We start from the raw sequence: 144,179 nt of genomic DNA, 5'->3' as shown, positions 1-144,179 counted from the left end.
CACACAGACACAGACACATGGAAACACTCACACCAGGGCCAATTCTCCCAGAAGCCATGTAACCTACCAGTGTGTTTTTAGACTGTGGGAGGAAACCAGAGCACCCGGAGAAACCAACACAAACATGGAGATCTCCATGCAGATAGCACCCCAGGACTGTAACTGAACCTAGGGCTATCCACTGTGCTACTGTGCTGCCTGTAAATATACATATGATCACCAATAAAAAACAGCATACAACTGAAGGAAATTATGTTTTGTATTAAAGAGATTTGAGTGAAAATAGTGAAATGAAATAAAACAATACCTTGGATAAAACTAATGTTATTCAGGACATCAGTCAAGTTAAAAAAAACAATAATATTAAATACGGGCAATGACAGATATGCACATTGTTTTCTTAGTACAGTATATAAACACTTTTATAAGGTGTTGTCCTTTTTCTGGGATAGACACCCATTCAGAACCTTGTTTCAGATGTACCTCTTTTTAAAGTGTTACTCATAAATTCATCATGTTCAAAACTGAGGTTATTGTGAGATCGTGAGATCATCAGGAGTTTTTCTTTTTTTGTATAATCTCTTTTGCCTGCAACCTGGGGAACTACCAATCTGTCCATGGGATCCTCTTTGTTTTCTAATTTCATGTATCCCTTGCTGTTGTTGCGATCTAGCCTTGGCCAGCTGGGGTGTTTCCTTTGCTCAGACTGGACAGTTAATGTGGATGGCCCTCTTTCTAAATCCAAAGACTTGGAATGTGCAGAGAGCATGTGGAGTGAATTGTTGGAGCCAAAATCCTTTCGGGCCGCACCAGGAGATAAAAATCGTTCGTTAGCTGATCCAGGAGAGAGAGAGGATTTTGATGAGACAGATGGTGACTCAGTGTCTGAATTGCTTCTAAGGAGCACAGCATTAGGAGGCTTGTAAGTTTCAGTAATATCTGTAGAAGGAACCGTTAAGGATTCCATGGAAGGCTGTCTTGATCTACCTCTGCTGAATTCTGAGTCCTCGGTGATGTTATCTATATCAGGTTCATCGATCACACAGTTATTTAGCTTAATCACGGGAAGTGTGAATGCACTAATGGAAGATGACACGATAGACTTTGTTTCGCATTTTTTAGAGACAGTATTTTTGTCATCTTTCAACCGGCTGCTTTCTGTGTGCACGCCAAAAATTGAACTGGATCTGTCTCTGCGCATCGGAAGCAGGAGGCTTGAGCGCCCCTTAGCTTCATTCAAACAGCGATCGTCCTCTTCGATGGAGCTTGCTCTCCTCGACACCCTGACATCGCTCCCAATTCCTGAGAAAGTCAACAGAGTATTAGCAGCCAGCTTTGAAGCGCATTGGTTGTCATACATTTTAGCCTCAGGTTCTCCTGCTGGGCCAGTGTAAGCTCCATTCATGTACTTTTGCTCTTTGATCCTTAGGCTGTGTATGTCAATTACAGTAGAGTAGATGTCTCTCATGTGAATCACTTTGGTTTCCTTGTCTCTGTTTTCATGAAGTATGGCGTTAGCACAAATGAATATAAAGATACCGATCCCCATGGTGAAGGGTCCCAGCATTTTCATTTTTTCAGAATGCAAGTGTTGTTCAAAGAACTGGGCAACTATTCCCCCATGGTCTCGTATTACTTGGGTATCGTTGGTGGACAGTTTTGAGTCTGGTGTCAAAACCTGATCCTTGTGCGGCCAGTAACCTAGCACAGCCATTGCTATTCCCACCATTGAGATGAATATCCCAAGGATAAGAAAAAATCCAGAGGGGGAGTACAGCCGGATCTTGCCCCTGACAACTACCACATCGGCTCGGGGTTTCCGTTTGACCCTTTTCTTCTCCTGTGGCGGGGGTGGAGTTGGCAAGGGCAGGTGGTGCTGGGATCTGGCCGAGTCCTGCCTCTTTAAGGCTGCCAGCCCTGTTATTACACCCCCAGTCGCTATCATGCTGCTGTCCTCTGCCCTGCAATAAAACACAATGGACAGAGTAATGTGCATCTGGCTCCTTGACAGGCTGCTTTTATTGTGGGAATGGTCCTCTTTTTTAATCTAACTGAAGAGCTCTTAGCTGAACAAACTTCAGGGGGTCACTCAATCTATAAAAAGAATGAGCTTTTAACAGCTGTTAGGCTAAAACATTCTAATGCAAATCAGGTTAATTCCAATTTCCTCCAATCCATAGAATACTGAAATTATATGTCCAGAAAACCTACTGTGGACTGATGTGCCACCTTTAATTTTCCTAAAACATACCTCCATTCTGTGCGAAAAACAGCTCTTTCACAGTGAAAGTAACCAAGGAATAATACGACTACGTCAAATTATATCTCGATTGCTTTGAGCAAAATGGTTGTAAATTTAACAAAACGATTACTGTCAGCACACTGACAGCAATACATTCGAAGATGCTTGCAGATTAACAGAAAAAAAATATCTTATATGAACTTCTGCAGAGTAGTATATAGGGAATCTGTGGATGTGCACTGCCTTTAAAATGGCCAAGATTCTGGCCAAGAATGACTCCATTATATTATGCTTTGTAACCAGCATAGTACTGTACAAGTGTGTCTCCATCCTGCAGGTGGTGATGGAGATCTACCTTTGAACGAGTTATCATTCCTTGTCCTCTCTGAACAATGAGACTTGAATGTTATTGTGTTCAAGACACGATTCTTTTTAATAAGAGCAGATTTTTTCTTTCTTCCCTAAACATGGAGAAAGCCATTACCCCCAGTCCTTCATCAGTTTGAGCATACTGTAGTTTGCAACCATCAATCAGTAACACCTGAATAATGGGCTTTCCAGAAGTCTAAGAGCTACCCTCTTAGACTTAGACTGGAGGTTTGTGTAAACTTTCTTACAAGCAAAAACAATCCAACACTTTTATAAAAGGACAATAATGTGCCACAATCATTTTCTGCACATTTCAGACATTAAGAATTTAGACTTAGTGTATGACTGAGCTTCATTTGCCTGAAGTCAACATTAATCTTTAATCAATTACATTAATAATAATAATAATAATAATAATAATAATAATAATAATAATAATAATAATAGTAATAATAATAATAATAATAATAATAATAATTGCTTACACTTATATAGCGCTTTTCTGGACACTCAAAGCGCTTTACAGGTAATGGGGATCCCCTCCAGCACCATCAATGTGCAGCCCCACCTGGATGATGTGACAGCAGCCATAGCGCACCAGAACGCTCACCACTCATCAGCTATTAGTGGGGAGGAGAGCAGAGTAATGAAGCCAATTCACAGAGGGGGATTATTAGGAGGCCATGATTGGTAAGAGCCAATGGGAAATTTGGCCAGGACACAGGGGTTACACCCCACTCTTTTCGAGAAACACCCTGGGATTTTTAATGACCACAGAGAGTCAGGACCTCGGTTTTACATCTCATCCGAAAGGACGGCGCCTGTTTACAGTATAGTGTCCCCGTCGCTATACTGGGGCATTAGGACCCACACAGACTGCAGGGTGAGCACCCCCTGCTGGCCCCACTAACACCTCTTCCAGCAGCAACCTTAGTCTTAGCTTCAGTGGGTTGCCAGTTGTGAGTTGCAGGGTGATATGGCTGCAGGTTACAATTAAGATATAAAGTAGTTGAAATGTTATTAAATATGTTATAGCTACTATTATTTATATATATACGTAGAAATATATAAACTATTAGACAAAAAAATGATGAAGATACAGGATTTATAAATCCCCATTAGAAAGCAAAGAGGAAAAAGATGTTTTGTTCAATTACTTGTTCTGGCAAACTTTGCAAGTGTTGCAATTTTCACCTTAAGGAAAGGATGTTTTATCTGTGGCAAAACTTGTTTTTTAAGAAATGTCCACAACTGAAACTTTGCTCATGCCAACTTAAATGAATGGTTTTATTTCCACGTCTCTCTTTTATTTAGTTAAAACTTTGGATTTTTTTTTTTTATATATAACAAGATGACAGCAAAATATCATTAACACATCAGCTGGTTTGATTTAGTCTTGTGGGCAATACATTTTCCTCCTAGCACATTTGATCAAAATCAAATGTAAAATCACTGTAATAGCTTAAATTGTAAATTAAACACAACCTTCCATCCTCCGTAGCATCTTGGTTCAATACAATAACCCCATCATATCAATACAATAACCATCTTATCAGCAAAAGAAAATGACGCCTGCCTTGAACATATACTTGTAAGAGCCATTTGCCATTTTACTATACCACAAATCCTACATCCCACACTGCGTTACAGGCCCAACAACTGACATTGATTTACATAAAGGTCAAATCACAAAAAAGGCTTATGTCAAATAATATTCTGAGAAATATTCAAGTGTGTTTAAATATGTCTTCCCTTTCAAGTTTCCTCTCTTAATATTCCATAAGAAATATTAAAAAATATAAAGAGCTATTGAAAACAATCACAACTGTTAGGCAGTGGATCATCTTAAGGAACTAAAGTACATATTTCTAGAGCAGACATGAGGAATTCTCACTTGTTTACAGAAAAGGTGTGTGTGTGCTATCGATGTTTATGTTTACGTTGATGGTTAAGTGTATTATAGGCTAAAAGAAGGAATCACTAAATCCACTGAATACACTAAACTTTTAGCCCATTAAGAGAAAAGATATTATAGTGTATGCTCACTCAATATACTTACAAGTCTTTGAACATTTTGCAGAAACAAACAATCTAATTTCTAAAGGTGTCAGAATTCATTTAACAGTGGGAGCTTGAATAATATAAAAAATCCTCTTACAAGGCAGCATCACTTAAGCCCACATTTCCTTCCTTCTTGGACAATGTAGGCTACACTCGATGGATCCACAATAGGAAATACATCATAGACACTTATATTCTGAATCTGTTACATTATGTAAAGTGTTTTTTAAATGATTTCTTCAGAACTACAAATGTAAATGTTTTCGTCATTTGAAACGCAAGGAAAAAATACCGGTAAAGGTAATTAAATCTATACTTCTTTATTTTAAATACCCATGCTGGACAGAAACAATACAGGATCTCTGAATCCTAATGAAATACCAGCTTTACCAAGAAGCAAAAAATCTGGAGCATGTCCGTGCAGCATACCTAAAGCCACATGCACTGCTTTTAATGAAATATACTTGAGACCTTGAAGCACACAATATCAAACTTACTCTTTGCATTATCTTTGTCATTTTTTCCACTTTCTCCTTTTATAATGGTCATTTAAAAAATACATTTAGCTGTGCTACATTTATTGGATATTCTACTTTCCATCTCTAAAAACAGTGCCTTGAACAGTAAACAACATTTGATACATGTTAAAATAAAACTGAGGGGAAGTCTGTATGATTGATTAGTTTCATATTAATCCAATATTGTTTACTAGTACACTAGAATACTGGTATTTATTAATACGTGTCTTATATTACTGCTATGGCCACGATCCTTACCAGATAAATCAAACACTAAGTGGATGGATAGATGGATATAACTGCCATGTCCGGGGACATGTTATTTATCATGAGGATGACTTTTAGACTACTAAAATCTATTTTAATCTTTTCTGACAGTGCACTTACTTCTGACAGTCTATGTATCTTCACACTATCTGGAATCCCAGTTCCTTTCTGTTTCACACCACGACAGCTTCATGTTGCTGTGAGACGTAGAAACATCCTAGAGACCAGACTTGAAGGAAGTATTAATCCAACTGAGACACAAGAGTGAACCTGTGTGTTTAATTACAGTATTTTAACATATATCAACAAAGCCACTGTTTGCTACATACTGTACAGTAGCTCTTGATATTACACAAAGTTTATAAGGAACTTTCTGTTTCTTCCTTAATTTGCTCAAAAGGACATAATATTAAAGATTCTAGTATTTCAACAAAAAGGCAATAGGAGAAAACAATGTGAACATTTAAACATTTTAAAAGATCTTTATGGCATTTCCTCTAATAAAACTAAATCACTTGGTTTCACTGTGTAAGTAAGCAAGGTGGCTTAAATTACAAGTTAGAGAAATATTCTACAAGGACTAAACAGGATAGACAGGTCAATACTACTACTGTTTTCTCAATTGTTTAAAATGAGGACAAATATGCCTAATGTAGGTCACATGAGAAATGTATTATATTACGCATCTATACAGACTGCTTAAAGATAAAATGAAGAAGCAAGTTAAGAATCATGCCTTTCACTGAATATACAAATAATAATAATTACATTCTAAATATCTAAGGGAGGAAGCTCACAAAATTAAGATGTTTTTCTACATATCTGTACATATCATCTGTATTCAATGAAAGAACACAAGTTGAGTTGGGGCTGTGTTTCATTAAACACGTACAAAACGACATACTGTAGCAATAGCGGTTTTATTATGATTTATCCATTAGAATGCAGAAAAGATCAAACTGCAGAACCCTTTTTAAATGGGGAGAATGATTCTCTTCAACTGCCTCTGATGGACATTTTGTGAATCTTTACACTTACAGTACAGCATGCCTGAGGTATCTTAAAATCAGAAATCAGCCTCTTTGTTCTAAACAGACAAAAAATATTATAATATGTACTACAATTAGTTTCCACAGAAACACAGAAGACACAGTTCCAGGACAGGATTAACTGGAGGTGCCTCCATGATAATGCAACGTAGGTGCCTAACAAAAAAGACCATACAGCAGATGCCTCTCTGGTTAGATTACATTCATTTCTTCCTTGAAGAAGAGACTAAAACACATCTGCTGACAACAGGGTAGAAAGGTTACTGCAACGTTTTTTTTACCATTGAACTAGAAATGATAAATCCTCTGTGATCTTAAGAATGGCTTAGTTGTTTTAACACTGACTCAGTTAAGACGGGCAGACATTCTTTTCAAATCTTTTATCACCAAGTAGAGCCGCAAAAGGGTTATTTCATAAAAATCTTTCTTGCCATCTTTTGCATGAATTTTACTGCACACTGAAGTTAAACAAATTGATGGGATGCTGAGGAAACTGCCCCAAAAATGAAATGCTAACATCACCAAATCAGAAAATGTTTTAACATGGAAACTGAAATAATTGCATTCTTTTAGGTCAAACCTAAACTGATTAAATGACTCCTTATAGCAACTGACAAAGGAGGTTGTTGTTGTTGCTTAGATTCCAGCTTTCCCAGTATTTGACACACAACATAATCACTGTTGAACTCTGAATCACCACAAAAACGTTTTTGTTGTCTGATGTGAAAAATACTTAGTGAAAATGCTTATTGAATGCTTGAATGTAATTGCACTGCAACATCCAGTAGGTTATTTAATTTAAACAGGAGCTCAGCATCCTTCTGGAGCCCAGTGATTGTAAGCAGAAAATGGCAAATTTTGAAGAGTAGCCAAAATACCAACTGAGCACTGCACTTCATCGATTACTGAGACATGAGTGGAAACTCTTGCTCATCAATAGTTTAAAAACCCTCTGGAAATTTCGTTCCTTTTTTAAGAGTTGTTTTAGCACAACAGTTACTGATTTCGTGAGTTTATTACAATTTAATATAGTGCATAGAGGTAGCAAGAAAACAATATGATTAACGATCTAGGGGCTAACATTTTTCAGGAATCTGAAGTTCGAATTTGTGATTTTAGGGGACGCATACAGTAACGACCAAGAAGTGGCACAAACGAGCACCGGGAATGTAACGGACATCACAACATTTTAAACAGCCACGTTACTCGGCAACAATGATTTATTTAAACTTCCAAGAAGTGTAAGAAACATAATTAAAAAGGTGAGGGGAGAAACAGAAATTGTGCAACACCACGCAAACCGTCCTTGACAGAAGACATCGATCGGGTTTTCCATAATCGTTTATACAAAGCACTCACTCTGTTGAGTCAGTATCAAATAATCGAAAAGGATGTGATCTTCAACCATTTATGGATTTCATACAGGAATCGGAGCTTCAGATTCCGGTTCTAAACGATCAAAGACGAGCAACGAGATGGCAGCGTCTTCTTTTGTTTAAACTAAGGAAGTCCTCTTAATTCAGATCTTTAGGTTTGTGTACTATACAGTATATGTCTATTGATCTTTTGATCTGTCGTTGTGTTTAAGGTTAGTGATAACTCACCTGTAGAAAGAAACAACTCTTTGGCGTGCCACATTATTTGGTCATTACGCAGCAAAACGTTAATTTATCCGGATCCCTAACCCAGTTTCTATTCTCCATGTAAATCCTTCAGGACTCCGTGCTTTGTCGCAGCTAAGACAGGATCTGAGTGTGAATAAGCACCAACTTCCAGGGCAGTGGGTTCTTCCCGATCTGTTTCTCCATTTCATGTGGACGCTTCTAAACTCATAAAAGCGATACTCCGTTCAAGAGTCGCCGGGGTATGGAAAAATAAACAACCAGCCATTAACTCACAGGAAATGTCGATGGTTTATTGTTACAGTTGTTACAGACGTTATCCATTTAATCGCTGTCGTCAATCAATCAGTCTTCAGGAGTAAAGAAAAAAGTGCAGAAAAGTTCGCCAAGTAACATTTTTCCAGAAAAACTCGTTTCAAACTTGCAATACATAATAATCGATCAACGTTAAGATATTTCGAGTGTATAGCTGAGGGTATAATCGGATCTTATTCGAAATCTATAAAAGCCAGTTACGCAAAAGAATACAAAACATACATTTTGAACAGGAAGAAAGGTCTTTTATTTACCTGTCTTTATCATGCACGTTCTTGGTAGCATAGTCTTCTATTTTTTAGTAAAAGAAAACACCTCCCACCAAAAAAGAAAATCACAAAGACAAAAAGCTTCATTGTGGCTAAAAAAAAATATCGAAAACCACTTTTCGTATCCTGAATGGAGAGGCACTAAATGAAGATGGGCTTTTACGAGACTACGTTTTTTTAAACTCAATTTGACTGCTCTCTTAGAGACGCTTTTTGCCTGTAGACAAGTATCGTAAAGGCGCTCCTTGCAGCACAACGGTGCGGATCCGCGAAGAGACGAGGTGGATGAGGCTCCGTGATCCCACGTGACGCTTCGCTGGACCTGAAGGTGACGCACAAATGCTTCACTAGCGATGAGAAAGCACATTACAGTGTTAAACGCATATTTAGGTTCCTCAGGGGATATAATGCAAACTATGCGAGCATGACTTTGGCGTTTTTATTTTCCATTCACATAAATATAAATCAACTTGTTGAAGATGATTCCAAGAACGGACCCACCAAACGCATGCTTAAAATGTTTGTTGTTGCCGACAAGCCCTGACAGCGATTGTCTAAGGGGTTATGTTCTTAAATTAAGGTGTAACATCAATTCATTATTAACAGATGAAGTTTCTAAAAACGGTGTTACTGCTTAAGAGTGTACATCGCGTTTTAAACTATGGGGTGCACTAGATAGTGTACAACATGGATATGTACAGTAAGTGTGACAGAGAGATTTGTTCTCCCTCTTTTTCATATTTCAGTTGTGCTTCCATACGCACTGCCTTAAAACGGTGGCTAGCTGGCAGAGGTCAAGCATCAGGACATGCTGTTGCACTACCCTGGCCTTCTACCAATACCACTCTACAAATGCCTGAAGGGCAGTTATTACTACTTATCCCTGTGTGTTTGTTGTGTGGCTCCTGCATGCTCCTAGGCTGCATGGTAAACAGGATGGCTGAGGAATGGACAGAACATTAATTATGCAGCCCCTTGCCTCAGGGGCGCATCAACAGAGACTGGCATTATGGTATCTGTTTTTTCTGCGTTTTACTTGATTTTTCCTTTTTATCTCCTCCCCATTTTCTGTTTGTGACCCTTTTCTAAATGTGCAGATGCCAGTGGCTGCCGGACCTGGCTTCTGTGAGGCTGCCATCGAGAGTGGGTGCTTTGTTTGCGTGCAGGGAGTGTTGCCTGTTCTTAATATCGCTGCTTTCCGCAATATAGGGGGTGTTGCTCTCCCTGGTAGGCACAGTGACTCACTGTTTATTTCATAAGCAAAAATAACATTTGCTTACTATTTGTGGGTTTAGGGAACCCGCAGCTCACAGTGCTACACTGGTGTCAAAGTGAGTGTGACGTGATAGAAGACTTCACACTTCCCTGGGATGTGAGCTCCAAAAAGAGGTGAAGGGGACATGGGACTAGCACACACCCAGCTCTCACCTGCTGGGTACAGCCCTTCAACCAAAGCAAAGGCCAGCAAGAACCTTCCATAAGACTGAGGGGTATTCTAGTGGGGACGATATTTCTGGGGATACAGAAATCTGGAAGATCATCAGTTTTAATACTACAAATGTTGTAGAGTCTGAAAAATATAGCTTTCACCCACCAAGCTTCACTTGGTGAGAAGTCACCCATCCTACCTCAGCATGATGGCAACACAATATACATTTTCTATGTCTTGTACTGTATACTCATTTTAAGGCGGGTAAGAGGATGAAGCCCATATTTCTTAATCTTCCAGCTACACCTACCTGATTCCTGAAGTTCAGTGGCCGATGTGTTGACACCCAGGAGTTTGTGCCACATACCAGGCACAATTTAAGCCTTTTCTTCCTGCACCACTTCAGGTGTAAAAGAATGAGAAGAAACGGCCTGGATGCTGCCATGCCTACACACTGTATGGAAGCGTAAGAACACTGCATGCTCAGGAAATGGCCAGTCCGGCAAGCCTAATGTTTAACCTTGTTAGAAGGTGCTTGCCAGTGACCAAGATTTCCTTTACAGTGTCAAGCCACCAAACAAATATCTAGCCCTACATTGTCTGCTCATAAACAGTTAGGAGGCAGTTTCAGATCTTAGAGGCTAATAAACCTGGGCTTGGTCAGTAGTGGAATGGGAGATTTCTAAGCATAACCAGGTTGCTGCTGTTAGTACTGTTGGTGGACCAGTGTGTGGTACTCTTCTCACAAGACAAGATATTGGATGAGATGTTAAACTGAGGTCCTAATCTTCTTGTCATTAAAGATACCACTCCACTGTCCTTAGTACTAGGGATATTAATGCCATGAGGTGACAAAAGTGGGTGTAGAGCAGTTGTTTTGGCAGATATGTTTAGTTTAAGTATGCATATAATAGCCAGGGTTTCTGTCAAGATAGGTGTGTGTCACGAACATGGACTGAAATCCGTGTCAGATCTTGTAGAAGACCCTATGCGATGCGGTAAGAGCTGGAGAAAACAGGAGGCGTGGTAAAAAGGAACACACAGGGGTTTAATAGTGCACAAAATAATAGTGACAGTCCGTGAGACAGTGAACGGGGGAGACAAAACGGCATCCAAATCCAAACGGGTCCAAGGGCAGGTCAAAGCACAGTCCAAGAGTCCATCAACAAGGAATCCATCCTGGGACGCGACAAAGTTAAAATCCCCGGGAGGGGGGAGCACACGGACAAACGAAACATGGAGGTCCAAGGGTGACGGGGCGAGATCCTCCAGACCCCGGGCTCAGGAAGCGGGAGATGTCGGGGATGAGGCCTGTGCCCTCAGGAGACAGACGTAGGGTTTCCTGGTGCTAGGCTGGCCTCGCGACATCTTTACCCTAAAGATGAGCCCCGAGGACTGGAGGAGCAGGTCTTTAAATAATAACGCTAAAAGGGTACACCTGGAGAGCTTAATCATACGAACAATAATGGGAGCAGTGGAGCGCCCTCTAGGGAGGGATGTCGGGTGTGACAGTGTGTACTTTTTCCTATTCTCAGGAATGCCGAATGAGAGTCATGACTGCATGCAACAGAGAGAAACAGAGAGTGTTGGTGTGAGAGAAAGGCACACTGGGAATTCCCAGGACCGAGATTTATATACTGTACACAGGAGAGCAGAAGTGTGCAAGATTCCTCCTGAATTTCTCTTATAACCTTGTTATGATTCCACTAACTAGTGTTCAATCCAAGGGCATTTTATGAACAGAAGAATGGGATTCCCTCATGACGTCACTTCCTGGTTAAACAGCTCAGGGTCACAATGCTCTCTGCTGTTGATGCTGCTTTTCCAGTGGCTAAGTGCATGTCGGCAGATGAGTTAAAAAAAAAAGTTTTCATTCTCTGCTCGCATTTGATGAAATTGAATTTCATCTCCTCTATCCCTGCATAAAAGTAGTGATACATCATGTTCATTCATGTTGAGCAGGCTTGACTCAAAACAGGTGAAGTAAACTAAGGAAACTTATCAATATCACTCTTTGAACTATTAAATACATTTCATATCGTCTGACCCAATGCAAAAATGACAGTACGAGGAACACAATGTGTTCATTCACATTCAAAGTAAACTAAATAAGGCAATACTTCAAAGCTTTGTACTATTAAATATGTGAACTATTAAAAATTCCATGTTCAAAATACATCACAGGTAAACGAATATCCATCAGTCAAAATGGGGTGACAACATAAAAGCTTTGTCAAAACTTCGTACCTAGAACACATACAGTATGAACCTGAAGTAGTCTAATGAGATTGTTACATAAAATATTTTGAGTTTTAAAACTGTTAAAAGTTACATTTTAGTAACATGAACACTTTATCCTTGATAGCAAAATTCTCTCCGTTTTGATAGGCTAGAACATGAAACGTCTCCATTCCACAAGGAATTCGGGGCAATTTCCTTCAGCGGAGTCCGGTCCGATACAGGCCGCAGAGAAGGGCACTTGGGGGGCACGCTGGGGGCACTCGAGCACCCTTGTGAAACAGATTTAGAAATGGGACACCCTGAGCCCTTGCAGACTTGAGCGAGTACGCACATACGGAGGGTGCAAGTCCGCAAGTGTGCATATTGGGACAAAGCCTTCTTAAAACTTGGTTCAGCCTGTCGCCCTTTTATGGAGAGGCTCAATCTTAGCAATATTCCAGGCAATGGGTACTACTCCTGTTTGGAATGACTGTGAGAAGAAATTTGCCAATGGCCACTCGGGATCTCAGAAACACCAAATGTGAGACATACTGTAGCTGTATGCGATAGAGAGAGATGCACTATGGGATGTTCCAGGCTTGGATGAAAGAAAACAATTGGTTGTGCTTTGAGTCATTCCTAACTATAGGAAAAATTGAATTTTTCATAAATTATCTTGCGAGATAGAACACATACAGTACTTTCTAGACCTGATTTTTTATTCTGCATTTATTTTATTCACAACACGCATCTTTTTACAACAAGGATCTTACGTGTGTAAAATAAGATTGTGTTATGTGTGAACAGTGCATTAATATTGTGTAAAACAAAGTCAGACCCTTGCACGGTTTTCACATGATGTTGCTTTAAATGCTTGAGGGCATCACACTTTGAAGTCACAATTAATGTGTAATATCCACAATCTACTACACATATTCAAAGCTAAAACTGAAAATAAAAACAATTACATAGATAACTGATATGAAAGAAAAATGGAAAAGTGTGTGTATAAGTATTCAAACTCTTTACTGTGGTAAACCACAATTGATTTAGATACACAGTAGCACTTCCACAAGCCACACAAATCATTGAATTCCTGTGTGCAGGAATAATGGTTCTCTTATTTGCAGAGTAATTACTGTACACCTAGCTCTGTAAGACCACTCAGTCATGTACTGAATTCAAAACAATTCAAGAATAAATTTATATAAATGCAAAGATCAAGTGAGGAGCGTAAAAACATTTCAACGGCATTTAGTACTGTATGTCTTTGAGCGTTGTGAAATCGATCACTACGAAGAAGACACTGCTTAGATCAGGCTGTTTCTCAAAACCAAGCAGCTGGGTAAAGTGGAAAGTGAGCAGGAATGCCACCGTGATGACTATGAAAGATTTAGGGTCCAGCAGCTGGGATGGAAGAAAATATCCACAAGTCAACAATAGTCCAGTCACTCCACAAACGCGCTTGTATGGAACTAAAAAACAAACATCTCAAATTCCACATGGGGTAACTAACAACACACCTAAGTAGTACTAAATATGTGTGCCAAAAGATTTTGTGATGAGACAAGAAAAAACGGTTAGCTTTTGATTTAAATGCAAAGTGTTACATCTGACACAAATGCAATATATTGAGTCACATCACTCAGCCAGCACTATCCCCACTGCCAAGCATGGCGGTGGCAGCTACATGTTACAGTTCTGCTTCTCATCCGCTGGGACTGTGAGGTTTGTTGAGAGTGATTTGAGCACAAAGTACCGTATTGGCAAATCTTAGGGGAAAACTGCTTCAGACCTGAAACTGCTAAAAAAATTCACCTTTCAGCAGGTCAACTTGTTCCTGTTTTTGCTGACATTTACTGTAACATCAGTAGTTTTCAGTTTGAGCATACGGTTTTGAATAAAATATTCAGTTTAAATGGATATTAATTAAGACATGGGGAGGGCCCCAGTGCAACCTTTAGGCACAGTTTACCGCAAGTGCTCATAGTCGCCACAAAGGCACAGAGAGACAATTGCCTGCTCATTGAGTGCCCTGTATGGTCAATGTATGCCAGCCCGCAGGACCATCTGGGGCTGATAGGAACATTTATCCAGAGGTGGGGACAGTGTAGGGACCAGAGGTCTCAGGGTTACATAACATAGACTGGGAGGCTGCTCAGACAGAGACAGGATGATGTGATTTCATTGCTATTGTACATGTTATAATACAGTTCTCTTTTTTTCTACTTTTCCCTTTCCTCCTTGTGTCTGTGACTTTGTTATGAGTTGCTTCAGCTACCACGTGGGCGTTGTGTGTGAGTGCGGGAAGTATTGACTGTTTGTGACATTTCTGTTGTCTACAATAAACGGGGTGTTCTTCCCCCTTGTGGGCATAGTGACTCACTGCTTTTTTGCTAGCAAAAATTATACTATTTAGTTCCAAAGAACCTACAGCATGTTTAAGTGCTACAATGTATAGAGACAGCCTTCCCTTATTAAAGTGAAAAAATCGTTTTTGGTACACAAGTTTAAATGATAATTTTGGACAAAGTGTTTGTTTTCAGCAGCATAAAGAAATCAGAACATTAGTCCATTATCATGTTTTATGTTCATGATCATTATCAGGATCATGTTTTTCGACTTCTCCAGTGCCTTCAATACCATCCAGCCCTTACTTCTAAGGAGGAAGCTGGAGGAGATGCAAGTTGATGCCTCCATGACCTCGTGGATCACTGTCTACCTGACAGGCAGACCACAGTCTGTGAGACTTCAGAACTGTGTGTCTGAACAGGTAGTGAGTAACACAGGGGCACCTCAAGGGACAGTTCTTTCTCCATCCCTCTTCACCCTCTATACTTCGGACTTTAAGTACAACTCAAAGTCATGCCACCTGCAGAAGTTCTCAGATGACTCTGCAATTGTGGGATGTATCAAGGGTGAGCAGGAGGAGGAGTACAGAAGACTGGTCAGCAGCTTTGTGGAGTGGAGTGGGGTGAACCACTTGGAACTGAATGTAACAAAGACAAAGGAACTGGTGGTAGATTTCAGGAAGAAAAAGGTCAAACCTACTCCTGTCTACATCCATGGGAGTGGCGTGGAGATGGTGGACTCGTACAAGTACCTGGGAGTGCACATCGATGATAGACTGGAATGGTCTAAGAACATCGAGGCCATTTACAAGAAGGGTCAGAGCCGACTTTACTTCTTGAGGAGGCTCAGGTCCTTCAATGTATGTAGTAAGATACTTCATATGTTCTATCAGTCGGTGGTAGCGAGTGCCATTTTCTACGCAGTGGTATGCTGGGGCCCTGGGATCAGAGCAGTGGATTCTAAAAGGCTGAACAAGCTCATCAGGAGAGCAAGCTCTGTCATTGGGTCTGACCTGGACCCCTTGGAGGTAGTGGCTGAGAGGAGAATGGTGTCCAAACTAGAGGCCATTATGGACAACATCTCCCATCCCCTCTATGACAGGCTTGTAGAAATGAAGAGCACGTTCAGCAATGGACTGATTCATCCACGGTGCGACAGGGAGCGCTACAGGAGGTTATTCTTGCCTTCTGCCATAAGACTGTACAATGCATCCACCTTGCGTCTGGGCAGAGGCAACACTGACAGTGACCTGTTTCTGGACTGAACGCATCTACACATCTACTGCTACATCTGTTCTCTTTCTTTTCTTTTCCCGTTTACAACCGTTTTTTGTGCAATATATGCCAGGGACTCGTGCAATACATTTATATTTATATCTATATCTATATTTATATTCATATGTGTGATACGATTTTTCTGCATACCGTTCTGTTCTAGTTTGTTCTTTGTGTGTCCGGACTGTGAGTAACTCTTTTAGAACACCCCTCACAGTACTGATTGTATTTATTCGTTACACTGTGGCTGTGTTGTCTGTGTAAAGCTGCTGTTGCACTGCAATTTCCCTCACGGGATCAATAAAGTATCTATCTATCTATTAAAGCTGTTATGCAAAAAAATTCTGTACATGATGTTGTTACTATGTCAGAACAAAATGTTCATTCCAAGAGTTTTCAAAGTACCTACTTTATCATTCTTGTTCCTTTTGGTTGTGGGAGGTATTTGTTTCACTGTACTGACTTACTCCACAGATGGTGCTGTCTTCAGCATTATGATGAATGTTACTGAAGTGTTGGACAATTGGTACTGTAATTATGTGATCTTAACTATAATACATTGTAAATGTTCTGGAAAAATGTGAGCTAATCATCCATGAGTTTCTCCAATTTACAGATAGCTACATCTTTTGCGGGTAACAAGTAACTCTTAGAATTACCAACAAATTAAAAAGTTCAAATTATGTAGCAAGACATCTAAAATGACATCTAAAATGCTAGAGATTTTCTGGTCTACTGTATATCACATCTTGCATGCATGACTTTTCAAGTCATTAACAAAAGATGTGGGAAGAAAGTTTTTCTTTCTGCTTCACTTCTTGACTTTTAACATTTTCCTCTAAGTCTACAGAGTGCAGCTCAGTGATGTTTTTGATATTTGCAGTGATATTTCTATTTTATATTTTAATTTGTATTGTATTGATCATTATGATAAAATGACCTTTTGCAATTGTAAGTTTTAGCACTAGGAAACACGTTTTGATACTTTTTGAAATGCGCATTCGTTGTTCATGATGACTGTATGTTATCCTAAAAAGGATCCTTAAATTCTTTTAGTTTAACTGCAGCTGGTGTTGTAGGGCTACAGTCAAGTGTTACAAGATTCATATGAAAAAAACACTTGCAAAAACAAGCTGAACCTCTCTCCGTCACTTCTAAACAATTGTTCCCTAAAACATGTAAAAAAACATCTTAATGACAGTATGAATCCATTCATCCATAGCATAAAATGCATAGATGTCCAAATACTGTATCAAGGTATTTTTTCTAGTCTTTGGTCTATGGTACTGCAAATATATATAAAGGTACTCAGGGAAAACAGTTACAGTACTGTATGTGTACTGTATATACAGTACTATCATGAACAGTGTAAGTATATACAGTATATGAAGCATACACCCACAATCAGTGTGGGACTGATTCATAGCAGTATCAGTTGTTCTGACCCATAGTGTCCTATGCAGGATGCATTTAATGGTATTAGAATAGTATCACACCCGAACTTCCTTGGCAGTTTTTAGTACCACAGGAAGTGTTTTATGAAGTGTTCTATAGGTGTCCTGTTGAAAATGTATAGAATGTTCCTTTAGTGAATTTTGAGCAATTGTTTCAGCCCCACAAAGTAAATTAATTATTAAATGCATTTATACATCATATCAGTGCTAAATAAAAAAAAAACCTGTGTTTGTCAGTGTACACAAAACATTTCTTTTAAAGGGTAGAAGAGGATTCAATCTAAAATGTATAACCTCAGCAATCTTGCATCTTTAATGACTTATTCCATGAGTTTATGAAGTGTTCACATTCAAAATTAAAATACTACCCCACCTTTGATACAAACCTTCCTGATCTCATTATACAGTAAGCTCCTTGTGCCCATGTCTAAATTCGTTGGTCTATATATAGCAAAATGTCTAACCTTCACGATTTTAGAATTTGTATTAACCAGTTTAATCCATTAAGATAATAAACTGTTTGTACCCTTTTGCTTCAGCTCACTGACTGGCAAGTTAATTTAAAGCTGAAATATTGGGATAGCAAAATCCATTAGTGGTTTAGCTCTCTCACACACAAATCTATACATAAAAATTCTCTAAATAAATATTAGCTCAGGTGTTCACTAAGTAAGATATCAGCAGCTTGCTGGAAGCAGAAATAAAGTTTTTCATAGTATAAGCATAGACGAGAGAGATGTTTTATGTACTTAAACACTCAAGATGAATAAACCTCCAGGCCTGATAGTATCCTACCATTTGAGGCAACAAGAAATGGTATACATAAGCCATTGGCAGAGCTCATGCATTAAATAATTGCTAACATTGTCTCCTTTAATAAGAAATACGGGTATGACAAAACTAAATCAATTACAGACCAGGAAGTCTGACTTCTGCTACATATAAGGCTATAGAAAAAAACATTAGATCTTAACTAGAGGGCAACCTACAGTACATCATAGTTAACAGTCAAAATAGGTTTAGGAAGGGAGGCCTTGTTTAATCCATTTGTTAAGTTACCATGTTTGCTGAACAAGCAACAGTAGTAATGTATACACACAGAGCATATGATATAGTGTATTTAGATTTTTAGAGGGCTTTAGATAATTTTTTCCTAAAAGAGTAATTCTCAAATTACAGATGATAGGCAACAGAGAATATTGGAGAATTAATTAACAGGAAACACTTAAAGCAAAGATCAGGTAAGTGCTCAAATTGGGCTTCACCTACATTCAAGTGTTGTTAATAAAATAGCCAAGTTTCATACTTTTGTGAATGCCCACCCCATAGCTACAAATTACACATCCTATGATGTACTGGTGGTCCCATTTTAGAGAAGCCTGTGTAGCGACAATGCTTATTGATAAGACAGAATTAAGTGTTGCTGTGCTTTCCTAAATGAGGCCCCATCTGTCATTCTCATCTCTGTGGTGCAGCCACAGAGAAGCTATTCATGCAGTTCTGATTTAGGGTGTTTTCTCTCCGATAAGGAGCAGCTCCCAAATGGGCATGCGCCCAGCCATGCCTGGCTTGTTACGATCCCTGCCTCTCGGCAACGGAGGAGGCAGAAGTAGGTGTAGCCCCTATCCATCAGTTCACCTATCAGTTTTCCCATTCACCACCACACCCCCGTCTCATCCTACTTAAACACCTGTCCTTCCCTACCTCGTTGCTCAGTATTGGTTTTCCCTATCGAGCTTCCTGGTTGCGCTTCTTCTACTCTGTGTTTGTCTTGGATTTCGGCTTACGGTTTTTCCCTTTTGGACTTCGGCTTTTCGGATCTCAGCTTGGATTGGTACTTTCGCTCTGTCTTGGATTACTGGCTACCTCTGGATTCTCGGATTGCTCTACGGACTACGACTTCGGATCACACTTCGGCTTCGGTACACGTTCCCTTTCGGATATCTTGCTCCCCCTTGACTCTCGGCTCGTTCCTACGATTACGGTTTGCTTTCGGTTTACGACTTGGCTTTGTTCGCTCCTGCAAGTGGGTTCACTCACTAGTTCGGTCCCTATTACCGAACTCGTAACATGGCTATCATGATCAATGGCCATTTCTGGAGCCTATCTGTCTGTGAGATTCTTGGGAACATCTGGATTGCAGTCCTAGATGTCAGAGGTCATTGTGACTCATCTCTCACCTTGACCAACCAATCAGGAACCTTCCAGGTTGTGGTAACCCCACGTGAGTCTCAAATGCCTGCTAAACTTTCGACCAATCACCACCTGTCTTGGTCCTGGTTTAAAAGACACTGCAGAGCTCAGAAACTTTGCTTCTCTGGCCAATTTTCACACCCTCAGAGACAATCACGGGACGGCCGGTGTTGTCTGTATAGAGACTGGAACCTTGTTTCAGCAAAGCGGCCCGGGGAATGCCCGTACATAAATCGCTAGCCAACGCCAATGTGGACGCTTTGCTTGATCACCGGAGTATACGTTTGGACTCTTGTCGACAACCTGAATAAGTTTTTATTCAGCAACAGTGCTACCGAATTTCTTTCCCTCAAAGAGTAACTTGCTCTGACCCACGGTCACCCTCTGTGCATAGAGACTTTCTACTAGTCAGACTAGTAGTTAGTTTCTACTAACTAAACTAATAGTAGGTTCCTGAGAGAGACGCTGTCTGCGCATCGCCAAAGCAGAAATCTCTCCTCCTAATTTGTCCGACTCCAAGCTGCACCCCGACTTGAGCCAGAGGACGCCGGGACAACGCCTATTGAATGCCAATTGGACGCAGCCACTAGCTGGTCTTGGTGCCTGTGCCAGGAAATACGAATCCATATCTGGATAAGTAAACCCAATGTTCTACATTGCATCTCGAGAATTCAATTGTTACCTCAACACAAGTTGATATCAATTCAATTCACACGAGTAATGTATTTACTTTTGAGTAGCTAATGTAGACTGATTAACAATAGTATAGCCGAAAGGTATACTGAAGCACATTCTTTGTATCTCTTTGTGTTTTGCATCTCTTCGTGATTATATACCTTGCACTTTGATAACCTTCACAGTAGGATCTGCCATCCGTATCCATGCAGACTGTAACAGTATATGTTTTATGTACAATTTATGTATTAATAAATGTATCTCGTTTATTGAATCCGTGTGTGTGCGTCGCTGATTGACTGATTTTCTAAAAGCCATCACGAACCAACTCGTGATTGCTGCTGCGATTAATAAATTGTCCCAGTAAATTCACAAAACCCCTACACCTGTGACCAGTCTATTTACATATACCTATGAGGCTGTGCTGGGGATATAGGTACATTTTATCTCCATGATATAAATAACCATAGCAGAACCGGAGAATCCATAGTCAGCTGAGATGAGATGAGGTTATCAGAAAGCCTCCTGCAGAACAAGTCATGCTGTAGGTCTTCAGAATCATAAAGAAAAGACAAAAGTCCTAAAACATGAGGAAGGTTAAAAACAGGAGTAGGCAATGTAGCCATTTCCGCTACACTTACATACTGTACGTCCAGTATTCAGGCCAGTACAGCCAATCTTGATGGACTTCCCAGCCCTTGGCTTGAGAAGGTACCTTCTCTTCTGTTGTAAATGCATTTCCCTCTGTACAGCTAGGGATTTTCAAAAATGAGGATCGGTATCCTCTACTATACCTGAATTTATTTTTAAGCCCCGGAATTCATATTTGTTTTACATTTTTTATTTATTTACTTTTTTAGTTTAATTCCATAGGGTCATTTTCATCTTTGTAAGCTAAAATACAAAATCATGCAAGGAAAAAGTAAAAAAAAAAACATTGAATAATATTGTCAAAATAAAAAAAAATAAAAGTCCGTGTTGTACATTGTGCAGGTATGATCCAAAAATAGAGAAATATAAACAAAACATAAATTACCCTTCAGTGCATTTTTGAATTTATCTTTTGAAGGAAAAATGATTTTTATTTGGATTTCAAATGAGTATGTTGAACTGACTAAAAGTGTCCACTTCAAAAAGGCTCAATGTTGGTTATTTTTTTATTTATTATGCTACTGTAGCATGAGCATGGTTTGGAGACATACTGAGAGTACTGCATTTCAAAGGTCATGTCTAAGCCCAATGTCATATGTTATAAATAGCAGCATTATCAAAAACAATGCAAATACTAATATCATAGTCATTATAAAGCTATAATCCTTATACATTTCTAACATATAACAAATATTTTCTAAATATTAATGGAAAAGTTCTAGCATATGCTAGCACATAATATTAAAACAATACATGTTACTTTTAAATACATTCTTGCTTGTAAAGAATTCATAACAACTTATCAGATTTTCTTTCCAGAAATTAATTTAATTTGTCAAAGTGTTGTTTTTGCCTTCATATTCAAGTTCTTGCTGTAGTGTAACATGGGGATTATGCTCTAGCTAGATGAAACCAGAGTGTGAGCACGTACTTTACAAGTAAGGTAAAAATAGAATCAATGTTGCTATGGAGATTTTTGTAGCTTAGATATTGTTAATTTACTCCTACTGTACAAATTGGGCACCTTTAATAATAATTGCTAGAAAGGTGCTAGAAAGGTGGCAGTTCTGCATGCAAAAGCTTTGTGGCAGTTTTAGCAAGAATGGAACCACACGTTTAATGCTGCTAGGCAAATATGGAGGTAGGATGTTTTTGTAGGTTGTGTGAATTGAGCAATTTTACATTTGAATTTGAAACATTGAAATTTTAACTTTGTGAGGAAAGCTGTTGTATCCTAATTGATAAATAGATTTATATTTAAGTTATTTACTTTGTGTTGGCTAAGATGTGCTGCATTGAGAAGTGGTAAAATTCGATAAGCATCTTCACATAACACAGACAGGGATAAGCAAAAGCAAAACGAAAAGTACACTTCCATTATCTTCTCCTGTCTCCTTATTCATTCTTCTTTATTTGTCTCATTTTGGTGAACTCCAAGACTTCAACAAAGTACAATTACAATGTATGTACTGTATAAATCCAGGTGCCAGTCAAATAAAATAACTACAGTATATAAACTAATTATATGACCAGTTAATACCCCCAGTGTAGCCACCAGCTGGCCTCAATGCCTTCTGAAATGAAGATCTATTAATTATTTACCTGAGGAAATCCATGTGATAATACTGTATAACTGAAGAATAATAGTCCCCTTGAGTTCTCCCTGTATTCCCAGGTGAATCTCAGTGCCTGAGGAATGCAAAGTAAAAAGAAGTGGTCAGTCTACTGCAGACCTCTTTAGCAAAGACAACTGAATTAAGAGCACACTTATTAAATCAAAGCACTGACAGCTGAGTTGGTGACTGACTCCCATACAGTGCAAAAACAGGACACAGCAGTTGAGTACAACTGGCGTCAGTTCAAACCTTGTCCAGAGAGGGTAGTTGAGTATGTACCCATCTCTTACTCTCTAATTTCTCTCTCATATCCGAAGACCTGATCCAAATTTATCCTGTGGGCACCTTGTAGGAGTATTGGGTGGACAGGTGTGTGAAAGGGCATGCTGAATATTCTCTTTTGCTTCCTGTCAGTCAAAGATGCTGAACCTTGGGTCGGCAAATCTGGCCCACAAACACCCGGTTCCTGCAAATTTCAATTAGCTTCTTCTATAGACTTCAAAAACACAACTCTTTAATTTCCGTATCCACATTGGCTCAATCAAGATGAAATGAAAACCAGAAACTAGCTTGAAAGTCAAGCACTACAATTGGATACTAGGAGACTCAAGCACTTAAGCCTTTCACACAATCAAGGCATTAAACAAACCAATATCTCACAGAGGCATGCTACCTAACTAAGGGTGTATGCTGGAGTTTGACCCATTTCTTTGGAAAATGTAGAAGTATTTTACAAAAACCTCAACAAAAAGTTACAATAATCCAAAGAGTACATTACACCACTATAATACAAGATTATTATTTTTTATTATGGAAAATTAGGTAGAAAACCTGATTGCTCCATTCTGCTCCATTGCAGTAGATCTCCTGATTAACTTAAAACACAATACAATTAACCTTCACAGGTTAAAACAAATAAACTGGATGTAAATACCCATCTCCTTCAGTCGATTATAACAAATATTTTGCTTAATGCGACATGATGGACAATGAAATCTGGTGTTGCAAAGTCATGGAGATTGTAGAAACGATCCCTTTTTTCCATGTGCTGTAACAGTGTGGGAGTGGGAGGAGCCGCGGCGAGCACCAGTAAAAAGTCAATGCCCCTGACTGAGGGACAGAAGCACTGGGGTGAGGTTAGAAAGAGCCGACAATAACACATACAAGGGTGAAAAACTGGAACAAAAAGCAAAAGGAAAGGTGTGTTGCTGTGCCTCGCGATATCCAGGCTTTGCTTGCACTATGCAACAGGGTCCAGCCTGGGAAAAAGAAGAACCACTCGCACAGCGGGGACCAGACTGGACTTTAACGGGGTCCAGTCTGCAAGAGCAGGGTGTGTAAGGCCAAAACTAAATAAAAAAGTGTGTGAGAAAGGTCTGCCTGCCCTGGTGACAATAAGTGACGGGACAGGCAAAAAGAAAAAGAAAGCCGGCCATCCCCTCCAGGACCGCCAGTGAAATGATCCTCCCCTTCCGGGGTGGCCCTGCTCGTCCCCTTGGGGGGTGTCCAGTGTGCCTTTATAGAGCCCTCACAGCTGGGGCTCATCCTATAGCAGCCAGAACAGCTGGACAACAAAGGTGAGGCGTCGCCCTTCCTCCAGGGCTCCGCCTCCACACTCCACCCCTGTGTAATGCCACAATGCGTATCTACGATCAAATATTAATACAGTCCACTATTGATGTATTCTTATATCATTATATATATATATATGATTATGTCATTTAGTACAAAATGTGATTCACTTTGTCTTGTATAATAACAATTATTTCCATTTGCAGGCAATAGTCAGTCTCTCCAACACAAGAGCATGAAGTCAGTGGAATCAGTTTGGAGTGCAGTTTGAAGAAGATTCCCCTTTAGCCTCTACGGTGCTGTGTTGGAGACTGAGACAATTAAGATATACAAGTGATTGTCATTCCTGGAGAGCTGTATGTTTTATAGGGAATTCCAAGCACTTGATGAAAAAAGACTTGGACAAAGTGGTAAATACTGTAAGGCCAATTTGACAATAATTGGTCCAAATACATCATTAAGAGCATAGTGAGAGTGAAAACCCAGAAGATTCTATTAATCTCCAGAAGCTGGATTGAAAATCAGTGTTATAGAATATAAAGGCTATTCTTACTGCTTTGTAGTTTGACCAGGTTGGAAAGTATACCTTTGAAGTGGGAAAGATAAAGTAAGTGTCAGTGTACAGGATATGTGAATTCAACTATATACTGCATACTGTGTATAGTACCAGTGGGATTTCTTGCTGTATATAATGCATTCTATGGACAGATAAACATGAAATACCACAAGCCTTAATTAAAAACAAAAATGCTCATTCAAAAGCCAATTATAAAATGTAATACAGTATGTAATATGAGAGGATTTTTAACTGTTAGTGAACAACAAAGGAAACATGTACAGTAATGTGCATTGGTTTGGTAGAATTCTGAAAAAAAAACATATCTGTGAATTAATTAAAAATTACTTTAAAGTTTTAAGTTTTAAGTTTTAAGAGTTTAAGATAAATGGAATAGATCCCTGCAGATAAACATCAGAATATCAGTTACTGGTAAGATGTAATTAATCTTGAACTAGATATAATGTACATGTAAGTAAGAATGTGTATGAATCATAAGTGCCCATGTGTCTGAATATCTTTTTCCAGTTCTTTCAGTGCTTAAATTAAGGATGTTTCTTAAGTTGTTGAGTCTTCAAAACAACAACTAAAATGACTCTACCTTTCCCTTGACTCTGAAGATTTATTTGGTGATATTGAGGAAGAAACCAGAAAATTGTTCTGTTAGAGATGGTATGGTGTGTATACAGTATTTACATTCACATGTACATTATTTATTATGTTATTTACTAGTCACTGACCCCAAAACATTTGCTATCTTGACCCACAGCTGCTATAAAAGATTGATCAAGCAGCTGTTAATTCAGTTTTCAGTCATGCCAGTGGAGTTTTTTTTACTGTAAAACCTAGGACCTTTATCACTGCGAATGCCAGACCAGGGCTTGACTCATTATTTATTGACAGCTGTGTCAAAATGTGCATCAAAATTGATTTTCAACATGCAACAATCAATTTAACTAGACAAATATCAAACAATGGTAATTCTTGCATAAAAAGAGAAGGTTTCATTTCAAGACTTCTAATACATTTTTGACAGAAAACATTTGTTTTTTGCTATAAAATACATTGCTAAAATCCACAGCACAAATTCACACTGTTATTCTCTCCATGCTACGTCCCTTCAGTCACTATTGTATCCATCTGAGTATAAATCAGAAAATAAAAGATGTTTAGCTTCCCAGACCAGCTTGATTGTCTGTTATTCAGTCTTTCAGATGTAAGTATTGCAGCCATATCACTCTGCAACTCACAACTGGCAACCCACTGAAGCTAAGCAGCTGTGAGTACCTGGATGGGAGACCTCCTGGGAAAAACTAAGGTTGGTGCTGGAAGAGGTGTTAGTGGGGCCAGCAGGGGGCGCTCACCCTGCGGCCCATGTGGGTCCTAATGCCCTAGTATAGTGACAGGGACACTATAAAGTAAACAGCCGCCGTCCTACGGATGAGACGTAAAACTGAGGTCCTGACTCTGTGGTCATTAAATATCCCAGGGCGTTTCTCGAAAACAGTAGGGGTGTAACCCCGGCATCCTGGCCAAATTTTCCATTGGCCCTTACCAATCATGGCCTCCTAATAATCCCCATCTCTGAACTGGCTTCATTACTCTGCTCTCCTCCCCACTGATAGCTGGTGTGTGGTGAGAGATCTGGTGCACTATGGCTGCCGTCGCATCATCCAGGTGGATGCTGCACATTGGTGGTGGTGGAGGGGATCCCCATTACCTGTAAAGCGCTTTGAGTGGAGTGTCCAGAAAAGCACTATATAAGTGTAAGCAATTATTAATTATTATTATAAGTACTGTTATTTCCTGTAGCACGAGTTAACTTAAATTATACAGGTATGTACTGTATACTTCTGCTTTTTTAGTATGGTCATTTTCATCACTGACAGTTGTTAAAACAAATGTTATCCTAAAAAAGTGCCACGGCATGACATCAGCAGAAAGTCATGGTATTTTCTGTCAGACATTTTTTAATACTCCACCTGCTATTAAGCTCAAGAAACTGGTTACTCTAATCAATGACTGTGATCAATGACTTGGCCGAACCCGGTATTTTACAAGTTTTTGTAAATGTGAATGATTACTGTAATCAATGTGAAGGCATAAATAGGAATGTAACAGTCACATTACAAAGTGTCTTTCACATTTGCTGTTATACTGTACAGTATATACATATAAAATACTCAAATCTTCATTTTAAAAAGATCTTTTTGAGATTGCTAAATATATACATATATTACATATACTATATAAGAAGTGTATGATGTAAGTGTAGCCCCTGTATTGATACTAACAAGCGCCGTCGCACGTGTACACGCCCTTCCGCTCGGCAGGCAGTGCTATTTAAACAATCCAAACCCGCTTCCCACTGCTCGGTATTGAGTCTTCTCCTAGAGAGCTCTTCCTCGCCTTTGTTTGTACCTCACTTGCGTTGCTTCTCCCGGTTTCTGAACTACCCTCTTGCCCCTCGACCTTGGACCTTGCCTACTGCTTTGGATTGTACGCCTGTCTCTGTACCTCCTGGATTTCGAACGACCTTTCGCCTTTCGACCACGATCTCGCCTGACGTTTCGGATTATACTCCTGTTTCGATATCTATCCGCTCCTGAGTCTGCTAGGATCCTCATACCTCTTCACTGGAGCCCCAAGATGGATCCCGCGGATCCTCAAGCTTTTTGCTCCCTACTCCTGCATCACTCCCAAGCCCTCTCCCAGCTTCCACGTCGCCTGGCTTTCGTCTCTCCCCGTCTCCCCGGCCCCCGTACCGAACCTTGCAATGTCTTTCGCCCACGCCCCTGCCCCAACCCCCGCAGCCCCACCCACAACTCCCCCAACCTTACTGTTTGTTCTCCCCGAGAAATATGACGGTAATCCAATGGGCTGCAGAGGCTTTATTGTTCAATGCTACCTGGAATTCCAGTTGCATCCAGAGCGTTTTCCTGCTTCTTGGGAGCAGATTGGATTTGCATTCTCCTTGCTCACAGGCAATATTCATTGGATTGGGCAGCGTTCTTGCTGGCCAGGGTAGACTCTCAGTTCTCAGATTTTCGTCTTTTTGCGGACCGGCTCCAGGCACGCTTCTCTCAAAACAACCCGGACTTGATTCACCTTCGGCTGTCTGCGCTTCACCAGGGCAACAGACTACTACAAGATTACGTGGTCGAATTTCAAACCCTCGCCGCAGAGTCTGCCTGGAACCCCGAGTCTCTGGTCTGCCTCTTCTGTAAGGGTCTCTCGGAGGAGTTGAAGGACCATCTGGTGCTCATACCAATTTCAGACCCAGTCACTTGAGATGGTGATCGCTCAGGTGGTAAAACTGGATACCCACATTAAGCTTCGGAGAGCAGAGAGACACCCAGGAAGCAGACCTGTGCGTCTTGAGGGCTCTCTCCCTTCGGTGCCTGCTCTACCACAAGCCCCTCTTACCTCACAAAAAAAGGAAAGGCGCCGTTGGGAGGGATGGTGCCTGTACTGTGTTGCCTCAGACCACCTGCTCGCTGCTTGTCCCTCAAGACCCCTATACCCACCTCGAGCCCTCCCGCAGCCAACCGTTAAGGTCAGTAGCGCTGTTTTTACTCAAGCCTCTTCCGGTTCTCTATTCCCGGTGGAGATTTCATGGACGGATATTCATCTTCCCCTCTTGGTTTTTGTGGACCCAGGTGCAGAGGACACCACTGTAGACACCACTTTTGCTAAGAAGTGGAATATTCCGCTGGCTCCCATGTCACCCCCAGTTGGCATTCAAGCATTGGATGGATCACCGCTCGCTCCTGGTCGGATATCCTGGCACCACCATCCCCCTGTCTCTCACGGTCGGTATCAGACATGCTGAGAATATTCCATTTCTACTCCTGGCTTCACCTGCCAACCCTCTAATCCTTGGTCTTCCCTGGCTCAGAAAGCATGATCCCCACATTTCCTGGGCCAGGAACGAGATCATCGCCTGGAGCCACACCTGCCATTACACTCATTGTCGCCCTCCTGTCAAGGTTTCTGCTGCGGTAATTCCCATGGAAGGGCAGTCTACCATTCCGCCCCAATATGCACATTTGAAGCAAGCCTTTGATAAACAGAAGGCTCTTTCGCTCCCCCCTCACTGCACCTGCGACTGCGCAATAGAATTGCTGCCAGGAACCCTCCCACCCAAAGGACGCATCAACCCTCTAACACAGACAGAGAATCAAGCCCTGCAAGACTATATTAAGGAGGACCTGGATTCAGGCTTTATTCTTTCCTCCTCGTCCCCATCCTGTGCCAGGTTTTTCTTCATAGGGAAGAAGGATGGCTCCTTGCGGCTGTGGATTGACTACAGAGGGTTGATATCCATTACGGTTAAACATCGCTACCCCCTGCCTCTATTCCAGCGGCTTTGGAGTCCTTACAAGGAGCCTCCATCTTCTCAAAACTAGACCTACTGGGGGCTTACAATCTAATCAGGATACGTGAAGGGGATGATTGATAGGCGGCCTTTATGACCATGCACGGGCATTATGAATACCAAGTCATGCCCTTTGGCCTCGTTAATGCTCGGAGGTCTTCCAGACTTTCATGAACGACATTTTATTGACATTATTGGAAACTTTGTTTTGGTATATCTGGATGACATCCTTATTTTTTCCACCAACCCCCGGGAACATGTCCGCCACGTCAAGGAGGTGTTGTCCAGACTTATTAACAATAAACTTTACGCTAAGCTCAAGAAGTCTGTTTTTCACGTTTCTAAGATACACTTTTTGGGCTACTTCCTTTGGAGTGGAAATGGACTCAGCTAAGGTTGAGGCTATTAATGACTGGCCAGTCCCTCACAATCTGAAGCAGATACAATGCTTCCTGGGCTTTGCCAATTTTTACAGACATTTCATTTGGAACTTTAGCTCCGTCGTAGCGCCCATCATAGCCTTCACCCGTAACAGACCCGGCCTGGGTAAATGGAACCCGAAGGCTAAAAAGGCATTCCTACGCCTGAAGCACCTCTTCAGCTCGGCTCCACTCCTCCGTCACCCGGATCCCTCCCGGCCTTTCGTGGTTGAGGTTGACACCTCTGACTATGGGGTTGGTACGGTCCTCTCCCAGCACCATGGAGGAATGGAGACACTGGCTGGAGGGGGCTCAACAACCCTTTGTTATTATCACGAACCAAGGGAACCTGTCCTACATCCAATCTGCCAAACGCCTCAACTCGTGTCAGGCCCATTGGTTGTTTTTTTCCTGATTCAATTTTGTGATCGCCTATATGCCTGGGTCCAAGAATGGGAGGGCTGATGCACTCTCCCGGCTCTATGATCCCATGGACCTGGACTACACACCTGAACCTATCATCTCGTCCAACAGAATCGTGGCAGCGATTCGTTGCTCCATCGAAGACCAAGTTTGACGTGCCCTGGACAGAATTACGGTCCCTCTCTGCTGTCCCCCAGATAGACTCTTTGTGGTGGATAATTTGCGCTCGGCAGTTTTGCAGTGGGATCACGACTCTCGGTTCACGGGTCACCCTGACCAGGGACTTCTGGTGGCCTTCCATGAGAGCTGATGTTGCCGATATATTCGGGCATGTCTAATCTGCGCCAGGACCAAGACCCCACGTGTCAGGAAAGCAGGCCTCCTTCACCCCCTTCCGGTCCCCTACCGCCCTTTGTACCATATCGAGGTTGACTTCATCACTGAACTCCCCAACAGCCTAGGGAATATGATAATCATGGTGGTCTCCGATCTTGGTCTCCCTCCCAGCATTGTCCACAGCCCAGGAAATGGCGACACTGTTTGTTCAACAGGTCTTCCGTATACATGGTTTGCCCAGGGATGTGGTCTCCAACAGGGGCCCTCAATTTGTCTCGGCCTTTTGGATAGCATTTTGTCAAGCTCTGGGGACCCACGTATCTTTAACCTCTGGATATCACCTGAGGCCAATGGATAGGTGGAAAGAACTAACCAAAGCCTCCTTTCCTTTCTCAGAGCCTTCACCTCCACATCACAGGACAACTGGTTGTCGCTGCTTCCCTGGGCAGAGTACACCCACAACTCCCTCACATCCTCCTCCACAGGTCTCTCTCCCTTCCTCTGTTCATTAGGATATCAACCCTCTCTCATTCCCGACACCCCTCCAGATACGGCTATTCCTCTGATGTAACAATATATTTCCAAGCTGCGAACGACCTGGAAATTGGCTAGGACGGCTCTCAACAAGTTGACCCAGCGCCAGGCCACATTCGCTAACCAGCATTGCAGACCAGCCCCCCGTTTTTGGAAAGGACAGTTTGTCTGGTTAGTCACTAAGATCTACCTCTACGCCTATCCTCCAAGAAGCTCGGTCCTAGGTACATTGGTCCCTTCCAGATCCTCTCCTGGATCACCCCGGTCACCTATCGTCTCGCGCTTCCCCCCACATTCAGAATCCACCCGTCCTTCCATGTCTCTCTCCTGAAACCATTCCACTGCTCGCCCCTCGTGGCTCCCAAATGTCACTTACCACCCTGACGTATTATTCAGGGGCACCCAGCGTATACGATCCACAAGATCCTCGACTCCAGATGGCACCGTGGTACCGTCCAGTATCTTGTGGACTGGGAGGGTTATGGCCCCGAAGAGAGATCTTGGGTTCCGAAAATAAATATTTTGGACCCTGGGCTCATCAACGACTGTGATTTTCCTGAGAGCTGCCCATGGGGGGGGGGGGGTACTATCACGACCACCAGCCAGCCCAGATCAACCCACAAAAGATCTAAGCAGTGCCAGCAGTGGGTTGATAATAGGCGCCACCACACGTGTTAACCCATCACCACACGCCCTACCGTGCGGCAGGCAGCGCTATTTAAACAATCCAAACCCGCTTCCCGCTGTTTGGTATTGAGTCTTCTCCTAGAAAGCTCTACCTCGCCTTTGTTTGTACTCGCTTGCGTTACTTCTGTTGGTTTCTGAACTACCCTTTTGCCCCTCGACCTTGGACCTTGCCTACTGCTTTGGGTTGTATGCCTGTCTCTGTATCTCCTGGATTTCGAACTACCTTTCGCCTTTTGACCACGATCTTGCCTGACGTTTCGGATTACCTACCCACTCCTGCGTCTGCATAGGATCCTCATACCTCTTCATTGGGGATTCCTTACACCCCCTCCCCTCAAAAAAACACAGTAGAATTATTTTCTTCCATGGCAGTAGAGTAAATATCAGTTACTGTATTATCAGTTACTGTATATGCCTCAGATATGGATGTGTTTGTGTGCATGTCAGTTTCAATTTTAAATGGGTTAAATTATGTCTTGATTATTTCAGTAAGGAAAAATATAAGAAATCACCAAAGTGTTTGTAATAAGTTGAATAGCACCCAGAGAGCCAAATACGTCCCCATTTTGTTAGTGATTGACAAAATAATTGAACATGTGCTATGAAATCCAAGAGTGAATCATTAGCATAGCAAACACTTTGGAAGTGGCAGGCAGCTATATTTCTATGTGACAGTCCTATGTTATGTGTTAACATTTCTATTATGCAAATGCTTGCCACATTAATCATTTAATCAGAATGACTGCCACTTTTCGAAAGATTACATTTTTCTGCTATTTAGTCCTGAAATCAGGGGTGGAAATTTTCAGGCTGGAAATTTGTATCAGCTATAATATACAGAGAGATGCTCCAGAAACAATAAAAGTTGTTCATTCCAATACTCATTTGTTATCAATTTAATGCCTCTCATTATAAAATAGAACCAAGTTTCTTATTTGTTTTGAATTTCAAGCAGTATTAACCTAAAATTTGTTGATAATTAGATCCTGAAAAGTATGATAACGTCTGTCCTCAACATATACAGTATATATATAATATGACAATGAGGGAGTGGGAGGAGCTGCAGAAAACACTGGTAGGAGTCTGTGGGGGTGCAGAAGCACTGGTGTGAGGTTAGCGAAAACTGAAAAGAGAAAAATGCACCACTTTGCACAGAAGTGTTCAGGCTGGACTGTCCATATCCAGTGAGGTCTAGCCTGGGGGGAAAATAAGAACTGCTTGGGACAGCAGAAAAGGAGTGCAAGGCCAACCTAAAGAAACTCAACCTGTCCAGGTGGAGATACACAGTGGGACAGGAGAAAAGAGTCTCTGTCTCTAGAAGGTTCTCCCCTTGTGGGGTCTGTTCATCCCTCCGGGGAGGTGCAGCTCATCCTTAATCAGCCAGGACAGCTGCGGTTGCTAAGGCAACGCGTCATCCTTAATCTAGGGCTCTGCCTCCACACTGAACATGCCCCCACATCATGCCACAATAAATAAAAAATGAAAATAACTAATTGCATAAGTATTCACTCCCATGCTATGACACAGTTAAACAGGCTCTGGTGCAATCAATTGTCTTAAGAAGGCATATAATTAGTTTAATGGATTCCACCTGTGTGCAGGATTTACTGTATATACATCAGGTTAAATACTGGGAGATGCCACATTTCCCAGTAAAAACTATATCTTGCAGACAAAGGAATATTCAAAACAAATCCAGGATGAGTTTATTGAAAAGCTTTCATCAGGGAAGGGAATAAGAAAATGTCCCCATAACACATGTTATGAATATCTCCCAAAGCACAGTAAAGTCCATTGATGGAGAAGTCCAAATGGAGAAAACATGACCCTGTTCTGCACAGATAAACAGTTGGGCATCATAAAAACTGAGTATCTAGTGAAGAAGGGCACTAGTCAGGGAGGCCAGCAAGAGGCCTACGGCAACTCTAAACGAATTACAGTCTTCAACAGCTGAGATGGGAGAAACTGTGGATATGAGAACGATTGCCAAGGTGCTTCATAAATCTGGGCTTCGTGGGCAGAATGGCAGAAGAAAAGCCAAGGTTGAATCAAACTTGCATCAAACACTTTAGTTTGACAGAAGACATGTTTGAGACTCTGAGACCAATTGGAAGAAGATTCTATGGTCTGATGAAACCCATATTGATCTTTTTGGTGTTAAAGCTCTGTTTGATGCAAGCATACAGTAACACTGCACGTCATCATTTGAACACCATGCCTACAGTGAAGCATGGTGGCGGCAGCATCGTGCTATGGGGAGGTTTTGCTATGTCAATCACTGGAAGACTTGTTAAGATGGAGGTCAGGTAAAACAGCAATGTGTAGAGAAATCCTGGAGGAGTCTGCAAGAGACCTGGGTCTTGGGAGAAGTTTCAACATCCAGTGGAGCAATGACCCAAATCATAAAGCCAAAGCTATACTGGATTGGCTTAAAAACAACGTTCTCAAGTGGCCCAGTGAAAGCCAGCACTTTAGTCCAATTGAGAATCTGTGGCAGGAGTTGAAAATATCTGTTTACCAAATGTAGCCATCCAACTTGAGGGAGTTTGAGAAATTTTGCAAAGAAAAATGTGTAAAAATTGCAGTGTATATGTGTGCAAAGCTGGTAGACACAAAAACTCATGACTGTAATTTCATGTAAATTCATGTCATTATGTCAGTAGAAAAAAACAATGAGACGCATCTGTTGTAGTCTTTCCTCCTGTGCATCAAAGTAGAGCTAAAAGCCATCACAGATTAATATTAGCAGCTCTTGTATATCTATCTAATCTGCCTATGATACCATGCCAGTTTTGTGTCAAAGCTCAACAAGTAAATGAGCTTGGTTCTCTTCATAAAACATATGGAAGTTGTGAAATTAGTATCATTAAACACTTTGACAATAATAATAATAATAATAATAATAATAATAATAATAATAATAATAATAATAATAATAATAATAGGCAATTCTAAATATTTGGAGATATTTGGAGATATAATATGTGGACAGGCTCTGACATGCTTGAACAGGCTCTGGTGCAGTGCCCAGAGCTCACAGCTGGGGCACCTGGCTCCTAGGCACAGTAGAAAACAAAAGTATTTTTAACTTAACATTTTCAAGAAGTTATTTACATTTCTTTGCTTAGACTCACAAGAGTTTTCCAAAAATATTTAGGTTTATATGAGGCATAACAATAAAATCAAATTTTAACTGCTTAATACTTCTTATTCATTCACACTTTTTCAAATGGTTTCATATACAGTGGTATCCAAGGGTGTTATATCGCAAAGAATCATGAAGTAGGTTTAAAAGAGACACTCTGCTGTAACTCAAGGGTTGATGTTTGAGATGTTGGCTGGACTCCTTTGGAATATTTGTGACCTAATGTTATAATCTGTACTATTCATTGACCACCATGGCAAGACCTTTGAAAAAGGCCTTTTAGCGATCTTTGTAATAAAATTTCACTGGATATCCTGGTGATATTCTGCAGAAAGCAAATCCCAATATTAATAAGAATATTGAGAATAAATAAGTAAAACTTTAAGAAAAACTTTCCAAGTGAAGAAATATTCTAGGAATTTTTAGAAATTAATTAAAAATAAAAAAAGATTTTTTTAGAAATAGTATGGGTGGATGAATGTCCAGCCTCTTGTAATTGCAATCCTAAATTAGCACAGATGTAACCAGTCACCTTCCAAATCACACACCAAGTTAATTGGCCTCCACCTGTGTTCAATTGGAGTGATTCATTTGACTTCAGGATAAATTCAGCAGTTCCTGCAGGTTCCCTGTGTCGGGGGAGTGCATTTCAAAGCAGATTACTCCACAAGCACCAAGAGTTTATTTTGAAATGACTCTGGACAAAGTTATGTGAAGGCACATGTGAGGGGATGTTCTAAAAAATCTCTGAATATCTTTTAGAACACTGTCAATAAGTGTAAGATCTAGATTAGACCTCCCTCCAGACTGCATGAGTGAGCAAAAAGAAAGATCAGAAAGTCTGCCAAGAGGCCAGTGAGAGCACTCCACAAATCTGGGCTGCCTAGCAGGGTAACAAGAAGGAAAATCCATCACTTTCTTCTCGTCACAAAACAAAGCCTTTAAATGATACTGCAAATGTAGTAAATGTTTTGTGGTTTGATCAATCTAAAATGGAATTGTTTGGCCTAAATGCTAACTATATAACCCAGCATAGCACATCATGATTTTTACAGGGAAGAAGTGGACATAGGCATAGGTGGTGGACCACATCTGTGACTTTTTGTAATAAAATTCTAATTAACATTTACAGTAATTACATGTATACTACTACATGTAGAAAGAAAGACCTACTTAAAGTATACAGTAGATACCTTAATGTATTTCTTATAAAAAGTATAAAAATGTTATAAACCTCACCGTTACTCAGTCTATATTTTATCTCTTCTATAGCTAAAATATGGCATCCACTGACTATGTTCATGCTACTTCTTTCTTTAACATTGTGAATGTGGTAGACATTGCCTACACTGTTCCTCAGTGCTTCATAAATGTCCAAAACCTGTTGAAATCAGAAAAGGCTAGTCTGACGTCTGCTGCACTAGAACCTAATTGCTGTATAATGTCATTAGCTTCTGCTGTGACCATCTGTTGTTGTCCCTGTATTCTCTGTTGGACCCCAGGTCCCTATAGAGCTTATTAAAACGTCATTTAAAATTTAAAACCAATGAAAAAGCATTCTAAAATTTAATTTTTTTTAGTTGCTTAAAGGTCTTATGATCTCTGTATAGAAAAAAGACTCGTCAGCTACTTATTAGTCTGCATAACCCATGCCACCTTTTGAAACACTTTATAATTTTAAATAAATATGCATATAGGCACACATTGGAAACTGCAATTGGCTCTGCCACAGTAGGCTGTAATTGTCACTTCTTCTGTGGCTTGCATTATCTACGTGAGCCAGTGACTAGCTGTCAGAGCCCTGTGTACTGTGGCAGAATCGCAGAAAAGACACGTTGCACTCACGGTTGGATCCATAGCAACAGGTGTGAGCCAATTTAGTTGGTGAAGGAAGCTTCTGTGAGACCAACACTTTAAACAGAACTTTGATAATGAACAATTCTGCTATTTTTATGTACACTTAATGATCTGGTTGTAGTGTTTTTGAATGGCATTGGTTTTCTCACCTGCTTAACCACCTCAAATATAAATATATTAATGGTTTTCTCAGGTTAATAAATAGTCCACTGGATCCTGATAGATCAGGGCTTCTGGAGCTTGTCACCAAGTTACAGTATCTTATCCGCTAAGTGGGAGCTGGTTAGCAGTGAATTCTGCTGCAGTAGGAGGCCTGGCCTTTTGATGTCCAGTAGCAGAATTCCCCACTAACATCTGAAGAGGTATGATGTGTTTTTATTGAAGCCTGTAGTGGCCATGTTCGAAGTACAGTTAGGGTGGAGCTGCAGAATGTAAAGAGGGAAAAACTAAAAAATGGGCATGTTGAAGTGTCACTATGAACTGGACTTAAATGTACTTTGACACATAAATGCAATAGTTTTAATAAATGTATCCATTACTGTACGTGTTGAGAATCACCAAATGTTTGACAAAATGATTATTGGATCTTTGCAGCTTTTAAAACATGTATGCTTTCTCTTTTAAAATACCATCTGATGAAAAATTAATGTTATCTCATAATTTAGAAATGTTTTTTTGTCTGACTATATATCACCAATGTTAGTTATGTATTCCTTGCAACTTATTTTCCATAAATGAACACAATAGACAAAAGTGAATCAAGACGTGCAGAAAGTAGAAAACCTTTGCAGTAGCTGTGCAAAACTCAAAATGAAGAAAGAATGAATCAATATGCCATGACACTTAACAGCCAGCTTGCACACTTAAGAAACACAAAATTAGAGGCATGAGAAAATGAAAACCATAAAGAAAGAAAAGAGTTGAGCAAAAATGTAACATTTAACAAGATACGTGGTTACAAATGGAAAGAGTGTTGCTTATGTTATACAGCCTTTTTGCTCATCTTTGTTAGGAATGCTAATAATTTTGGAGATGACTGTACAGCAAAAAAAAAAAACATCTGTAGAATGTACAAACAGCAATCATAAGCTATAACACAACCAACAAGATATCAATGCCCAGGAACGATGATGCTGCCAACACGATAAAGATATTCACTCGGTTTACTCCATTAGAAGTCCAAGATGAAACCAATGAGGATGTGGATGTGGCATCTGACCTTGAAATGATCGACATAAGTTGAACTGGAACTTATTTTTCCTTCAAGTTCATGCTTCATTCACACAATACATGGACACATAACCTATTGTTCATGATGCCACTGAACACGTGGACCCTGTCATAACACTGATGGCAAAGCTACACAAACTTGTGTTGTCACACATCTACAAATGGCAAATGCCTTCCTATGGAATAGCCTGTTGATGAGGATGAAGTTACTGCCGCGAAAGTGGTTATGCCGGAGCCTCATTCAGCGAACACCTGAAACTCGCAGGGGAACTGGGAACTCGGCTTAAGTAAAGGAGCTTTTTGAGGAAGCCAAGCTGTGGAAGAATTAATGGTAACCAGCAACATCAAGCTCATGGGGTGACAATGCTCAAGAGAAAAATGGGTTTGAAAGCATGGATTGTGTCCTGATGGCTGCCAACCTGTTTCAAACTGGAATGATGCATAGGTAATGAGGGAAACAAAATAAAATGCTAAAAGATCACCTCTCTCTCTAAAAATGACTGCCATATTATATGTCCCATCCAAGAAGAGTACAATATTTTTTGGATATATAAGTAGTCAATCCACGGCTGAAGTTCCAGTTTTAGATGAATCCCCCAACATACTTCAGTTTAACATGCGTGTCAGAGGATGCTGATCCACTGGTGTACTGGAAAGAAAATTAAATTTTAACTTAACCTTCGTGAAACTTTCCCTGTCATACCTGTTCACCTGCTCCCATAGAGCAAATGTTCTCCAGTGTGTCAGGAAATGTATTCAGGCCAGACTAGCCTGAACAACAGATGCTAGAAAATAATGCTAGATGTTTGTATTTTGAGGTTATTAAAGTATTATAAGGTATATATTGTAACATTATTTGTAATGTGTTTTAATACAGAATTTAGTTTAAATCTTTTTATTAAAGTGTTTTCAGGGGAACAATACATCAAGATTAAACACTGAACATTTTTTCCAAGTTATAAATCCCGTATATTACCGGCCCCAATCCCCTGCCTGCACACACCTTTAACCACAGAGCTTAAAAATATTGAAAAAGGTAGTAGAAGTCCAGGAACTCAACTTAAAAATGGAACACAAAAAACAAGCATCAAGCAGTAACAGGGATATAAATCAAAAGAAAGATACAGCAACTAAAATTAAATAAGGATAAGAAAGTATAATAACAAGCAAGAAAGTACAGCAGTCACAACAAAATGCTCAGTTGCTTATTGCAGTTAGGATATATCTTCAGAGTTTGAAAGAGTTAGCTCATCAGTGTAGATAAGAAAACAGTGCCAAACACAATGACGTTTCTCAGTGGAAACCTTTGGTATTTGTGTAATTATTTCAGACTGATGTTTTGTCAGTGAAGTCAAAAGGACACCAAACAATTCAGCAAGCGGTGTGGGTGGGACTGTATCAATGAATATGGATTGAGAACATGTCAAATATAGAAGCTCAGAAAACAGATTCTTGGGACAGGACCAATACATATGTGCCAAGGAACAATTGGAGTAATTGTGTGGCATTCACAAATGGAGGAAGTGATTACTTTTATCTTAAAGAGAACAGATGTCCAATCTTGATCTAAAAAAGTAACCTTGAGATCTTCTTCCCAGGCAGCTCTTATAAAAGATGAAGAAGGAAAATATGAGGTGTCTAGGTAGTTATATATTTTAGAGATAGTACTGTATCTTTCTCAGTAGGGTAGTTGATGTCCAGCAGAAAACCAAATGGGGTATCAGGTTAGAGAGCAAGGAACCGAGAGATCAAAATCCACTCAAAGGGTCTAAGCTGTACATTCCTAAAAAAGAGAATCAAACTTGGAAGAAAGATGATTAAGTGAGAAAAAACATGATTCAACAAACAGGTCCTTCAGGTATCCCAGACACCTGCTATGCAAAGTACACAAGGTAGAAGCTAAAAAGGAGGACAGAAAAGGTGGAAAATCGCCAACAACCCAAATTCTTCCTAAACTGGGTCCAGCTTTTTAATGTGTTGCAAATAACAGGGTTAGAAGTGTACTGAGTGACTGAGAGAAGGAGGGGTGCGCAGATCAGTGCCAGCAGTGATGTAGAATGACACGTTTTTTCCTGGCTTCAGTATTGATCCAAGCTGGCCCCGAATATTGTTGGAATACACTGAAAAAAATTAGGAAGTATATTTATCTTGACTGCATTCATTTTGTAACGATCTGACTTGATAACTACTGCCCAAATTTGTTTACAGCGAATAAGGATTTTGGGGTGAGCTGGTTTATGAAAAGTATCTCTTTAAGTTTATACATTTTGGCAGGATGAATTCAGAAGGCAAAACAAATTTTATTTCAAAGAAACAGAATATTATCCAATATTCAAAACAACCATGAAACAATTACGGCTGTTGGAGTCTTTTCAAAACAATTAGAATAGTTCGTGCTTTGCAGCAAACTAAATACAATTATACTTAGACTATCCTAGAAGGGGCCGTCAATCCTGGATCCTTAATGGCAGTACCTCAGTCCCCTTACAAGCCTCAAAGATTCCCTCCTCCTTTGTGAAATGTCCTTACTTCTCTTGCTGTGGTCATGTTAAAAGACACTATCTTCGCAAAGGACTGAAGAAGGTCTTCTAATTTGAAAAGTGTAATTATAGAGGGCAGTCAAGGTTTTCCTGCTATGACACAAACTGGAATACTGTTTTTTTTTCCCGTGGGCAGATGTAGCTGTGGCTCAGGCAGTGTTCCAGGTTTCTCTGGCTAGTTAATTTCTCCTTCTGATTTCTTTCTTCCTTCCTCTCTCTTCTCTTTCCCCCTTCCCCTAAGAGGAACTTCCTTTTAAAACCCTAAGCTCCTTAATCAACTTAATCCTGGCCAGGCTTCAATCATTGAAGAATAGTTCAATTCTCCAATAAGACATTTTTTTGTGCTTTTTATCCATTTCGAGCTACTGCTACAATCTGACCAGCTATAGACAGGGAAAGTTTCAACCGTTTGGCCAAATCGTGTTTAACCTGGTCTAGTAAAACTGAAACGTTATGTGAAAAAAATATTGTTGTAGAATTTTGTAATATTTACGCCTCAGTCTTGACCGGGAATACTGAGAAATCAAACTGGTCAGCAGCTGCATTAATAGGCACTGTAGTAACTTACTTTTGTGCAGATTAAGTTTATCCCCCAACAGACTGCCAAGCTGTTTGAAAATAGAAAGAATACGAGGAATTGAAACCAAGGGTTTCAATACATACAATCGTATGTATGAAAAAAATGACCTGCTGCTCAATGCCCCACAAGCCACACCATGAACTAGCCGGTTATGATGTAAAGATATAGTCAAAGGCTAAATTGAACAGCAAAAAGATGACAACCGACAACCCTGCTTTGTCACAACATACAGTAGCAAAGAGTAATTGGAGTTGGAATGATTTGTTCAGACCAAGGCAACAGGAGACCTACTGTATCCAATCCAAACAGGACTAAAACCAAAAAAGCATAAAATAAGTCCATGGCTGTCCACCCCATTGAATGCTTTGTCTTCCTTTTAGCAATAATGATTACCTTGCGCATCATTCCAGATGGTGTGCATTAAATGTTATACAAATGCATCAGATAATTAAAAAAACTGACAAGGATCTGTGGTGACGGAACCATTCTTGGCACAAAGTCCTGAAATCGGTTATGGCATTTTTAACTGCTGCAAGTGGTATGCCAGCAGTTTACCTTCCCGCATTGCCTCTATGCTAGGAAAGAACCAGAGCACAGGGCAATTCAACCAGGCAGAGCCCAGTATGCAAAGCTGATCTGCTTTACTTCACAACACACTTGGAGACCCCCTTTCTCCAGCCATCAGGTAGAGGGTCCTCTTGGCAAGACAGCAAGTTTTATACAGCCCAAATGGAGGAGCATCTAGCCACACTTCCCTCACAGAAATTAGCTTAAAAAATGAGGCTTAATACATTATTCAGAATGGCAACAATTTTAGACTGCGAGCTACACAAATGCCATTGCCGGATGTTTTCTTGTTTTCTCATCTGGGTGAGGCAGTTTATGTGCAGATGGCTCTGCCTTCGAGTACCACGACGATGGTCAGTTTTATTCCCCAAGGTTGCTGGCCAGATAAGCTTCTTCCTCTCTGGTTGTCTCCTAGCAACCTGAGCAGAGAAGAAGATAAAAAGGCACCAGCCCCCCACATTAGTGAGGCAAAGACTTAACAAAATGTAATTCTCTCAGCTTCCTGGGATATGTTAATAACTCATTGTGCATTAAGACTATCTTGTTATGTTTTACATTTACTTCAATAGACATCACAAAGGGAAATAAACAACAGTAAGTACAGTAGCATTGCTCTTTATATGCAGCAATAACAATAAACCTTTCCAGAGAATAAAGAAAAATCCCATCAAAAGACATGTATCAGCTCTAGTCCTACAAACAATAAGAACACCCTTTTGCTTTCTATAGTTAGCTGATATAGTAAGCACCCTGAATTACCAGTAGAAGCGATGTCCGAACTGAAGAAAGCTTCTGTGTCTTGTGGGCTGGAGAAAATACAGGTGTCTCATTTGTGAAAGACACATAGCTTAGCAGGAAAAGTGGTTCAAACTTGACACCATGTTTGAGAAGCTGGGCCACCTCTGGGCTGAAATCCTGAAGATGTGAACTCTGTGGCTCTGCTATAAAAGTGGCCAGGCTCCCCTGCCACTCCCAGCACTGACTCCTTCACTTAGTACCAGTGGAAATGCATGTGATGAGTGAGCAGGGCCATTGGCCATTCTCAGGCTTGGCTGCAAGTGAGCTGTGGACCCTATCCAGCTCTGGTGGCACAGAAAGTACAGTATGTCTTTCCCCAGCAGCTCCATATAAAACACAGAAAGAAGTTGTAGCATGAGGCCCATCAATTGACTCAGGCAAGCCGACAATCCATATAGATTCTGGCTCCTGCTACAGTCCTCCTGATCAGTCAACTGGGCCTTGAATGCCATATGCTCCCACAGCAGTTGAGTGTGTGCTGGCTTCAGTTCCAAGATATTAACCACTAAGTCTCTGGCCCTGTGCTCCAGTTGCACTGGCCCTGCGAGTTTACAGCCACTTGTGTGGATCCAGGTTTGTGACTCGGAGCTCTGGAAGTCAGTAGACAGGGCTTTCCCAGTTTTGGAAATCTAGCTGCCATACAGCTGCAACTACATGGGCCGACTCCTGCAGCAGGGGCTTCTGAGGTTCAGGCTGTGTCCGTTTCAATTGGCGAGCCTAGTTCAGACTTAGGTTTAGACAGTCCAATAAGTATTGTGAAATCAATCATAACTTAAAAAAGTTAAAAAATTAAAAGCACACAAGAGCACAAGGTGAACACATCTCCTCCATTTAGCAACTAACCAGGAGTCCAATTTAACACATGATTTGAGTTGCTTCTTGTCACTGATAAGTAAATAGATCATTAAAAGATTATGTAAACAATGGGTAAAGAAAAACAATTGATAAAGGACTATGGTAGCAATTTAATATCTCATAACAATAATACAGAAAACTATGTTTTGAAATCCTTGAACTCTAAATAAGGCAGTGTTTGGAACAGTATATATTAAGGCGTATGAATGATACTGCACTTAGTATTATACATAACTGCCAGATGCTTTTCGAAGCTGGCTGAAGCACATCTGTCAAAGTAATGAGGTATTCATGTTTTTAAAAGAAGTGGGATTTCGTTGAAATTTCAATGAAATTGGTCATGGTGGTTTTGTTTCATTCCAATTCAAATTTCCATTTTGTATCATTGAGACAATTTCAGTTACAATTCCTGACTCAAAAAATCTTTACTGAATGTTAATGTTAATATTGATGTTGGGCCCTGCTGCATTAAATATCCAATCTTGATTTTTGTTTAAATCTTTTGAGTTTTCTTTGCATCTTCTACTTTATACTATATGCTGATATTTTTGTCATTAGAATTACTACTCAAAAATTCAAAAAAACGAAATATTCCAAATGTCTTCAAAATGAATTCATGTACTCATTAGTACTGTCAGTATTGTAAGTCACAACCTTGGTATTGGACAATTTTATCTGTGTGCAATACACAGTAAAACTGAAGTAAATCTTAAGTTCTTCATAAGAACAAATTATTTCAAAGTGAAAATACCATACAAAAATCAGCAGTATACTTCAGGCTGAAATATAGCCCTTTCATGGTAGCACACCAGAGTCAAGCTGAGCTTTCCCAGCATGAGCTGACTCTTTTTACAGTCCTGACTGCTTGCTGTGCTATGGGCATGCTCAGTAGACACAGGCAGGCAGATATCTGAGAACCAATTCCTGGGTTCCATTTCAGGTTTTTTTGCATATTGCTGCAATATCTTTTCCTGTTTTGAGTATAAATTGGGATATCCTAAAGAGATTACTATGTTACTGTACTGTATGTACCCCACACTACAGTACACACGCAAAGCAATCTGTTGAAAACCTTTACAAATATTTTGTTAACTCTTCCTCCATTTTAAATTCTCAAATTCAGTAATATGTGATAATGACAGCATGTTTTACTTCCTACAAATTATTGAAAATCTAATTTATAAACAGCACCTTAATGTGATTCAACATATTAAAATCCATTGATTGTTCTATTTTAAGTGGTGGTGTGTGTATTTTCCAGTGATTACTTTGAATTATAGTAAAGTAATCTACATAAGTGTTACAGTTATGTGTCTATGAAATATGATCCACAATTAATATGATCAGCGAAGATAAAGTATACATTTGTAACACAATATGCAGGATGTGTTTTCATGTTTTCTGTGTTATTTGTTTAAGGATATCATGAAAAACTTTATTCCTCATTTATTATATAAGCTTATATTAACAATCACCATTAATGACACATGATATTTAAAAAGCTCTGTTTTTCTTTCCTTTCGGTTCGCAGTGTAGAAGAATCTTCTACTTGTTCTTGTACAGTCCCTCACACTGATACAAGTAGTTAGGTGCTTTGTTACAAACCCAGTTTGGAATGGAGATTTTTTTCTCAGTTCCTCTTGGTGGATTGACCAGGATATTCCTAACCAACGGACGTTTTTTACCATCTCAAACACTGTAACCTTTTCAGTGCTCCTACGGGCCACAAGGGCCTCCCTGACAAGTTTCCTCTTCTCCCACCTGCTCAGTTTCTAAAGTCAGCCTAATCTAGGGAGTGTCTGGGTGCTGTCCATTTCTTTATGATTGAATTCACCGTGAGCCAAAAAAGCTCCTCAGTCACCACAGGTGAATGCCTACTTGACATTTACTATCCGACTAAGGAACCTTACAGATGTAGATGTTTTTATTCTGACATCCAGTGAACCATATATTTGCAAAAATATGGGAGCTTCTCAACTAATAGTGTTTAGTTGAACACAACTAAAATAATTTAAGTTCCCCAAAGTAAAGGGTTTGAATACTGTACTTATGCAATTATGACTTGAATACTTACAGTATTAATTTACTACCTTCTTTTAGATTTTTGGTTTGAATATGTGGAGTAGGTTGTATATATAACTAGTATTAATTTCTACATTTTATTATAACTGTGGCAGGGTCTAAATCCTTTTTCAAGGCACTGCATGTCATACTAACCACAGTTGGACATATTCCTCTGCTGAATTCTATATCTCTCCAGCTCTCCATTTACCTCCTACCTGAATCTACATCTTTGTGCAAAATGGAAGTAATCACCCACTATTTCTTATGATTTTTTCCTCTCTCTTTACTCCTTTTCTTATTTACACTTTCCCTTGAATTGAAAGAACTGAAACTTGCGATTCTTCTGTCAATGCCCCCCACTGTTCTCTGGCCTTCCTCTCTGACACCTTTTCAGTGTTTTAATATGCCTCATTCTGCGATTCTCTCTGTACATTTGCTGTCTGGGATTTCTGTGCCCTCCCACTGCTTCTTTATGATCTTCTGCTTATTATTCTCTTTAAATTGAATTGTTGGTCTATAACTTCATAAATGAAGTCGTGCTAAACCTTCACACGAAAAAATCTATATTCCATAATGGCAGCTCTTTTTTTCTCTAACAAAATGCATTGCTTGTCCTGTTTTTCAGCATATAAGGCAACTAAGACTGACTTTGACGCTTATTTAAGATAATCATGCAACATATCGGGTGTTGCCATGGCTACAAGAATGCTTGTTACTGTGGCAGCATGGCAGGGAAAATTAGTTGAAATCACTGATCCGGCTAAGGAAAATAAACACATCTGACAGACTTTCTCACTGAAATGGAAGCTGGTGTTGAGATCACAAATTACAGAATTCTTTATATATACATTACCATATATGTATATGGATGCAAATAGTAATACTCGAAAAATAAAATGCTATTCAACCTATAAATGAAAATACATATGGAAGTTAATTGAAAGGCTTGAAAGCTCAGTTGGATTCATTGCTCTTTGTGATCAGAAACACAGCATCTTTTTAAGGTAATTGATGCTCTGGAGGCATTCAGTACAGTATATACTGATATGCATCCTAATCCATGTGTTATGACATTCAGCGAATTTGTCTTTTAAATGTCCATTCTACATATAAAGAGACAACTAGTTAGTAGAAATACCCTGATGATATACAGTAGAGATATCTTAGTAATATGAGTATATTATTATTAACTGTAGATGGAGAACAATGAGTGAAGTATTAAATGTAGAAGCGCTTAAGAACCGAATGTCATTGCAATAATTCTCTATCACAATCTGACTCTGTGGTGCTTCAGAATGAGTTATTCTGTGGATCTACAGTACAGTTACTTGTCTATTTTTTTCTTTTAAGTGATTGTACTGTGATTCACCCAATCTGTTAAACTATGAAAATGATAGCTCCAATGCAAGCTGCCTCAAAACATTTCACAAACTATTTAAGTCTTGAAGTCAATGAGGATTGCAGAAACAATGCATTGGCAGGGACAACATTTGAATATCTAAGGAACTGTGTTCTTCTTGGTTTGCAATGTGATAAGAGATTTGCGATGACATATTGCACATCTTGAAAAAATTTTTCTATTCACTACCAATTAGCTACTAATCCTGATCAAATGGGCTACATGTTTTCTGTTAGAAATATTTCTTATTCCTTAAAACTACAACTCAGGAATGGTTTGAGTCATGATATATGAGTCAGCTGCTACGTTTAGCTTGTTTTCTATTATTGGGAACTTCAGCAGATAGCTTTCTACTTTCCAAGTAGTCTAAAATGACAGGTAGCAATGTGTCCCTAAAGGTTGAATAACATTTTCTGCAATCATTCCTGTTCTTATTTAAGATAATCTCACCATGGTTATACGAGGAATGGACCATATGCTTTGAAAGAAATTGCCTACTAGAGACTCAAAAGAAATATGCCAGATACAACATGTCATAATTAGTTGTCATTAAATGCCCTTTTGCATTTACATTTGTTTGATATTTATTACACTATATTACAACATTCTAAAAATAGTTAAATGCATTTCACATTTTCCAAATGTGCATATCTCTGAAGTATTGTGCTTATTTGTGAATAAGAGGTTCAAGTCCCTGGGGAAAAAACAATCTCCCTCTTGGGAACTGACACTCAACATTTACAGTAATTCAGATTTATAAGTCAGTATTTAAGGGGTCAAGTTCCAAGAGCCATTCATGGAGCCTAGTAGTGGAAATTGAAGCCTTATTTTCCTATAAATCCCCCCAAAAAAGCAATGGGTGAAGAAACTCTGGTAGAAATACATAATTAACTGTGCAATAAAGAACGAGGAATTTATTTTTCATAGACATACTATATTGAGACAAATGCCTTAAAATGCCATCTCAGGGGTAAGTATAATTATTCTTTTGTGCATGGGTGCAAATCACATTAAGCACTGATTACACAAATCTTTCCTTTTTTTTACAATATGTTTTATGCAACAAGTTAATCTGTAGTCCTTGAGTGTTTTCAACCATAGTAACCAATGGAATTGGAGTCTGTTTGCTGTTACATGCTGGGCAATGAACAAGTCAACAGCTGGAGGTTGTCAGACTCAGCACAGTAGCACCTTTCATTCTTTTAACGAAAATACTCAGATTTCCACAAGGAAGTCATCACAGTATGAAGTTCGTTCTAGCAAAAAGAAAACGGTTAACTTTTCAGCCATTCAGCAACCTCCCAGGATCTTTGGCTCGCTGTCTGATCACTCGTATTGGGGGGTCTGCTGCAGTCAGCCTCATGGCTTTCTTGTTCTCTCTCCTGCAGTTCTTGGTTCCCTCCTACTCTTTGGTGTGCTATGGCCACCCACTCACCAGCTACCTCACACCCCTGCTTCAAAAGAACACAGGTTTAAATAGGGAGGAGCCCAGCTGTCAGGTATCATGATTGTAAGGACAACAGCTAGCTTCTCTCAAGCAGGCTGTCTGCCTGTCACAAAGAATACTCACAGACTCACAAAATCTGGTTTTGTCTACAAAAACAGACCTACCAATAATCTCCTAATGCCTGCATAATCAGCAGTAATAACTGTTATCTTTTATTGCAACAGAAGCAGGTGTTTCACATATAAATTCGTAGAAGTGCACACGTATACTGTACTGTCAGGAAGCATTAATTGTCGGAACACTCTTTGAGTGTTGCTGATTATGCGGTGGCCAATCAGAATTGGTTTACTGGTCACTTCTTTGTATATAAGGTTAACCCTGTATTCGGGGCTCAGCATTGTCAGATTTGAAACTTCTTCGGTGTCAGCTTTGTATCCTTGTATCCGATCCCTGGTGACAGATGCCTTCATATGGAGTAGTGCTGGTCTTGGGATTTGGGACTTTATTTGGGTTATATCGTGGTTGCCGAAGTCTGGTTTTGGAGGGACTCAATGTTTTGCCTTACGCCTGTATTTGAACTTTAAAATCCTGATATCCTGTTCTTCTGATATCCTTGACCTTAGACTGTGTTTTAGACAATGTTATAGTGTTATTTCTCAAGGGTTTGCAATTAAAATTTGTATTCAAATGTATGTTCTGACTACAGTTTTGGTTTAAGGTCTTCCGCTGTGCCGCATAGGATCTAAGTTCTTTAGCAGTGTCTAATGTGGAAACCGTGACATGAACATGATGCCTCCGACCATTTCAAGATCACCCAGAAGGTATCATGTTTGTCCAGCAACTTCATTTAGACCAGTGAAACCAATAAAAACTGCATTTTTCAGGGAACACACCAAAGCAGCAGAGATTAAAGATTTTATTGACACAAGAATCTAGCTGTAACGCTGCTCTGTAGAGGTGAAAAGGATCCGATGCTCCAGAATTCAGGGCCTCCTTGATATAATCCTGCAGGACTTCATTCTCTGCCTGAGTGAGAGGGTAGATCGGTCCTTTGGGTGGGAGTGTTCCTGGAAGCAAATCTATTGCACAGTCGCAGGTGCGGTGAGGGGGGAGCAATAGAGCTTTCTGTTTGTCAAAGGCTTGTTTCAGATGTGCATACTGGGGGGGGGGGATAATAGAGTGCTCTTCCAAGGGGTTTACTGCAGCAGCAACCTTGAGTGGAGGATGACAACAGTTGTCACGACAATGATCTCATTCTTGGCCCAGGAGATGTGGGGATCATGCTTCTTGGGCCAGGGAAGGCCCAGGATCTCAGGGTAAGCAGGGGAATCCAGGAGAAGGAGTGAAATGTCCTCCACGTGAGTGGCACCAACAGTAAGGGATAGGGGAATGGTCTGCCAGGAAATGTGTCCAGGAGCGATCGGTGACCCATTCAAAGTTTGAATGCAGATAGGGGGTGAAAGCGGAGCAAGAAGAATATCCCACTTCTTAGCAAAAGAGGCATCCACAAAGTTCCCAGCTGCCCCTGAATCCACCAAAACCGAAAGGGGAAGGTGCGTGTCCATCCAAGAAATCTCAGCTGGGAATAAAGGCCCTGAAGAGGATTGTGAAAAAACAGCACTACTGACTCTAACAGTAGGCAGTGGGGGAGCTCGAGGTGGATGTGGGGGTCTCGAAGGACAAGTAGCGAGCAGGTGACCCGACGCAGAGCAGTACAGACACAGCCCCTTGACACCTGAAGAAGGCTCCACGGCTGAAACGTTGTGTTCTCCATCTTCTTTTTTTCAGCATGGAATAAACCTATTACTTGTTCCTTTGCAGCCTACGCATGCTGACGCAGCTACCCACCTGATTTATTAAGAATGACAATGGCACAGTAAACAACACACTGCGCCAACATACAGCACACAAGGTACAAACGTCCCAGAGCCCTGCAACTTCATCACCCAGAAAAACCCCAGACTGCTACCAAACATTCAACTCTTACTGTATAACACCTTCAGTACAAAGCGCAAAACAAGATAAAGCTGCCTTCTAAACTAAGCAGAAAAGACCTACAGTTATATACTGTATCTCTTTCTGTAAACCCAGATGCTACAAACTGAATGGGAAACATATTTCCATATTGTTAAAATGCATCCACTATCGAGGAGGCAGGTTATTTAAACAGGAAATCAGACATCCTAACAACAACAGAATAGGAAGCTCTCTTAACAAATTTATGGATGATACGGACAAGAACATTCCCTTGTTTTATTTTGTGTCCCCCAGTCTCCTCGGTGTGTTTCTATATGTGCTTTCTGTGTTCCTGCTTGTTCTTATGGTGTTTTCCTAGACTGTTGATGACACTCTTAATGATTTAGGAAAAATTTAATGAAGATAAATCAAGGTAAACTTATGTTTTTATCATTAAATCTCACACCTCTACATATAAGCAAACATCTCCTTGGTTTCAAGGCCAGGTGTTAGCCATTGTATCTAGATTGTTCGAGACACTTCAATGATCGTAATGTAACAATATACTGTAACTTGATAAAGTTTGCTTGTTTTATCCATTATTTAACCAAATAAGTCAAATAAGAATTAATTCTCATTTTCACTTACAATTTGCAGACAAATCATTTGAACAGCAAGATAAGTACCTCAGGCTGAGAGCATACCAGCTCTACCTGAAGTATCACAAACCAAACTAGAATCACCACAGCAACTGCCAGATATGTCAATCAACTGATTGTTGTGACAACCTAACTAGGGCGAAGAAAGGTTTCACATTTGTTCACTTAATCACAAGGCTATCTAAGATCTGTCCATGCGATACTGCAGCACTGAGTAATTCTATTGTAGTCTTGCTGTTCTCTATGAGTTTACTTTGTTACCGAAAATGTTTTGTTTGACTTCTTCATTTCTTGGATGGCCCTACGGATTACTTTTGGAAGTTTTTTTCTGGTTTTGGACTCAACTTTCTCTCTTTGGCTCTGTTTATGGATTCCCTAGGTACCTTGATTTCGATTCTCCCTGGCTGCTTGTTTTCCAACTATGGCTCTGGGCTGTGTTTACTACTGTTAGTCTACTCGCCTCAGTTTGCTCACTACTTACTGCACCTGCTCTTGAATCCAGCCTTCAGCCTCGGACTGCTGCACTTTGACAAGGAATTGCAGCCTATTACACATAGAAATGGCAGTGCCTCTGAATGCAGGATATTAACCCTTTGGCCTGCATTGTTACCGAAGCATGATAGATTTGCCACAATGTGAACATTTTTCTTTAAACTTTTACAGTAAATGAGAGAAAAAATCACGGGAAATAAACTATGCAATACTCCATTTGACATCACCAGTACAAAACTCTAGTTACATTGAACTTGTGCTCAATAGGAGCAATAATGCCATTCCAAAATTATTTTTTCTCTTCTTTTAGTTCTAAGCACTATAGCTATAGAAACAAACTGGGGTGAGTGTGTGCGTACATTATTTCTGTCTGTGTGTGCCCTTTGATGGACTTATGTCCTGCCTTGCGCCAGCTGCTTTCTGGGATAGGCTCCAGCTCCTCTGCTACCCAACATCGGTTAAAGCAGTTAGAAAATGGATGAATTGAGGGACAAGGTATTAAAAATATATATATCTTGGATTGGAAACAGCTTTTCCAAAAGAAATCATGGTACAAAGTGATGAGGTTACAGGCATAGTATTCTCTGTTAAGATAGCTCAAAATGATGATGACTTGTTGTACTTTTAGAACATTTTGCATGTTTTTCCTGTAACGACATTATTTTGTCTGTTTTTTGCAATTGGTTAAAAATATAATTTTAATTGTTCATTCCTCAGATAACTTCATGGTCTGCCAATTTACTGTATACCTAATACACAATTCCATAGGTCTTCATTTTAAAAATGGAAAGAGTTGCCCTGGTATCAATAATCTCGGTCTATTAAAACTAATAGATAATATCTGTTTGATTTATCTGGTGTCATAAGCTGACTTTACCCTCAGTAAATCTTATTTCCTTTGTGTGTTTGGCATTAGAAATCAACATGGTAATGCTACTGGCTCCTATGAAACGCTTCACAAAAATAACTTGTACAAAAAGGAAAGTAGCTTTTTGCTCCCAGGATTATGCTAGATATGAACCTAGTAAAACACTGTAAGAGCAGGCAGGTAGGGTGTATGGACCCTGTGCAGGACTCAGGAGGGAGAGAGAGATCACCAATCCAAATCACTAAGCAAAAGCGAAACGAGGAAACAAGCGAGTAGGTCTGAACACGCGTGAGACAATGAGAGAGCAACAATCCAAAACGAAAGGCAAAGTCGAAAACGAGGAGCAGGCTAGAAGATCAAATACCACAATAACCCGCACTAGGGAGCTCAAGGAAAATCCGCAATAGTGAGCGGGGAAGTGAGTAAAGAGGGGAACTAAAATAGTGGCAGGAGTAAACAGTGATAGATGTATTACTTGCAGTGTGAGCGTTTGTTAAACACGGCGCACGTGGGAATGCAAGACGGGACTGAGATGCGTGTGGAATGTGTAAAAGTACCCCCTCCCCAGTGTCGGCTCCATATGACCCGCTAGCCAGAGTGGGATGGGTGCGAAAGAGGCCCCTAATGAGGTTTCGATCCAGGATGTCCGCTTCAGAAACCCAGGAACGTTTCTCTGGACCGCAACCCTCCCAGTCAATCAAATACGGGCAGGAGCCTCTACGCTGCCATTCAACAAGAGCCAGAGGGGACCCATCAAGGGTGAGGAGGCGGATAGGGGGTGAAACGGGAAGAAGTGGAATGTTCCAGGTAGCAGCGAGTCCAGAGTCTATGAAGTTTTCCTCGGCACCTGAATTGACAAAAGCCAGAAGAGATTCTTGAAGCTCGTCCCCGAAACGAGTGCGGGCAAAAAAAGACCGGGGAGGGAAGGATACTGACCTTAGCGGAGGGCGGGGAAGTATGGGGGGCAGACCGGGCATGAGGCTCGGAGATGGTCTGATGCCCCACAATAAAGTGCTGTTGACCGTGGTGTCATGGCTGCACCTGTGTGAGGTGACCGGTGTGTGGTACAAAGGGGATTGTCCGAATACGTGTTTCCCTGTGTGCTTACATGTCAAGCATATACGTATACAGTATAAGCACATTCCCAGTATGTTTACACTGTATACTTACATGTCTATTATTATTCAGTTACGTAATGATTCCATATAAAATATTTTTTCATTTTTATTTTGACTTAAACTAACGAGTTTCAATTTGTTCAAAATTGTTCTTAAAAATCACTCCCAAAACCAAGGAATGAAAACAATGTTTATCATTCACTATAAATAGTATACAACATACAGGTATACTTGTTGTGTAAAAAAAATACAGTGGCCCTGAAGTGCAAAAGACAAGCAAAACGTGAAAATATCAAACGTGACGCAAACTAAAAACTTTGGACATGAAAAGATGTTGTACAGATCCAGCCATTCACAATGCACAGCACATAACGCAGCATAATGGGTTACGCATACCACATTGCACTGTTCTTTTTTTTAAATATTCTGTTGCAGGACTGTACTACATTGTAAAACCACCAGGTGGCACTGAATTCTTAATCTGGCATTGGTATTTGGCTGTCACGTGAAAATGCATAGCCCCATAGGGACAATCTTTTTCCAATTATAGAATTTAATTTGTATACTGTTTCGGCCTTAAATTAATATTAATTAATAAAGTAGGGCTGTTTTACAAAACAAATTATTCAGATATATATATATAATAAGTAATAGGTTTATTCCATGCTGAAAAAAAGGAAGAAAGAAAACACAATATTTCAGCCGTGGAGCCTTCTTCAGGTGTGAAGAACACACCTCACACCTGAAGAAGGCTCCACGGCCGAAACGTTGTGTTTTCTGTCTTCTTTTTTTCAGCATGGAATAAACCTATTACTTGTTCCTTTGCAGCCTATGCATGCTGATGCAGCTCCCCACCTGAACTATATATATAATAGTTTATTATTGTAGCTTGTTTTGAACGTGATGTGCTTTTTTTCAGGTTTACATCTCCATTAAAATGTTTATTTTGTTCATGCTTATTTCAGCAACAAGTAATTACGAAGCAATTTTCTTTAGATTTTGAGTTTTGAAAAATATATTTCACACCTACTGTACTGTAGGGGCTTGAAACCATATGGTATCATACTGTATTTACTGCATATGCAGTATATTTATTCAGTATGCCGAACAAACTACAGTTCACTGTAGACTATTGTTCCGGCATATCTGTGGATATGAATTCATGTGATTCGCATGTGTGGCACATTGGGACTTGTAGTCTTTGTTCTGATATTTAAATCATGTGGCCGCCTTGAACCATACTGTAAGTTCCTAGTTTTGGCTCTAGGTTGTTGTGAATTTCTTATAATACATGGCTTCCTGTCAGATGAGTAAAAATACTGCCTTACTTTAACACGAAAATGTTTTAGAGAATTTGCTTTGAATTGCTCTCGTACAAGCTTACAGTATGTTAAACAGTAAAAAATTATAGATACAGTATAATTTAGACTGAGCTGCAAGATGCTACAGTATCCCCCAGTTCTAGTTATCCCCTTGATAAAACAGGAACAAATATTATAATAATAATAATTGGATAATGTATTTTTTTTAAATTCAAAACATTATAGATTTCGTACTAGCATTGTAGACAGTAAAATATTTGCCATGCAGTGTATATAATGAATTGAATTCTATAGAATACAAGGGTCACAATTAAATACACCTTCAAGTTTTCCTTTTCACCAAAATCAAAGGCATAATAAAATTCTGCTCTTTGGGAGCTGAATGGAAACATTGTTTGAAAGTTTCTATTTTCCCTGCAGTATAACAGAAGGTACAGTAACACACTGTAGATAATCAGTAGCAGCAGCGCATCATCATGGTTAAGTTCAGAGAGCTCTCTAAAGACTGCAGGCAAATGGTCATTGACCTCAAGAAGCTGGATAATATTTCCCACTCAGTGTTCCTTTATAAGGAATTTAAGACTACTGATATAATGACAACAAGGAAGAGGATGCAAGTGTGTCTTGACACTATGGGCTGTGGGATAAATGGTTGGAAGGCAAGAGTAGATCTTCATTTGTCCAGAATCTATGGATCAAAACCTCTGTGTGCTTAAAATGACAAGCACAGTTTTAATACTGTTACACATTACTATCACTTGACAGAAACGGCCCTGTGTGTCATGGCTAGAACTTTCTGTTAACTACTACAAAAGAACAAGTAATAGGTTTATTCCATGCTGAAAAAAAGAAGAAAGAGAACACATGTTTCGGCCGTGGAGCCTTCTTCAGGTTACTACAAAAGCCCTCTTTATTTAATTCAGGGTGCTAGAATGAGTAATGGCTTTATTAGTATTTATTTTGATATCTGTGAACATCAGGTGAGCTCATATGGCTCTCTTGAAGTAAACCCATTTGAGTGTTCTTATAATGTGTGCAAATCTAAATATTATATTTGCACCATAATCCATTCCATGAATGCTGGACTCATGCAATGCAGAACACATCAGAAACAAACAGAGAATTGAATTACCAAACACTGATAGAAGAGAGAAATTGCAAACACTCAGTAAAATGCAATATAAAAACTATGAACAACTAGAGAACCATATGGACATGTTACAAGAGCTACCCACAAATTGGGCTTTTGTACTATTGGACATAGATGTAAAGATGTAAAGAGATGTAAGAGAGATGTAAACATTTTTACTTTTTTAATTTAATTTAATGTTTTATTTAAGCAGATTGTCAATTGAGAACAGATTTACAAGCCCAGAGTAATGCATTTCACAAGCCACAAGGAAGGCTTCCCTAAACTGAATTTTAACTTAATTTTAAAAATAAAACTGATGTGCTGATTGTGAGAGTGTTCTAGCTATGAAACTGCAGACATTGCTTCATAAGAAGATAAAATAAAAATGAGAGAAAGCCATTTGACCCGTCCAGCCTGTTTTGTCGTAGTTAATTGATCCAAAAATCTCATCCAGCTCTTTTTTGAAAGAAAACAGGGCATGTTAATACAGTCCATTAGAGTTTTTGATTTAAAAAAAATAACTTATATTGTGAGGCCATGTAGAAATATGCCTCACAAGGTGTGGTTTTTCCTGTGGTCCCTACCTTGCTTTTTTGAAGTTTCCCCTACCCAAGATGGTGATGCTGGTCGACAAGATAGCAGCAATCACTGGAGCTGGATCAGCTGCACATCCTGCTCTAGTCAGGATAAATGGAGACAGTGATGACCAGGAGCGGAGTCCATAGACAAACTATGCCAGATTGCCCCATTCTCTGCCTGGTGCAGGCTGCATTAGTCTCAGTCTTGTGGAGCTATTCTAGCAGCAAGTCCTAAATATAAGTAACATTCATTCAATAACTGAAAAAGAAAAACACATTTTTCAATACATTATCCTGATATATCCTTACAGGACACCCCTCCTGTATGTACTGCCCTTTGCAAGGATTTTGAGGCTATAACTGAAGATGTTCTTTAAATTTCAGATTTATAAGAATCCATATACAGTATGGTCTCCTGAGTGTTTCAAAATGTAAAAAAATGCCCTTTTAGAGTGCAGCTCAGGAACTATAGCCCTCTCTTGATTAAGCCATGAGCAGACTATTTTAGTGTGTTTAATAATTGATAAAGGTGACATTTTTTTTCTTGCAACAAAAGTGGTATAATTTTAGATATTTTCAGTTTCTACCCTGCAATGTAATGCATGCTATAGATGAAAATAGGTCACTAAGCCTATCTGTGTTTTCTTAATTTAGGAATAAAAAGGAATACACATCCAAAGTCAAGCCAATTATTTATATTACAGTATCCACAGTCCTACAGCTAATTTGAGGTGAGGTACATCCTTCACTGACAGTATCACATGCTTACAAACATCCAGGAAAGGGGTTTCCTGTGTCACTAAGACTGGCCAGGCTGACTTATCCTAACCAACACTTGGTAGTAGTGTTGCAGTCAGTTGTGTGCCTCTACTTGGGGAATCCCAGTTACAGTCAGAGAACGATATGACAGAGTCTCTAACCTGTGAGCTACACCTGCACTCGTTAAGTAACTTTACACATTAAGTCACTCAGGAGGCCCTTGGTTGTCGTACTGCAGGTAGTTTATAAATCCAAGGCTTTTATCCAAACTCGTATTGAGTGTCTCCAAGAACAGGCTTCTACAACACATTCGGCCAGTTTCTTTGACACTTTCAATTTTGCGTTAAATACTTTTAGCCCAGAAGGCACTTGCTTCCAATTTATACTTCAGAAGTAGGGTCAAATTCTAATAATGATGAAAAATGCAGACAGATATAAAGGGGTAGAGTATTTAATACTTTGGCATTAGCTTGAACAGCTGAAGAAGTGCCAGAGCTGGTTAAAGATCAGAAATGTCACGTTCCCCCTCGAGAGGGGTGGGGCCAGGAGGAAACTGCTGCAAGAGTGAAGATGGGGTTTAGGGAGGGAAGCTATAAAAGATGTGTGCAGCACCATGTGCAGCCAGAAAACATTTATTCATAGGGGAGCTGAAGTGTGACGTTAGAATTTGACCTCTTCCCTCTCAAACCTCTGTCAAATAAAACCAACTGTAACTGTTTGGTTAAATAATAAGTACTGTATAGACAAAATAAGCTGACGAATATTAAGGGATAGTATACTTAATACTTTAGTATTGACTTGCCTGGAGGAGGAAATGACAGCACTGGTCAAAGACTGGCCATCTTAAGATCAGCAATATCAAAACTCCCACTGTAGGGTCAAACCACAGAGGCAGATTTAGAAAATGGAGGACGTTTCACAGGAACCGACTGTGTGTGCAGCAAGGAATAAACAATACCTGTATAAGATGCAGGCTTGAGGTTGTTAAAATGAGAAGATTCAGAAATGCAGTTTTTCAGAGAAAGACTGATGGTGAATTAAGTGAATGACAAGTAGATGAGGGTGAAAGGAATGGGAGTCAGCGAACAGGTGTTAGCAGTGGCTAGGCAGGGCCCGGAACTGTGGTGACCTGGAAGAGTAGCTTGCCACGAAAGTAAAAATAGAGCTAACACTTGCTGAAATCTGCTAGATGGAAATGGATGAGGATGTATTCCAAGTGAAACCTCCAAAAGAAGAAGAAATATCAGATTTCTGATGAGCCGAGGGCGGATACCACACCAAAAGGACGCTAACTGAGGGAGGGCATAAAGGGAGTGAAAGGAATATACATACACAAGGGCGCAGAAGTGTGACATTAAAATTTGACTTCCTCCTGAACGGATGTTAAGTAATACCATTTGTGTCCTTATTTATCTGAGCTTGAAGAAGCACTCTGGATTACCTTTCTCAGTAACGTTCAGGATTGAGCTCCTCTGAAGGTTATAGCTTTACCTAAAGCTTTTGATGAATCACTGAATGCGTCACCTTAATAATGTTAGCAGCCATCGGGCAAGGACCCATAAGACTGGGATTATCATCATAGACGAACTGAACAGCTGTATTGCTGTATTTTACTATGAAGAGCACTCTTGAGAAATGTTGACCAGACAAGCAAGTCAATATTAACGATGGCCCAATAATACCACTGATACAGTAGTTGCTATACAGCTAAAATGGAGGAAGAAGACCATTGTCCTTGTGCACTGTCTATGCCAGAGTATTTACATTCTGGTTATAATACATAAGAAAGTTTACAATCTACAGTAGCTCATTTGGTAGCTATCTGTAGTAGTTAACTGTTCCAATGAGCCTAAATGTGTACTGTAGAATAAGTATAACATTATATCTTAATTTTAAACTTAAACAAGGGGGTTATATTTTAAAGTTTCTCATTACACTTAAAACCTCACACTAATGTTTGAACAGATAATGCAATACATTAAAATGAATACTAAAAAATAAACGTTAATATGTCAAAAGGCAGATTATATGATAATAACCCCAGAGGCTATACTTAAATGAATAGGTTTTCTGTATTAACACATCTGAAATTTACACTTTAAGTTTGTATTCTAAAATAAATCAGAATGTCAACAAATATGATAATTAACTGAGTGTTTTACTGTATCAACCAATTAATAATCCACCAAGTCTTATATAATGTAAATACTTATATATCCATTAAAGAAACAAATAATCAAACTTAAATATACAAAGAATTGGGAAACGTTTAAAAAACACCAAGTAAACAACGGCACATTTCAAATTTTAAGAATACTGTAAGAGTCAATGGGCGACAAAACACAATTAAGTCATTAAAATCCATCCATTTTATAACCTTTCTTCCAATTCAGGGTCGTGGGGGAGCTGAATCCTATATTTAAGTACATAATGGATAAAAAAAATAAAACACTATATATATATTTTTTTATTTTATTTTATTGTCCATAAATGACATGTTGAGAGTGTTTCCTTCAAAATAATGACAAAAGGCTCTTCCATGTTTCTATTAACATTTTCTATGCAGCTCATCCCCATTTCTGATTAGCACAACAGTGGTATCATTAAATAAATAAATAACGGTAAAAGAGTACAAAAGATAAGATTCTGAATACACTGCTTTTGTTCACTGCAGACCTTACTAATAAATTGCTTTTCTTACAATTGAATACAGTCTATCAATACCTCTGAAGAGGACTGTCATACTTATTATACATGGGCTCCATCTGTATTATACTGTACATTGACAGAGCAATGTCAAAATGTCAGGTGTTCCTATCTATACTACCAATTCATATAGTATCAAAAGCCAATAGTGCACATATAATGTTTCATCACAATATTTCTAATTGTGAAAACTGCCCAATCCACCCAATGACATTTTGTTTTATGCATTTTAATATTTTTCCATGTTTTGTGAAATTTTCAACTAGCCATTCGAAAACTCAAAAAGCTCAGAGAAAATCATATCTAAAATGCGACAAAAGAGGTGATGATCATTAAAATGCATCAGACCATTTCCATGAATTTCATTAAAACATTTTCTGCCTTTATGATTAGAAAATACATTCAGACTTTGTGAAAATCTCTTCTAAGCATTCAAGGGTGCCACCAGGGGGTACTTTTCAAAAGCCAGTGTGTCTTAAAACCATTTAACGAAACAAGAAAACTGTAGCCTAAAAATATACATCATGACGCTGAAACATCTGTAGTAAAATCATGGCAGCATTTTCATCTAAAATTTGATAATGGTGTATGATATTTACTGTAAAAGGTACACCAAATACTGTATGTCAGAGGAGGTCACTGGTCAGGTTTATCAGGACCAGAATCTAATCTTGTCATTTTCTTATTTTCTATAAACAAAGGACACAGTCATCCTTCAGCTGAAAAAACATTCATGTGTGATTTTGTGGAATCAACACTTCCACTTCCAGAATCCGAAAAACTGTACATTTGAAAGGCAAGACAAAGTCAGATGATGATCCTTAGTGTACAAATATGGCAGACAGAAGAGCTTGGAGGCTTTCATAAAAGCTTCTGTGCAATTCCCTTGAGTTTATGTGCATTCAGTTTGCATGGAATTCATTTTCATCAGAGAAGAGTCTTTGTGCTTCAGCTCAATCGGAACCCTCACAGGAGATGCACAAGTGCAAAAAGGGTTTCTGCAGTTAAAGCTCATTGTAGGAATTCTCTGCAGTTTTGAACATCAGAATAGAGTTGTAGATTTTCAAGGCAGGTCCGAGTTTAATGCTCAGTATCTTCACCAGGTCCACCTGTGTGAGCAGTAGAAAGGCCTCACCATCAATTTGCTGAGGGAAAGATGAGAAGGCAGTTAAGATAAAACAAACAAGCCCAGTTGGATCAGTGTGTACTGAGACATTCAACTTTCAGCACATGGATAATTATACCATATTCATGTTACAATTTCTGCAGAATCTAAAAATAGCTCCTACATATCCACAATGACTGGGATGTACAATATAATCATTTCCTTTCAAGAGCTGCCCTGAAATGCACATAAAGACTTTTTCTTTAGCAGATTTGTAGTGTTATTTTTAATGTATTAATTTTAGTAAAACACATGCCCTTAATTTCTACAGTCGTTTAGTTCTGCCTCTTAATGGATAAAAAAATACAAGACTACAGCACAAGTTATTGTTCTCTATTCATTTTACATCTCTTCAACAAGTTGCACTATATCAGTATCACATTTAAATTTCCACAGTACTGCTAACTGTCACATCAGCAGAGTGAAACTCATCAGAACATTTCAATATGATTACAATGACATGTAGTAGATCTCATGCAGTATAGAGCAATCCACTGTGCATTAGGCCCTAGAAATGTCTCCTATATTTTTGTCTCTTTCCCTTCCCTTATCCACCTCTTTCTGTTGTCACCCAGCAGCCCGTTCTGCTCTGTCTGAAATTCAGACCACATTGTGTCCAATCTTTTCGGTCATGGCCCTTGATTGCATTGCACCCACACTGTGGTCCCCAATCCTCCAGGTGTACAGGCTGCAGCTCAGACCACAAAGCCTATGGGTTCCCCTCTCTGCCGGCATCCTACATGGTACTGTGTCGGCCCCTATCATTCTGCTCCACCCACGGCCTCAGCCCACCTGCCCAGTGTCCTTGATACCTGTCTATGGAAGAAATGCAGCATCCTGTCTTCACAAAATGTCTCCATTTCCCCTTTTGGATTTCTCACATTCTTTCTATACTGTGGAAGTCAACATCCAGATACACTAACTCCTCCCTGTTTCAGCAACCCCTTTGTCAGCCTTGCCCCCTATTCTGGAGAGCAATGCACACAAACTGTCCACTCTCACACTTTGGCTTGGAAATGTTGCTAAGGCTTCCACTGGATCATTTACAGTATATCCTCTTTTCATCATTTGATCTACTACATCTTCCTTCTTATTCTGTTTCATCATTACTTTGAAACATACTTTCCATCAGCATTATGGGGTCCCAATAACTTCTTTTGGGGGCTCTGACAGTCAGGTTAGATAAGCAAATAAAGCAAACAAGTTCAAATCCATTACTATTTACTCCATCTTAAGTAGGGTTTGACTGAATTAGAAAAAGCTAAATGTGATTGGAATGCTTTCCAAGGATATTTATCAGAAAACCTTTCAATGTATAAATATAGGAGTTGGCAGGCATTGTCATGGCACGTTGTCATGTGAATGGATTTTCAGACATGCAATGGTCAGGACAAGTGCCAATTCTTACTCTACAAGCACAAGGTATCTTTCTTGGCTTAGTATGATGCACCAAGAAGGTTGACTTTTGACCCTATCTGTTAGGCATTATGCTAATGACCCATTCTGAACTTTATTTCGGCATAATTTTGTATTGGATTTTTTTATAGCAAGCATGTTGTATGCTGTGCAAGGTATTTATTCAAACTCCATCCTACTACACTGCACTGCCTGTAAAAAAGAAATGCACTGTAAAAATCAGAAATAGGGCTTATTGGGAACATACAGCAATAGTATTTTGTGAATGTCTACCAAGATGTTCGGCAAGCTGTTATGCATTGTTCATAAAGCGTGACTATTAAAATGCCACAGAGAAATGACACCACAATCTGTGCGGTTATTCACATAACAAGGACAGTAACTGAGATAAAACCATCAGGGACAGACAGGAGAGCACTTAACAACATGCTGGCTCGATGTGTAGGAAATAAAATGACAATCAAGTCCAAGTCCTTACTACTGCAAGGAAAAGCACCACAAAAGGAACATATTTATGATGTTATTTTTTTTACAATACTGTCCAAGAAGACTGACGATTTTAAGAGAAACCTGGCACAATGACCCTCATTAGAACCATTTTATCCATTTCACCACTTTTAAACTGCTTTACACTTAAAATAATCCTTCTCACTGTGGAATGCAAGGAAAAGATGAATTAATGAATTACTGTTATTATGAGATACCCACAGCAGGTTGCATCCCAGCTGTTAAAAATGACAGCTGCTGTTGTTCCAGTCCCATTGTTAGGAACTATCCCCTTTTAAAACTGACAGATTCTTTTTCTTTAAGGTTTTACATACGTTTAAATTGGTTACAGGCCTTTAAAAATGTTGTCTTTTTTGGTCTTAATTAAAGTTGCAATGCAGCGCTGAAATAATCCTGAAGAGCAGGGGATTCATGATTTGCCTGCAGGCTGTGAGTGACATTCAAACAAGATTCTGTTTCAAAGCAAATAGAAAGAAACCTTGATTCATACCGTAAGCTCAAACATAGCTTTTAGGTTCTAAGCAAATAATTTCAGGGTTAAATATATTTAATTTTAAAGCTGATCACTTGGATACCAAATTGGTTGTTTATATCACTTCTATGATCTGTTGATCATTTATTCCTCTACAAAAGTAGTATCATCCCATCGTTCAGGAATTTAACTTTCTTTAAATATCTCTTAAGTTAGGATTGTTTAAAATGCACAGAGATAACAGTTTTGCAACAAATAAGCAAAGAAAGGATGAAGACACTCTTATTGTAATAAAAACGTATCTGCTCCAAAGCTAACTTTAAACAACACTGCACATGCTAGAGTGAATATTTTATAATCCACATTTAACGAAGATACAGGCATCCAACTATTGAGAGTGCATCTGCATTGGGTTTCGGAATTAGAGTTATAAGGCCTTGTTTTAATTGGAGCTCTAATTTACCATCTTATTGAACCTTCATTAAATATGTCAAATAATGGATCTTTAATTAGGTTTAGAGATTTTCCCAAAAGTGGAAATAAAATTGTACCATTAGACCAAAACTGGAAATAAAATTTTACCATTAGATAGATATAACATATTAGAGCTTAATTTAGGAAAACAATGATTTATACCATATTATGTACAATCAGCTTACATATTCAGAGATTTACTCTGGGTTATTACAAATTGCATAATTAATTTTGAGAGGAGATATCAAGATTGTGTTTTGGTTGTTGTATTTGATCTAAATGGCTAGAGGAAGGGGAAATATTTACGCACCTTTGGGTAATATCTAATGTAATCTAATTATATTTTAGTCAAAATAATTTCTTTATTAAATAGTGAATAATAGTTTATTATAATTAAATAGTTTATGCAATTTATTCAGAACTTCCCATTCTTTGTTCTTTGCTTTACTGATAAGTTAATTTACTGGGTTACAACATAAATACACCAATCTTTCTAAATCACCAATGCTTTTATCATTAAAAACGTCACCTGCTAATTTCAATATGGTCATTAAAATTTGCATAAGTTCCAAGTAAAACATTTTATTTTGCTTGTCTTTGAAAACCACTAAACAAAAAATCAATTCATTTAAGATTGGATAAAAATGCACATATACTGTATATGAATTCCTGTTCGTATATCACAAAATACCTGTAGAAACAAGATATACTGTAAATCTATCTGTGATTAAAAAAAGTTTAATTTCTCATCAAATAATGTACAGATAGTTCTAATAGTACATGTTTTTGGTTTAATGTGCTTTGTACTGTATACAGTATATATACCATTGCTTAATTTAAGTTAAATAAGTTCTCAGTTTAACACACTTGGTCATGGTCAGCACCAGGCAAACCAATGGGAGTGTATGAGATAATATAAGCATTTAATTGCACTTGTGCATATGACAAATAAACCGAACTGAATTTTGTTTATGCTAGGAGATGAGGAGCATCTCTTGAGTGACACACAGGCAGATGGGCAATCTCAGTCTCAGAGTTCTTCCAGTTCTCCCATGGTTTCACACTTGCTAAATTAGTCAATGCAACATCTTTGACTTAAGGCTGTAACACATGCTTTGTTACAGGGTTGCCCTTATGAGAGTAAAACCTGTCCCTAAATGTTTAGTAAAATTATCCTTTTGGACTTGTGGAGTAGATCTTATTCACAAAGGTGATTTCAAGGCTGGCTTCCATTTAGAGGATTAAGCCTTCCCAGCCTGAAAGGGCGTTGGATGTCGTCCTGTATAATTCTTAGAGAAGAAGGAATCTCATTTGTGGAGCTGACTTCAATAACTTAAATAATTAACCAACTGCTCCTTCTGAGTCTGAATGCAAATGTTCATTCAGAATGAATGTAATGCAATAGAAAAGGAACACTTTTATATTGGTGCACTAGATCCAGACACTTGTGTTTTAGTATCATTCCCACATGGGTTATCCCTTCTCCCCAATTCCTCACATGGGGATTCCTGGAGAACAATCCTCTTGCTAACTTTTAAGCAGGACATCTGGTGACTTTTAAGGAGAGCTGCAGCGCTCTTTTTTAGCCACCTTATCACAGATTATACTGTATAAAATCGAAAATAAAATTAATTAAGCATTAAAGTAAATCTACAGAGTGAAAAAAATCTTAGACTTCAGAAATGAAATGTCCTAACTTAATCATTTTAAAACATAGATGACAAGTTTTAACATTAAATAAACTTAAATAAAATATCTACACTTTCTAAACTGTTAAAAACCCTAAATATAGTTCAACTCCCTCCACTTTTTCCTTCAATTTTTACATCGAATTCTGAAACGGAAACACACAATTGTATGAATATATTAGATTAATTAATGAGTGTAACTGTTTTTATGTGACTATCCCTCTGATTGGGAGTGAACCAGAAATGCTTTATCACCTGTTTACAGGTGTTTTTATTGGGAATTATTTTTAGTGTACAGTATGTTGTATGAGGCTTTATCAGGAGCATGTCTGCCATGTAAATTAAACACCATCTGTAAGTCAGAAGTAGAGAGTGGAAGGAGAGATTGAAAACACATTGTGCAAGCGAGTAGGCTAGAAACAGGACTTCTCTACATAGGTAAGTGGAAATGGCCAATGGCTTTACCTCCTATGAACTTTTATTAAAACACCAGAACTGAAACCCAAGCACCATGAACTCAACCATGACTAGATTAATGTCAATCCATTGTGACTGACCATTTCTGTTAGCACTAATTTTAATACCCCTAATATTCAGTGAATCAATGAGAATTTTACTCAAATGTAAAATCCATTGGTCAGTAGAACAAAAAATTAAATAAAAAGATATGATGATACAAAAAAATTACCTTTTGAACACCCTCAGTAAAGGAAAACTGGATTACAGAATAAGAGGCATTGTGTCATGGCTTTGATGTTTTTTTAAATGAACACCTCACATTCCAATATTAAAGGATAAAAACACAAATGCTTTATGTTACGTTATTCAAACCAGCATTTTTGATTATTAAGTGTTCTTCTTTCACTGATCATTTTGAAAGGGCTGCATAACAACATTTTCATTCCTTCTTTACTCAATGTTTCCCACTTCTTTCCTGCACCATTGTCCTCAGGAAAGAGACCCCTAGTGATATGTGGATGATTATCCTTCAAAGAAATCACTATTCTTGTCCTCTCAAGTTCTCGGTAGAAGCTCATGGAAAATTGCACAAATGATCGGGCAAGGTTTGTAGTATTCACTTATTTTGCCAAAGTAGTGAACAGTGTCCTTCATTTTCTGGTTTCTTTACATCACTTAATCTCAAATTCTATGTTTTTGTAACAATTAGCCTCCAATATTGACATCAACCGATGCATTTTTAACATCTGTTTCAGTAACAGACACTTTTTAAGGCAGAAAGTGTTTATCACTGAAACAGATATTAAAAATGAGGCCACCTTCTCACACTCTGTGCATTTTGGAATGGTATATCTCACAGAGCGTCGGGGGAAGATATTTCACTAGCCGGTTGCTCACTGTGCATCATGTTGTTTGTGGAGGACTTTTGCACTGAGGAAATGAAACAGGTATTTAAAGCTCCTCTTCTAGTTCGCTGAAGGTAAGGGCTTTCAGTTACAATACTTGAATTCTTCATTGACTGTCTTTTTCATCTGTGTGTTGTACATAACCGCTTGAGCCACTGAGCGTTTTTTCATGGCATTACTGTTATCCACTGGTAATGTAATGAAATAACTTCACTGTTGTCATTTATAAAGTGACTACCATTACCATTTTAGAATTAGGTTTGGATATTTTTAATTTGTAAAATAAGGTTAAAGCTGTAAAAGACACAAAAATCTCAGTCTCTCCTGTAGATAATCACATTAACATCAATGAGGGGGGGTGTTCTACCCTGTCTGGGTATCAGAAGGATGGTGTGACCTTCTGTAACAGGCTTTCTCCCGGTAACACTAGCATCTCCAGTGATCTCCAGAAATACAGTATGCTCCAGCTCCTCCTTGAGCATAGCAATCACTTCAGCAAGAATGAATTGAGCAAGTCTTTGGAGATCATGTTTACGCAGACAGTAACAAGAAACGTGACTCTGATTCCAACTAGGCGAGATATTTCAAAGTTCTTCTTTGAATGAGAAGGAAGAACTTAAACTGTGCACTTTCACGCTGAATAACACTACGATTTAAATAATTAGATAATTCTTCATTAATTTGTAAATTATTAACCAGTAGTGACACAGAGGTCTACATTTAATTAGGGTTAAAGAAAGTATTCACCAAAATCCACCAGATTTCATGGACAATTAATTCTGATGGCTAAAGTAACAAATACTATACTCATTTTCAGACTGACATACAGTAATTACATGTTCTGGCAGTAAAACTTGGGAGAATACAGCACCATCTCCTTCATCACTTCCACTCCATGGAAACCTCTCTTTGGAGAAAAGGGGATTTGGGCTTTCATTATATCAGCTGCCAATTCTCTTGTCTGCTAGCATTCAACTGCATTTGGCAGCCAAGCACCTTAATTAATTTAATTTTCTTTTTTTTTCAAGAGCACAGTGACTAGCCACTTCACAAAGGAATGAAGGAATGACAAATAATTATATTGTGTAGAGAAACAAGAAGCCATGCTTTCCTGAGATTCAACTCTCTGCTGTGCTGTCCAGATTTTCTATCATTTGTAACAATGTATCAGTGTTAAATCGGATAATTATATATTTTCTGTTATGAGAATATGGATATTTTCTAAGAAGGTAAACTGTACTAATTACAGTGTACATTCATAAAGAAACAGTGTAGGGATTTTTCTGCAAGGGCAGAGAGCAACTCAAGGAAAAATAAGAAATTAGAAGATTCTGCTGCATCGAGCATAAGAGGCAAAAAGTCAGAAATAGGAGGTGGGCACTGATTCAGGTCAGAGTGAAGACAGTAGTCAGTACTATCCATCATGGCAGATGCATAACTTTCAGTGTGGTAAGGAAAACTAAAAGGTAAGTCACCACACAGAGCTGCATTACTGTTGTGCTCTTGTGACCGTCGCGGGTCCGTGCGGTGTCGTGCCCCCCGCCGCCCGTTCCGTCCCCACACCTGGGGCTCAAACCCGGGTCTCTGGCGTAACGCAACAGGGAGCCAACCGCGTGAGCTAAAGGAGACCTCCCCCAGCCCAGGCAGCTGAGGTCCCTGCTACGCGCAGTGAGGGCGATGACGTCACCACACTAGCTCCGCTACACTCTCTTGCTGAACGAGTCAGTTTTGATATTCTGGTTTTCTGATTCTCCTTTTCAAAATATAATTTATAATAATTCTGCAGAAAAGGTAAAGATGGCAGATGGGAGACCACCGAATAATAAAACTATCCTCAGTATAGTATACACTAACAATGTCTATTTCCACTTAGACCTTCATTTAGACTTCACAGAGAAACCATATTGTACACTTTCCAACTAAACAACAGTGCAACATATGTTTTCAACTCCACACTTTCATTTTAGACATTCCTCTCCATGATATTCCTCACAGGCCCTGTTTTGTGCATATTACTTACAAAAAATCCAAAAACAATCAGAGAAAAAAAAACTATTGGCCTTATCACTTAACTATCAACAATCACTTAGCATATTTATAATCAACAGCTCAACCAATGATTTTCCATTCCAATATAGAAATAAGGAACTTACCTCTTCTCTGAATGTTTTCACTTGCTCTTTACAGCCAGGTAGTCCCTGGATGAATTCGGTGACCTAATTAAAAATAATTACATATACAGTTTGCATGATTAGAAAATGCATGCTAACTGATGCAGCAGTATTTGCCAGTGGGTCATTCCATGTTAATTCAAACAGAGCTCTCCACCACTAGATTTTGTTTATATTTTGTACAGTAGAAGATGGGAAAATAATGAAAAAACTAGGTCAAAGGTTTAAGCTCAATAATAAAGATCTGTGCAATATACAACTGGCTGTGCGTACTACTGTACTCCGCATACATCTCCTTTTGAATCTGAACATTTAGATAAGTATTCAAATACTATTTAAGTTAAAAAAAAAAACTGTGGATGATTTTTTTCCGCAAGGAAGAAAATGAATCCACAGTGATGACTGACACTGAAGTGGTCACATGTCATTTCCTACAGTATGTCTGTCATTGCCTAGTAAATTAAAACAGATTATTGTAAGAAATATGATTTAAATAATACATCTACAAAATCACGTAAAACAAAGAAATACAGTACCAGTGAGCACACAGTTCTGAGGACTAAGTGTCTCCTATTATAGTACGCACATCTGAAGATGCATAAACCTACACAGGAAGTCCCTCACACCTTCTGTTTGCAAAGTACAGGTATCTTTAAATATTTATGTTTGAAAATGTTCTTTACTGTACAGTATATGTGTAGTTGTCCATAAAATAAGTAGGGCTAATTTATTCAAATCTGTTCATAAACTTCTAGTGTGGATCTGAATTTCTCACATTTCATTTTCGGATTCTTGCTACTCAAACATCTCATGTATTGTCCTTTTATTAAGAGCTGTGAATCCTTTAAGGCTTGTTATTTCAATTTTCCCCAACTATACAGAAATACTGAAGTGGTGCTAAACATTTTGGATGAATTTCACAGAAGATTTACCTGGCTATCTATACTGAAGAATGCAGGCCTATAGACTGACATTCTAAATATCATTTTTTTATCTACAAAATGACTACAAAATCACACTCATTTCAAGTATGGCTATATTCCTGCACATACTCCTCACACTATCAAATCTTTAACACTGGGTATAAATATTTGCCTTGTTTCAAAAGTGACCCAAGGCCTTTGCACTGTGGGAGGAATCCAGAGCACCCGGAGGAAACCCATGTGAACATGAACATGAGAGAGCATACAGACTCCACACAGACAGCACCCCAGGTCTGGAATTGAACCCGGGGCCCCAGTGCTGCTAAACACTGTGCCACTGTGCCATCACTCTGTCTTCCACTACACAAAATACAAGCAAATTTAAAATCTTGAGGTGCAGATTTTTCAGAATTTTTGCTGATTTGGCACAGAATGACCACCGTATGCCAGAAAATGAAAACTGTGAACACAAGAAAACAAACATTGAAATGTGTTTCATAATTCAACGTACAAAATATGTTTCTTGTGAATGAAAATCTCATGTGAATAAAAATCACCTGCACTGACAGAATCCTACAGTATAACCCAGAAGTGATAAAATGATGAAAATATTCAGTTTTAATGTGTGGTTAATGATAAATTACTGACATGTTGGTATTACAAACATATAACTTACATGTTGGTTTTCAACTCAAACTGTTTCCATAAAAACGGTATTTCAGACATTGCATTTAAATATATGATAGTTATATGTACATACAGATAATGACGTAAATGTTGTAAATACATTTGAAAAAAATACGTATTTCATTCAAATAAAGAACATAATGGTAAACGTTAACTGTTTTCATAACAATATATCTGCAAAAGACCACCTTGTCAAAACGAACGTAGGAACGTGAAATAAAGTACCTCTTCAACAGTCCATCCAGCCACTTTACTGGCGGTTATTCCTGCCACACTGGGCAGCAGCTTGCTGTGCTGTTCCCAGCACAGGGGCAGGCTGGGGATGGGCGATGTGGAGGGCATGAACACAGACTGATGTAGAGCCTGCTGCAGGGTGAGCTCTTCACTTTCTGGAAAAACCAAACATACAGACCATTTATTGTTCCAATACAAAACAATATCTCACAAGACACCCGGTTTCCTTTCAGCTCTGGTAAAAACAACACTAAAGTTAAAGTTATCTGCAATGACAAGATCAGTGTTCAATCAGATACAAGATCTGAAAACTCTGTATGTGGCAATACTTTTAGCTGCCAACTGTTTTTGCTTCCCTAAGAAGAAAAAAGATTTAATCAAGATAATAGCTCCAATCAAAGGGCTTAAACAACCAAATTAATTAAGACTGCAGTTGAAATGAAAAGAAGACACAGCGTGTTGAAGCCCAGGATTGAGAAATTATGGATGCTACAGTACAATTTATTTGAACGACCTATTTAAGTACTTGCATACCTCCCTTCTACCCTGAAGGCAGGAGAGATTTAAAACCGTGAGTGTCATACCTTTGAAATAAAAAATATATTCTTTGGTCATTGTACGAGAATTACCTATGACACTAATATGTACTTTGAAGTAGTTCAGGTGGGTAGCTGCGTCAGCATGCGTAGGATGCAAAGGAACAAGAAAAGGTTAATTCCGTGCTGAAAAGAGAAGAAGAGCTACTTTCTTCTCGTTTCAGCATGGAATAAACCTATTACTTGCTCCTAATTTAAAGTCATCTGAGGCCCCATATACTGCAATTCCAAGGCTATTGTCGTCTAAAGTAGATGGAAGGTCACTGTAGATCACCAGTGTAATGACTGCATTCCTTACATTGGCAAATGTAATGGCTTCATATGAATACACAGTATGAATAATAGTTAATGTCCACTGATCAGCTCATGGGACTGAAGACTGTCTAAACTACGTTATGATTAAGATGGTAAACTTTGTGCTTCTGTGTTTGTTTACTGCATGGTGAACCTCAAGTGAATAAGCATGAATATAACTTTAGAAAGGAAAGGGGGTAAGAGGACTAGCTTGTGGAGGAGACAGACGTTAAATCAGTGGGAAGTTGCAGACACAGCAGTAGTGGTCACTTGGACACAGACACCAGTGACTGTGGAGCAAATATGTACTTTGCAAGTTATACATAGTGGAATTGGGTTTATTGTAATAAAAGGAAGAATATCCAGGTTTGTTGTATTGAAATTGGAAGTGGAACGAGACTTAAAAAGTGGAGAAAGAGCAAAGGGAACTATCTTTTGCAATTACTATAATCTATAATCTATAGTGTCAATGGGAAACACTAGTATAAATGAAATCATGAAGTCTATATAGAGCCAAAGAGGAAGCAAAGATAGAAGAGACAGGATTAAACCAAACAGTGACCACAAAACCTTCATCCCCCCAATTTTCAATAACTGCTTAGTCCAACAGAAGATTGAGATGAGAAGGAGCCTAAACTGGCAGAGTGTAAGGCAGGATACACCATGGACAGGATGCCAGTCCTTCGCAAGTCAAACATACTGTACAAACCTATGCACTCACATATACACCAATACAGTACTGTAAGGTGACAACGTAGAGATGACAATTAACCTAGACCCGATGTCTGTGGACTGTGGAAGGAAAGAGGCGTACCTAGTGGATTTCCAAAAGACTATGGGGAAAACATGCAAGTTTAACCTGAGTATCCAAATCCCATATCATATTTTACTGTACATCTAATTGGGGCAAACTATTTCAATCATGTTCACTGGATGTATTCATACGGAACTGGAGGTAGTGTGTATGAAACACTTCAGATTTGTCCATTTCTGAGTATGTGTGGTGGTCTTTTTATAGTCTCACTGCTATGCTTGCTTTCATAATGTCAAATTCAGAATGTTTTTAACCTGTACACTGTTTTCATTGCTACAAAACCCAAATGATGTCTAATGCTACACCTTTACCACACATTTAACACAGATGATGTCTGCATTAAATCCTAGACTACTCAGCATCAGCATCTCAGGGTGAATACTTAAGGGTATATAGGGAAAATAGTTTGGAAATATGATACGGGCAGATAACATTTGACATCTGGTGGAAGGATGTGCCAGCTATATCTGAGAACCTGCAATCAGATGAGAAATGTCAGGGTTGACGGAACAAGGTGGTGATGTTGCCTGCAGCAAAATACTGCATCCAGCTTTCAGACTGAAAAAATGAACCCCGCCATAATAACTCTAAAATGTTGTCCTTATAATAAATGTTTTGAAATAATTTAATATGCTTCTATAAGATATATAATATCACAAATTAGAGTGGAAGAATACAGATCAGTTGTAGTTGTTTTTCTGTTGAACTAACTCCCACAGGAGTGACCTATTTTTATATATTTCTGTAAACAGACTGCATTTTTGTTTTGTAAACGAATTCCCTTTTGTCAACACCTTCAGGACAAACGTCTACTACAGAGAGAGAAAATAAATTCGCTGCGAGGATTATTAGCATACTATCTTTTCTTTAAAAAGACAGACACATTTATTCATTGAATGCAGAAAGCCTGACATAGATCAGCTCAACTTCATAGCAATATTGAAAAACAACGTGGAGCATGAACACCTTCTAAAAATCTTTGCTCCTTGTCTTCATTTTATCAGACCTTCAAATAAAAACAGTCATCTCTATTCTATCAGCTATGCATTAGAATTTGTCAAAGCAAGCAGAAAAAAGCTATACAGAGACAACACTCAGACAAGCACTTATTCTAAGATCCCCAATCCTGATTCAGGAGGGCTCGGTTGTCTTTATGTTTCCTGGGTCTCTTTCAAGCACAAGCAGCTGAAGAGGTGGGAGAAAATGTTTAACTGATCCAAATTAGCCAATAATGAGCTTCTTCAGAGCACTATGAGTCCAACCTGTCTTAAAATCCTGTAGACACCTCTGTTTTCAAGGTTTTGTATAAGTTATAGTGTTAAACAACATTAGTGTTTATTTTTTCAGTATGTTAAATCATGATCAGACTTGAAGAAGCTTGTTCACTCTCATGTCCTCTCCCCCATGCAATAATCCTTGCAGTTCCTTAATATTTTAGGCATTAATATTCTCCATATTGGGGAAGTCCATATTGCAAGTCAAATGAAATCATTTCAGGAAAAAAAAACATATAAAGAATAGGCCAAGGCTAACAAGCACAAGCACTCTACGTGGATATTCTGTTACAGTACATAGCACACACAGATTTGAACCATGTGTTTTCTAGTCACTTAAAAGTGATAATATAGCTCAGGTGATAAAACACTGCGTGGAACCTACTGTACTATTAGAAACAATCAAAACTAAAATGTTTTTCCTGTCTGTGCTGGATGAACCAATTATTTCTGTACCACAAAGAAAAAGGTGGGAGAACAGGTATTTTGATGACTGTCAGTGACATTTTTTTTATTTAAAAGACATCAGGTTCTAGTAAACATGGCAGTGGCAGACTGTGTGGTATCTAAAGTAAAGAAAAATAAGCTCAACAGTTTTAACATTTGGCTCTTTTTGATTCAGAAGGTAAACTCTGGGGCACACTTTTTTGTGTTATGGCAGAAAAGTTTTTTTTTAAATCACTTACCAAGAGTTCTACACAATATTCTAGAAAAAGGGAATGGAGGTTTCTTGTGTAATTAGGTTAATATATTCTTGGCAAATAGCAGATCAGTTGTTATTAGTCACAGAGATTAATGTGGTTTAAGGCACCGTGCAGAAGAACAGATAAGGCAGCAAGTCAGGTGGAAAACATATGGAAGAAATAAGAGAAAAGGGTCATTATGTCTTCCCTTCCGGGTGCAGCTATCAAAGAGAAAAAACAGCAGGGCCATTTGTTTCGTGAATAAGTGATTGTTAGGAGCTGTGTGAGAGAAAACGTTTAGACAAACAGGGAAGGTAGTGCTTTAAATGGCTAATGTCACTTTATGTACTACCAAGGCAGTACAAATATTCAGAACACCAAGAGAAAAGAGCAAAATGAAACTGAAATGCAAGGGTAATTGCCTCGACACACGTGAAGACAAGCTGGAGGCTGCTTAATGAACAACTTATTACCAGTAATTGGCGTACTAATTTCAGATAAAGATGAGAAAATTGCTGAACAGATGAGAAAAACAATAGGCGGCAAATGCAATCATGGTTCCCTGATTGTGAGTGATCATCTATTAAACACGTGATGGTTCTCTCAGCATTTGCGGTATTGCATGTGGTTTTATCTATAGGCTACAAAGGAAAGTCTTCCAGTGTTACCCCCATCTAATCATAATAATAATTATACCTTATATATAGCGATTTTCTGGATATTCCACTATTACACAAGTATTGGGGACTCCTCTCCACCACCAGTTTGCAGTCCCACCTGGATGATGCAACAGCAGCCATAGTGCACCAGTATGCTCCCCATACACCAGCTCAGATAATGGGATTATTAGGAGGCCATGACTGGTAAAGGCCAATGCAAAGTTTGGCTAGGATGCTGGGGTAACACCTCTTCTCTTTTTTACGTCTTATCTGAAGGACGGCACCTTTTTACAGTATAGCGTCCCCGTCACTATACTGAGGCATCAGGACTCACCGCAGGGTGAGCGCCGCCCACTGGCCCCACAGACACCACCAACTAAAAAACCTTAGTTTTCCCCAGGAGGTCTCCCATCCACGTACTGACCAGACTCACACCTGCTGAGCTTCAGTGGGTAGTCAGTTGTGAGCTGCACACATCTGGACCTGGCTTCAACATCTGCAATATGAGCCATATTTTAATACAGTTGTGTTGTTCAAATCACTGTTATGCTGGGATCCCATCCACATTCCTATGCCCTGCGCCTCGTCCTGTTAAACTATCATGCCCAGTCTGTCAATATGGCCACAACCACCTGCATCACTTCACTTACAAATCTCGCTCCATCCTTCCTCTCTATGAAAGACAGAAAATGATATGCAATCATGGACTGTGAATGTCAAGGAAATAAAGGACACATGGCCTCATGCCACTTGGGCATGTCTGTTGTTCCATTATTGAAACTGGGAGCCCACCTTTGGTCTCAGTGATGGATGACTCTTCACTCTCTATCTCCTCCTCCTCCAGCTCCTCTTCTACCTTTCGTTGCTTACATGGGCGTCCGACTCTGAAAGACATTTTCATAAAAACATCAGATGGCTTGACTCACACATTTAATAACAAATCAGAAATAAAAATAACATGGAATAATTGTAAGCAATATGGCGAGACGTGCTCTCTGTTTATGTTTAGCCCACTGACATTCCTATTCCTACCAGGATTGAACTGCGCCCAATATTTAACCTTTCTTTCACATTCAGTGGGCTGTTTTATTAAACTCGAAGACATTATGACAAAATCTGATATTTCACAACATATGTAGCTGTGAAATTAAGATACTGTACAAATTTTAGAGAATACTATAATAGATTACTGTGAGCATAAAATCTTTATACTCAAACCATTTCAAAACCAGTTTTTACTCTTCATTATGCCAATCGTTTTCCCATAACTGAAATACAGCTCCTCCCAGTCTGAAAGCACTGGTGGTATGTTTCTCGTGTCCCAGCTCACTGCTACGAGCCCTGAAGCAGAAGGGAAAGCACAGGCAGATCCCTCGGACTGTCCACCTTCAAGTCACTCATCCTTCGATACAGTACATCACAGGAGGTTCAGCGCTGGCTGGAGGAAAGGCTGTTCCTTATTGACAGAATCCCAAGCCTGCAGAGGCCCAGGGGGCCGCGATGGTCACTGAGTCACTGGGGGCAGACAGGTGTGACCAACTAATTGGCAGCAAAGGAGGAACCTCAGGCACCGGCAACTACCGACGTGACTCAGGTTCGAGCACACAATGCCTGGATCATAGTGCTAACGTGAAGCACTTTTACAAACTGGATCACTCCCCTCGCTCTGCTCTGGTAAGGGTCACAGCAACCTTGACGTATGGCAAATCACAATGAGAAAAAAACTTTTGCTTCAAGAAAAGAGATCAAACTCAATGATCGTGCTTTTTACACGGAAGGATATTCTAGGAGAGAAACAGCAGGAAAAGTCATTGTAAAACAGAGTATATACTCTGGAATACTTCATAATCTAATTCCAAGGCCCGAGGCCCAAGGCTAATTGTTTAAGAAAAAAAAAACAATCCTTGTAATTATTTCACTTCAACATAAAATCTCTCTATATCAAAGGAAATATTACACCCTAATGATACTGAGGAGCATCTTGAAACTTTGAAGAAATGGGGAACACATCAAAAACATGTAGATTGGGCACCAACATGTAAGACAATATGTTACTGGGGCTGCACAAAAGTTTGTCATAATATTGTATCTACTATATAATGCAAAGTGGTAAAGTGAAAGTAAATTTGCAATCTCTCTAAATAGTTCAAGCTAAAAGATCAGCCATAAAAATAATTAACTGTTCAGTGGAATGAAAGACTAAACTGTGTGCAGTATAATTGTGATTGCTAATCACACTATCACTGTGCCATTGTGATGGAAACGTTTCCTGTAAAATGAAATCACAATTTTTCCTTCCTTTTTCTATTCACTGTGCCACTTTGTAGTATGATATATAATAATCTCTCTTAAAATATATATGAAACATCCAATCAATAGTTAATATGTTCTCGTAGATTTCCTCCCGGTTTCCTCTGGGTACTCCAGTTTCCTCCCGCAGTCCGAAGACATGCTGGCAAGTTAATTGGCTTCTAAGAAAACTGGAGCTGGTGTGAGTGTGTTTGTCTGTGTATGCCTTGTGATGGACTGGTGGCCTGTCCAGTGTGTTTCCTGCCTTGCATCCGTTGCTTACCAGGATAGACCCTGGCTACCTTTTGACATTGCATTAGATAACATGGTTGCAGAATGGAAGGACTGATGACTCTGGTAGAATCCATTGAAACTGATGTATAAAACATCTTATTGCTATCTTAAAGATATGAACTTTTCTGTAAACCAGAACATAAGTATACATAATGTTTCACAACAGAGTGAAGCGGCAAAAATATATATTTTTTTGTCCATAAAACCAGCATGAATGTACCTCTGTTTCTAATTTGTTATCAAACCTAATGAACTTCCTTCACCACAGATATGCTGTTTTTGCCATTTCTCTCTGTGGGTGATACTTCTGACACAACAAGAATTATCATCTACAGTGTTCGTGCCTCATAATAATCATCTTATTCAGGAACTGGTAATCAGACAAAAAAAAGACTCAGCAAAACAAATTACAGCTGTGTTGTAGCTATGTAAAAAAGATTCAATTTTGATGTAAAAGGGCAGGGCCTTTAAAAGGATGTCATTATTTTAGTTTGATTTTTTCCTGTTAGTATACTAACTTAGTACAATAATGCTGATGCAAAGATCATGTGTATTTATGATACTTAAACTGCACTACACAAAAATAGGATGATCACTTACTGCAAACCATTATTAAAAGTATTTTGATTTTGTAAGCATAGTCTAGAATCTAAAATTAGATATGAATCTCAGTCGTCTTTTGCACAAAATATTTATAAATTATATTATAAATTATAAATAACAGTAATATGTATGCTATTTATATTATTTAAATAAATCTACAATATAAAACACACAAATTAAAATGTCTGATGAAGATAAAACTAATAATGAATTCTAGCTCTCGTGTAGCAGTACATTATGATCTAAGCAGCCATCACAAGACAAAAGACTTAAAGCAGTACATTTAGCAAATATTTACCTTACAAAGTTTAGAATTATGATAGCTCTACATGATCACATTAACCTAAGAGGGCACTTTATCTATTTATGTTGCTTATATAAACACCCTTGAAAAGATTAGTTCATTAGCCATTTCCTCCCTTTGGCTTTGTGATAATGTGAAGGCAAAAAAGCTTTGAGCACTGATTACTTAAATATAGGAAAACCCATTCACAATGACAGAACACAGTAATTGCTAGGAGCTTTTGCTTTTAATTCTAGGCTAAATATCATCAACCTAAGACGTTCTAGTTTCTTGTGACTGTACATACTGTATGAGGTTTCTGAGAACTATTTTAAGGAAATGGATCACAATTCTCAAAAGGATCCAATTACTTTGATTCATAAATCTGTTGTTTCATATAAAGATAGATAGATAATACTTTATTAATCCCGTGGGGAAAAAGTCATTATATACAGTAGTAGCTTCACAGCACACAAACAATACACACAGCCATACCAGAATATTACAGAACAGTACGTTCTGTAAGCGTAACAATCCAAACAGTCCATAGCAGTCCAGTGAAGGAGTGGTTCCCAGAACACCAGACCCTTAGCCACAGTGCCAGTGCTGCTGCAGGTGAACAGACCTGGACCTTTTCGATAAACCATCTAATTGTTCGGCAGGGCAGTATAATATACAAGACAAGAAACATCGGGATCAAAGCACTGGGAAAGCTGCAACTTGCCGAAAGTTAAGTACCAACCCTAAACCAAGATTTCTATCAGATTACACTAAGCCAGAACACAAAGCCCATACAGTGTTCAGAACAGCCAACCTGCTATGCTTCTTTCCTTTGCTAAGGAAGAAAGCAGACTTCTTGTGCGAGGAGTCCTCGTTTGCTTCCTGGGCACCCAGTGTCTCTGTTCCACATGTCTTGCTGTGGTTGTTTTGGTTTGAGCCAAACTGTTTTCTGAGGAATGAGAAAAGACAAGCAGAAAGAAAAGTGTTTTAGTAGTAGTGAATTAACTACTGTAAGTTTTGAATAAAAAAACACCCTGAGGAATGTCATATTTTCTTTACTTCCATCTCATTAAAAGGGCATCACATTGTAGAGCGTGTATATTTTACAAAGGAACAAGTAATAGGTTTATTTCATGCTGAAAAGAGAAGAGAAAAAACACAACGTTTCAGCTTTGAAGCCTTCTTCAGGGGTCATGTGTGTCATGCATATTTTACATTTTAACTTGAGCTGTTAAAGGAATATTGCTTTACTAAACAAAAGTCCAAATCGTTCTTACTCTACTACAGACGATGCTGTGTCACAGTTTGATTCTCCTTTTCTGTTCTTTGCCATACTCAGGCTTGATACAGGTATTTCTCCACTGAGACGGTCTGGAAGAACCGAGTCCTTGTTGATATTGATATCAGAATATGGGCATCCTACAGCACTGGAAAGATAAAATCACAAAACACTGTATGTAGTAGAGATACTGTAATTTAATCCTATACTGTGGTGATGAGAGATTACGTTTTATAAAAAATAAAAAATAAAATCTTTCCAGGGATCAAAACACAATGTGGAAATGGAGTATCATAAGACATACTGTTCAAACAATTAAAATCAAACAACAGGTTTTATGGCAACAATACAATTATAAAACATATACAGTATTTGTATATGCCTTAAGAGGCCCTCATGCTCATTTAATAGCTGAAACAATAGAACTGCATTAAAGTCATAAGAAATGCTACAAATGGGAGCAGGAGGAATCAATTCAGTAGTTAGCAGTTAATTTGTCCAGGGACCACCTCCAAGCATGTCCTGAAAGAAGCCAGAGCATTGGATTCCACAACATGGCTGGGTAGCTTGTTCCATTAGCCCACAACCCTCTAGGAGTGTGATACTACTCCTTCTGCTAGAATAAAAGATCTGTTCCTAAAGAATGGTGCTGTAACAATCCCTGTTGCTGATGCCATGCTTATGGGATTGTGCTGCATATCTGAAAAGAACCAACAACAAAGACATAACGCTGGCAAGTGATGATGGCGGAGAATGCTTTAAGTTTTTGATTTTCCACATGCATGCTCTACAAAAGACTTACAGTACATGCAGCAATGATAGTCTGGGTTGTGAAGGCTGCTTGCTTTTCTCTATATAATTGTGCATTTCTCTTCCTGATTTGTATTTGTCTGAAACACCTACCCATGGCAAAAGCATTTTGCATGGCTGAAAATGAACTCGATTTTTCACAAATTCAACCACATAACTGTAATGCTACAGTGTATGATTTTGTTCCAAAGGAATGGCACTGCAAACAATCCCTGATAAATGTAATACATCTGATAAATGTGATTTATCAGAAAGGTAAACGATAAAGATAAGAAGTGACATGCAAAATGTATATTCTGCCATGCGAGAAGGTGGTAGGTTCAGATAAGATGGACACTCTTGTCTGAACTACATTCCCCAGAAGGCTATGGGAAATGACCTGCCATCCTCTGTCACCTGACAGGTTGATGTAAGAAAACTGGTTGGGTGACAATTTAAAAACTAGGAAGCAAGGACCAGTCATTATCTGTTGTCTCTGTTATGCCTGTTTTATGGGTGGATGGGAAAACATAGTCTCCTTATGAACTACTGAACTCTCCAGTATCATAGTTAAAAATCTTACATTAGGTTGATTAAAACACTAAGAGAAAATCTGATTAGGTTGGTTACTGTGAGTTATGTGAATGAGACAAGAGAATAGAGAGACATGGTGGCTATCTTGCAAATGAAATATTATGAAAGCATGTAACTAAATTTAAAAACAAATCCTGAATTTATACAGTATGTATGTTTTCATAAAGTGTAAATTCTTACAGAGTATTATTTTCATGAAAAGGGACTGTAGAGGAGGATTTGATCAGACACATTTCCCCACAAAATCTGTGGCGTCCCCCAGGAATAATGTTTTGAAAACATGAACTTTCCAGCTTGAATACAGCACACTGCATAACCTACTTATTTTTGTCCTTTGTTCCTAGTTAAACATTCAGTCATTTAATTTGCTTTTCGAACTCAAATAATTATATGTAATTCTTTTGCATTGACTCATTGTCAATCTATCCGAATAATGTGAATTGAATTTGGTGAGATACAGGCTTCTGTACATTTTTGAGGTTGTAATATTAACACAGTAATCTAGAACGTCTTACGCAGTCAAAGTAAAAAACTAATGAATAAACTCAACCAGATTAAGAAATCAAATAAACTGCAGCTGGAGTGGATGGCGGTATTGAGCTCTGCAAAACCACCTCTAATACATGCATGCCATGCGATACTACAGGGGGAGCTTTGACATAAAGTACAAACAGTATGAAAATGCTTCTCCTTGCAGAAACACGTTTCACCAACAATATGACCAGTTGATGGCAAAAATCATTGTTCATGGTATTACTGTATATTTGTTTGCAGGCAATAATGAGCCAAGGGATCTAAGGCTGGTAGATTGTTCCAAAGTCCTGCAAACCAGCGTCCACCGATCCATTTTCTAAGAGCTTTCTCTAATTCAGAGTCGTGGGGGAGCAGGAGCCTATCCAGTCCATTGCAGAGCACACACAGAGACAGACACGTTCACACTCACAGCAGGGCCAATTTTCCAAGTAAGCCAATTAACCTGTCTGTGGGCTGTGAGAGGAAACCAGAGCACCCAGAGGGAGAAGATACAAAACGAACCGCTGTGCCACCATGCTGCCCGTCCTACAAACCACTGTGAAAATAAAGATGTCTCCTCTTTTCAGTTTGTGGTTGGTTTGTGCTTCACAGATTCTGGAGAAGTCGGTTAGGTTTGGGTTTGAGATCACAGTGTGCTTTTCACTAAAAAACCTCATCTATAGCTTCCCCGCCATCACACACATTTAATGAAATTTCAGTCATCTGATTTTAAAACAAAAAATAATGCAAATCTCACTTAAGATAATCTGTGGATACCTGTGATGGCCAGAATATCTTGCCCCTTTAATGTGTCCCACACCTTTACAGCCTGGGGTAGGACAGCCACCCTGTTCTGAGGACTCAAACATGTCCTGTGGGCCTACAGGATCAGGAGAAAGAAACATTGTTAATTATATTCCAACAAAACACTATGAAATAAGAAAGGATTATTTGTCCGTTGAAATTTGGATTGAAGATGTCCACAAATAAGTTAATTATAGGTTCATCGTTGAACATGTGTTTATCAGAATACAAAAATAAAACATTATACTTGTTTTTGGAAATGCTGATTTTCTTTATTCTGCTAAGGAAAACAAATTGGCTGACTTCCAGATACACGTATAAAGCAAGGTGACTACTAAAGAATATTAAATGTCAAACAGATTGCATCCTTAATCCATAAGTACATTTTAGCCTGGACATAAGACAGATAAAATCACAGAAAGCAATGCCTTGGGATGCTTTTTTTAGCGTAAAAGACGAAAATCAAATAAATGGAGCAGATTAATTTATTGTCATCTAAGATGCTAAAGGAAAATGCATTTGTTAACTGAAAGCTCTTGTGGTGGCCCTAATAAATTATGCTCAGTTTTGGAAGCACAGTTTTTTACAAACGCATGTTCAAATAAATCTCTAAAAATGTATTCTAGAACACATCATGTGAAAAACTGAGCCTTGTGTTATGACACTGCACTTCTATTCCCAGGCTAGGTCTGGACAGTTAACAATCAAAGAGTAAAACTGACACGTTATTATAAGCTGATAGGAATATTTTGTGTAAGAAATATCGATAAAGAGAAACAATGATTTTCTGCAAATGTCATTACCATTTATTTGTAATCAGTTGTTGTTACTCCTTTTTACAATGTGTAAATCTGTATCCTATTACGTGATGGGAATCACTCATAAGTAGAATTTGATATTGTGCATATACTTCATACGTAACAAAGTCACTCATTAGTAGAATTTGATATTGTGCATATACTTCATACGTAACAAAAAACTGAAATAAGAAAAACAGTCAGAGCTTGTAGAAATATGCATCAAACTTTATTTGAATGCTTTAAACACCAAATAAGGTTATGTGCTTTTTTATCAAGTCACCATATGTCAATATTTACTGAAGAGAACAAGATCAGCTAATTATGTGTAAAAAAATAGAAGTGTATTTAATAGTGCATCTTACACACATCCAGCAGTGAAGTTAAAAATATCTAAAAACACATTATTATTGAAGGATGTGATAAAAAACTAATTTAACTAAAAAGGCAAAAATGACAGATATTTTGGGTGTTTTGTAGCTGAAGTGATGTAAATAATTGACCTGATAATTTAACTTGCTAACTGCACTTCTTTACTGTAAATAAGGAACATTAAAACTACAGTATACAGGGGTTTACATGATTGCTGTGTGTTCACACTACCTATAAACCATTTTGGGTCTTAGTACTTTATTTGTGCAGCCCTTGCATTGCATTTCCAGATTATGTAAGCCTTTTTCTCATGTATTAATGTGCATGATTGTTAATTGAATGTACGCTTAATGTGAAATTCCTACATTGTAACCTGGATGAGGAGAGGTAAGAGGGTTCCTACCAAGCAAATAATAACAACACAGACTTTCTGTAAATCACCTTGCAATCCTCAAACTTGTGGCCTTTTAAATCCATTCCACATCAGAAACTTTATGACTCTCTTTAATGCAATGAGCTCCTTGGTTCTTTACTAATCAATCAGCAGGATCAAACTAACAACTGAGGATCTGGTTGCACTAAAGTATTCTTTAGTATGGAGCGGATTGAAAGGGGAGTCGCTGTAATACTCTAAATCCATGGTTTAGCTGGAGCTTTACTGTGAACTGTTTTGAGGATTTTGGTCATAGTTCAAGATGTCTTTTAAACTTGTGTTGTGATTTATTTCAGAAAATCAAACAGTTCAGCAATTATAATACAAGTATAATCTGTTACAACAGAACTTAACACTTACCACATTTGTGTAGTGCAAATAAAACTGCTGAAATTACTCACTGATAGGTGGCTGAAGAGGGTGGATAGTCTTCGCACACCAGCCAGCAGGATGGATTTCAGGGCTGTCAGTGTCTACCCAGTAATCATATTCATCACCCCAGCCATCAAAGTGGATCTGCACGGCAGCGAACAATACCATGTAGACCATCATGCACCATGTAAAGCAGGCCTATTGAGTTCAGGTCCTAGAGGGCTGTCATGACCGTAGGTTTTAATTCCAATTCAGCTCTGAACAAACTAAACCAGCTACAGTAGCTACAGGCCTAAAAGCACACATTGAGCAGCTTCTTCCAACTCATCCGTTACTGTTATTTTATAAAAACAGAAGACCTATAGACATGAGCCCTCCAAGGTGTGAAACCTTTCTGAATCATAGAAAATAACATCACAATAAAAATGGATTTGACATCATGACCTGTCTGGTGGATTCTGGTGAGCAGATAAGCAAGTCTTTGTCCGAGCGAGTTGAGTATTGCACAATATTCACTGAATAGCTAGAGCAAAAGACTGACATCAGAATGACATTCCATTTCCTGGGATTTAATGGCTCAAAATGCTTCAGATTAAATTAAGATCACAGGTGAATATTTATTTTAAAAATTATGTTTAAATGAAACCAAACAATGGAAACCCAAAATATAAACATCTCTAAAGAACACTGTACTGGTTAATGGATTTCTTTGTTTTTTATAAATTTACAACAAGTATTTTTTAATAAATTATTTAGTACAAAAGATTAATATTTAATAATAAACACAGGACTCTGCTGTACACTTAGATTGATCCACAAGAGATATGGTGTGCATACACTGATTCAAGACATGCAAATGTTTGGCTGATTTAATCTACTATTAGCCTAGAATCATAAGGTACCCACTGAATAACTTCAATCTTCACTGGATGCCTCAATCTATATGCGATGATCACGATGATCAGTTGAAAGTTGTAGAACCATAGCCGAGTTCAATTTACCAAATATCAAGAGTATCAGTTTAGTGTTCGACTTTGAACTCACAATCGCAATTAGTGGCTCAGCCGGGATTCAACAACTGATATTCAGGTCCCACCAAACACTTCTCCCCCTTAAAAACTTAAAATCTAAAACAGCCAGAAAATATTATTTTATGCATACCAGCGAGCAGTTAATCTATAGAACACTTTTTGACAAAATAATAATTTATTTTTATTCAGGAAGTGAATAAAGTAAGTAATTTAAAAAAACTGGAAAGAATGTCACCACATTTTTCTGCTGTGGAAGCCATATTAAAACCATTTAGTGTAAAATTCACAAATGAATGTGAATTCATGTGTTTGCTTCATATTGACTGAGAAAGTAATTAGTTTCTCTGCCATTGTGCACACACAACAGGGGAATGAATATGTGATCCCCTTGAAAGTTAACCTGCCTTTCAGAACCATATTTTCTTATATGTTTGTTCCACTTAGCACTCCTAGAGAAAGACAAGCTAACCAGCACATAAAGTGGTTCTGTCCATATTTCACTGTGATTTAGCTGTAAGTGTTATGAAGGGAAATGACAGTGAAGATGCTGAAATGTCAGAACTAAGAGTTTTTAAAGGGGATTAGAAGAAGGTACTCAGGCTGAAAGAAATGTAAGATACATAAAATTAACAGAAATTCAAGTCAGCTTGACAGATACAAATCCAGCCATTCAGAATACATGGCAAATAATGCAACAGAATGGGTATATTGTACACACCACACTGCACTTTTGTAAAGATATTCAGTTGCAGGACTGCACTACTTTGTAAAACCACCAAGGTACACAAAGAATGCTTAATGTGGCATTTGGGAGCATTTAAAAGCACCAAATTCTATAATTTTAATTGTATACTGTTTAGACTTTTATTAGTGTTATACTGTATATTACTGTATGTTAAATATATAATTAATTTTAAAAGAAAGTAGGGCTTTCTACTGAAAAAAAAACTTGTAAACGTGATGTGCTTCTTTCAAGTTTACATCTGCATTTAAATTATCTATATTTTGTCCTAATGCAAATTTCAGCAACAAGTAATGAGGAAAGAATTTTAATTTATATTTTAATTATAAAAATAAATTGCACACATACTGTACTGTAGTGTTTTATAAAACTATACGGTATCATACTGCATTTACAGTATATTTATACAGTGTACCGATCACACTGCAGTTTACTGACATGTACGCTAATGTTTTGGGACATCTGTGGATATGACATCACGTGAACTCTTGTTGTGAATGCAATGGGATTTTTTTCAGTTTTACAACCACATTAAAACAATCTAGATTTTGTCTTAATGCTGATTCCAGCAGCAGGTAATTAGGAAAGTATTTCACTTTAGATTTTTATTATGAAAAATACATTTCATACATACTGTGCTGTAGTGCCTTTGGCAGCAGAGAACAGAGCTCTGAGGAATGTCCACAGGTCCCCCATACATCACTCTCTATAAAAATCCTGTAATTGTCTTTCAGTTTGGCACATTTGTACCTATACTGCTCCATACAGGGATTAAATTAAAGCACAATATGATCTGAGGGTTTCTAGCTATGATCTCGTTTATAAAGAGTGCTACTCTGCTGTTTCACTGGCGGGATCTTCTCTGGTTTGACCTCACCAACCTTCACAGAAGTACTGTGATATCTAAGACATCTTTGTGGCTGAAGCCCTGTTTTGATATTCTGCAATGCATCTCTTGCAGATTTGTTTTCATCCGCGTTTTATTGCTACTGTGCATCTCCAGAGCATAGGCAAGGACATTTCAGACTTGCCAGGTTTCAGCTCACGTATTTACCGTGGGGTGTTCAGTGCACGTGATGTGATTTCTGAAGACCATGAAGGGTAGAGCTGGATTTTCTGAGCTCTACATATAATCATTGCCACAAAGGAGACAAGGCCAGATTAAGAAGACCGTGGTAAATGGAGAACAGGGTGTTAATTTAAGGGATAATTAGGATTAGGAGAGATGGTGAATTCTGAGATTGAGGATAAAGGCAGAGAGAGCGGTGAGCAGAGACTAAAAAAGCTACAATATGGCATGTGCTGAAATCAGTGGCCCCTGTGGACTCTTTGAGAAGCCAGAAAATTAATTCTATTTAAAAAGTCAATGCTGTTAAAAGTAAACATGAAAACCTAAAAAGTAAATATTAACCTTCAATTAATATTTACTTTTTAAATTGCAAGTTTAATATATTTTGTAGTATCAGTACATTATTGACTGTTTCTGTGTTTCACATACACAATATACTTTCACATACATTTCTGTGACACTAGCAGGTTTGGACATAATACAAGCTGCTGGCAATTCAAGAAAAAGCATGTACAATAAGCCGAAAAGCTTACCTTAATTCTGTGATCATCAGTGTCAACGATAGTAACTACTCTGATGAGCATAGGGTTCCTTTTGTCAACTGCTTCTAACTTCATATTTCTGTGGAATCCATGAGTGGGTCTCTAGAAAGAAAAGTCATAAGAAATCTTCACATTTTCATGCCAACAGTTTTCTGAGAAATTACTGGAGTACTTTAGATTATTATTTTACAAAACATCTTTACCGATTTAAATGCCCTTGCAGGTGCTGGTAATGAATTGGTTTCTTCCAAATACCTTTCCCAGGAGAAATGTTTAGCATTTGGGTAATCTGTAAAATGAATCGTCATAAAATGTTTAGCACAAATAGATAGATACTTTATACTCTATTGATCCCGTGAGGGAAATTGCAGAAATACTACCTCTAATCTAAGCCTTAAAAACAAAACACTGCTTATTGAGAATACTGGGCTACCAAAAGTAAGTAAAAGGAAGAATGGTAATTTTGGTAGTACTGAATTAAACTGAGAATTAAATATTAGTCTGTAAGTGGATATGCATCAGTAAATGATAAAACAGAATACTGAGTTCTCAGAAGGCCTTTGAGGTAGTTTCATAAATAAATTCTTGTAACATTTCAAACCTACACAAAATATACTGAGTGCCAAATGAAACCTTTCATTGCTAACTCCATCAATTTCTAGAAAGTTATTATCAGGCCGATTCCAAAATCTTTTTTTTTTGTAGAAGGTCCATTGACATTTTATTAAACAGTTATGACATTAGGTTAACTTGTTATGCTGATTAACATTAATTATGAGCTAATCAACATACAGTACATGCCCTCTGTTGAAAACTAAGTAAGCTGTACATTTGGGATTCTGGTTCATTTCTCTAGAAATGCCTAGACGGGCTAGAACAGACAAGTGCCAGTTCATTAGTCCCTATCCCTCGGTGTGACACAATATCCCAGCTCATCACATGAATGTTCAATGGGGCTCTTATAATCAATAATTGTAATAAGTAAGGCATCCTCTGTATAACTATCATATTCTCATCTATCAAGAAAGCCTCTATTTTAAAGCCGAATGAGGGCATAACTGTCCTGCTGGAATGTTGTCACATCAGGACAATTGTAGGAATCACTTTCAGAGAGCGAAGAGGCCAATTTTAATATTTTATTCCGAAAAAAAGAATAAGACTGCAAATGTAGTTTCTAAAATGTATTTATCTGGTAATGACTCATAGAAATGCTTGGCATTTTTGCATTTATAAACACAGTATATTGCAATTGACAATTGGGCAAAACTGTGTACAACAAATGAGAGCACCCACTGTGGCTAGAGCCCTGGATTACCACAGTTCTGGAGCGCTGTTTATTATGCCATCTGTTGCTTTTTGGTATGTACTAAAACAACAGAATGTTGGAGCACTAGCTCTTTTTAAACTCCTCTTTGGGGGTTTCACTATGTACATATACTGTATACAGCAAACTTTCAGAATAAACATAGGCAGACAGAAGCCTGCAAGGGATTGGGTTTAAACATTCAATTTCTTGTAGTTTTTTAATTCAAGAAGACAGGAAAGGAAAAAAACAAAAAAAATCTTTATTCCCTGAGCAGGAAAAATTATAAGATCTTTCACAGCATACTCTTACGCTTTCTGCAATTAGATAAAAACGTAAAAGACAGCCTTGTTTTCAACTAAATCACAGAAAAGGTCATCTACAATATAATATCTGTCACACAAACAAGTTAAACTACTAAGCATGTTTTTAGCAAGGAGCCAGCTAGCAAGGAAGACATTTTTTGTATTTCTTCAGGAGTACAGTAGGTAGATCTAGATTTTGTTTTCTTGGGTTTCTGTTTAATTTGTACTAAGTGCTTGGAAAGGAAAACCAAGACGGATCACAAAGCACACTAGGCAGGAGTCTAGTGTCCTCCCCTAAATCTTTTCAGCAGGGTCCGGGATGGTGAGATTAATTTCTTATTCATCCGATTCTACAGGTAAAGATTGGGTTAGTTTTCTTAAAAACTTGTTGGTGTGCTGCTTTAAGAAATACAGCAACTGTTATTTTTCTCTAGAACAGTAATACTTTGAGTTTGGTAGACATGTTAAATTCACCTCAATTCAAGGTACTGTATGTGGCACTGTTTGATGCTAATTTTGACACAATATGAAAAAACATTTAATTTTCCATCACATCGTTTGTACCTGGAAGATACAGTGCAAGTGGGGTTTTCTACTTTTTAGTAATTTAGCTACAGAAATGACATATTGTGCAGTTCTTGAATCTTAAAATTGTCTCAAACTGTAACAATGTACAAAATACCTTTGAAAAGGAAATGTTTGTGGAAGATTAATAAACATTTTGTCTTGGCACTCCAAAGTTTCAAAAAAGAAAAGTACCATTCAGGATAAAGTGTGGAAACGGAATGTCATGTATTTTATAATTTCCTTCGTTTCAAAAAAGAAAAGTACCATTCAGGATAAAGTGTGGAAACGGAATGTCATGTATTTTATAATTTCCTTCGTTTCCTTTGTTTAAAATAAATATCTGAAAGGAAAAAAACACCCTGAAATCTGAATATGCTGGTTGATGTTTCTTATTATCCCACTGACCCGGGGGAGTAGTGAGAATCTTGCCATTTTCTTTACACCAGCCAACAGGGTGTATATATGGACTGGTTGCATCACACCTGGAGGCAAAACACAGATTAAATAAGATGATCAGACATGAACTCCTGCAAAACATTATTCTTAGAAACTCCTTTTATGGAATTACACACTTTAAGGTATGTAAGTGTTTAAGTATAAAACATACCTTCTGGCATCAACAAAATACATTAGCATTTATTAGCTGCAATACATTAAATATGTTAGAGGAAAACCACTATTTATTTTATGGTAATATATTCTGTGAAGCTTTCTTGACATGTTTTTACTATAAATCATAACATCTTCAAGAACTCTGACCTTTCCTCCAAGCAAATGTATTCTAGCCAATTCTTATAAAGCTGTCTTCCAAAAACATGAAAATAAAACATGAGTTGTCACTGTTATGCCAGCTTCGCTGAATTAAGCAAATATAGCCCATTAGCATTTTGATCAAAAGGAAAACCAATGAAGTCTGTACATTTCATATATGAGTGCATTTTGGCAGACAAATAAGACAGTACAGTACATTGTCTGTTGAACACTAAACAAAACGGATTTAAGGCCCCATATAATTCCAAGGCTATTGCCTTCTAAAGTAGATGGAGGGTCACTGTAGATTACCAGTGTAATGATTGGATTCCTTACATTGGCAAATGTAATGGCTTCATATGAATACACAGTATGAATAATAGTTAATGTCCACTGATCAGCTCATGGGACTGAAGACTGTCTAAACTACGTTATGATTATTACGGTAAACTTTGTGCTTCTGTGTTTGTTTACTGCATGGTGAACCTCAAGTGAATCAGCATGAATATAACTTTAGAAAGGTAAGGGGGTAAGAGGACTAGCTTGTGGAGGAGACAGACGTTAAATCAGTGGGAAATTGCAGACACAGCAGTAGTGGTCACTTTGACACAGACACCAGTGACTGTGGAGCAAATAGATTGTCAGAAAGCAATGCCAAGTAACCCAAAATTAGGGCTGATGACAAGGCAGAGCATATGTTTCTGAGAATTGATTTGCTGTTGATAAATACAGTATATATGCACGTAGAGTATGTATGCAATGGTCATTAATAAAGACAAGCAGTTTGTGTTACATGGGGTGTAACATTAAAGATGTAACCTTAGCACCCAGAAGGGTCCCAGTTAGAGAAAGGGCTCCCATTATGGCACAAATCATTATATCTATCGAGGTCTACACAGATAAGAACACAATCAATTGCTTTTCTTACTGGAAAGTAACATTTTGTTGTTCATTCTCTATGGTCAAGAACAACAATAACCAGACTACCTGCTTTGTAATATGTACTGCTTAGAGAACTCCTGGACATTTTGATTCACAATAGTATATTATTTCCCTCAGGCAGTGCAGGCTTCACATGGTTAGCCCTCAAAGTCCCAATACTGAACTGCTGTGACAAGCTCTCTGATGTAGCACATCTCCATACTCAGCTCAGAACTGCTGCAGGCCTATTTTATTTTCTTTATATTTTATTGATGAACATGAATTATTCAGCTAAAACAACCACTAAAAGCAGACATGAATTTCCTTCTTGTACATTATCATGGCACTGTAAGACAGTAAAGTACAAGGTTATCAGAGTTGCCTTAGGTTAGATCTTGACAGAGGCTTCGAGTTGCATGGGATGTTTTACTTAATAAACATATTTTATTTTTATTTCAAGCTTCTTCGTATGAAACATATTATTTCTGGAACAATACTGCACACACACAAGACTATTTTAATGTGAAAGTCCACTTCTGTTAGAAGGATACACAGGTAATATCTGTGTAATGTTTCTGTAGAGGATTACTATGACATTGGCAAATGTACTGTACATAAGAGATAAGATAAGATCACTTTATTGGCCATATTCTTGCATAAGGAATTAATCTTTTCGCATGAGACACACAGACAGGGAGAGAAGCTGGGGGTCAGAGCGCAGGGTCAGCCATTTATACGGCACCCCTGGAGCAGTTGGGGTTAAGGGCCTTGCTCAGGGGCCCAGCGGACTAGGATTCCTCTGCCGGCTGCAGGATTTGAAGCGGCAACCTTCCAGCCACAGGCAGAGCAGCAGAGTGATGAAGCCAGTTCAGAGATGGGGATTATTAGGAGGCCATGATTGGTAAGGGCCAATGGGAAATTTGGCCAGGATGCCGGGGTTACACCCCTACTCTTTTTGAGAAACGCCCTGGGATTTTTAATGACCACAGAGAGTCAGGACCTCGGTTTTACGTCTCATCCGAAGGAGAGCGCCTGTTTACAGTATAGTGTCCCCGTCACTATGCTGGGGCATTAGGACCCACACAGATCGCATGGTGAGCGCCCCCTGCTGGCCCCACTAACACCTCTTCCAGCAGCAGCCTTAGTTTTTCCCAGGAGGTCTCCCATCCAGGTACTGACTAGGCTCACACCTGCTGAGCTTCAGTGGGCTGGCAAAGGTGAGTTGCAGGGTGACATGGCTGCTGGCTTATGCTGTACGTTTTATTGGTTAAAACGTACTGTACGGTCAACAAGTTAAAAAATAAAAACACTGTACATGTACTGTAAATCCCAAGTTAAAACAAAACATCACAATTCCATGCAAATGCATTCCTAAAAATGCCTTACCTGGGTTAAAATTACATATTTTACTATATGTACAATACCCTAAGAACACTGAAAATGTTTCATTGTATTATCTGAAACTTTTCTGCAACAAGTTATGTTTCTCTTTGAGTGTGGCCAAGGCAAAAGATAAATGACTTCACATTTTCCTGTACAAACTATCAATAAGTAATTAGTTTTAAGGCCTCTTATTAATGTTTTCCCAATTTCTTTCTCAAAACCATATAAATCATCACAATTGTGAATATGTGTGTGGGCCTTTTATCATCTTTTAGTTACAATTACATTTGTGATAATATTGGGACAGATGAATTACTTGTATTTAAGTATTAAAATATTAATTATATATATTGCATCCAAAGTAGTTACTTTTTTTTGTCAGTTATTAACATAAAGGCAGCAGGAGGATGATCTTAATTACAGCTCATACAAGTCACCTAGCACCATCTAGTGGCTATAACCATGAGTAAAGACCAGTAAGTAAAGTTATGAGTAAAGACGTGTCTTCCTCAACATACAGAATCAAAGGAACAAGTAATAGGTTTATTCCATGCTAAAAAGAGAAGAAAGAATCAAGTGGCCCAGGGAGGAAGAGAAGGAATGATGAAGAGATCTAGAAAAAGATCTGGAGGCGTAGTGGGTCGCAGCAGGTGTAGGCTGTAGTAGTTCAGGTGGGCAGCTGCGTCAGATCAGTCTTTTTCTAGATCTCTTCGTCATTCCTTCTCTTCCTCCCTGGGCCACTTGTTTCTTTCTTTCTAAACCTTTACTTGTTCCTTTGCAGCCTTCGCATGCTGACACAAAATCAAAGTGTGTCGAACTGTACAAAGTAAATAATATCATATTTAATAATATACAGCTAAAACACAATGTTTACTACTTTAATTTATTTTCAGTTACCATATTAAGATATTTTCAGTTAATTGGTGTCTAAAACCTCTAAACACAATGTCTGTTAACCCTTAAAAACTTTAACCTTAGTACACCCTGTTACTGTATGAATAAGTTTTGCTTATTAGAATATCAAGAACACTCTAAGACAGATATGTTAGAAAATCATATTATAATCACACAAATTGAGTCTGTAGCACAATAACCTGGATCTTCTTCTCATGGAGAAGTGGTTCACATCGTGGCTCTTGGCCAGGCTGGTGTTTCTGAGTTTTTTCATTTTATTAACAGGACCAAGTATCACAACGTGTTCCTGAAAATCTAATAATTACTTTTTGTTTTTGATTATCTCTGGCCATACTCTGTAAAAGGCCGTGAATGCAGATGCAAACCCGAATACACACACCGCAAGACAAAACATCTAGCTGAGGAGCACTGGTGTTGCGCCTGCTGACACACGCAAGATCCCCTCTCTAGTTTCTTCATCTCCTTGGAAAACACATTTGATAAAAAAATACATTTGAGAGCAGTAGATTGTCCAGTTCAGGTCACAAATGTAAATTATCTAGAAAATAAACACCTGTTATCATTTAAAGGAACTGTTCTTTCCTTAACAAAAACAAATCATACCAAACAGAAAGGCAGGAACACAAAACAAAGCTTTACCAGTAGTCGTAGCTCTCATCCCAGTTATCAAAGTGCACCAGGAACCTACTGTCCACCATGTCGGTTACTGTAGCAACGCAGATGAAAGTGGGATTTTTCCTGTCAACAGCTTCTAGTTTCATTCCTATTCGAAAACCTGATGGAGTTACTGTCTGGAATGCAAAAAAGGTGCTTATTATTGCCATGTTGAAATATATGTCAAGGCCACAGATGCAAACTACTAAAAACACCTACAAATCTTTTTGACTGTAACACTTGCTAACACATCTGACATACAGTATACTGTATAGTACTGTATATGTCACTTATCAAGAAAATGAGAAATTTCAGCTGTTCATGACATTTTCTCAGGAATTAATCCAGTCTTAAAACAATTCAGTTATATACAGTACAATGGCATCTCATTTATTGGTCATATAACTGTATGTGTGGAACAGCATTAGTTATTTTTACATGGTTAGAAATTATTACTGTATGTACTTTGTACATGAGCTTTATCATGTGATTTATGAAAGCAGAAATATCATATTAAAAGACAATAACCTCAAAAGCAGTGAACCTGTCTCTCATCGTTGTGTCTGATTTCTGGAGGAACCCAACACTATGCTTGCACAAGCGTAATAAGTCAAGCCAGTCCAATTGATCTTTTGAATGTGAAAACCAACTGAAAAGGAGTTTCTGGTGGAATTGGGAGAACATAAACAGAAGACTGTACTGGACACATATTTATGTTGGTACATTTCAGCAGCCACTGTAAGTTCTCCTTTTTGTGTCATCCACCCATACAAAATTCAATGCACTGTGGTTAAATGTGTACTGAGTCTAATTAACTTTGTATTTCATATACTGTATTTACTTTCAACCCATCCTTATATCAAATAAATTTGAATTTGGAATTACACATCAAACAGCAGGAAATGTGTGATGTGAAGGGAGAAGAAACTCACATTATTTTTGTGTCGGACTGCACAGACATGAATGTAATGAAATACAAGAATGCAACCCTCAAAATCCCAAAACAGTTCCAGGACGCCACACAAGTGTTTGCTGTAGCAAACAGAGTAATGCATTTTCAAAGAGAGTATTTTACTTTCAACAGGGCACATGGATTGTAGGTGCAAGTAGCAGTGGCAAAAAAAGCACGTAGTACTGCATAGTACTTGTATTTAACAGCACATGGGATTGAGAATTCAGAATTAAACTGAAAGGAAATGCTGGGAACTAAAATAAAAAAAATAGGGAAAAACATTCTTCCCATATACATTACACATTATTCCAGTGATTCTGATTTTGCTGAAAGTGTGGGACAGTAGGAAATGAAGACTCTTAGTTCATGAATTAAGTGCCACAAGCTAAGTTTAAAACTACGAGCGTTGCTTAGTGATGGGTTTATTTGATCTGAAGTTTCACTTTCCATTACACAGAAGGGGATAATTCCAAAAGAGAACAGTCCATTAAAACAACTGGTTTCAAGGTTCATTTATATGATAAGGACACTAGCTTTTTGCCATATGCTGGCAACATTTCCAGCATTTGTGAACAGTTAAAAATAGTAGACAATATTTTTTCCATAAAGATTTTTGTTTTATGATAACAGTTTCAAATATATGGAAAAATCTATTGGTGCAGCTTAATGAGAAAATGAAGTTTTATTTGCTATTATCATGAAAGAAAACAGTATTTGTTGTCAAATTTGTTACTAGTCAGTACAGTTCTAGTTACTAATCAGTACAGTACACAATACTCAAATTAGCCAGATAATGTGAAATAAGAAGACTGAACAACAGGATCAGCAAGCAGAAGTTTTTATAAAGAATTTATCCACACTTATTGGTGTTTCCATTAATTTCAGAATATATTGAATATAATTGATTACTTTAATTGACTTTTCTAACATAGTTCTCCAAGAGCTGCACTTGTGTCCTGTGCCACCTTTACAGTTTAAGTACTTACTGTATATGACTTAATGTTTGTTGTTTTTAATTTGAACCTTGCAAGTGTTCATGGGAAATGTAAAGAAAACAAGAATATCAAAACTTAAAAAATAACGACAGCAAGTGAAAGAGATAAAGAATTTAATGCAGAAAGTATTTAAAAAGAAGATAGAATACTGTATTTTACCTTATTTTTTATATTCAGCTACCACTAACAGCTACATAAATATATTATATTTATATTTGTAAACTAAAACAGTTAATAACACTCAGAAATGTTATATGTCAGTTATTTTTATTTCCAGCTACCAACATTTCCCTTTGGTAACATGATTCCATATTAAGTGGATTTAAAGAAATGGATTTTCAGCACACGAATGATATAGTACTGTACATTGTACATTGTACACTGTGCCATACATTGTGGTCTGATGTGGGAGCTTTCAATATAATGGATCTAGGCTCCATTCATGACATGTAATACCCTTTTTTTAAAAATGGTACTGCTACATTTCATTTTATAATAGCTTGGCTATGCAATTTATATGTTTATATAACATATAAATTATATTTTCAAGAAATATGAGTATAAGACTAAGAAAAAAATTAAATTAAGCTACCAATTTAGTTACATCTAAATCAACACAAGTGCCACCTATAGATCTGCTTTGACCAGTGAAGCACTGAAAGAAGCATGCCAGACCAGACAGTCGTACACTGCAGTGTGCTTTCCACTGGTGTCAATTTTGACAGGCATCCTAACAGCTGCATCTGTACATTCACAATCTGTGTGTTCACAAGCTTGTGTGTTCTGGTGACACTTACTGTGTTTTGGTTTTCAAACAGGGCCTTGGGGGCTGCCTGAGCCTTGCACAATTTGACGTAGGCCTGCCAGCTGAACTCCTCCTCTTTCATGCCTGTTAATGGGCGAGAAAGAACCGTGTTACATCTCTGATTCAGACATTAAAAGGAATCAAAAACCCATCTGTTATGAAACTGTGTTTCACGTTTTTCAAGGAATTCATATTCTGAAAGTCTTTATCAATGCAGCAAATCGGTATCTGTTGTGTCTTCAATGCCTCTCAGTTTCCTGTATATTGCATTAATCTCTAGCTGCAAGTGCGTACTGACAAACCCTGCCATTTCTCGACCACCATTTTTTCTTTACTCATTTCTTTTAGTAGCTCCTCATCAGTACGGTACTTTTACTATTATCTTTATTATTTTTCCCAGTTCTTTTGGAAGTGATTACTTCTTCACTCTGGCTCTTACAAGCTCTGAAATAGCTCATACTGTATATCGCTCAAAACTTAACCTTTCTTTTCACTGCCTCATCTTCCCAGTCTGCTCTGTGCCCCTGCCCCAGAGTGGATAGCCCAGGCTAGCTGAGATTGTCAACTGTGGGGTTTGTAAAATATCTGCTTTATGCTACTGTATCTCATGCCACTGTTTGCTCTTGCATCTGTGCTGCTGCTGTGGACGTTAACTTGATCATGGCTGGCTGTGCCACTTCCTCGAAAATACAACATGCTCCCCATAAATCTAAGATCTCTTTTAGATCTCTACTCAATTTTACATAGTTTAATAGTTTAATTAGTGAAATTATTATTATTTATCAGAAAATTGATTTATTTTGCCTAAGTACACTATGGCACATTAAAATATGATTATTTTAATGTTGATACACAGTAGGTTAATCCCGCTGGATACGGTTAAGTTGAAAAATTTCATAACTCTGGGTGGGATGGTGGTTGAGTTTCTTAGATGCCGTTCTAAATATAATCCCTGTGTAGAATGTGACATTATTTTAATTTTGTTATTTTAAAATCATTTTTAACACAAAAAGATCTCAGCACCTGCTGGTAAAATAGTTCTAATTTACCATCCTCTTACACTTGATACTAGGTTACTACCCATATTACCAAAGCTACTAACTGCTATATCTAACCTACAGTATGCAAGTATTTTATTTCTTGATTTCAGTGTATATGGGGATTCTCCTAATTTCTCAGTTACTGCCATCTTCATGGTTACCTTATTGTAATCATTAGTCATTATAACAACTTTCCAATACATACACTATACAGTACATGGCTATACTGTACATTAGAATTTGTCAATATCATATTGTACAAGAGAAAAATAGACAAATAGGTTAAATCAAAAAGTTTTGGATTGAAGTTATAGAAGTTTCATAGAAAACATCCTTTCTTTTGGTATCACAGTGTTGTGTGGTATCCTGAGTATTAAGAGCAAGGGGAAATTGGGCAGAATTGTTAATCCTGCTAGTAAAATAGCTGATCGACCACAGAAACACTTAAAGAGCTGTATTATACTGCATTTCAAAGAAAGGCTTAGCTGATCATTGATAACCCCTGTTACCTTCAGTGATACAGTTTAGAGTGCCCGTATCAAGAAAATGTCTACAAAAACACATGTTTTTGAGAAAAAAATGTTTATTTTTTATAAGGATTTTTTTTCACTGAATAATTTTACCTCACTGAAAGGTTAGATTTCTCTCATATTTTCAGTGTAAGATCAAGCTGATTAACAACAAAGACATTTTTTCATAGCTGATTTTGCTCCTCTTTGCCAAGGGTGCCAATAATTCTGGAGGGCACTGTATATTTTACTAATATATTCTGTTTTAAAGTCATTTTATATTACAAAACAGCAGTTGAAATTATGCCAGTCTGGTACAATCTCCTCTTTTAATGATCAATTCTGAATCTTGAAAGAGGGATTCTTTTTTTCTGTTTTTAATGTTTTTGAACTATAACATAACTTTTTTCTCTTCCTACAGTATGACATGAGTGATACGCAGAATGATACAATTAAAAATACATAAGCAATTAGATTTAGGAATGAAATACAAAAGCATTTAGATTCAGACGAAGGTGGAACTTAGTCTTAAATGTTTCCTTACTGAAATTCTTACCTTTTGGAGGATAAAGTTTGTGTCCAGTTTTTTCACACCATCCAACTGGATGAATGTCAGAGGAGTTTGCATTTATCCAGAAGTCATAGCAATCTGAATATTTGTCAAAGTGCAGCCTAATTCTGTAGCCTGATACCTAAGACAAATATGAAAGTGCAACAAAGTCATTTTATTAATTTTGATGTACTAAAAACAAATGCAAATGATTACAATTACCAGGGAAAAGACGTTAGAATTATTTTGTTTTGTGTTAGATATATTTGCATATCCTATTTCAACAATAAAAACTTTTATAATCCTACTGCAATTTTGCACATTTCCCATTAACTGAACACTATAAAATGTATATTATTTCTTATAATCCAGATTAGGATACTGATTTTGTATTCTTATGCAATTACCCAAATGTCTTTAGCAAGCAGAGCTGTATAAATCGATAAAAATATCTGTAGGTTAAACTCATGTAATTCTAACCTCTGTGGGTTACTGTACCTTGGAAACAATGTCAACAAAACGAATAAAATGAATAACTTTCTCAAAACATATTTGGTGTGTATTTGATCACAATTCATGGCACAAACTCCCAAAATCAATCCTGCTTTGTACACAATTACATCTATAATTTCTTCAGGCATTCATCCAAAAATATTAGCTGTATTTGTATTTGTGCAGGACACCCCTTTTCACCCTCCTGTCTTAAGACATGTTGAGGGCAGGTGGATGGTGAGGCTAAAACGTCCACTTCAAAGACTGTCCACCTTTCTGAATTCAGTCTTTTACTTTAGTCTGAGCCTATGTTTGGTTTCAGCAACACATACAAACCTTTATCCTTTAGACATCTTTCTGATATTTCTGCATGACAATTTTTATTCATATTTAGTCTTTTCTCATGTATGGTATATTTAAATTTGCTTTATATACTGCTTATGCTCCATTTTAAAAGAACCAGCAACTGACTGCCTATCAGTCAATACTGTCATATCCTAGATTTGCACATGCTGCTTTTGTTTTATTTTACCTTTTGAGCAAGAATAATTATTTTGAGAAGTAAAGTATTGGATACTCTGTTACAAGGGATAGCAGCTTCAAGGGGGAATTTCAGGTAAATTGAGGTATCATCCATAAAACATACAAATCGCTGGGCACTGAATTTTGTTTGTAATATCTAGCTTTTTTCTTGAAATCAAAAAAGCATTTTAAACAACTTTAAATAACTAAATGTTTATGGTACGTGTAAATGTAAATGTGTTAATTGTATTACATAAAAGGTACTTTATGACAAAGGTCAAGTATGGGCATTATTTTTAGCTTGCTGATGGAATGCAGATGTGTGGTTACCTCGGCAACAGTTAAAACACAGTACACTGAAGGGTGCTCAGGGTCCACACCTTCCAGTTTCATTCCCACTTTGAATCCATTTTTACTATGGGGGAAAGACTGGTGCTGAAATTAAAACAAAAGAACACTGATTTATTGTCTTGATATCTGCCTTTCACCACTATCTGACATTAAACAGAATAGTACACTTTCTAAAGAGTTTCTACTCTATGTCACCTAATTTTAAAATTCCTACCCCTGTTTAATTTTTTCTTTCTTTCTACTGACCATATTTCTGAGTCTTTTCCAGTTTCGTAGGCAAAGAAGGAATCGCTTTCTCATGACTGGATCATATCTCTTGTTACAAGCCTTCCTACAAGTCTCTCTCTTTGTGTTTGAGAGGATAGAGACTGTATTGTATATATATACTCTCAGAGGAGAAAGTGTAGACAGGGTTTCACTCTCAGACAGGCATATTGGTCGCACTGGTACAGTATAAATACGTGCTCATACAGCCCAGGAGGGTAGCAATATCATGTTCGTTTGTGGCTACTCTTCTTTTTCAGGAAATTAAGGGCATAGGCATAACCTCAATTTTGTGTGACCTCTGTTTGCAAGTCCCGATTTCTTAATGGTGTGACTGGTAAAAAAAAAACACAGAATGGAATGAGACTTTTTCAAAGTAACATGGATATATTATCTAAAGCGGAATTTGAAAAATGTATAAAAGAATCTGAAGTCATTAAATCAAAAGCAGTAGCTCACAAGTTCAGCGGTCCATGCAGTAACATTAGCACAGGACAGCATTATGTGGCTATAATGCAATAATTCCAGGATACAGTGAAATAAACATTCATTCTTATTATCTATTTTTACCTCTTTAAATAGTTTGCTAGGGGCAGCAATGGCCTTCTCCTGCTCCAGGTAGGAAGCCCAGCTCCATGACTTCTTCTTTCCTCCATATGGTACAGCTAAAAATACACAGCAACCCTTAACTGCACAGCAGTGGTACAGTGATATGACTTGAAACAGATATATTTTATTATAACATAACAGGAGCTTAATATTGCACTAATATTAAAACTTGACACATAAAAGTCATGAGCGTTTGAGCTTCTCTACCAAACTTAAATATTTAATCTGCTGTATGGGGAGAGAAAGGGGTGAAGACAACTAGCACTGAATTAGAGGATAATTAAAACGGTTATTTTAAATGGTTATTTTAATTATGCAAGATAATAATTCACTTGCTGCCTTATGTTTTTAAGCAGTGTTAAGTCATCAGTTTCTGACATAGTCATAGACTCTTATTCAACTTAAATATCAATTAGATATAGTCACATTTTAGCAACACTTTGTATTTGGTTCAACCGACTTCAAATTGACTACAAGCAGCATGTATGACAGAGTAAACTAACTAATGTTAATGTACTTTCTAGCTTGAATGACAAATAAAATGGGGTTTTTGAGACACTTTCCACTCACCCTGCTTGAGCAGAGCTGCATCACCCCTTCGCTTTCTCCGGCTCCTCTGTGGTCCCCTCACCGCCTTCCTGTCTGCTCTGTCTTCCTGTGACGTTTTAAAGAGACAGAGAACATGTTCAAGCTGATAAAGATGATTTAAACAACCATTTGTTTTAAAAATATGTTTTAAAGAAAATTACACTCAAAAGGATATTTACAAAAGAACATAATGGAAATAATTAATTATGCATGTTTACTCCTCTCGCGCTTGATATATGTCTTTACTACCTAAGGGAATTTTACAGTTTTGCAGTGGATGTACAGTACTGCAACAGATGGATGTAAATGGAAAGTGGGTCTTCTAAAGAGACTGTAAAGGTCTGAATATTTATAGAAGTACACAACTTAATATTTAGATTTTTTAAATATGTAAGTACTTCTTAAACTGTGTGGGTTGGTTTGTATTGGCTTGCACAAATCTTGCACCACAAATACTTTTCCATAGTTTAATGAACAAGAACAAGAACAGAACAAGACTTCACTGGTGTGAATTACCTCCCAATCCATTCCTACCGCAATACAGTGTGTGAGTGCAACACTGACAGAATGAAAGAACTGAACGGTTTTAGCCTTGAACAGAGAAGACTATGAGGGGAACTTGAGTATTTTAAATCCTCAAAGGCACTGACAAAGTCAGCCCAGTGGAATACAAATAGAGGACACAAGTGGAAATTTTGAGGAAGTGCATTTAAAACAAGCCACTTTACACAAAGGGTAGCGGACATATAGAACAAGATACACAGCAATGTTACTGAAGCTGATATGCTGACTTTTTTCAAGAAATTGCGGACTGAGATACTCAGATCCATTAGCTGCTATCAAATGGGCTAGATGGACTGAATACCTTTCTTATGTTCTGATGCTAGGCACATTGTTAAAAGGTGAAGCCATGTCCAAATTACAACAATTAAGGAATATAACTTCATTAATATATCCTAGGTTTTAATGGAATTATACCACTTATCTGCAATTTATTTAGCTGATACTTATATTTAAAACCTGTGGTACAGTTTACAATGACCTATCTTTCCCCATAAACAGTTTGATACAATTCTTCTTTTCTAAGATAACAATAAAGGAAATAATATCTAATCAATTCTCATTTCCAGTTTTGACCTCGTCAAGATGCTTGCACCCATGTAACTAAGAAGACACTGAAAGGAACAAACATGCAATCAATGCCAAGTGAATTACATAAAAAGATGAAGAAGTGTTGGCAAGTCAGAGTGTCAGGAAGAAAACAAAACAAAAAAATCATACAAATGAATATTAGGTTAAAAGTCAGTAGTCACTATTGAGAGGTTCAGTCTGATAAAAGTACTACTTTGACTTAAACTGTATTTTCCCACTTGAGGATTAAATCATAATTAAGATCACAACCATACAGGGGCCCAGTTATAAATCGTACAACAGAAGAGTATAAGACAAACATTTAAAATATCACTTAAAACGTTTAAAAGTTTAAGAAATGGCAACAGGCCTGGCTGGAAGAACTGTTCTGGGGCAGGGACACAAGGAAATGACCTATTATTTACATGACGCAAGAACAGGTGGTGGGGCCAGTTCAGAAACAGATGAGATCTATAATATCTGAGAGGCAAAGCAAGAATTAGGGAAAGGTTGAAACCCAGAGTATACTCCTGTTAGTAACACGTGGCATTGAGGGCTATAGAAATGTAGACTAATCATCAAATGAAATCTGAAAATGAAGTGAAAAGATTCCTTGTAATTTCCTGAGTTGTAATCTTTCAGATGTTGAGCATGTTGAGAATGCCTTTCCTCTGTTGAATAAATGTTCAGTTTCAACAGGCAATATTGCTCTGTTCTGTTTCTCCATTAGTTTAACATACAGCATCCTATAATTCTGAATTATTTTTTATTTTCACATTTGTTCTCGGCAAACAATTCAATCCAAAAATATACCCTACAGTTTATCAGCAGTCCCCTACACAAACTAGGGACATTATGCAACAGGATATTGCAGATGAAAAGCAATAGGCAAGGCAAACTCCTTTTCCAAACCAAAGAAAATTGAATATATCAGTCAGGGACCACTTTTGGAATAAATGACAGCTGTCTTAGACATCTGAGAATATTTACACAATCGAAGCTCAACACAATCCTGCCCTCTGGCTAATAGTTTTGGTTATAGTTTGGACAACATGCTGGTCAGTCAAACAGATGTAGACTGACAGTCTAAAGCTGATCTAGAGTGAGCTATTGTGCTTTCTTCCATGGCAATGAAATTCAATTGATGACTTCTATGGGGATGTATGGGACTGGAGTATTTATCAATTTCAGAGGATATGCTGTACAGCGCCCAAAGTATTTTTACATACACAAAGATTTTCTAATGAAGTAAACTGAAATCATGATTCTGATGATCACACAACCTCGCACTCCTACACCTTACATTCTGGGACCAGCCCCAGAGTGCTCTACGTTAACATAGCAGATATGGGAACCTGTGAATTTACACTACATTTCAGAAACTCCCGAGAGTAATTATTACTCATTGTCTTTTTTTTTCTACAAATCCAGAAATGTTTAAGCTGTTATCAACAAGTCGATCTTAGTCTTATTCAAAGGTACCATGCTTTAAACATTTTAGTAAGGTATGACTAAATTATTGTGGCTAACCATTATCAACTATAATTAGAGTTTAAAATTATTTTTATTGCTGTACTGTAAGTTGTGTTTCAGTTCTTAAATCAACTGTAGTTTTCTATGTGAACATTCATAGTAGTTTTTACATGATTATACTATTACATCAAATGTCAAAGGCAATAGGAGAATACTGAATATGCTTGGCCCTTAATTGTTCTATGACAAATTAAAATAAATTGTCACGCCCTCTACAGGAAGAAGGTGCTCCTACTCCGTCCTGTTCCTAGTTTTCCTGTGCTTTGCTTGTCCTTCCGGTGTGTTTTTGTGTGGGGCTATATATTTCCGGGTCACCCTTTCCTCTTCACTCAGCATTGAGGGTTCGGATGTCTTGAGACCCGCCTAGCACCAGGTCGTCTTCTTCACGGCCTGAGGGCACAGGTTTCTACCCGACATCGTCTGACCGCCTGAGCCCGGGCTAACCCCTGTTTTTGCCGCTACGCATAGGGTCTTTATTGCTCTCCTGGGAATTCCACGGCATGCCTTTCCAACATCCGTGACAGAATGCCGAGCCATTCTTTGACCCCGCAAGCAGCGCTTTTTGTTTTCCCGGATCGCTTCTGGCCTTTTTTTTTCAGTTCTCCTATTCTAATCGCGGGATGCCACTCACGACACCCGTGTCTGTGAGCGGGCCCTTCAGCGTTATGCCTTCCCGACATCTGCAGACGAATACGTGGCTTTCCTCGGGTATTCCCGGCATCCATGACATAAATAAAAACTAATTGTAATGGGAGCCGGTTCTGACTCCACATCAGTTTGTAGTTTAGGACCCTGTGCAGACGGTATAATCCGGACGTGACTGGAGAAGGGCTACAGGGAAAACAGGCTGGAATGGAAGGGATGGTGAACAGGGGGCGGTGCCGACAGTGATCCAGGGGGGAGTGCAGGCAAACAAGTCCAAAAACAGTCCAAAGGGGGAAATCAGGGCGCAGTCCAAAGTCCAAAACCAGGTGATCCATCCAAGACAAGATGATTAGAAACAGGAACAGGGACATGGAACTAGTCACAAATTGACGAGGCCAGGGGCTCCGAGCCCCGGACTCAGCTTGGTCAGGACGCCGTTTGGAAGCCTCTGCCTTCAAACCGCAGACGTAGGGCTACTTGATGATAGGCGGGCCTCCGGGCGTCCGTCTTCCAGTGGAGAGCCCTGAGCTTCAGAGGCATGAGGTTTAACTAATATACGAGGAACAAGGGGCTGGTGAACATGATAATGAAGCTAAAATACAAAAGGGGTCGGAGTGCCCTCTAGAGGAGGGATGACGATCGTGACACTCAGAAATTCTTTGTTATACAGTATACTAATACATTTTTATATTTACATTTTTAAATTTACTATATTTTATATATACATTTGTACTTTATTATTCAATATAATAAAATACTGTTTTATACCAGATAATTCTCCCAGATATATACCAGTCTTGTTTACTGACAGTTATGACCCCACCAGTCTAGTGTAAATAGTTACCTCACATACTGGCAGTTAACACGTTAACTATAATAAAGGGTATCACAACGGTAAAGCAATTGTTCCCTTTCATGTCAAACTGTAGACTTTACTCACCAGGGAGTAAACATGTCTGTATTTTACAGCTGTTGAACTGGACACTTCAGCAGCACATAATCCCATTCATGTTAGTCCACAATCTTAATAAAGCAGTAACTCATCACTATTTTACCTTATTTTCGGTATGTCTGGCTTCCATTGCCTCCGTTTCTCTGAAAAGGTGCAGTTCTTGTTATTTTTAAAGGCAGGTAGAAACAGATATTTTAATGCTGATCCATGTACCTGTTTAATTGAGTGGGTTTTAGTTCCTTACATACTTAAGCAACTTCAAAGGCTTTTAACAAAATGGATTTGGTTTCTTGCTTATTTTCCTTGTGGAAACTTGGGAATTTTGTTCCCTTAAATCCATTTGCAAGCGTACTTCAGGTCTGGCGTCAATGGTAGCGAGGATAGCAAGTGAGTATACTTAAAACTTGCGTGAAATTCCAATGCCAGGTCAAGACGGAATTTTTATGGCAAATTCTAGATTATATAGGCATGAAATCTGGATTAACTAATACACCTGAAACTTTATACAACTCCTGAGCAATGGTAACAGGCATCAAAAGTTTCCTTCTTAGCGTGTTATTGCAGAAATATTGACCAGGTAAACCCCCCTTCTCCTTTGCAGTTTGCCTTGTCCTCAACACTGGTTGAAGCTGTTTGTCAATTAACTATGTGTACTTCTATGTCCATTCTAGAGACATAGAAGCGGAGTGGCAACACCGTGGCAAAGGATCTATGCCTTTGGCTGGAAGGCTGCTGGTTCAAATCCCACAGCTGGCAGAGGAATCCTATTCCATTGGGCCCCTGAGCAAGGCCCTTAACCCTAACTGCTCCAGGGGTGCTGTACAATGGCTGACCCTGTGCTCTGACTTCTCTACCTGTCTGTGTGTCTTATGGAGAGCAAGCTGGGGTATGTGAAAAGATGAATTCCTAATGCAAGAAACTATATGGCTAATAAAGTGATCTTATTACCAAGTACTCATCAATGCAACTCACTCCATACTGATGCTGTATTATTTTATGTAGACAATGTCTCCCATTCTCTGCCTCACTGCCAGACATTATTTAAAAGTTTCATTGCTCAGTCAGGGTATAAAATAAGGGGTCACATTTACAGCAGTTAAATTTTGCAATGGAGAAAACTGGTTTACCTCTGATTGCTCTGCTGATCTACTGAGATCTAGTCTCCCTCATCACGGTAAATAACTTTGATAAAAACAAAATAAACAGAAGCTGACTTAAAGATGCTAAATACTGTACATGGACACATTTTCTGGATTCTCTTCATGCTCATGTCCCCATTATAAAAATGAATGTACTGACTTACTGGAAATATTTTAATTATTCAGAAGGATTTATTTTTTGGGACAAATGCCAAAATAAAATGTGTAATTTAATATGGAAAATGTATACTGATTTCTCCATTCTGAAGACTGAAAAATCTGTGGGGAACATTTTATTTCCACTCTGTTGTTTTGTGATCACTGCACTGTTTGTTTTAATCTTTAAACTCTTTGTTAATTGCCATTTATTTGAAATGTCTCTCAATGGAGACTTAAACTGTTTTTTCAGTGGTGTTCTCCTTAGACATTACATATTGGCCCCATACTTAATTATAACTTGGTGGTAAGTGGAAAGATTCACAAAATCACAGAACACATGACATATACTTCCCATTTTCCATAATTAGAAACTCCTAACAAGTACAGTAGTTCTCCTTTCTCTTTCTCAAATATTGGAGAAGCAAAGAGATTCACGTTGTAGAAGAGGTTTTAAATAATGTTGGTCTGCACACATTCAAGGATTTGCAAACTTTGTTGTGCACATGAAGCTTTGTACTAGCCCAAAGTATTAATCAGCTTCTAACCATTAAAACGGTCCATTAAATTTTTTTCCACACAATGTACTTGACCCTCATACAGTAGATACTGACCCTATGAGAAATTGAATATTGTCTTTGATTTCCCCACGAGGGGTGCATTCATCGTCATCTGAAAGTGTCAGGATTCTGAGTTTTTTAATTCTTTGTCCACTGCTCTAGACAAGAATATTCCTCGCTGACACCTGGTGATCCTGTTGAATGATGACTTCAGTACTGATCTCTCACAGCAACAGGAACACATCTAGCTGGCTTGACACCGTGGGTAAAAGGAATCTTCGTATGGAAGTTTTTTACTGTCCGGGTTCATGATGCTGAAGGTTGTTGGCAGTGAAGCTATATAACACCACTACTGACGTGGGCTTTATAACACTATATTACACTGTACTTCTACCATTTGGTTTCACTTCTATCCGAAAGGAAGCTTGGAACAGATGTTACCGATGGGGAGGGGGAGATTATATTGAATTTGTCACAGAAAAGCTAAGAGTTTTCCATGCTGACAAACTGCAGTAGTTCACTCAACTCAACAAATTCTTCTCAGGTTCTAGATCTAGTTCTATCTTCTTACCTTTCCTAATTCAGAGGGAGTCGCTGGAAACAATTACTTTCTGCCGACATCTGGGCTACTCGCGGTAGCTTTGCACACTTTTCCAGTGGGCCTGCTATCGTTTTCTCTACTTGTTTGTCTAGTTATCCACCCCTTTTTTCCAAACCCTAAACATGCCAAGTCTCAGGCCCCAGCTCTGCCCTCTTCCTCTATGTTCTATAATTTCAGCTCTCTGCTCTGCCCAAGTCCCCAGTATTCGATCTGCCCCAAAATCAACATCTCTGTGCCTTTAGCCCAGGTTTCTTCTCTTCTGTACCCTGACGCTCCTGTCACAGCCCTCTCTGCCCTGTCAAACCGGTGTCATGCCTGCAGTTCAGCCACCGGGAGACAATAAGATATTTTACTCTTGTTATTGCCCCCTTGTGTCCAAAGAAACCTACTGAAACCTCAAACTGCTGAGCTTCAGGTCCCAGGTCTATCCAATCTCCTTGTTGTATTGTGCTCTGTCACCGTCCGCAGACAGTACAGTACACGTCACACATTATCCAACTTTAGTTACACACGTTCATGCATCCACTTTCCCGTCGGCTAGCTGGCTCATGAGGGTGCACACTCGGGGCTTGGCTAGCCGTTTCCCATTTCATACACGCAAAACATGACCACATTTTATTTAGAAATCAGTTCCTGTTATCTGTAGAGACATAAACACAAACTCTAAGTCTAACATTATGTTTTCTGTTTATTTGTACTTAACTGTAATTTGTCTGTCTTCTTTTTTCGTGTTGCAGTCTGACTTCCGGGTATGGTGGCCTCATACCCGATACTTCTTTTCAGCTTGACTTTGTAGTGTCAACGCTGAGTGGTGCATGCGCACATCTTCCGGTAAAGGAAGAACCATTTTTACAGATAGTTAAAAATGAGTAAAATGTTGTGTTCAGGGTTGGGTTTGTTTTTGTACATTCTGTATATGCTATTGTTTAAAGGAATGAAGGGATTGCTATGGTTGGAAATAAGTTTATCTTGAGAAATGTAGCTCAATAAATTGTTATGTAACAGTGGTACAGTCCAAGGGGGCAGGGCTATACGGTACCTATTTAGGAGGATGAAAGAGATCTAACAGGAGCTTAGTCTTGCTGTAGCTGCAGTGGGGGAGCTGATAGGACCTAAGTGTGGTAGGACTCCTGGTTTATTATTTTTTTTGTTATATATAATTGTTTGTTAGTTTGTGGGAAGCACTGTCCTAATAAACCAAAGCAAACACCCTGCAGCCTCTGCACTCCTTCCCGTTCCCTGTAACCCAGAGGAGCTCAGCTGGAGCCCCCACTCTCCAGCCCTTCCACCCTGTCATGCCAATACATCCCTCCCTGTGTGTTCCTCTATGCTCAGCCCTCTATGTGGACTCTACACTCCCATTTCCCCTCATTCCCTACTCCTCCTATTTGCCACAGCCTAAATTCTCACAATCCCCCAACCTTAACACCTCAGATTGTTCATTTTTTTCTCAGATTCCTCCATGCAATCCTTCTCTCACAGCTCCACTCGCCAAAGACCACTCCCTCTGCACAGTTATCCCTCTCCCTACCCCGACTAATGCCCTGATGTTTGTTTCACAGAAGCCACACATTACGAGATGCAGACATTAATCTTCCTCATCACCTTATCCGCTCTGGTAATTCCTTCTAAAGCAGAACTGTTCATTGCGCCTCTCTATACTGTATGTCTTTCTTAATTCTACCAAATATCACTGGGAAGCTTGTCAAGACTTACGGGAATATAGGGCACATCTGGCAAATATTAGAGGAAAACCTGATTCAGACATAAAACTGGAATAAAACTACAACTTTCAGCAGGACAATGAAGCACAAAGCCAAAGCTACACTGGAGTGACTTAATAAAAAGAAAATGAATGTCCTTGAATGGCCATTCTCCTATTAAGAATCTATAGAGTCACTGTCCATAAGTGATCCCCAAGAAACTTTAACAAAAATTGCAATAAACTGATGTGCAAAGTCAGTACAAAACTTACCCAAAAAGTTTTAAGTGCTGCCAAAATTGCCGAACCAAATATTGAGTTCAGGGGTCTGAATACTTACCATTTTTTATGTTTTTTTTTAGATTTAGTTAAACTTATCTCACTTAGAAGCCTTTACTTTATTATCAATATAATTTATTATGAATAAAAGATGAAGTAAAAAAAGCTGTCTACATCATTTTGTAATCTTACAAAACTGGAAACACCACAGGACGATTCTGACTACTTTTTGTGAAGCTCCGTTGATAATTAGATAATAGAATGATTAGTAAACCTCCACTTATTCAACAATCTCAAGAATGAGTAGGCCAGCTTTCTTCACAAACTGCTATAAAAATAAAAGCACTGAATACAAAAGATACTTCCATACCTTCTCAACACATAAAACCACACTGGCGGTGTTATATAAGAAAGAATACTTACAGAGTCGTCTTCCTCTTCTCTTGGGTCATCTCCATCCTCTGTATTCTCTGCTTTTAGGTTTCCAGGCAGCTGTATTTTTCTTTTTCTGTTTGTGCTGTGCAGCTCAGCATTGGGTTTTGTGTCTTTCTTTGGTCTGTGTTCACTGCAGTCAAAAAGGAAAAAAAAAACAAATAGAAAAACAGGTTTACCATATTGCTTTTATGTATGTTATATTTTTAGAGAACAAGAGAAGAAATTCTGGTAAAATATTTTCGGTACCTTTCTGACTAATTGATCATTCCAAGCTCAACATTCAAGTGACCCTGACTGCTGCACAAGCACTGTAACAGTTTGATAGTGTAACAGTTTATTGGACACCGATGATGGGGTCATTTGACCTGTTGAATTAGAAGCCTGGTATAAATTAAAAAAAAACAGAAGGAACCAAATCCCCCTACTTATCAGGAGAACATCACCTTAATGCCAGCAGGTTGTTAAATACAAATAAAGTCAGCTCACTGTCTTTCACCATTTGGGGTGTTCATTACCCAGGAATTTCTAAACTGGAAAGATATTCCAGTCAGACACATTGTCAGTGACAGTCCACAATCTGGGAGACCATGGACCATGACAGCTATCTAACATTGGCACATCCTCCTTCATGTGTGATGCTCTGGGCAGGAATGTACAGTCACTAAAGAGCCCCAGCTTGAGGCATCTTGCTGCGTGTTGCTATGCTGATTATCAAAGTCCTGGAACCTTATTTCCTGACCTTCCTATAGGCTTGTCTATACATAACATCATTCCATACACATACGCATTCCAGCACAACCACACACATTATTCGTGCTGCTTGTGTAACAGTTGCTTTCTCGGCAGATGAGAATATAATGTTCATGCTGTGGATATCCTGCTTGGTACACTTGATGAGCCCCACTCATCCGATCTCCATTTGTGGGATTACCTAAGATAACATGTGGCTCCTAGACCTCTGAGATCAGAGAACTGGCAACTAATTGTTCAGGCTTTATAAGAGAAATGAGACACAATCCTGCATCCTGGTACAATGCATGAGTGACTGCTTCCAACACTGTCTGTGACAAACTACACCTGCTAGACCTGTGACATCACAAAAGTCTAAAATTGGACAGAGGTAGAAAACCACAGGGAGATCTGTGGATTCAACACTGTGTATTAAGGTAGAATTACCAGTCTGCTTTGTATGTGGGCTATACAGTCCAGACAAGGTGGGAAATTCTGCCCAACACTCTTGACAGTACCTGCCACACGGGCCAGCCAAACGGGCTTGACGGACCAGACCCAGCCCATGGACTACATGATTGACACCTCTGATTTACATGCTTTAGACTGGTGGTTCCCAAACTGCAGTACGTGTACTCCCATTGGGGGCCTGCCAGTAGTATGCATGAACTAATTAATTTTTATAACAAAAAGTGTTTAGACCACACTTCTCTGTGTGGTTATGTTTTAATATGTACTGTACTTCTACCAGTACGTATTTTTATGTTCCCTTTTCAAAAAGCAGTTTCTGTCACCATCTAGAGGATGTCTTAAAATAACTGCTTGCTTGACTTGAGCAAACTAATAGGTACACTAATTAAAAAGTTGGGGTTGGTTCAATTTACCTCAACACAACAACTGTGTTACCGAGTTCAGTGGTTATAAAAGCTTTGCAGTTTGCAGTTTGCAGTTTACAGTGCCTGAAACACAGAGTTCCAGTTCACCCAGTTGCAGATGAGCTCACAGGCTAGTAAACAGAGGATCGAAGCAAAGGCGGAAAGACCTTGTTCTTGTCTTGGAGACCAGATTTTGGTAATTTGAACCTTGTGTAAGAGAGCTCGCCATTCCCTTATTTTATTCAATTCAGATCTCCTTTATTTTGGAATCCTCAAAACGTTGTGTCCTAATTTGGTGATGTCTATTTAGAATAGGGACACAGATTCACATTTGCTTTTGAGCATACAGGTTATAAGAAGGGAGATTTAGCAACAGCTCATATTCTGTCAACACAGCACTTTCACATGCATAAGCTCTTGCAGATAACCTTTCCACATTCAAATTTGTGACTGCACTCTTCATGTGGTACAGTTATAAGACAGAAAAGTTCATAATTACACTCAGCAATATACAGTACCTAAGGTTTAATAACGCTTACAGATGCTAACATTCTGGATTCATAATGCTGAAAGACGTTAACTCAAGATATGGCCAGTCTATACTCATTATAATTCATATCCCCTGCAAACCTGCCCATAAATTTAATTAATGACACCTTTCTTATTTATATTTTAAAATCTTTTACATTTTTTGTACTCGTTTTTTAAAACCTTTTTCTCTTCTAAAATTTCTCTCCTCCTCACCTAGGTCTCCTATATGGACGGACTGCCCATGGACCTACTGTATAAGGCCTAAAACAAGTTTAGTTTTGACAATAAAACAAGAGCACTTGAAAAGAAACTCCTATGTGCATTCCCAGACATAGATTAAGGTGCAGCCATTTCCAAATGTTCTTGGAACACAACCCAAAGGACAGAATTGAAAACCATGAGGCAGTGCATTTAAAACCGACCCTGTCTACTTCCAAGAAATGGCTAAGGATAACAAATCTTATAATTATGGATAAGACCCTCGGATCAATTAGCCACTAGTAACCAAATGAGCTAAGTGGGCAAAATCTCATTTGTATCCTTTCTCTATGTTCTCATGTACTGAGGTGTTATTATCTCTTCTATCTAAGTAGGGTAACGCTGAAAAGCAAAACTGCTTTTTTCCACCACTGTTACCATGGCAGTCTTAAACCTTCCAAGGGAAAACCAGTTTAAGATGAATATTTTCCTGGCAGCTCTTCTTTAAAAACACAATGGATATATTAGCTGTGATACCGGCCAGGGATATGTAGCACTCACCTGCTCAACCATGCAACATGATGCATTGTGTGAGTACTTCTTACATCCAGAAACCACAAAATTAAATATCTAGCCATGACTGTCTGTGGTGTAGATACCGAAATTGCTTACATTTATTCACCTCATCCTATTGGTACACAAATATTTTAATTTGGATAGCATGAATGGATGTAACTTGAGAGTTAAAAAAAACAGAGAGTCAAAAAGGAAGATACTCATTTACTAGTAAAAAATGTGAGTTCTGAGCTAAAATGGAGAAAAGTAAGAAATTATAAGAAGGTAAGAAAGGTACTTGGCAGTTTCATGCACATGTTTTGGGAGGGCACAGATGTTAATAGCTTTTAGGATCACCTGACACGCATACTGTCCAGAACTACTGGAGGAAACACACAGTACCACTGGATCCAGTTGTGTTGCAACAGTACTTAATAGGGACTCATGACTTCAACCAAAGGAGTGTCAATGGAAAATCTGGCTCGTTGGTTTGACTGCAGCACAGCTCTGGCCCCCAGCTCATAATCTCTACTGCAATGGTTGTCATACTGCAGAGACATAATACCCGTGTACTGTCAGGGTGAATAAGGCCATAACAGCGGTACGACTCTGCGGATCTGGAGAAAAGCTGCAGTTGGAATAAACTGACTGACTGGATAGACTGACGCAGGTGTGACTGCAGTGGCGTCTGGGGAGAGCAGGGGAGACCACTCAGGAGGGGGGAAGGTGAAATCTCTTGCATTGTTAAAATCCTTCTGTTAAAATGTTAAAATGTTCCATGTCAAAATCTAAAAAACTGAAGGTAAAAAATATAACATATGACAGGGTGTCATTCAGCCCACATCACGATTGATTCAAAGATCTATCTCAGCTGGCTCCTGAAGAAAGGTATCTGTTTCATCAAAGAGGCTGAATAGCTTGTCCCAGGCTCCCACAACCAAACATTGAACATTAAAGGATAAACCGTACAAGCTTGGAATTAAATGTTTTTATATGCCAAAAATGATTGGCATTTTCCATCATTTTTCTTGCTCATTAGTCTAGCGTCTTACAAAACAGTAAATTATACTTGATCCTCCTTTGTACTGTACTGCATATGCTCTTCTTGTTTCTGGAAATAAATCTGTTTCTGGAATGAATGGATCTATTATCAGAGGCTCATGATGTTTCTCATGAGTGCTGCCATTAGGAAGATTTCTGTAAGTACTGTACCAGTCTGGTGCCAAAAAGAAAGCAATGACACAACAGCACTGAAAAGAGCTCATGAAAGCAATAGGAGCAACAGGTACCAAAATTAATAACAATTAAAACAAATGTTAAATATAATTATAACACTTGTTGTGTTAAATTTCACCCATTATTAATAATAATAATAATAATAATCTCTTAACATTTTTTCATTTCGTTTTGGTTTGCCTGCGGTCGGAATAGGCAGCCCTCAGTTTGAGGTGTGCAGCAGTCTATCCCTATGCATTCTCTTAAAGCTTCAACCCAGACGGGCATGATGACTCATGATCCAAAGAAAGGTGGCTTGCTTTAAGACTAATGTAAGTATTGTCCCTTAGCAATAAAAATCACTCATCTCAGCTTACTTTTCCTGTGCTTGCTGCAAACATTTCTCACCGCAGAATTTTCCATCAGGATGAGAGTCTTGTGGTGAGCCAATCTGATGGCAGTTTGCACAGCGCAGGTTTCCTCTGGTCACTGGCCTTTCCTCCTTTATGTTTGTCCGACTTTCTGAAAAAGCTAGAAAGAGGTAGAAAGTAAAATGAGTTTCACTATGAACCTATGTTTTTCGGTCCGATTTTGTACCTCTGTGACAATAGTGGTTAAAAATTGTAAAGCTCTACACCAAAACTTAAAACAACAATTCAAATACAACAATACCTTTAAATATTTTAGTAAATTATGTTTAATTGAAGCAGAAAAAAAGAATAACTCCACACACTGAATTGGTCTCAGCATTTCAGTTTTGTATACCTTAAACAATTGGTGTTTAATACTATAACCTAACTAACAAGCTGCAAAGGCACAGTTTTCCTTGGAAACCACTGGTAGCTTTTCCTTGGAAACACTCTCACACACATTTAGGATAGAGTGTTTGGCAAAGATGGTATTATTAAAAATACTGTTTCCTATATTTAAATGATATTACAAGAGAAAAGGTTGCCTGCTCCTAATTGCAACTGAGCTGTTTCTGAAAACAAAGTATTATTCAATACGTGAATCTCAGTCAATACTCAGTCAAATTTGATACCATACGGTACAAAGTTCAACAAAGAAAAGAAGTGAGGGAGAAGTCGCTCACCTTTTTTTGTAAATGGATCATAGTAAAAAAATATATTTTACAAAGTGTTTATCAGTGTTCATGTTCACTTCATTTGACTTTACTATTACTATTTAGTTTACAAATACATTATCGTTATTGAAAATGAGTAAGACTTAGTGGTTTTGGAGACTTCAATAGGAAAACAATGTCCCGCTCTGAGGACATTTTCCATCTTTTTTCTTGCTCATTAGTCTAGCACCTTTCAAAACAGTAAAATATTCTCCTCCTTTGTTTATGCAGTTCTTGTTTCATTTACTGTAACTGCAGGGCACGTCACAGAATACACCACAAATCAAGCAAACATTCACGTTTTGCTTTCAGTGCCTTTCACTGGTATTTCTTAAATCACCATTTCTGCAACATATAGGTCCAGATCCAGGCAATTAGTGAAAATGGTTAAATTTTTTAAATATTAAGCATCACTCTTGCCTTCCTGTGCAGTGGGTACAGCCCATGTTGTTGTAGCATGTGCCTTTTTGACACTTTCCACTTCAGTCTCGTCATTGATCACCTCCAAAACTCCAAATTCATTCACACGAAACTAATAGGAGAAAAAGTTTGAAACAGAGCGAAAGTGCTTTAATTGGAAACAGTTTAACCAGCAACACGGCATCTCCACCTGCCACACACAGGTAGATATTCTGTGACACTGTTTCACATACAGTTTGTAATTAATATTTGTTTAGTATACAACATAGTCCACACATTAAAAACACAAAAAAAAAACAAATAGAAGTAAACAGATAAGTCATATGAAAGAAAAACAGAAAAGTGCTGACTTCATAAGTATTCCAGCCCTTTGCTGTAGCAAATCTAAATTAATTTAGCTGTATAAACAGACCTTAATGAGCCTCACAGTTAATTGAGAGGCCCCTGCCTGTGTGCAATAATAATAGCTCACATGGTTTCAGAACTCAAACAACTATCTCTGTACGTTTCTTAGGACAGGTAGTGACATTCAAGCAAAAATCCAACCATGCAGACTAAGCAGCTTTCAAAGAAAGTCAGAAATAAAGTCATCTGGTAAGGGAGGCCACCGTGAGGCCAATTTCCAGCTTTGAAAGAACTACAGAGTTTCACGGCTGACAGGGGAGAAAATGTGCATCGATCATGAATATCCCAGTCATTTCCCAATTATCTTATTTCACAAAGCTGGCTTGTGTGGCAGAGTGGCAAACCCAGCTCAAATCCCAGCACTTAAAGAATAAGGCACAATTGCGGCAAAACCACCTTTTGGGCAGACAAGGCAGACAGATTGTCACTTTTTGGTGCACAGTATTTTCACTGTGTTACATGTGGCACAAAACCCACACAGCAAACCAGCCAGTCAGCAACATCTCTGAAATCAAGCACGGTGCTACGACAGTGCTTCTCCTCAGCAGCGTCCGGAAAGATTCTTAAGATTGAAGGAAAAATGGCCAGATTCAAGTGCAGGAAAATACTGGAAGAAAACTTGTTTCAGTCTGTGAAAGACAAAAAACCTCACCTTTCGGTAGGACAATGATCCAAAACACAAGACCAAAGCTACGCTGCACTGGTTTAAGAAAAAGAAAGTAAAGTGGCCCGATAAAAGTCCTGACTTGAATCATATTGAGGACCTGTGGAAAGACTTGATAACTGCTGTCCATAAGTGACCAACGGGTAAACACTGCACACATCCAGTGGGAAAAGCTGGTAGGGGCCCAAACATATTTGCTGCACAATTTGTTTCCACCAAATATCGTGTTCATGGGTCTGAATACTTATGCAATTAACATTTTTTTCTACCTAATTTTACTGACATTTACTGTAACTTATCTTACAAGTCTTTAGTTTGAGCATTTACTGTAGGTTTCGAGCAAAATATTAAGTTGTATATGAAATTAGAGACATTAAAATGTATATGCACCAGTTTATAATTAGAGAACACCATAAGAAGAGTCTTGAGTACTTTTTCAAGTATACAGTACTAACACCTAAAAAATACAAAAACAATATAAAAAGATCAAATCCTGCCAAATATCGTACAATACCCTACAAATACTGTTAATAATAAAATTAATTAATTGAATCCAAAATGTGAAACATGTAACTGTTAGGTTTCACCAAAGGTGAAGTCCTTTACTTACTGAAGACCATTGATCACACAGTACTCATTGTACTGAAAATGTGTCCCTTTGTGTTCATAAAAATGAGACGTCTTCGGAGAACTGTATTTAAAAAAAACGTAAAACTATGAAATTGCTTAAAGCTGACCCTTTATCTGAAGCTGCTACAGCACCTCCTGGGAAAATATATTCTGAGCTAATGTGTAAGTAGAATATAACATGGACCAGGAGTTCATCATTGCTTTTAGTAATTTCCTTGTTACAGTGACCCATCTCAACTTTCACAAGGGCTTTGATGTACCTGCTAGATCTCCTTTATCAGTTTTATTTGCTTGCATTGGTTAGTATTGTCCCTGCCTGGTCTCTGACAGACAATGCCAAAATATTTCTTCCCATTCATACATTTGTACAACATTCAGTAAATGATTGTTACTTATTATGCTTCAATAAAGGAAGACTAGATAAAACAAAGCATTCAAAATCCAAGAGTTAAAAAAACTAGGCATTCTGAATTGGATGTCCCGACAGTCTCACCTTCAGCTCACTTCCTAGAAGAGTTCCAACTCCATCTTTCCAGTCCATTGCACTGTAAACATCAAAGTCTTGAGCTCCTAGACTCGCAGGCGATTCTTCCATATCTTTTAAAAAAAGTACAGCACCCTGAAAAGCACCATTTGGGAAATGAACGGCCTCTTCTTACAGATCACAATGGGACATGGATCCCTCAGCACAGAAAGGTGAAAATGCACCAATGCCAAGCGCCGCTGTATTCACAAAACTTCTTTCTAGGTCTTATGCAATTAATCGTAAACATGTTTTTAATTTTGCGAAGTAAGACAAAAACTGCAAATAGTGTAGGCTTTACACAATTAAAACATAATTTAAATAATGTATTCAGGGAAATGCAAGGATTTTTTTAACCTAGCCTGTCTTTAGATTTAAATTTATCATTTTCTATTTGTTATGTACAAGGGAATAATGTTTAATTGTTGTTATGTGCCTCCACCACAATCATAGGCTCCTCTATATTCCTCCCACAGTCCAAAGCCATCCTGTTCTGATAGGTCAACTGGCTTCTGGGAAAATTGGCCCTGGTGTGATTGTCAGTGTGTACGAGTGCCCTGTGATGGACTGGTGTCCCATCCAGGGTGTATCCTGCCTTGTGCCCATTGTTTGCTGCTATAGGCTCTGGCTCCCCTGTCACCCTGAACTGGACAAAGTGTTTACAAAACAGATGGATGGATAAATTGGATTTGTATAGTTTTCTGATGTCACATTTTCATGCTATTTAGTCCTATTCCTTAGGTTACAATTTAATTCTTCCTTTTTTTTCGAGGGAAATGAAACGCTGTTTTTTTTTTGTATATAATAACGTATATTCAAACCTGTTAATGATGGGTGCAGAACAGCTCATCTAAAAGGACAAAATTACCTAAACGCTGGCATTTATACACCGCTAGAGGTCACCATTGCCCAGGTTAATATAATTCTGCGCTTGAAACTTTCGAGAGCTAATTTAACAATGAAATGACAATGAAAAAATGGAGACAAATGTTCTATATTATAGACCATAATTCATGATACATAAAAGATTGTTTTCATCAAACAGCAATAAAATTCATAAGGTTATCCATTACTTGTGCGTTACACCTTAAGACTTTATTTAGTAATTTCAGTTATGAAATTTATCATATATACGGTTCATAATATGCGAACAACGTGCTAAAATTTGCTTCAACTATGAAAAAAAATAATACTAACAGCAATATCTGACTAAGCTGAAGTCTTCTATTAGATTTATGTGTTTTCATTAATGGTATTGAAAGTATCTACATTTTCTTCGCGCTTTCTCAAGGCGTTTTATTGCAATACGTACAGTACAGGAACAATAACGGCCATAGATCACGAATTCAACAGACTTCATTTCATTTCACGGTAAAGGTGTGAGATACGTAACGCAAAACCAAAATGAAGAGAATAAAAAAAACTGTCATCACAAAAACTGACAAATATAATAAAATTACTCATGTATTTTATAATTAAGGTAATCATTATTATAATGAACGCATAAGCGAAAGACAAACACTTCATGTTCATGTATTCCTTTTCATCTTGCTGTCAATTTCCTTTCCTCGATATTGGGGATTTTTTTATACTTATTTTTAGATCTCTTCCTCAAATACTTTTCTTTTTTCGGTGAATAAGACACAGTTCAGCGCAAGTTTAATATTAAATTACTTTGTTTCTTTTCACTTGCGAAACTAGGAGCTTCATATTTACCGATGTCCATGCCCACGCAAGACGCGTATCATGCATTGAACTGAGGTCCGTAGCTGATAAACACTTTTCTTTTCTCTGATACTATTTAATGTGTTTTTAAAGGCAGTTTCCCAAAATGGCGGAACTGGAATATACTCTATATAATTCTCATCCACAGGCCCTTAGACACGTTGCATTCAAACAAAAAAATATAATTTTACTTACTATAAAGCCTAATGATAAGAAATGGTGGCTTAAATATTTATCTCTTGCCCTCTTTATCTCTTGCTCCCAGCGCCCAGTTTCTGCTGTTTCTCACCCAGAGGAAGGAATTGCTCTAAAACTGGCATTATTCTTCAAAGAGTTCAAATAAATCATAAAATTGTCGTCTCCTGCAAAATACAATGGGAGCCAACAATGACTTCCATCGTAAGCAATAATTTTCTGGGCTACTTTTATTGTAATTTTATTGTGTAATTCATTTCATGCTCTATCACACTCAATCCTCTTCCTGGCTAAAATTATTGATGACACGTCCAGTCGATTTGTACTTTATTTCTAAGTTTCAAGCTAATTAAAACGCGGCAAACCTAAAACGAAAGTAAAAGATAGTCCCGTACACCTAACTGTAGGGAAGAATTTGTTGCACAAACATATTGATTTAAAAGTATTGTTGTTTAAATTTGTCTGTTTCTTACCCAAATTCTCTCACGAGTACTGACAAATTGCTCAGACACCATTCAATGCGCATGAGCGGAGAGACGAGCGAGAGCTGCAGAATAGCCTATAACACATGATACCGAAGTTTTGCCAGCCTTAAAAAATACGAAATCTGTTCATCTACTTGTAGTTTACTGTTGTTGTCCTTAACAAAGAGACGTCAAGACAAATAGTTGTCATTGGATCGCAAACTATGCTGTGCAGATGTAGCACTTGGGAAATCAAATTTCTATTTGTTTCGTTATGAGTAGTAGCGGTTACCATTTTGTTACTCAAAATATACTAGCTTGTAAGTGAGCGGAAATTATTCCCTCTTTAAAATAACCTTTCAGATTAAATCAGATGTTTTGAAATAATTCGTACTATACGTAATCGTCTTTTTTTTTAAATAATGACTAATTATTACAACCTAAAGGTATAACTTCGGATATGTCATGCGTTGGACTTTATTGCAGCGTTTCAATCTATTTCTGGATACAGCGAAACGAATGAATGAACGCAAGTGAGGCTGTACATAAATAAAAGATTTATTAATGTCGACACGGAAACGTAAAAAAAATATCCGTACGAAAGTATTTTTTTTCCCGAAGTAAAATATCAACACTAAGAAGCTGAAATACTGTGTCACTTTGATTATGTAAATATAATGTTGATTTACAATATCGAGCGGTGCTTTTTCCGTTGTCTCTGGATTCGATCAAATTAAAACACTTTAGTCATTCTTTATAGCAGGTGCTCAGATATCCTCTTGAGTTGATAAAGAACGTGGCTCATATCGATCCAGTATCAATGTATTGGCTGTTTGTGTAAACATACTGTACACGAATACAGTATGAATGGTCGAACAAGCGATACAGTACTGTATAATTGTGTAGTATTTTAAACCCCTTCAGAGGAAGATAAATCTGAAAACATGTTCAGCTAAACAAAAAAAAAAACATTTTGAAACCAGATACTGTAGGTTCTTTAAGATTTACATGCGTTTTCTGTCAGTGCATGTTGTTAAGAGACGAAGTTTTTTTGTGGAAAAGAGACTAAAGATAAAGAGGGCAGGCATGTGACTTAGCTAGATGGGTGTTCAGTGTCCCTTATTCAATATTTTGAATCCTGACTTCTCTGTGGTGCATGGAAAAGGCAGTTTGTTTTAAGATTGTAAGGTGCACGAGGTGATGGGACATACCTGTACAGTACAGTGCAGTACTGCAGAAAACACTGCTGTTCTTTAATCTTTCCTCTTTAATCATTCCTAATTTCTTCAATTAGCTAGCTAAAATCAATCACTGCTATCCTATACAATGGAGCACATCAAAGTATACAGAAGGTCACAGTATACTGTAGATGATGCTGATCACTTTCAGGAGAGTGAGCTACTGTATATAACAGACTCCTGAAAAAGACTCAAAACGATGTCCTCCACACTCTGTTGTTAATCTTCTCAGTTCTCTAATGGGTCTTTCTGTCCAGCCTAGGCTGTTGAACATGTAGCTGTAGCTGTTTGCACTGTTCCACTGTGGCACATACTGTAAAAGCAAGTTACCACAGAGACAATCAAACCACGGACAATATCATCAAGATTTTTGGGAAATACAATATTCCACCTCCGGCTTGCTATTTCTCCCTCATCTACTGGTGGAAAAGCACATTCACTTTTTATTCGGTTGCGACTTAATTCCTCTTCTACATAATGGACTCCCGCATTCTTGAGTTTTGTTCACACAGTACAGTCAGCACAAGTGTGTGACAGCAGCATTGCTCCTAGGACTTGAACATACTGTACTATATTACCATCTCTTTCACAATCCTAACTGCTGCTCCTTACTGCAGCTTACGGTAATTGCTCTGTAGTTTTACAGTATTTGTGCTATTTTATCTCAGTATAATGTGCTATACAGCATATCATATGGAAATTCATAAGTGACGTTTAGTAGGGATTACAAGAAGTCCATCTCACCCAGGTTAAATCGTAATCTTTTCCCAATGTTTGCTACTTATCACACTCAATTTTTACTTTGAAAGATGTACTGTATTTTGCGTTGTGTCTCATGTGTCTCTCCTCTATCCCATTTTCACCTTTCTGCTGGTTAAATCCCCTGAAATGGCATCCTGAGTCTTCTATGTTTATGGCCATGGGGCTGCTCCTTTACCAAGTGGGTAATTATACTATACCAAGTCATTTATTATACTTGAACTACTCAATCAACATTCATAAATCATCTGATTCCTGGATGACATTATTCCTCATGAAGTATAAATGTTTTAACTCCAACATTATCTGAACTTTGATTTCACTTCTGCGCAGTTCCCCATTCCTCACTGGTGTCTGCTTGAATCTCCTTCCTAAAATATTCTCTGTGATGTGCCGATGGTGCTGAGCTCTTATCTGGTGATGTGCATTCAATTCTGCTTTTGATATCACATTGAACATTCATTTTGTGCTGGACTTTGTTCTTCTTCTTCTAAGAAGAAACTCTGCAGAGACGTAATAACATGAGAAAGGTTACTAATGCCAGGAGGCCATTCGACCCATTCTCAACATTTGGATGCCAGTAGCATAAGGAGCCAAGAATTCCATCGAGAAATCCCACAGGCTCAGCTTCAATATCTTGGCAAGGGAGCTTGTACCACGCTCCCATGTTCCCCTATGTAAGGGAGTGTTTTCACTTTTCTGTCCAATATGCTCCTGAGGTTAATTTCCACTTGTGTCCCAGGTTCCTTACAATGTTGGTAATCTTGAAGATGTACAGTTCCCTGTACTGACTTGGTCAATTCCTTTCAGCTTTTTGAACACCTGAATTAAACACTCAGCTCTCTTAATCACTCCAAGTGTGACATTCCTTCCAGACCACGACGTAGTCCTTTTTTACTGCATCTAGAATAGCAATATTTTTCTACAGTGTCCAGAATTGAACAAAATATTCAAAGTGAGACCTTAAATTTACATGGTACATTACATGCCTTTAACTACAGTATATTACCCAAATTTTTACCAGCCATTTTACTATTGCTTTTGCTATTTTTACTGCACTCTCTAGAATACATAAGTATTGAGTCAACATGAATCTGAGATATTTTCCATTCATTGCTTCGCTTCTTGTCCATTACCACCTACAATTTTCTTTACTTAGACAATACATTATAGCTGTCTGCACAAACTTGCATTTATCTAGTTTGAATTTCTTTTGACAGGTACCTAAACATTCTCCAGATAGTGCCTCAGATTATCCAAATAGTGCCTCAAAAATGACTTGCATTGTTGAAATTTATTTTCAACTCCACCTACTTTTGCATCATCTGCATATTTATCAATGTTACTTCAATGTTACTGTTACCACCTACAAATATACCAGAGTCATGATCATTGATCTGTTTTTATAGATCTCAAATGTCAAAAAGCTTTCATAGAACATCCAGTAAACAGTCTAGCTAATGTATTTGTTAGACATATTCACTGTATTTGCATTTGAAGTGACTAGTTTTTAATAATCACTTAAAAGGCTTCAATCCAGTCATTAACAATTAGATAGGCTGGTGTTTTTTTGTGTTCATCTGATTCAATTGTATTTGTAGGTCCCATGATCTTTCCAAGCCCAGTCATTCCTGTTCAGTTTTATTTTGTATATTTTATCGATGTTACACATTTTTTATGCTGTTTCCTGTACTGTAAATTCCTGTTTAGCGCTGTGATGCCACTTTTTCGTTTTGCTGCCAAAACCAAATCTAAAACAAAGCCTTATTAAGTAAAGATAATTAGAAGTGCTTTCTGCGGCTCACAGTTCATTCTTTTAATTAGCTAGAGTATTCCATAACCTCTATAAATGGGTAGCTCCAAGTATCCTTTTGAAACATCCTTCGCAGCCTTCTCCTTCAGAACGGCAATCGGCTGCATATAGTGCAGCCAGTGAAGCAAATCAAAACTATCCTATCCCCCTTTTGCATTAATCACCTGAGCTTCATCAGGCTGCGTACGGGTCAGCTTGCTTGAATGTCTCAGCGGCCGGCTGGACGAGGAAAGACTTCTCAGACACGCCTTTGTGTGCTCTCGTACTTTCCCACTCTTTTATCGTCTCCAGTAGTGCTGGGTGTTGGATTACAAGCCACAGAACAGAAATAAAATGAAGACAGAACAGAGTTCAGTCTCCAGTCGATGTCTATCTCATTGGCATTGAAATCCCGGTTTCAGCTCATCTGGGCTTTTGCAGGTTGCACTTTTGTCTGTCATACTGTGGAGGCTGGAGGATATCCAGCTCCTCAACATCCTACAGACGACAAAGTGCTGTTTGAAAGGGAAAAGCTGCAACCCCAGCTTGCCCCTCCAGACAGGCGCGGTGGCCTGTCAGGTGTTAGTGATGTCACAAGCACCGATGAATGAGTGTGGGCCACTGTTGCACTCACGAAATCCAGCACAAACATTTCTCAACAGCCCACTGATATTGCACTTTTGACCCCTTATATTTAGTTTCCCTTTTCTCTCACATGCTTTTTCCATGCAGTTATTACCAACAGTAATCTTTACAGTTATATTATTGTGTATGATTATGCATTGAAACTGCTTTTTTAATATGCGTAGTCAGTCCAAAGCCATAACATTGTGTCTCTTTTCTTTTCCTTTCAGCATGGAATAAACCTTTACCTGTTCCTTTGCAGCCTACACATGCTGATGCAGCTCCCTACTTGAACTTCTACAACCTAAACTTGCCCACATCCTATTTAAACTGTACATATCACATTTTCTGTTTGCTCATTTGCATATTTGTTTTCACATTCAGCATTTGCTCTCATTGGAGTCAGAGAATACCCAACACCTGACTCAGGAAGCTATGAAAGTCCAACTATTTTGAAAGAAAAAGCCAAATGAAAGTAGAAAAAAACACACACTTTTCATTTTCACCTTCAGAGTTTGCCCTTGCCAGAGACAGACCTTACTGTGGCATGCTCCATGGCTTCTCCTTACTGTATGTGCTGGCATTCAAACAATGTGGTCTTTTAACTAATTAGTGACTTTCCTGCTATCCTACTTAGATGGTAAAACGCACATTCTGACACGGACAATAAGAAGGCTTCACAAGCCAGAAAGGCGGTATACGCCACAGATGTAGAAAAGATCAACTTAACCGTATTCCTCTTCCTTCCATAATCCTGGCCAACGTGCAGTCACCTTGCTACTGCAACGTGATTCAATTGACGAGCTACTGTACAAGCCAGCGGAGTACAGAGATGCCTGTCTTTTATTTTTTAACAACTTTCCCCCCATGGGGATAATAAAGACTCTCTCTCTCCTCTTTTTCTTCTGCTTGCTTCAAGAGAAACAGACGCTTCCAGCATCTCAGTAGGCCATAGACTTCAGCTGATCTAAAAGTAAACCCAAATGGGAAAGCGTTATTTTTTTTACATATCTGCCAACAGTTGGTCTTGCCATCTTCAGTCTCTTGTCTGTTTACAAGTACCTACTGTATATGCGCATCCTTTCCCAAGCAAGCCTCTCCTTGTGATTTCAAAACAGTGTGAGTCTCCATATTTCCTTCTGTTTCTTTGTGCTATTGGACTGACAGCTCATCTTCTTAAAGCTCCTAATAATCCCCATCTCTGAACTGGCTTCATCACTGTTCTCCTCCCCACTGAGTGCTGGTGTGTGGGGAGTGTACTGGAGCACTATGGCTGCCGGCGCATCATATAGGTGGGGCTGCACACTGGTGGTGGTGGAGGGTAGTCTCCATTACCTGTAAAGCACTTTGAGTGGAGTGTCCAGAAAAGCGCTATATACTGTAAGTGTAAGCAATTATTATTATTATGTCTATCCTTTCTTTTGCCTTTCTTTCTACTATGCAGTGAGAATCCCAAAAGAAGTTAAATTGTAATGAATAAAGATGTTCAGTTACACATGGTACTATTCTGCATTTTCTCTCACTAGATATGTACAGTACGTTACAGTGCAACATTGTGCAGTTATTTTTTCATTAAAAAAATCTTGATATAATGGACTTGACTGCAATTTGTATACAAATATCCTAAAAAGGGATCGAATCACCCTTTTGTGCGGCAGCTCAGAATTATTCTCTCATCTCCATCTCTACACACTTCATGGAAACAACCAGTTGCCATAATGTGCTTCGTGCCTCCAGCTGCTTCTGATGTCTTCGCTCCCCACGGTTCCAGTGCATCCTTGCTTCTCTGGCCGCTGACATGTGGCCCCCCCTGGGCCGAGCGTACGGCATCATTCAGCCTCAGGTCCGGGCTTTTCGTTCACAGCCCTCTCTTCCTTGCTGCCAGGGCAGCTGTGCTGTCGTTCACTTGCTCGCGCCCTAGGCAGTCGCACTCTCTTGCGTCGCTTACTGTTTCGTTGTCGAAATATCCAACCCAACGCCCTGTCTCTGTGCTTGTCTCCTTCCCCTCGCCTGTCCTGTTTCCAGTGTCTAAGTAGGAGCCCTCTCGGCCACTTCAAGCATCGAGTCCAGGCTTCTCATTCACAGCTCTCGCCTGGTGTCCACATTTCAGCTGCGGCTCAGGCAGAGCTGGCAATGGGCATCACTTCTGTAATGACTGTTCTTCATCTTTTGAAGACATAGAACTTTTCACCGGCACCACGCACTGTGCTTAGACTTAATGTCTTTAAGTAGCACCCTCTCTTTGGGGTTGCGCTAGGAGCCAGAATCTGTTCTCATCTGGATCAGCCATCCCTTCATACTGACTACACCTCTGCACACAGCGAGCGACTTGCCACTGGTTCCTACACCACCTCCTCAAAATGCAGCTTTAGCACCAAATATTTTCCAGCCATTCCTTCAATTTACATAGCATTATTCACTGCTCCTCGAGTAATCCCCCAAATAATTCAAATAACCAGCTGCATATAATAAAATTCCCAGTTAATGCATTTAATCTGAAGCACTGCTCCTCTAAAGTCACAGAGTTTTACATCGACTCTAATGCCAGGAGTCCTTAAGCAAGCCCACTCTCACCTAGATTCAGGATTCTGCTTCAGTGCTGAATGAATGAGAACGTACTGCATTACTAAATATTTACTTGGCGCTTTCCTTTCTGTCTTATGTGTTCCATCCACTAACCATATCCTCATTCATATTCTATTGTTAGTTACCATAATTTAAGAATTCTGCATTGGCATTATGGGGTCTCAGTTGTTATTTTGGGGGTTTCCAGAGTTTCGACCTCATGGATGAACTGTCGTTCTTCTCAGCCAGGCCAGTTTCTGTAATAAATCTGTACATTATAGATACACCTCTTCTCTGTCTTAACTAGGGTTTAACCATACTACTGAATCATTATTTGGATTAGTGAAGGATTTTATTTTCATGATAAGTTTAAAGTCCCTAGTCAACTTTATTGGCTCTGTGTTTTTTGCTGTACATTTAAATTTGTACTGTACCTCAGACTAAAAAACACAAATTTCATTGTCCTTGTAGAAATGTTTACTAAGGCATAACAATGCTAATGTTTTTGATCAACAACACCATCTTTAACAGGCTTGCCTTACCAAAGTTTCCTTTGTGATTTTATAGCACACTTCATGAACCCCGAGCTTCATCACCTCATGACAGAGTTAGACAGTCATCCCAATGAGTTCAATGGCCTATTTGCATTTTAAAGCAATTGGCAATGAATTATCAAGTTACAAAAACTGGCAGAACTTGAAACTAAACCAGCTGTTAATGTTTTAATAAAAGAATGTGAAATGAAGGTCATGAGCATCATACAGTAAAATCTTTTGATATTATTAAGCAGGACGTTTCATTTTGATACAGTACATATTGTCGCATTGTGTTTTTAAATACTGGCAGGTATGAGTGTGGGCAGTGCTTCTGTGCTTTGTTCACCTTGGATTGGCAGATGGCTGTTATCCGTGTAATCCAATAAAGCCTAAAAGAACAGATCCCACTACTGCTGTAATTGCTTACATGAGTTTTACAAAGCATTTCTAGCAATTAACCATATTTTGTGAAGCTATTTTAGTAGAACAGCATGGTTACATGGCAATCAAGATCAAGGTTGCTGACACAAAGGTAAAGTTTTTACATTGGCTTATTTTACAGCGATTCTAGAAAGGTAAGCAAGCAAAGAATAATTGGCCTTGTTTCTCTCCTGTGTTCTAATGCTATTAGTAATTATGGTAAGATGAATACAATTTTTCCATATGCAATGCTCAGAAACTTGAATAATTTCTACACGTGCATACAGCTTTTAAAAAAAGTGAAATATTGTTCTCTAAATTTAAACAAATGCTTTGAATTTTTAATTGGATATGTTACCAACGATAATTACAATTACTATTTTTATATGGGCAGTTAGCAATGTTTGACGCAACAAATGTAATAATCAGCTACAGTACATACTATAATAAAATACTTGATGTCGTTACTGAAACACCTGTATATATGAAATCTTATCATTTAAATTTCTGTTAAAATAATTCACTGAACAAGAAAAGAAAACTGTTTTTTTTGCAAAGAAAGCAAGTCTCTATGAGTTTTTTTTCAGTATTTAAGATTTTATTATTAAGGAAACGGATACACAAAAGACGATGGCTGTTTATGGAATTGTCAGGTTATGCACTATCAGGGGTTTATTGAGTAGCAGAATTTTTCATGTTATGATAACTAAGAAATCGGTTTCAAAAGGAAGCAATGTCCCACTTCATTTATTGAATTATTTGATAAACAATTTATAGTAAAAAAATAAAATACATACTAATTGTGCTTTTTATCATTTTAAAGGTTATCGTTTCCTTAAGTATTGTAATAACTATACAGTATGTGAGGTCAGTGAAATGCAGCTAACCTTACTATGAGCTATGTTGCATACTGTAATAAATGTTTCTGCTCCTCTGTTGGTACAGTAGCCAACAAATGTGTACAAGGCAAAATATGTTCCTAATAAACATGTTCCTACTCAACTTCGGACTAAGAAATTGAGTCTTTGCTACCCTAATCTTTGTTTCTGTTATTGGTTTATGTTTAGTTTAGACCAGAGTTAATGTATTAAAATCTCAATTTAGTGTTAAATGCTACTTGTATATAGAACACAGTATATAAGTTTAATACTATCAACTTGTCATATTAGCCTGTAGATTACATTTTATTACTATACTACATTACTGTAAGTTAAACAAAATTTTATTTTCAAAATATTTTTTCAGATTGTTGTCCTGAATCTGCTGATGTGTTTGATGACATTCTATACAGTATTTTACATTACTGTCAGTCTGTGCATTGGTGTGCTCAGGTAAGGCTGAAAGAAGAAACCACATTCATTTAAAAAACTGTCCTTCTTCCAATAAATGTTCTGCTCTTTTCCCTGACTGCACTGTGATGCACAACAAGGTGTTGCTTCCAGTTAAAGACAACTGTGTATTATGGCTTCCAACATTGTTATTAGATTAAATATAAATTATTTAATTATATATTTTTATATAAAAAATATAAATATTTTTATACACTCAACACAACACACTACAATCTACACACACTCTACACTACACTGTACAAAAAATACAAAATTAAAGGAAACAATAACAGAAAGCATGAACCTCAATTGACAAGGTGCTATTGTGAATACTGAAAAACAAACTGTAACAAAAATATTATAAACTTAAAATTCTTCTTACATGACTTGCTTAATCATCTAAATAATTCTTCTGTTTTTCTGAAGTAAATGAAAAGGTTAATTTGCTTTTTTATTTACTTGAATACTTTTGCTTTTGGATGTAAATTTTCCGAGTAAATTGGTCGCAGCATCTTTTTATTCTTTCTTTATGTGCTTTAACCTCTGTATATTTACTTTAGGGTGGAAGATACTGATAGCCTCTTGGCACCTTTTGATTATAAAACAAAGCCTTCATGGACAAACAAAAAATATTTAGGTAAGTTTCACAAAGCCAAATTTAGTTAAGGCTATACAATATAAACAAGATGCAAATAACATATCTGTTTCAATTCATCTTTTAAAAAGGTAAAAGTGAATATTTGTTATTGAATTCATGAAAAATGTACAGTGCATTTGAATAATTGTACTGCTGTCTGTATAGCATAATTATACATGTACTGTAGCAGGCACATTCGATATTTTTCTTTACATTCTGTTTAGTAAATAAAATAATTTACCAGTGGCTTTGGGATTCGTTAACATCCTATTAAATAAAACTAAATTTCTTTAGCTTTACTTTCAGCAGTTGGTGGGTAAAGTGGCCGAGGTTTAACAAATTTCTTCACCTCCTGATAATGGTACACCCAAGAGACCTGTTTTTTTCATCTTAATTCCACATTGTTTTGGGTAATGAATATAAAATATTGTAACAATATCCCTTTTCAATACTCATAACTCATCAACGAGTGTTGGTTATATTATGATTACAGTATATAACGATATTTCGATTTCTTTGGCATTAAGTGGAATTGAGAGTACATGACATGGGATTCAAGTCCATTGCAGGATTACCTCCGGCACATCTTTCTGTCTCTTGGAATTTTCTCCAAGAATATCCTCAAGTTTGAACTGCCCCCACATGCAATTATACATGATTATAGCACAAGGATTGCAATTTGTGATTACAATTTGAATATTTGAATAAATAATGACATAACAATAAATTGCAGGGATCATCCCAAAGGCACAGGTCTTAGAAGGATCACTCCCTTTTGTTTTACATACAGTGAATTTTAGGTTTTTCCATTATGTTTTATATCATGACATAATACAATTCCTAATCTACCATGATCTTAGTTCAACACACAACAGTTCTTGTGAACAAAAAACATAAGGTTATGCTTCAAACCACCTGGAAACATCCAGCTCAAACTATTTGTCAACTGAAACTCATCAACAACGCAAAGCCTTTTTTTTAATTTCTAAAGAGGAAATGAGGGGCCAGATCAGGGCTGTATGGTGAACGACTCATCTTACCATCTTTATTCAAATACCACACATGTATGAGGAGATACATGTCTTCAGCCAGTTTTCCATAGCGGTTTTCTCACTGTGTAAAGATTCAAGGTGTCACAATAATAATTTGAAATACCAGGTATCCTGTTGTGTGGCAGGTACTTCAAAAGCAGGAAGTTTTCATTTTCTCAAAGATGTACTGTACTAGTATTACTTTCTCCATTGATTGGTGAATATATTTATTGGGGGAAGGTACTGTACTGTATGTAACCTCTTATGCTTCAATAGTTGCTATTTTGTTCCAGTTTGGTATTGGTGATCATACCAGATCCATATTGGAACCATCACTGGTACAAGTCTTTTTAAAAATATTTATGTGCGTCATGTTGACAAATCTCAAATCAAGTATGCTTTTGAGCAGATTCTCTTGGACAGAAGGCAACACAGGTTCCCTTGGACATGTCAAGGACTTCATGAAGGCTTGCAAATCTTATACCTTCTGATACCCCTTATTATATAAACACTAGTAGACATTTTCACTCAGGAATCACTATCATTTTTGTTGCCCACCTTTACTATATTACCTGGCCTAGATTAATACATCTCTTTAGGTGATTTTTTCTTCTTTAGTGAAGTATTTAATTCATGAATGTAATCCTATCTTTTGAACCCAGTATTGTGTCCATTAGTACTTCTTCTAAAGACTGATAAAAGTCTGATTATGGCAGGATACATTAGTAGCGTAGAGACGTTTATTGCAAAGTGCACATGTACATTGGAATTCTTATTCATGTTGATCTTTCGGGACACACACTTTACAGACATAGACACAGTATGACAGACAACACCACACAATGTAGACAGTACATTACAAACATAATAAATGATAACAACTAAAACAATAAATACATTATAGAGAACAATAAATATGTGGTAGAGAAGAAAAACATGGTAGACCCTGCAAAAAGTGCATAATGCAAAGATGCATTGATTTCTGAGGCACTGCAGTTAGCTGTTGAGGATGCGTACTGCAGTAGGGTAGAAGCTGCTCTAGAGGCTAGTGGTCCGTGCTTTAATAGTGTGGTACCACTTGCCAGAGCGCATGGGGAGAACAGTCTGTGACCAGGATGGTTGGGATCCTGAATGATGGATTGGGCTTTATTGCGACAGCAGATGGTGTGAATCTACACCGATTGATGGTAAATCACATCCTATAATCCTCTGTGCTGTTGCCACAGCCCTTTGTAGTGCATCTCTGTCATGAGTGGTAGTACTGCTGTGATACACACAGCACAGTGATGCCACTAGTGAGAACACATTCTATGGTGCTGCGTTAAAAGTTCATGAGATGCTGTTTCCCCATACCTCTTTTTTTTAAGCACCGGAGAAAGTGCAGGTGCTGTTGTGCCTTCTTCAGACTGGCTACAGTGTTGTGAGACCAAACCAAGTCAGTGGAGATCTGCAGTCTGAGGAACCTGAAGCACCTGACAGTTTCTACTGCTGTGGGGCAGGACTCTCTCTGGGTCTCCTGAAGTCCACAAAGAGTTATTTTGTCTTGTTGATAATCAGGGCCAGGTTGTTGTCAAGGCACCATCTTCTAAGATGCTCCTCCTCACTCCTAGTCTGTGGACTCGTCATTGTTGCTGTTCAGCCCAATAATGGTGCAAACTCTGCAAACTTTCGGGGTAGTGTTGTGGCTCTGTGGCTAAGGATCTGCACTTGTGGCTAGAAGGTTGCCAGTTTATATCCTGTGGCCAGCAGAGGAGTCCTACTCTGTTGGGCCCCTGAGCAAGGCCCTTAACCCCAGCTATGTCAGGGGTGCTGTATAAATGGCTGACCCTGCGCTCTGACCACAAGCTTCTCTCTCTGTCTGTGTGTCTCATGGAGAGCAAGCTGCGGTATGCTAAATTACTAATGCAAGACGTTGTATATGGCCAATAAAGTGATCTTATCTTAAACTTAATATTGTTGGTTGCTGTTGTAAGTGGCTGTACAGTCATAGGTGAACAAGGAGTACAGCCTAGGACTGAAACAGCAGCCTTGTGGAGCTCCAGTGTTTAGGATCACTGTAGAGGAGATATTGTTGCCAATTTTCATCACCTGAGGTGTGCCCATCAGGAAATCCAGTATCCAGTTGCAGTTAAATAATAGTTCTGGGATCACCTTGGCGGGAACAATTGTGTTAAAGCCCAATCTGTAATCTATACACGACATCAACATAGGTGTTCCGTCTGTCTAAATCTCCTAGGGCAATATGTAGTGCTAGGGATACTTTTTACACAAAAAACGAGACATAACACGTAAAGAAACAACATAAACGAGAGAGCTACACATGAGACATTGAGATCCCACTAACACTTCCCGTATCCCGCTTCTGAGACTAAGTGAAAAACAATAATTTGTCTTAAAATTCCAGTATACACTGTAATTCACATATAAATGAGACATAATAGGATGTACAGTTAATACTCATTGTTTCATTGGCTATTCCTAGAAATTGAGGATAATTTTCTCCACTTTTGATTAAGAGACATCGATGTATCTTTGAAATATTTTTTCTGTCCTCCACTGGTGTGACTGTCTTGGCGCACCTTGAAGAAGGCTTCAATCCTTAGGAGAGTTCATCAGTGTTGGTGTGTCTCTTCTCCTACTGGATATATAGAATCTTTTGCAAACTGTGTTGATGATAGCACATACTGTACAGTAGGACAGGATCAGCCTCGATTTGCAGGCAGCATAAGAATTTTAAGATGCCAAGAGATCTCTAAACAGTTCCACAAATAGGAACTGTTTCCTAGTCCAATCTTGACCTCCCTAACCAGAATGATGACAGACAAGACACAATGCAGGCAAAAAGGAACAGACAAACAGAAGCACTAACATACTGTAGAATGCAAGGCACAGACACATTTGATAAACGACGGAACTGCAGCCAAATAAATGGTTACAATAAAGTCCTCAATCTTATGCATCTCTCATTCAAATCCATTTTACATAATCCTATACTGTGGGTTAGCATTCCACTCCTCTGCTCCCTGGCTATGTAGACAGTGCTACAATATCTTCATAAACCAATTCTATAGTTTTTCAATGCTATGCATGTTTGATATAATACATATTTTTATTAATATTGTAGTGTGAGTTTTTTGACACATGTTCTGTAAGTTCACCAGTGTATGGAGAACAGAACTTTAACGCCCTTAACTATTTACTGTATATGTGGGGCTGGGACCCGAAGGAGCTACTGGTTAAGCCACCATTTGCCCTCATCACCCATCTGGAACCAACTGCAGCTTCCAGTTCTGGGGTCCGGGTTGTACCAGTCCAGCCCCAGGGTGTTTCCCTCGAAAGCGTTAGGTGGGGTTAGGTGGGGGAGAGAAGGCTGCCGCAATATGTTCCTTCTGAAGCAAAACTACTGTAGTTATTGAGGTCTACAAGAGTTTGTCTGCTTTTCAGTATGAAAATGGTGTCTGTAATTATAATATGTACAGTAAAGGAATCTAGCAGCTTTATTTTAAGCAGAAATGTGGCTGGTTCTTAAAAGACTGAATAACATCGATTAGGATTTGAAATTGTACAGCACTATGCAATGTCAAGTTTATAGCATGATTTGTTGAGAACTTATTTTTTCGGCAGACTGACTTCAGCTCTTTCATTCACAGTGAATGTCATTTCCTTGGAGGTCACCTGCTTGTTGAGCGGCTTTATGTTTGCTTGGATAGTCGAGGAGTGGGTATGGGACTACGCTATCACGGTCATCCTTGTACACGTTGGCCTGACAACTGGAGGTAAGAAAATCCAAGAAATCAACACAAACAAAATATGTATAAATAAATATTATAAATATAAAAATAAATATAATATGTATTTAAAAATAATTATAATTAATATAACTCAATTATTCATCTAATCAGCACAATGGTTAGCATTGCCTCACAGCACTGGGGCTCTGGGTTCAAGTCCCAGCCTGGGGTGCTGTCTGGGAGGCGTTTGTATGCTCTCACCGTGTTCGTGTGGGTTTCCTCCCACAGCCCGAAGACACACCGGTACTGTAGGTGAATTGGCTTCTGCGAAAAATGGCCCTGGTGTGAGTGTACAGTATGTGCCTGTGTGTGCCCAGTAATGGACTGGCATCCTGTCTTGCGCCCGTTGCTTGCTGGGATAGGCTCCGGCTCCCCTGCAACCCTGAATGAGATTAAAAAATCTATGGATATGATTCTTAGGACTTCCCAGCTGCAGAAGCACACGTATTCATATGATTAAAAGCAGTTTGCCATTGTTTAATGAACTTTTAGTTGTTGACGTTATAGTTAAAATTAAATCCAGCTTTTCTACATCATTACGTAATAGATTCATATTGTAGTCCTAGAGCACAAAAATGTGTTTTTCTCATGGACAACTGTAAGTTTAGTTTACAGTTTAGGGACTTCTGAAAAACAAAAATGGACTCATTTCACTGGTAAACATATTTCAAAAGTATTTATGCAAGTTTAAACGGCCATTTAAGACAATAAAGAGCTGATTGAGCTTGTTAAGAGCTGGTTTGGAAAGAAAACCTATAGAAACACCAGACTTCCAGGTCAAGGGCTGCCACTGCAATCACTGCTAATGTCAGCCTTACTCCAAACTGCAAGAAGTATTCAGGCAACATTGCATTTTTAACACGTTATCACCTGTTGCATTGAATTGGAAAGACTGTGTCTTTTCACTATTCTCTTTAAAGGCTGAGTGTATAGCCCGGGTCCAGCAGAGATTTCAACCTGTGGCACTAGTTTCAAAGGCAAGTGAATTGCATAATCTTCAACAGGTTCCTCAGCCTGGGCTGTAACACACTTAAACTCTGTTTGGAACTATTTAATTAGAGATTGCCAAATCCACGAGCACTTTGAGATTTCTCTCTAGTAAATCGGTTCTGCAGTAACACTACCACTAGAATCAAGGACACAGAGGATTCTCACAGTGTGTAAGGATAGTAACAGAGCAGAGGAAATAAGGAAACAGAGTATTTCTGTGAGAAGCAAAAGATACTGTATATGAATGCAAACACCAGTAGAACTGGCTAATGTTATGTTTTTATTTACAGTAATGTCTGATTTCCCATCAGCAGAGCCTTGGTGGATTGCCTTAGGTAACGTAGAACTTTATGCATTGAAACTTTAAGATTTGCAGAACAAACAATACAGTATATCACATCAGAGCCATTTGTGGTTCATCGTGTTAAATTCACCTTCAGAGCTACTGGAATAATGTCAATGAATTACAGTACAAGCTGAATCCTAGAATGATATTCATAAACCAAATGCATGGTAATAAAAACATGCTGCTTTTCATTAGAGGACTTGTGAAATTTCTCCTTATCCATTTTAGAAATAGATTTAAGTTATAAATACATTTTCAAAATACAGAATTACTGTAAAAGTCAATTATAGCAAGTGCAGTGTTTTTTTTTTCTTGAGCTTAATCTTAACCATAGTACTACACACTGTGCAGATATATCCAGTTTTATTTTAATAATTGTGTAATAAAATTCTGAATAAGAGCAGTTTATATTATTATTCAAGGACAGATTTTTTTTTGTGTTTTTTGTTTTTCAGCAAGATAGTTCACGAAGTCACATGAACTAACACTGTGTTCTGACATAACATAAACTACCCTAACAAGCCACAAATCAATTGAATCGCCTCAGTCTGTGTACAATACTAATTGTACACAGGATTTCAGAATAAATCCAGCTATCTCTATAAGGTCCCTCTATTAGTTAGTGAATGTCAAGCTAAGATTCGACCAACTCAAGTTTTCAATAGAAGGTAATCTATACTCAGTGAGCCTCATAATCTTTGGAATAAAACATTCTGCTTAGGGTTTGTTAAATGGCATGGATAACATGGAGCACAGAAGATAATTACTTTTAATGATTGAGCTATATTTTCAGAAAACATTGTGGCGATTCAGCCCCAACCTGGTTGGGCAGAGACAGGGAGCTGAAGGCAGTGCGCTAAGAGGAGCCCCTTATACTGTACATCTAGGGTACAGTGGGGGACAGAAAGCTGCTACAGTACTTAAGTTCTTACAGAACTGTCCCGCACAAGGGTATCAATGTTGGCGTTGCAGAAAAAACAACCATTTTGACAGAGTCTGTCATTCTGCAACTGCTTCTTAACCATGATAGCCTCCACACTCGCCTTCTTCCGCTATACCCACTACAATCCACACAGTGCTCTCAGTGTCCAGAGCACTCAAAACGCGCACTGCTGAGCTGGACAACATGTGCATTCCTCTGCTACTGGACACTGGGGTTGTGGTCTCAATCCTGAACCTCTCGACAGTACAGTGGTGTTTCTCTTACCTGGCCCTCCATGCGCCATCCGCCACCCTGTTTGGCTACCAGTTCTAAGATTGATGTTGTGGGCTCTCTCAATTTACTGGTGTGCTTTGGTCCAAGGCTTCACTGCATCCCACTGGCCCTCCATGATGGAGTCACTGTGGAGCTAGCTCCAGAGACTCCTGAAAGCTGGCATTATTTAACTGGTCAATTCCTCCCATTGAGTATCCCATGTGGTAGTGGCCAGGAAAAAATCAGGGGGCCTGTGAATCTGTGTGGACCAAAGGGTAGTGAACAAATCCATTATAGCGGACAAGTACCCCCTGCTTAAAGTGGAGGAGCTCACCACACAATTCTTTGACTTCATTGTCTTCTCTAAACTCAATCTCCAACAGAGTTACCTTCAGGTTCCTCTCCACCCTGAGAGCCGGAACCTCACAGATTTCATCACGCACGTCTTTCACTACACAAGGGTACCTTTCGGAATGACTTCTGCCCCTTGTCCACTATCCTTTCAGGAATACCAAGTCATCTACCTAGCTAGATGACATTGTGGTCCATGGCTCAACTGCTGTTAGATGAACACTTCTGCAAAGTGTTTGAGGTGCAGAGTCTACCCTCAATAGTGAGAAATGTGCCTTCAGCACCAATGCTCATTGAGTTCGTAGGTCTCTGTTTAACAGCATCTGCCCTCACCCCACTGTACTCTACATCAAGGCCATTCTGAACATCCCAACATCTACACAATGGAAAACAATGGCTCACGTTGCTTCCTTCCTGGCAATGACTGCTTATTACCTGAAGTTTCTACCACACTACTCAGCCACTGCAAATCTGCTGTAGAAGGATGCACCCTGGGCCTGGACGCCTGGCTGCCCCAAAGCTGTCATGAAGGCCCATCTTACCTACCCAATCGTCCTGGTGCAATTTAATCTCCCTAGACCCACCCTCATCACATGACGCCTCCAGCAAAGCTCTGGTAACGAGGCTGTCCCAGCTTCACAATGGTGTGGAGCAGCTAATCACTTTTGCCTCCCAGGCCCTCAGCATTACAAAACAGAAGTACTCAGTGGGTGAGCAAGAGACCATTGGGCTGCATCGGAGTATGAGAAAGGTGGCATATGTACTTGTACAGCGGTGCATTCATGTTGCGGACAGACCACTTAGAGCACTGCTCTCCACATCATCCATGAGCCACTGGCCACTAAATCACCACCCCTGGTTCACAGGGATCACCAGTACAATTTTTCCCTGCAGTTCACTCCTGGATGCCACAATGTAGTGGCAGAAGTGCAATCCCTCTCATTCCCAACATGACTGGCAACTCTGACCCAGACACCCTTGAGCCTAACCTCATCCAAATGCTCCATATCCCACTCCAAGTCGTAGTCTCTCTCCAGGAGCTTCATCAGCTCTCAGACCAGGACCCATTGCTTTCCTAGGTTCTCATCTTCATTTGCTTGGGAGGGCCCCTCAAAGTCCCTGCTGAGCTAAGCCCCTTCCATTGTGTTAAAGATGAGCTCTCCGGGAATGAATTCCTGTGTTGCTCAGGGGAATGTAGCTGTTATTCCTGCCTGCCTTCAGGTGCGAATGTTAAAGTTGGCACACGACGGCCATTTGGGAATAGCGAATTTCAAACAATGGTGCCGGGATCTGGTGTGGTGGCCAGAAATTAACAGAGACATCGAATCACTCATCAGGAACTGTGCAATCTGCCTCCTAAGTGGAAAAACAGGAGGCTATACTACCTCTCCAGCCCCTAAGCGGGCAGACCAAGCCCTGGGATAATCTCCAGCTGGACATCTGTGGGGAGCTAAACAGTGTCCCACTCCATCAGTGTTTCCTCATAGTGTTTTATGATTTACACTCCTAATGGCCTGAAGCGGCCTCCAATAGATCCGTTACCACTCAGGTGGTCACTGACTTCCTGGATTCCCTCTCTGCCTGCTGGGGAACCACCATCGAACCACCATCACCACCGACAGTGGGCCGCAGTTTGTTTCTGCTGAGTTTCAGTCCTCTTTGGCTTCTCAACCACTCTCCTCCTCGCCCTGCCCCACTACAGGGCCACACAGCATGCCATGCCTGGCAGCTCACCAGCCGCCCTAATTCTAGGACATGAACTACATCTTCTGCCACGCACTCCCTCAGCATAGTGGCAGAAAGCCAGCAATGGATGAAGACACATTATGATAGATCACACAGGGTAAAACTACTTTGCATGCTATCTTGGAGAGCACAAGCTCTAGTTATTTTAGTGTTCCGCCATGCAGGTCACAGAGCAACTGGGCCCAGCTACCCTCAGCCTCTCTGACAGGTCACGATGGCACTCCGGTCACCTCCACGAGGTGGCAGCACCTACTGTACATGACCTGCCACTGAAGCCGATTCCATTTCTGCTGGATGATGCGGCTTCAGTGCCCATGGGTCCTCCTCTCTGGTCAGCTAGAGTCTGGTCTCCACTAGACTGGAAGAGTTGTGTTTTTCAGTTTTCTGGAGGGGAGTTGTATGTCACTATACAGTCTTAGTTCATGTGACACTCTTGTGCTATTGTGTATATACAGTACCACGTTACTGTACTCAGGGAGTCTTGACAGCCCATTTCTCTCCCATGGCAGTTCTGTAAAATGCACAATAAATGACAGACGTGTTCCAAAATTATTATTATTATTAAATGTTTTGTGTACCTCAGATAGTATGAAACCTCTGGTTCACGTACTGTACATGGTACAGAATGGATAGTTGTTTTAAACAACTTAACTTGTTGTTTAACTTTTCAAATCTTGCCAAAAAAGATAAGGTCGACATAAAACATGAAAAGAAATGGCCAATGATGAAGTATGAGTGACCAATACTACTTAAACAAGAACTTTGGTGGATCGTTAACTCCAAATCGGATCAATTTGTCAGAAGAGACAAGTACAACAAAACATTACTGAAGCTGCTGGAAGGAGGAGGAGCAATAAGCAGAGTCACTGTGGATTTATACTTTGCCTAAAAGGAGAATGGTGTTATCATCCCTCACAGTGACTGTCGATTGACCAGAACTGAAAAAAAAACTTTTCCAAATGAGACACCCATTATTTAACAATGTTCACATGCACTGTATGTATTTTAAATGTGTTTTGCTAATTTTCTTTTTTGTATTTTCCATTTTTTAGGTGCTGGCTTGTTAGTAATGATTTTTGGAGGACAGCTTCTTGCATACAAGCTTTACAAGAACAATTTCATTTATCCTGATCTTGAAAATTTCTAGCAATGTTTTTATTTTTTTATATTATTTGTTGTTATTTATTGTTTTGGATGTGTAATTAATAAAAAGTATGATGCCCATGGCATGACACAGGGACTTGGTATCTGCATGTATTTTTGTTCTGCATGTATTGAATGTTTTTTTTATGTTGTTAAAAAATATGCAGAACATCTAAGTTTTCCATCTTCCTTACATCTAAAGTCTAATGTTCTAATCACAAAATGGGAGGATAACAAAAATAGTATTCATGAACACATACCAAGGCCCAAGCAAACCCACCAGCTGACAGGGATCTTTTGATTTGTCTCCTAGAAGGACTTTTCACAGTGTCGATGAATTTTCATTGCTGGTGACGAGGTGATGAGGTGCTTTATTTAATTGACTTTTAACTTACAGTAAATTAAAAAACAGTGCAACAAAAGCATACCAAAAGTTAGAGATGTTGTTCCCAAAACACTGAAAATGTGGAATATTATTTGCTTGATATCTAGCAACTTTAAAACATTTAACTATATTTCTAAAACTGTTGCTATTATTCTCTGACAACAGCTACTAAACCTGTTATTTTCTTTCTTAGCACTATAACACTACCGGACATGATACTGTATATTTAGATCTCCATAAATATTTTGATAAGATTGCTCAGAAAAGATTAATTCTCAAATTAAATGCCAAAATAATCTACATTTATGTATATTATAAAATGGATGGATTAAGAACTGATTATAGCATAGAGAACATTATTTTAAGAGGCATATCCTCCAATCAGGTAGTTTCACAGGCCTGTGTTTCAGGCCTGTTGTTCTTTATTGATCTTCTGCAAGGATTTACATTCTTGCACAAACAGAAAACTAGTCTATGTTGCCGATTATGCAAACATACAGTAAGGGGATTGATAAACATACTGTAGTAAACGGCAAGGGAATTAATGAAAACTCACTGAAAACCATGGACTGGGCAGACACTTTTCAAATTAAATTTAGGTCCAAAGTAATCCAGACAAGAAGAAGTAATGTGGATTGTACAACTCACTTGGGTGATTCTAAGATGCTAGAAGCTACACATGTAAAAGATGTAGATTAGTGTACTGTGTGTCCCCACAGTGTGGGTAAGCCATATAAAAAGAAAACAGAATTCTTGGATGTACAGTATAGCAGGGTACTGTATTTAAGAACATGGAAGGTACTGTAAGATCAAGATTCATAACACACTATGACCTTATTTAGAATGTATTTTTTCAGTTTCGGTCAATATCTACCACATAACCAATATTATAGCATAAAGAGTTAAAAGAGGAGCAACAAGAAAAATGACTGGTCTCAGGGGAATGTCATACAGTATATAGACAGCTAATGAGCTGTTAAATGTTCAGCTCATTATGTGGCGACTGAGAGGAGATTTGATCCAAACACGTAAAATCCTGAGGGGTAGAGATAAGGTCAGCTCCTGGGGCTGTTTGGTCTCGGTACTGAAACAAGGACACGTGGTAGCAATTGTAAACTGAAGAGGGAATTCATTAAAGATGGACGATAGGAAATGTTTCCTTGCATAAAACCCCATGTGTATAATGAACAGCCCTTCAAAGCCTTGTAACTGACATCCATTCTCTCCTTCAAGAGACACCACCACTTCTTATGTTCTTATGACACTACATTAACCCAATTAACCCAACCCAATTAATAATATTAATTAGGGGTTAAAATATTTCTCTTACTAGTACAATAGTTTTGCCTCTAGCCTAAATTGTTAATGAAAACATTACTAGGTCACATAGATGGAAAGGGCCATTTTACTGATGGTTTGCAAAATCCAATAAAGGACAGACTTTTTGGAAATGTTTTTTTTTTAATATGTAAAGACACAATTGCATAAACATGCATAAACACATCAATAAGAAGTTGATTCTTGTCACGTCTCATAAACTTTGAGAATGTTTGAATTAGGTTTATTACATACAGTATAATATTTATACAAATACAGAAATATATTATACTGTATTCACAAAATGTCTTGATTTGCAAACAAAAGTGTTAAGAAAATTCC

The 144,179-nt window shown here is 38.5% G+C and overlaps 3 protein-coding genes across 11 annotated transcripts in view; 1 reads left to right on the top strand and 2 right to left on the bottom strand.

Annotated features, from left to right (window-relative positions):
• The window catches only part of tmem200a (transmembrane protein 200A), a 10,092-nt gene extending 1,254 nt beyond the window's left edge, over positions 1 to 8,838 (bottom strand). Inside the window, exons 1-3 of one of the 4 annotated variants that reach the window (XM_088626903.1) lie at positions 8,698 to 8,834; positions 3,097 to 3,231; positions 1 to 1,961 (exon numbers count right to left, since the gene is read on the bottom strand). The exon at positions 1 to 1,961 is cut by the window's left edge and continues 1,254 nt beyond it. In XM_088626903.1, coding sequence (XP_088483029.1) covers positions 461 to 1,945 — 1,485 coding nt within the window. In that variant the 5' untranslated portion in view covers positions 1,946 to 1,961; positions 3,097 to 3,231; positions 8,698 to 8,834 and the 3' untranslated portion in view covers positions 1 to 460. Of the gene's footprint in view, positions 1,962 to 3,096; positions 3,232 to 5,577; positions 5,728 to 8,110; positions 8,249 to 8,697 lie in introns of those variants that run through there. The other 3 variants (XM_088626901.1, XM_088626902.1, XM_088626900.1) reach the window with 3 other exon arrangements.
• A 50,544-nt stretch (positions 8,839 to 59,382) lies between these two features.
• l3mbtl3 (L3MBTL histone methyl-lysine binding protein 3) lies at positions 59,383 to 121,772 on the bottom strand. 6 transcript variants are annotated; one of them, XM_088626896.1, is made up of 23 exons: positions 121,650 to 121,772; positions 119,227 to 119,330; positions 117,035 to 117,146; positions 115,869 to 116,022; positions 111,377 to 111,518; positions 102,238 to 102,322; positions 101,629 to 101,723; positions 100,774 to 100,878; positions 99,436 to 99,571; positions 97,323 to 97,414; positions 94,564 to 94,715; positions 90,361 to 90,437; positions 87,984 to 88,069; positions 87,772 to 87,882; positions 84,426 to 84,540; positions 82,396 to 82,498; positions 79,721 to 79,870; positions 79,258 to 79,392; positions 75,767 to 75,858; positions 75,399 to 75,470; positions 70,646 to 70,809; positions 68,793 to 68,855; positions 59,383 to 60,698 (listed from the first exon to the last, which is right to left on the bottom strand). In XM_088626896.1, the coding sequence occupies exons 2-23, from the start codon at positions 119,326 to 119,328 to the stop codon at positions 60,558 to 60,560; spliced, it is 2,484 nt and encodes an 827-aa protein (XP_088483022.1). In that variant the 5' UTR covers positions 119,329 to 119,330; positions 121,650 to 121,772; the 3' UTR covers positions 59,383 to 60,557. The 6 variants fall into 6 exon arrangements, with proteins under 6 accessions (XP_088483022.1, XP_088483019.1, XP_088483020.1 ...); XM_088626893.1 differs by having other exon boundaries at positions 119,227 to 119,352; positions 121,650 to 121,765; XM_088626894.1 differs by lacking the exon at positions 121,650 to 121,772 and adding an exon at positions 121,177 to 121,478 and having other exon boundaries at positions 119,227 to 119,352.
• A 7,776-nt stretch (positions 121,773 to 129,548) lies between these two features.
• tmem244 (transmembrane protein 244) lies at positions 129,549 to 142,232 on the top strand. The gene is made up of 6 exons (XM_088626892.1): positions 129,549 to 129,686; positions 130,820 to 130,905; positions 131,466 to 131,542; positions 136,224 to 136,349; positions 137,645 to 137,689; positions 142,045 to 142,232. Exons 1-6 carry the CDS (start codon positions 129,654 to 129,656, stop codon positions 142,137 to 142,139), a joined length of 462 nt encoding a protein of 153 aa, XP_088483018.1. The 5' UTR covers positions 129,549 to 129,653; the 3' UTR covers positions 142,140 to 142,232.
• Positions 142,233 to 144,179: the final 1,947 nt, after the last annotated feature.

The sequence above is a fragment of the Lepisosteus platostomus genome, chromosome 3 (genome assembly GCF_059453375.1).
Source record: "Lepisosteus platostomus isolate fLepPlt1 chromosome 3, fLepPlt1.hap1, whole genome shotgun sequence".
In the NCBI taxonomy this organism is placed as follows: Eukaryota; Metazoa; Chordata; class Actinopteri; order Semionotiformes; family Lepisosteidae; genus Lepisosteus; species Lepisosteus platostomus.
Note: the sequence above shows the minus strand (reverse complement) of the source record. Positions and strands in the feature narration are given on the sequence as shown.

Coding starts and splice junctions, on each gene's coding strand:
- l3mbtl3 (XM_088626893.1), bottom strand. CDS start 121,691: ATGGTGTCTGAGCAATTTGTCAGTACTCGTGAGAGAATTTGG. Junction 102,323..111,376: donor GAGAAGAGGAAGACGACTCT/GTAAGTATTCTT, acceptor AAAACGTCACAG/GAAGACAGAGCAGACAGGAA. Junction 60,699..68,792: donor TGAAAACATTCAGAGAAGAG/GTAAGTTCCTTA, acceptor TCTTTCCCTCAG/CAAATTGATGGTGAGGCCTT.
- tmem244 (XM_088626892.1), top strand. CDS start 129,654: ATGGCAATCAAGATCAAGGTTGCTGACACAAAG. Junction 129,687..130,819: donor TCAAGGTTGCTGACACAAAG/GTAAAGTTTTTA, acceptor ATATTTTTTCAG/ATTGTTGTCCTGAATCTGCT. Junction 131,543..136,223: donor GACAAACAAAAAATATTTAG/GTAAGTTTCACA, acceptor TTTCATTCACAG/TGAATGTCATTTCCTTGGAG.